The 119,989-nt window shown below is 44.5% G+C and overlaps 3 protein-coding genes across 5 annotated transcripts; 1 reads left to right on the top strand and 2 right to left on the bottom strand.

The window, feature by feature from the left end:
• Positions 1-5,144: 5,144 nt before the first annotated feature.
• Positions 5,145-15,257, bottom strand: rpl9 (ribosomal protein L9). Of its 2 annotated transcripts, XM_067988645.1 has the most exons (7): positions 15,165-15,257; positions 14,957-15,072; positions 10,089-10,184; positions 9,066-9,198; positions 8,899-8,979; positions 6,785-6,907; positions 5,145-5,312 (listed from the first exon to the last, which is right to left on the bottom strand). In XM_067988645.1, exons 1-6 carry the CDS (start codon positions 15,208-15,210, stop codon positions 6,801-6,803), a joined length of 579 nt encoding a protein of 192 aa, XP_067844746.1. In that variant the 5' UTR covers positions 15,211-15,257; the 3' UTR covers positions 5,145-5,312; positions 6,785-6,800. The 2 variants fall into 2 exon arrangements, with proteins under 2 accessions (XP_067844746.1, XP_067844736.1); XM_067988635.1 differs by lacking the exon at positions 6,785-6,907.
• Positions 15,258-31,260: 16,003 nt separating this feature from the next.
• On the top strand, positions 31,261-82,163 carry lias (lipoic acid synthetase). Of its 2 annotated transcripts, XM_067988618.1 has the most exons (11): positions 31,261-31,366; positions 49,820-49,992; positions 55,264-55,357; positions 59,498-59,578; positions 60,975-61,131; positions 62,568-62,625; positions 63,027-63,155; positions 64,539-64,684; positions 68,675-68,745; positions 72,880-72,991; positions 80,051-82,163. In XM_067988618.1, exons 1-11 carry the CDS (start codon positions 31,313-31,315, stop codon positions 80,101-80,103), a joined length of 1,128 nt encoding a protein of 375 aa, XP_067844719.1. In that variant the 5' UTR covers positions 31,261-31,312; the 3' UTR covers positions 80,104-82,163. The 2 variants fall into 2 exon arrangements, with proteins under 2 accessions (XP_067844719.1, XP_067844726.1); XM_067988625.1 differs by lacking the exons at positions 64,539-64,684; positions 80,051-82,163 and having other exon boundaries at positions 72,880-72,972.
• A 13,127-nt stretch (positions 82,164-95,290) lies between these two features.
• Positions 95,291-119,621, bottom strand: ugdh (UDP-glucose 6-dehydrogenase). The gene is made up of 12 exons (XM_067988606.1): positions 119,501-119,621; positions 118,213-118,379; positions 117,997-118,098; positions 114,960-115,160; positions 112,798-112,995; positions 111,901-112,048; positions 111,698-111,792; positions 111,083-111,213; positions 108,204-108,343; positions 106,046-106,137; positions 96,876-96,986; positions 95,291-96,699 (listed from the first exon to the last, which is right to left on the bottom strand). The coding sequence occupies exons 2-12, from the start codon at positions 118,372-118,374 to the stop codon at positions 96,589-96,591; spliced, it is 1,491 nt and encodes a 496-aa protein (XP_067844707.1). The 5' UTR covers positions 118,375-118,379; positions 119,501-119,621; the 3' UTR covers positions 95,291-96,588.
• Between the last annotated feature and the right edge of the window lie 368 nt (positions 119,622-119,989).

Below are 119,989 nucleotides of genomic sequence, written 5' to 3'. Positions count from 1 at the left end.
TTTATTAGTGTGAATACTTCAGTTGATGGGAATATTTTTACATACCTGCGAATTTGGTTTCTTACACCTTTATATCAGACTTTACTGTATCTAGAAAATGTAATTTTTAAAAACTTGTATATTGTGGCTGATATATTTCTTTATATGAAGTAACATAAGTTATATCATTAAAAGTTCTGTGTAATGTGTACATTACCATTGGTTTACACATTAATATGTTTATTGATACCTTAACTATTTTTTAAAAATCCACTTTTCCCTCCTTCTCTCCTGAAGGACTTGATACACTTCCATGGCTACCACTTGCCCCCTGACCTTACCTAAGTGTCTATTTGAACTGTGCCGATGTTAACCACAGCCAAGGTGGGAGCACAGGTGCTACAATTGGTTTCAGCGCCTCTGAGCCAGGGAGAGGGGAATGGTTTCTGCTCTTGATCGTGTGAGGACAGGAATAGACTTGGCTGTGATGCTCTCCATGGGAAATAGCCTGCTACCACTGACTGGACAGGTTCACTCATTCAGAATGACCACCTTATGGAACTAAACCTCAGCATGAATCAGGAGAGGAGGGGAGAAAATTGGAGGGGAAACATCAGGAAATAAAAATACGTACTTAAAAAATACCTTTACAAAGAGGGAGGGCACATTGCATTTACATTTTTACTGCTCGTGGAGGGCATATAAAGCTGCACAACTCAGCAATTTCTTATACTTTCCCCCCAAACTAAGATTGTCTGGAAGCATTTCAAAAGAGTAGCATTTTATAAAATTCATTCCCAGGATGTGGGCATCGCTGGCAAGGCTAGCATTTATTGTCCATCCATAGCTACCCTTGAGAAGTAGAAGTAACTGAAGATAGTTGGCCCTAGGATGCTTCCCTGAGGCACACCTGCAGTGATGTCCTGGGGCTGAAAGGATTGGCCTCCAACAACCACCTTCCTTTGTGCCAGGTATGACTCTAGCCACTGGTGAGTTTTCCCCCTGATCCCCATTGACTTCAGTTTTACTTTGGCAACTTAGTGCTACACTCGGTCAAATTCTGCCTGGATGTCAAGGGCAGTCACTCTCACCTCACCCCTGGAATTCAGCTCTTTTGTCCATATTTGGATCAAGGCGGTAATGAGGTCTGGAGCCAAATGGTTTGGCAGAGCACAAACTGAGCATTGGTGAGCAGGATATTGGTGAGCAAGTACCACTTGATAGCACTTTTGATGAATCTTCCCATCATTTTGCTGATGATTTGCAAGTTTCCAATCCTGAATCGAAAGAACTTTGGAAGATTATAGCTAAAGCATCTGCAATTTTCTCATCTACTTCCTTTAAAGCCTTGGGGTGGAAACCATCTGGTCCTGGGGATTTGTCAGTCTTTAGTGCCATTATTTTTTCCAACACTGTTTTCTTGCTTATGTTAACTTTAGTGAGTTACAGTCCTTGATTCATTATTAGTTTCCTTGGAATGTCAGATATATTATCCTCTTCCTCTACTGTGAAGACTGACACAAAGTAATTATTCAACAAGTCTGCCATTTCCTTATTTTCATTTACAATATTACCCGCATCTGTTTTTAAAGGGCCCACATTACCCTTGACTCCTTTTTCTCCTAATACAATTGTAAAAACTTTTTGTGTTAATCTTGATAGCCCTTGCAAGTTTCTTGCAGCTCTTACTATCTTTTTTGTCTTCCTTTGCTGTTCTTTATATCTCTCCGAGTCCCCTGGGTCTACACTACTCGTTGCACTTTTGTATGCTCTTTCCTTTAGTTTTATGTTATCTCTCACCTCTTTTGTCGACCATTAGCTGTTTTATTTGGTAAGTAGAGCGCTTGCCCCTTAGGGGTATATACTGGTCCTGTATTAAGCTAAGTTCTTTTTTGAACACCTCCCACTGTTCATCTGTAGTTTTACCCGATAAAAGTTCTGACCAAATTGCTGTCGTCAATCTCCGTCTCATCCTGTTAAAGTTAGCTTTACTAAAATCTAGAAACTTAGTAACTGTTTCGTTTCTCCTTTGCAAACCTAACATTGAATTCAATCATATTATGATCACTGTTAGATAAATTTCCCTTACTATTAGATTATTAACTAAGGCTGGCTCATTATTCATTACTAAATCTAGCATGGCGTACCCTCTGGTTGGTTCTAGAACATATTGCTCCAGAAAACTATCTTGAGTGCACTCAAGAAATTCACTACCTTCCTGACTTGTTATTCTGCTCTTCCCAATCTATTTGAAAATTGAAGACTCCCATTGAAACACCTCTACTTTTGCTACAAGCCTCTCTAATCTCTGAATATATTCTGCCACTTCATTGCTGGTATTAGGAGGCTTGTAGACAACTCCCAATAGACAACTCCCATTACAGTTTTAAGTCCTCTTATTCCTCAATTCTAACCCGTCTCTGCTGATTGCTTTCCCTCTTATATCCTCTCTTACTAATGTTGCAATAGTATCTATAATCAATAAGGCTACGCCTCCTCCTCTTCCAAATTCTCTATCCTTTCCAATGACCTTATAACCTGGAATATTTAACTCCCAATCATGATCAGCTTGCAGCTATGTCTCAGTAATGGCCACCATGTCATAGCCTCAAAGCTGCATTTAAGCCCCTAATTCACTCAATTTATTTCTTATACACCATGCATTAGTATATAAAACCCTTATTAGGCAAGAGACCCTAATGTGTCCTTCTACCCTGATGCTGTCTTTCTCACACCATTTAACAACACACATCTTATTTGTCACTCCTGCTGTAACTACTTTAGCATTCTCTTCATCTGGAGTATCTATATCAGTGTGTGTGACCTGAACTCTGCTCTTAGCATAGTGATTATGCCACACATGATGGGAGGGTTTACTTGAGAATTGTAGTGGACACTCCTACCAATGCTGTCATGGACAGATGCATCTGCAACAAGTAGATTTGTGAGGACGAAGTCAAGTAGGTTATTCCCTCGTGTCGGTTCTCTCAACATCTGCTGCAAGACATCGTTGGCAGAAGGGTCAAGAACCAGAGGACATAGATTTAAGGTGACTGGCAAAAGAACCAAAGGTGACATAAGGAAAAACTTTTTTACACAGCGAGTGGTTAGAATCTGGAATGCACTGCCGAGGGGGTGGTGGAGCCAGATTCAGTCATGGCCTTCAAAAGGGAACTGGATAAGTACATGAAAGGAAAAAAATTGCAGGGCTACGGGGATAGGTCCAGGGAGTGGGGCTAGCTAAATTGCTCTTGCATAGAGCTGGCATGGACTCGATGGGCCAAATGGTCTCCTTCCATGCTGTAACCTTTCTATGATTCTAAGACGACCAGTCTGGCAGCAATGTCCTTCAGGACTCGGCCAACTCTGTCAGTAGTGGTACTACCAAGTCCCTCACATAGAATTCATTGTGCCCTTACTACCCTCAGCGCTTCCTCCAAGTGTGTTCAACTAGAAATACTAATTCATCGGCTGAGGGACAGTAGTATGTGGTAATCTACTTTGGTTTCTTTGCCCATATTTGACCTGAAGCCAGGAGACTTAACGGGATCCATGCAACTTTAAAGTCTCCGAGATCCCACTCCCACCCAACTGTACACTATTGTCATCCCTCACGCCCCCACCACCACCACCAAACCTCTGGTGGGTCTGTCCTACAGATTGGGCAGGATATACCCGGAGATAGTGATAGGAGTCTGGAACATTGGCTGATTGGTATGATTCTAAGCATAATCATGGAAGGCTGTTGCTTGACTAGTCTGAGACAGCTCTCCCACTTTTGGCACCAGTCTGCAGATATTGGGAAGGACTTTGTAAAATCGACTGAGCTAGGTGTACCTTTAGCATGCCCTCATTTGAGGCTTAGGTTGTGGCTGAGTGGTTTACCCAGTTTTATTCCTTTCTAGCAGTTTGATACAAATGAGTGGCTTGCTAGGTCTTTTCAGAGGGCAGTTAAGAGTCAACCATGTTGGTGTAGGGCTCTAGTCACATATAGGCCAGACCAGCATGTGACCTTCCCTAAAGGACATTAGTGATTCAGTTGGGTTTTTGTAACAAAAATTTTTTTTTCAAAATTCAATTCAAATTCACAAACATATTTTATTTCTCACTATCAGTGAAAGCACATAAAATCCCACCTTTTTTGAAAAAAATTGTAAACAGAGCAGTGAGAGGCTGAAAGAATTTTTGATGCCAAGCAATGACATCAGGAGGGGGAAGGGAGAAGAAAGAACTGGAACAGAGAAAGGGGGGAGGGGTGGAGAGAGGAAAGAAATAGAAGGATGGAAAAACGAGGGGTGCTGTTCAGGGAACTCAGTGCAGTGAGGAAGGTGCAGCACCGTGGAACAGGGCTGGCAAGTGGCACAGGAAAGCCAGCCAACATATGAGTGCACGTACCACAGAAATCCAGCTGGGATTTGTTGCAAACAGGAATTCCAGCCTGCATGAGGGTAGAAAAAAAGGGGGTCAATAATTAAAACCCCAAGACGGATGGAACCAAATGTGATTGCAAGGTCCAGAGCACAGCCAACAGTGCAGATAAATGTAATTATGAGCAAAGTGAGGGTGAGTGAAGACATGAGCAAACTAGGAGTTTAGTTTGGAAGTCACTACTGAATGCAAAGGCTAAAGGAGATTTCAGTAAGGAAACAAGTGGGCTTGTGCAGATAGAAGGATTTTTTTTTTGAGCACAGCACTCTTTTTAAAAGGAGGTGCCAGAAGAGCAGGGGGAAAAGAATCCAAAATGGAAGCTGCAGATTGGGCACCTGCCATGTATACACACTTGCAGACCAACAAATATGGCAGTACCAAGTGGCTCCATGCAAATCAGGTGACAAGGGCATTAAAGGTGGAAGGGAAACAATGACATTTCAAGCAAGATGCCAAAGGAGGGGATAGAATGAGTTTGAGTGTATATTTATGAGGAAGTTGGGTAGAGCATAGTTTCTGCACCCCCTCCCCCACCTTAGTCACAAAGCAGAGGTATTTGGAAGGCAGAGAGATGAGGATTGGTTGGAGGTAGCCTTGGTCAGGGCCAAAATACCTTCAGTCGCATCACAATCATTCAATCGATGTTGGTTGTGGTAAAAACCTAATCAAGTAAATGGGATGCTTTTCAAAGATTTAAATCAGATAAGCAGCTGAATACCAAGAAAATACAGCGACAATTCTATTTTCAGTCCATAAAATTTATTCAGCTGTTACTATCCAGAAGAGTTGAGTGTGTTAATCAGCGAGCTGTTGAACAACAGTGCCCTTTTCGCTCACATAGATACCATCCAGGAATTTACGAATATCCTTCTTCTTCACTGTTGTTGCTTGCTGAATGAGAGCAGCTGAAGACAAAACAAACTATATTAGTACAGAAGTGTCTAAACTCACCACAGTAAACAGCATGGTGATGCTTTAACTTCAACATTTTTACAACATCCATCTACCTTCTTTAAAAGGATTGTGTATTTAATCATACCAGAGGAAAAAGCAGTTAATATACTGCTTACATTTCTAATAAGAAAGTAGCATAAAAGCAAGATCAGGTGCTACTACTGAAATAAATAGGATTTTCAGCTGGAACTGTTGCATTCTACAACTAAAACACTGAAAACTTACCAGCTTAATATTACATTTACAAAGTTAGATTTGTGGATTAAACTAACATTCAGTCAACTTCCACCAGTGATCATTTACAGCACCTCTTTTCAACTGCCTCAAATGGTTTCACTATTCAGACTAGGTCCCAGGTTTAATTTATGCTCAATGGCAAATTAGGAAGTATCAAAATAGGTCAAACAAGGATTTTGTTCCTGGCCACAATCTGTAAGTGTACCTATGTGGGTGTCAAGAGGAGGACAGGATCGGGCTTGGCTACTATATCCTCCAGTCAAAAAGCCTCCTGACAATGTCATAGCTTGCCATAAACAGGCACAAAGTGGCTTCTAGTGCTCACGGGGAAGGACATCATAACCATTCAACTGTAAATCAGGACTCACATCAATTATCTTAATGAACTGACCACTTTTATAATGAAGATTTCCCCCCCCCCCCCCCTTAAAAAGATAAATTCTCCTTCCCTCTCTTGGCTTGAAAATGGAAGGAGGGGCATTTGGGCAATGTACTGAAGGACTTCTAGCATCCATGAAACAGCACCCATCTAGAGTCCAGACCATTAGAAAGGGAGGCAGAAGAAAATCTTTAAAAACAATTAATTTAACTGAAATTAATAATCAGATCAATTATCTTACTGATAAATTCTCACTGAACGAGGATTTTCAAGTTTTTGTAACAGGTCTGTTCTGATTGAGACTATTCTCCACCGTGCACCCACCTCTGCAGGATTCAATGGTCTGGATAGCAGAACCTTCTAGGTGACAGAATGATCAAGCAGGGCAAGAAAAATGTCAGTTTCTCCTCCTTCTCACAAAAGCTTGTTTTGATTTGGCTGTCTGACCAAAAACCCCATTGTGAGAAAACAATTTAAGTAGCAGCAAACCTTAAGACTCCATGTTGGTACCTGTACTGCCCGAACACTCCACCGTTAACAGGTTAAAGAAAAAAAATAGACCTCAGGTGCAGCAGTGTCGAGATGACAGGAATTCATCAAGGAAACTGCCTGCTTTACTCCATCCTCTTACACCATCTTGCTTTTTACTGAATTTTAAAGATCTGTCTTTTCACATAAGCACATTTAGAACTTAATTTTTTTTTAAAATCAGCTACACCAGAACATCTGTGCAGAGATGAGGATGTTTCCTCTTCATATAACCCCATGCATGCCTGCTCCAGTGGAGAAGAGAAGGCACTTTCTAACCTTCAATCCATTATGTTTATGCTGTGGCCTCAACAACTGCACCCTTCTCAGAGACGTAAATACCATCCAAGAACTTTCTGATATCCTTGTTTTTGACTGTTGTTGCCTGTTGGATCAGGGCAGCTAGAAGATAAATAATCCATGCAGGAAAATTAACCAAAAAGAGGCATCATGCATATAGAAGCTGAAAGGAAAACTAAAGACAGCACATCAAATCATATTGCAGCAGCACGTAACCCTTAAGCTGCCAATTAGAAACATTTGATACATATTCAGACAACAGCAGCTCAAGGGTTAAGCCAATAAAGCAGTTCTAAAGAGCAAAATTAAAATCAGTTTAGGATTTTCACAATTTTGCTGAAAGAAACATGGCATCCAGAAAAAAGCGAGAGATAGCAGTCATGTGGTGGTTAAGTTTTGGCTCACCACTACATCGAGAATTCAAATTCCGGCATCATCCATAGAATTGGGAAGGGAGGGAGGGAGAGACTACAGCAGACAAGGAAACAGAAGCCAGTAAGTAACCCTGGATCACTGCCATATCTATCAGCACAAGAGTGGCATTGACAGGCAGCACTACGCCAATTGGGAATTACTGTTTAATGCAAAGGATAGAGAAAAATCATTATGGCACAGTAAGAGAAACTATACCAGACACTAGTGTGTTCAAATGGGCTGATGGAATGACATGGGGAAACTGGGAGAGCAAGAAACAGCAAAGAAAGGTCACAGATGTTTCTCTGGGTAATGCAAATATACATTAATATTCTTGAGGACATGTTCAATTCTCAAACATGCATTAAACACTCATATGGGGTGGGGGGTGGAGTAGTTAAGAGACCTAGAATTTCCCCAGAGAATCACCTAATCTGAATGATCAACTTCAAGATTGATATATTAATAAGGAAAGAAATTGAAAAATCTGTGAAAGAAAATTGATTCACATTCAAAGCTATTTGAAAACATGAGTGGAAACTCCTGAAGCAGCTGAAGACCACAACCAGAGACCAGAACACTACAGCAACTGTTCAGACCACTAAGCTTCACCAAATCATGATACCACAAGTCATGATTAAAGCAGGACACTAATTTTACAGGCTGTCAAAATCCAGGACATTTCACTGATGAAACAACTTGTTCTATAAGTAGTCTCCACAAACTTCACCTGCATAGACCTGCAGCTTCCATCTCTACAAGTTTTCTAGGAGGTAGGAATAGAAGTTACTAGTGCATCAAATAACAATTTTAATCGTTCACTAGATTCCGGAGAGCCGAGGACTGGAATATGTCAAACACACTACTTTATCACTTGAGAGGGCAAGTGATAGCAATTGAAATTATAGACTCGTCAGTTTAAACACTGAGGAAAATCAAATAATTGAGAGATCTACTGGACAAATGTCTGAAAAAGCACAGCAGCCAGCATAATTCAAGAGGAAACTATGCTCAACTAAAAGATGCAACAGAAAATGTGGAGCTAAGTAATAGATCCATCAGTAACAAAGATATTTAACATTTTGTCAGTATACCCTTCCCAAAGCCATAATGTTACACTGCTTTTCTTTTTTGATGCTGATGGGCCTGTTTCTATTCCATCTCCCACAGTTGGAGCTTTCTTTTTTGAAGGATATTATGGCAGAGAAAGATAATACATGGTTTTAACAAAAAGATAAGGGCAGCTAGAGATGGAATCTTGTGGTTCTCCAAATGGAGTCTAATCAATACAAGTACTGCTGACCACCTTAGCCACGGAAGGCAAGATAATTGGTCATGAAGATTTTAGAAACTAAGCTGGTTAGGAAAGCTTTATGGTCAAATAGTAAGTTTTAAAAATTAAGGCAAGGTGTCTCGTTGACCAAGATGAGTTTTGAGAAATGTTTGAACTGATAAGGAAAGTGGAGCAGGGTTCAATGAAGGGCAGGCTTGTTGAACCAAATGGGTTTTTCCTGCTACTTGTATCCATGAAAAATTAAGCACAGATTTTAGACTCTTGTAAGTTAGACCTTATAAAATGCAGGTGGATGGGTCAGTCACCAATTTACTTCTAATTCTGTTCCATGCATTGTACAGCTTTTCAACAATCAGGCAGCCCGAGCTGACTGCAGCATACTAACCGGAGTTGGACACTAGTTCAATGTCATTACCCTCAAGAACAAGCTCGTCTTTCTGGGCCTGGGAAACTGTACACGAAACACCTGATGCAAGAAAGAACGAGAGTTACAATGAAACTCTTTCCTCTTCAAACATTTTCAGAAGTTAAAGCCATGCATTCTTCACTCACCTGTCTTCATACGGACTCTGCGAATATACTTTTCTCCCAAGAAGTTACGGATTTCGACCAGAGATCCTGTCTCCTGAACAACCACATTGATGGGGAAGTGAGCATACACAGACCTCATCTTGTAACGGAAACCCTAATTTTGCAGAATGGCATGGGGCAAAAAAAGAAAAAAAAGTCAGGCGCATAAAACATTAGACTTTTAGCCCAATGTTGAAATGAAATGGCTTATAATTAGACAATGCCCTTCACCATTAGTTAAGAGAATAACCTAGATTATAATAGAACCTAAACTGACAATTTTAAAATTTTAACGGATTATCTCAACCATTCACTGAAGGTTTCACATGGGGTAGATGAGGGGGAGAAAAGACACACACATTTGCCCAGAGAGTGAGCACAAATTGGGATAATAAATCTCCATGCTAATCAGAATTTGGAACATTAGGTTTTATTGAAAAACTTTTATAGCCAGGGTATCAAGGATGCTCCACACTTAGGCAAATTATAATAAGAAAATTTGATACATCAGTATTATACACAGAAGTTAAAGCAAGTCTCATTTTTTGCCTGGAATTAATGGATGCATTCACGATCATGAAAGCCAACACTGACTCCCATCCCCAGTGACTCAGCTGGTTAAAGGAGTATCTATGCCACAAACAGGAGGATACCAGGTTGCTGTTAAGCTAGCTATCAGTTGGTAAACTAGTAGGGTCTGGGTTATGGGGAAGGAGGAAAATAAAAAAAGTAGGTACCACTTCTGATCACTTGGCAGCAACTATTGCTGAAAGTACACTGGTGAATGATTGGGTTAAGCTATCGTGCCCACATGCACAAATAGCTTGACACTCAGGGCCAAGGTTAACACATGAATTTGCATTTGGGCAAGGTACTGGTAAACACCCAGCGCCCATGGAATTGTATACGAGCAAGGACTCAATTTCAGAAGAGAGGAACACTTTAAAGACATGTTTGAGCAAGCACAAAACTACTGAGTTAGCCCACTTATAATAAGCCACTTACTACTGTGACGCCCTTGATCATGTTCTGTACATGACTGCAGATTGTCCGCACCGTGGCCAGCTCTTTTCTGTTACCCCACCATTTGTCAACTCGAAGCTTGGAAACAGAAAGCAACAATGTTACTATTGACTTAGTAAGCACAGGTATGGATCTTATTGACTTTCAACATACCGTTTCATAGAATCATAGAAAATTTACGGCACAGGAGGCCGCCATTCGGCCCATCGTGTCCGTGCCAACCGAAAGTGAGCCACCCAGCCTAATCCCACTTTTCAGCACTTGGTCCGTAGCTTTGTAGGTCGCGGCAGTTCAGGTGCACATCCAGGTATTTTTTAAATGAGTTGAGGGTTTCTGCCTCTACCACCCCTCCTCAGGCAGTGAGTTCCAGACCCCCACCACCCTCTGGGTGAAAAAAAATTTCCTCAGCTCCCCTCCAATCCTTCTACCAATCACTTTAAATCTATGCCCCCTAATTATTGACCTCTCTGCTAAGGGAAATAGGTCCTTCCTATCCACTCTATCTAGGCCCCTCATAATTTTGTACACCTCAATGAAATCACCCCTCAGCCTCCTCTGTTCCAAAGAGAACCCCAGCCTATCCGATCTTTCCTCATAGCTAAAATTCTCCAGTCCTGGCAACAGACTCGTAAATCTCCTCTGTACCATCTCTAGTGAACTTTCTGTTCTTCTTCCTTCTAAGCTCTAAATACACCAACCTACACACTCTTTATTCTTCTTGAATGCTCACTGCATCGAAATCAAAAAGTCTCCAACTCTAACCCATTCTTTCCCAGGGCCTCAAACCTGGAACTCCACACCTTTCTCCTGCAATCTGCAGGTTTTTGGAACTTGAGCTTCATGTCATCTAATCATTAATTCCTATTTACCTCATCTTTTCTCCTACTCCTTTCAATCTCAGTGTTTTCCTGCATATGGGCTGAAGCCCTTTACCTATGATTCTCAAGAAACAATGTAACACTTTCTCAGTGGTGCAGCAAGATTATGCAGTATGCACATACCGGGAAGATCCTGCCTTGAATCCCTGTTCTGTGTTGAGTGAGCTGATCTCAGCTAGAGAAGCTGTTAATCTCAGGACTCCTGGGTTTGGAAGAGGAATAGTAGCCAGGATTCACTTCCAGCAATTCCTCCTGGTACTGTGCATGTGTGGATGATGTGGGGCTCGGCTCTGAATTCCACCCTCCCCCCCACTTCAATGCTATTGAGTTACCTGCCAATCATGAATATGGATAATTGGGCAAGATATTGGATATCAGAGGCTGCCAGCACCTGGTAGAACCCAGCAAGAGTCAGCACCTTCAGAAGAGAGGAGGAAAGAAACTGTAGGGAGGAAAACCAGCATGAATCATAGTCTTTTCACATGCCCAGGAATTTGGATGGAGTCCCCTATTGAGGAGAATTATGAGTGGACTAAAAGCTCCTAAGACAAGTTGTAGGGTCAGAAGAGCTGGGGTGAGCCACATCTCCCTGTGTGTTTATTAAGCTGTGGCATAGTCTAAACAGGTTGGTGTCATAGAAAGGTGAGCAGCATGTTGGAGTCTGAATGGACCGTAAGGTAGGGGTCTATTCATCAAAAATATTTGACCAACTATTTTTATACTGTACTACTAGATTGATGTGGAGATGCCGGTGATGGACTGGGGTTGACAATTGTAAACAATTTTACAACACCAAGTTATAGTCCAGCAATTTTATTTTAAATTCACAAGCTTTCGGAGGCTACCTCCTTCCTCAGGTGAACGATGTGGAAGGAGGTAGCCTCCGAAAGCTTGTGAATTTAAAATAAAATTGCTGGACTATAACTTGGTGTTGTAAAATTGTCTACTAGATTGAGGCAGTATCGTGCAAATTATTAACTAATTTAAATATACAAAGACTAAAATTAATGGAATTTAGTGTATAATATAGTTTAAAGTTTCAGCAATGTAAAGAGAGAACATGCTTGGGAGCAATTACAAGGTAAAAATTGCATTATGGGCTTCAGATGCACCAATCAACTTGCATTTATATCTTGCTTTTAAGATCAAATATTAAGAAAGTAGGGCCTTAATGGCTGAATGCTCTGCCACTGATTGTTGCAATGCAGATACTGCACTATAATGTTGGTGCTTCCATCATGTACAAATCACAATCTTAACCATATTTCTACAGAAGTAGAGTGTAGATAAGGATTTTGCCCCACAGGAATAGTCACTCAATTCTAGTTGCAGGTTTCAGAGGAATACTGAAGATCTACCCTTCAGCTAATGGCAGTATTTGTAGACCAGGAAGCGATAAGATAGTCTCAATACAGAGATAGCCTAGCTACTTGGGAATACCAATTCCAAAATGGCAGCATTGGCAATAAGTGGTAAAAGGTTGGAGTTGCACAAAATAACTTCAAATCACCCAAAGAAAAACACATTAACTGCACATTTTCAGCATCATGAAGACTTGTCATTTCAGCCTCCACCTCTCCCTCTATCCATTCAAGTGACAGGAAGGTTACACAAACTATCCATTGGTACCACAATGGTACCATTGTTTTTTTTAGCACATTGGACTAGCCTGACATGGATCTGAGACCACCAGAAAAACCACAACCAATGAGTTCAGAAGAAGCAGCAAACTAAAGTGGTGTGTTTCCAGGAGTGCAAATATACATATATGCTCATAAGTATATACTCAAATTTTATGTTATTAAATCCTCACCCTAACTTTCCCATCACCTTTAAGGTCAGGCCAATAAAAATGATCCTATGTACTGCCAAGTTTTGAAAAACAGTAGATTCAGGAAGGGCCAAGGCATCAAGTCATTCAGTTCAGGTATACAACTCTGGTTACTGAAAGGTAAATCTTATATCTAAATACTGAAGGGAACATTGAAACATGCACGTGATGTGGATATTGGAAACAAAAAGTGGAGCACTGAAACAAAATTAACTTGTGTAAAAGTCTTCTAATTCATTACAAACATGTCTTACTGCCAAAAGCCATGAACTATATTAATATAATGACAAAATACAAAGTAAACACCAGTCACCTATGAGTTAAACATCCAATTTAGACATCAGATTTAAGTACGGTAATGCCTGACCAAGTCCAGCTTGAACTCCTACTATGAAATTGAGCCACAATAAATCAAGTATTGCAAAGTAGCACTCCCCGGTTTGGGTTCGTGTCAGACCAGCAATACTTCATTGACTACCTAAATACCCACCGAACAGAAAGCTGTCAGTGTACATAAGGTAGTGCAAGTTGTAGGTCTGCCCAAGGCAAGATCTGTCTCAATTCCCTTCTCCAAACCACTGATTTATGCTGTTCTCCAACTCACCATAAGATTTCCCATTCTTCAGGTAGCCCAGAAGCATCCTCTTTTTCCTTCCATCTGCCCTAACATCTCTTTCAGCATCCCATCCCCACTAAGCACACACCCAATCAAATTCATTTGCCTTTTTTCTGATATCAAACTACATTCTTATTGCCATCACCTAATTACTTTTCTTATCTATCCACTTCACTGCCTCCATGCATCTCCAAATCCACATCTCAAAGCTCTTGAAAAGCCTCACCTATTTCCATTTTAATACCATTTGCTATACGTTGCATTGGTTTAAACAAAAAGCAAACTAAAGTAATCTGCCTCGTAAAGAGGGCCCAAATGATCTGACTGTTAAGACATTTACTTAAGGTGGTTTTACAAAAAAAAAGAGTGCAACCAACAGCAGACTTCTCAACTGCACTCACTAAGTAGCCAAACATGCAGGGTAAATGTGGGTTCATGACAGTCAGGTTGCCTATGCCAGTAAAGGTAAAACAGGTCTTGTACCTACAAAGCGTAGCAAACAACTTTGCCCAGTGGTAGCACACTCACCTCAGACGGTCATGGGTTCAAACCCCAGGCCAGGATTTGAGCACATGATCTAGGGTGGCAATACTGAGGAACTGCCGCATTGCCAGATGTGCTGTCTTTGGGATGAGAATCTATCTGCCTGTTGAGGGAGACAAGAGATCCATGGCACAATTCAAAGAGCTGGGGAGTTCTCCTAGTTTCCTGGCCAACATTTGTCCTCAATCAACACTTCCAAAAACGGATTAACAGGTCAGATATCTAAATGTTGTGCACAAATTGGTTACTGCATTTGCCTGCAAAACAGTGACTACACTTCAGGCAATTCATTAGATGCATGGTGTTTTGTGACATCAAGAACATGAAAGACACTACATAAATGAAAGTTCTCTCTTTGTAAAATAAAAGTACCTTTAGACAACTGCAAGTGGAATCATACTGTCCAACAGACTAATAGTGAACAAAAAAAACATGCACTTATTTAGCACCTTATAGCCTCAGGATGTCGTAAAGAGTCGCAGACAAATTAATTATTTTTGAAGTGTAGGCACATGTTTGGAAAGTAAACACTAGCCAAATTGCACACAGCAAAGTCCTACAAACAGCAATGAGATGAATGATCAGTTACTCTGTTTTCGTGGTGTGGAGTGAGGGATGAATGCTTGCCAGGACACTAGGAGAACAACCTGCTCTTTGAAAGAAAAAAGTTGTGGGACATTCCACCCCCAACCTGAACAGACTAACAGGCCGTCGGTTTAAATGTCTCATCTGAAAATCAGTACCTCCAGACATGCAGCACTCCCTCAGTGACTGAACTGTCACCCTAGATTATATGCTGAAATCTTGGAAATGGGGCTTGAACTTACAAGCTTCTTCCTCAGAGCACAGCATACAACCAATGAAGCAAGCTGACACTTAAGTATGTACCAAAGTTTCACTCAAGTCTTGCAAAACAATCTGATCAATATACACTCGACAATGTTTCCACCAAATGTTTAACAGATACACACAAACTTCCTACCTTCTTTTTCTTAGTGCCAAGAAGACTGAGCTCCAGGTTGATGTGGTTAAATTCCCTGCGCAATGTTCCTCGGGGCCCCTTTACAATGACAGTACGGCCTTTCAAAGCAACAGCAACTGCAAACAAGGAGACAATGCTAGTTACAACACGTAAGGTACAGTAAATGATTATAAAGCTTTGACAAAAAGTTAAATGAAGATTACTGTACCATTGTCAGGAATGTCAACAATCTGGTTGCTGAGAATGGTCTTCATTCTAAAACAAAAGTAAACTTGGTTTAAGGCACTACAAAAAGCAATGTAACACACCATAACTTGCACTAATAAACTTTCAAAACCAGTGAGTAGCACAACAAAACAGGAGTTAACTGTGGTGAGCACCACATAGAAAAGTTGTCATTAGGAAAAAGTTTTAATTAGTGCTTTCGACACAAGTGTAGTAGAGAGCTGCACTGCTCAGAGATGCCGTCTTTTGGATTGGACGTTATACCAAGACAGACTTGCTTTTATATAGTTCCTTTCACAACCTCAGGACCAAAGCGCTTTACAGCCAATGAAGTACTTTTGAAGTGTAGTCACTGTCGTTACATAGGAAATGCAGCAGACAATTCACACACAGCAAGGTCCCCCAAAGAGCAATGTGGGAATGACTAGATAATCTGTTTTAGTGATGTTTGTTGAGCAATAAATGTTGGTCAGGACACCAGGGAAAACTCCCCTGCTCCTCTTCAAATAGTGCTATGCAATCTTTTACATCCACCTGAGAGCGCAGGCAGGGCCTTGGTTTAATGTCACCTCCAACAGTACTGCACTGGAGTGTTAGCCTGGATTTTGTGCTCAAGTCTCTGGACTAATGCCTCTCAGGTAGATGTCAACGATCCCATGGCACTACTCAAAGAGCAAGTGGGCTCACCCAGTGTCTTGGCCAATATTTATCCCTCATCCAACACCAAGATTATCTGTAAACAATTTTACAACACCAAGTTATAGTCCAACAAATTTATTTTAAATTTCACAAGCTTTCGGAGGCTTCCTCCTTCCTCCTTGAGCCACAACATTCACCTGAGGAAGGAGGAAGCCTCCGAAAGCTTGTGAAATTTAAAATAAATTTGTTGGACTATAACTTGGTGTTGTAAAATTGTTTACAATTGTAAACCCCAGTCCATCACCAGCATCTCCACATCAAGATTATCTGGTCATTTATCTCCTTGCTGTCTGTGGGACTTTGCGGTGCACAAATTGGCTGCCACTTTTCCCCACATTACAACAGTGAGGCACTTTGGGACAGCCTATGATTATGAAAGACTCTCTACAAGCTCTTTCTGTATGGTAAGATTTTAGGAGTTCAACATATTAGGCCAAAAGTTATGATCTTGCATTGAATCTGGTTGAAAGCAGATCTGAGCAGTATCACTGGGAGCTTTGGAAGGGTTAATTTTAAAAAGCACTTAGACCAGTTTGAGGTACAAGTGGAAGCCACAAAGACATAAATATGATAAGGAGACAACACACTGGCTGTGAAGGACCCTGGGCCACTTGCACTCTCGCCTTGTTAGCCGGGTCCACAGGTGACAACTGGCTCCGAGAGCTGTCGGCTCGCTTCACTATCGGGGCCTGTCTCTCATTCACCGCCAGCCCTAACACCTCGCACAGCGCTGGACCTTAAACCGGCCTCGGCCACAAGGCGGTCGACTCTCCGGGCCTGAAGCGAAGCGCAGCGCCGCCCGGCATAAACACTCAAAATTAACCCGCATCCGCCAGCAATAGCGCCCTGACCGGCGACCGTAGGGTGCGCGTTTGCCGTTACCGCCAACCTCGGCCCCGCACACTGCAGCAGGCGGCCGATGAAGGCGGATTTCGCCGCCCTAACTCGGCCCCGCTCCCCTCACCTCGCTGAAGATGGAGGAAAGGAAGTTCCGCTCCGGTCCGCCCACAATTGTAGGGCAGCGTCATACGTCACCGCAATGCGTCATCACGCACAACGCCGTCCGTGGCTATCACGTGCTCCAGATTCACCCTCTCCCATCTCATAGGTCAATCTACTGGAGCATTTACTTTATGTGTTTACTAACAGACACTTTCATTTCACTCATTGCAGCACTCCCAAATCTAGAGCCCCCACCCTGGGAGTCAAGGAGCTTACAGTGTAGGATAAGACAGAAAAAGGGAAGCTTATGTCAGAAAGCCCAGAGGAGTATGGACAGTGCAGGGGTGAAATTAGGAAAGCAAACAGAGGGCATGCAAGAATATTGGCAAGTAACATCAAGGAAAACCCAAAGATGTTTTATAAATACATAAAGAGCAAGAGGATGGTTGGTGGTGTGGGCGGAAAAGTGGCAAATGGAGTTCAACCTGGAGAAGTGTGAGGTAATGCACTTAGGGAGGGCAAACAGTAAAAGGGAATATTGAGAGGGGTAGAGGAAGTGAGAGACCTTGGAGTGCATGTGCAGAGGTCCCTGAAGCTGGCAGTACAGGTAGGTAAGGTTGTGAAGAAGGCATACGGAATGCTCTCCGTTATTAGCAGAGGTATAGAATACAAAAGCAGGGATGTAATGATGGAACTGTATAAAACGCTGGTAAGGCCACAGCTGGAGTATTGTGCGCAGTTCTGGTCACCACATTACAGGAAGGACGTAATTGCTCTGGAGAGAGTGCAGAGAAGATTTACAAGAATATTGCCAGGGCTTGAAAATTGCAGCTACGAGGAGAGATTGGATAGGCTGGGGTTGTTTTCCTTGGAGCAGAGGAGGCTGAGGAGAGACTTGATTGAGGTGTACAAAATTATGAGGGGCCCAGATAGAGTAGACAGGAAGTACCTGTTTCCCCTAGCGGAGAGTTCAAGAACTAGAGGACATAGATTTAAGCTGATTGGCGGAGGGATTAGAGGGGACATGAGGAAAAACTTTTTTACCCTGAGGGTGGTGGGTGTATGGAATTCACTGCCCGAATTGGTGGTAGAGGCAGGAACCCTCAACTCTTTTAACAAGTACCTGGACCTGCACCTAATGTGCTGTAAGCTGAAGGGCTACGGACCGGGTGCTGGAAGGTGGGATTAGAATGGGCACCTGGTTGTTCTTCGAGCCAGCACGGACACGATGGACCGAATGGCCCCCTTCTGTGCTGCATCTTTTCTATGGTTCTATGGTTCTAGGATAACTAAGGAAAGAATAGGGCCTATTAGAGACCAAAAAGATAACCTATGTGTGGTGACGGAAGATGTGGGTATGGTTCTTAATGAATACTTTTGCGTCTGTCTTTACAAAAGAGTGGGACGATGCAGACATTGTAGTTGAGGAGGAGGAGTGTGAAATATTGGATGGGATAAACATAGTGAAGGAGGGAATATTAAGGGGATTAGCATCTTTGAAAGTAGATAAATTGCCAGGCCCAGATGAAATGTATCCCATGCTGTTAAGAGAAGCAATGGAGGAAATAGCAGAGGCTCTGACCATCATTTTCCAATCCCCTCTACAGGCGTGGTACTGGAGGACTGTAACGTTGTACCGTTGTTTAAAAAGGAAGAAAGGGATAGACCGAATAATTACAGGCCAGTCAGCCTTTCCTTGGTGGTGGGCAAATTATTGGAAACAATTCTGAGGGACGGTATTAATCGTCATTTAGAAAGGCAAGGGTTAATCAAGGACAGTCAGCATGGATTTGTTAAGGGAAGGTCGTAACTGACTAACTTGATTGAATTTTTTGAGGAGGTAACAAGGAGGGTCGATGATCGTAGCATGTTTGATGTAGTCTACATGGATTTTAGCAAGGCTTTTGACAAGGCCCCACATGGCAGACTGGTCAGAAAAGTAAAAGCCCATGGGATCCAAGGGGAAGTGGCAACTTGGATCCAAAATTGGCTCAGTGGCAGGAAGCAAAGGGTAATGGTCAACAGCTATTTTTGTGATTGGAAGGCTGTTTCCAGTGGGGTTCTGCAGGGCTCAATACTAGGTCCCTTGCTTTTTGTGGTATATATAACTGATTTAGAATTAAATGTAGGGGGCATGATTAAGAAGTTTGCAGATGATACAAAAATTGGCCATGTAGTTGATAGTGAGGAGGAAAGCTGTAGACTGCAAGAAGATATAAATGGACTGGTCAGGTGGGCAGAAAAGTGGCAAATGGAAATCAATCTGGAGAAGTGTAAGGTAATGCATTTAGAGAGGGCAAACAAGGCAAGGGAATACACAATAAATGGTAGGACACTGAGAAGTGTACAGAGGGACCTTGGAATGCATGTCCACAAATCCCTGAAGGTAGCAGGACAGGTAGATAAGGTGGTTAAGCAGGCACAAATGATACTTTCCTTTATTAGATGAGGCATAGAATATAAGAGCAGGGAGGTTATACTGGAACTGTATAAAACACTATTTAGGCCACAGCTTGAGTACTGCGTACAGTTCTGGTCACCACATTACAGAAAATATGTGATTGCACTGGAGAGGGTACAGAGGAGATTTCCGAGGATGTTGCCAGGACTGGAGAATTTTGGCTATGATGAAAGATAGGATAGACTGGGGTTGTTTTCTTTGGAACAGAGGAGGCTGAGGGGAGATTTAATTGGGGTGTATAAAATCATGAGGCACCTCGATAGAGCGGATAGGAAGGACCTATTTCCCTTAGCAGAGGGGTCAATAACCAGGGGGCATAGATTTAAAGTAATTGGTAGAAGGATTAGAGGGGAGCTGAGGAAATTTTTTTTCACCCAGAGGGTGGTAGGGGTCTGGAACTCACTGTCTGGAAGGGTGGTAGAGGCAGAAACTCTCATCACATTTGAAAGGTGCTAGGATGTGCACTTGAAGTGCCGTAACCTACAAAGCTACGGACCAAAAGCTGGAATTTGGGATTAGGTTGGATGGCTCTTTTTCTGCCGGCACAGACACAATGGGCCGAATGACCTCCTTCTGTGCCGTTAATCATTACATTACAGAATGTTTAATAACTATTTCTTCCTGTGGGTTGTGATTAATTCTTTTATAAAAGTTTCTAACAGGAATATTGTGGTTTCAAGGTTACTGTTGGAGACGCATATCTATTTATTCAATTAAAGTTTTTTACCTGGACATGTCAAGCGGCATGGGAAAGCATTCATAGGGTTGGAAAAGTATCTGAAGCATCCGTAGGGAGTAAAGCATGCTGAATGGCTCATTCAGTAAGATCCAAACAATCAAATATTCTCAAAAGCCAATCAAAACCATTACTTGTACAAAAAAACAATAAATTCACAATTTCTAAAAAAAAATCTATTTACTACTTTATAAAATATTCCATTCACTAAAAAGCAATCAATGAACAACCAGCAACCACCATGAAAGCAACAAATCAAAGCCTTGAACTTAATTTCCAAGTCTGATGAATCGACATATTGGTCTCCCACCCATCTTTTTATATATAATAGTTAAAATAAAGTTTCTAACATAATAAACACATTAAATAATTCAGAACAAAAAATTAAACATAAGCATACCCCATATTACAAATCCCTCTAACAATAAGAACATAAGAAATAGGAGCAGGAGTAGGCCGTACGGCCCCTCGAGCCTACTCCGCCATTCAATAAGATCATGGTTGATCTTCAACCTCAACTCCACTTTCCCACCCGAGCAAGTTTTAACTGCACAGGCCTCAACTCTCACAGGAGCCTTGGGCTTGCCTTCTATTCTATTTCTGAAGATGGTTTCTTGACCTTGTTCACATTTTTCAGGTCCCAATACATGCACAGCATAATTGCAACTAACATCAGTCATGCATATGCACCTTCACCTCAACCTTCAATAAAAATTTATTCCAGTTCAGTGGCAGTTGGTGACCTTTTTCACACGTGAGGCACAGCTATACATGCCTCATGAAACCATGAGGAATCCCATCGCCAACCTTATTTTTTTTAATCGTTATATTACAACAGAGTATGTTTGAAAGAGCCAATTAAGTGCATTACTCAAAGGATGAATGAAAGAACTGTTCTACATTTAGCCACATATCCCTTGGATTCTCTTAATGTTAATTAAAGGCAGTGTTATGTGTAGAAAGATATAATGTGGAGATGCCGGTGATGGACTGGGGTGGACAAATGTAAGGAATCTTACAACACCAGGTTATAGTCCAACAAATTTATTTTAAAATCACAAGCTTTCGGAGATTATCCCCTTCATCACCTGACGAAGGGGATAATCTCCGAAAGCTTGTGATTTTAAAATAAATTTGTTGGACTATAACCTGGTGTTGTAAGATTCCTTAGAAAGATATAAGTTGACAGAGTGGTCAGAAAGCAGTACTAGATTCTGGCAGCAAAATCCCATCCAATTTCACTGGTCATAATCCAATACTATGGCTCAGATTTTGTCAATTTCAAATTAATGTGCAGTGTAAAAGGCGGTTCTGCAAATCTGTATGCCGACGGCAACCTCAACTCCCCACTCGTGTGTGCACACAAAATTCTAGGTGTGGCACCTGTCGAGCAACCTCTGTGCCAGCTTTTGGGTCCAGATGCATATATGAGGCTATGGCCTGACCTCAGCAAAAACATTTCCACTTGATTCCTTATTTTAGCTTTCTCAGTCATGCATTTGTGACTTCAGTGCTACATTAGAACATAAGAAATAGGAGCAGGGGTAGGCCATCTGGCCCCTCGAGCCTGCTCCACCATTAACTTCCCAGAAATGTTCGGGAACCAAAGGTCTAGTGAGAAGGAGGAATTAAAGGAATTTAGTATTAGTAAAAAATACTGCTGGAGAAATTAATGGGACTGAAAGCAAATAAATCCCCAGAGCCTGATAATCTGCATCCCAGATCTCTAAAAGAGGTAGCCATGGAAATAGTGGATGCATTGGTTGTCATTTTCCAAAATTCTGTTAGATTATGGAATAGTTGCTGCAGATTGGAGGGTGGCAAATGTAACCCCACTATTTAAAAAAGGAGGGAGAGGGAAACCAGAGAACTTCAGAACGGTTAGCCTAACATCAGTAGTAGGGAAAATGCTAGTGTCTATTATAAAGGATGTGATAACAGGAAACTTAGAAAATATCAACGGGATTAGACAAAGTCAACATGGATTTATGAAAGGGAAATCGTGTTTGACAAACCTATTGGAGTTTTTTGAGGATGTAACTGGTAGAATAGATAAGGGAGAACCAGTGGATGTGGTGTATTTGGATTTTCAGAAGGCCTTTGATAAAATCCCACATAAGAGGTTAGTGTGCAAAATTAAAGCACATGGGATTGGGGATAATATACTGGCATGGATTCAAAATTGGTTAACAGACAGGAAACAGAGAGAAGGAATAAACTGGTCTTTTTCGGGGTGGCAGGCAGTTACTATTGGGATACCGCAGGGATCAGTTCTTGGGCCCCAGCTATTCACTATATATATCAATGATTTGGATGAGGGAACCAAATGTAATATTTCCAAATTTGCTGATGACACAAAAACTAGGTGGTATAGTGAGATGTGAGGAGGATGCAAAGAGGCTTCAAGGCGATTTAGTGAGTGGGCACATACAAGGCAGATGCAGTATAACGCAGATTAAATGTGAAGTTATCCACTTCGGAAGGAAAAACAGAAAGGCAGAGTATTATTTAAATGGCGATAGATTGGGAAATGTTGATATACAAAGGGACCTGGGTGTCCTTGTACACCAGTCACTGAAAGCAAACATGCAGGTGCAGCAAGCAGTTAGGAAGGTAAATAGTATGTTGGCCTTCTTTGCAAGAGGATTTGAGTACAGGAGCAAGGATGTCATACTGCAGTTATACAGAGCCTTGGTGAGACCACACCTGGAGTATTATGTGCAGTTTCAGTCTCTTTACCTAAGAAAGGATGTACTTGCCATAGAGGGAGTGCAGCGAAGGTTCACCAGACTGATTCCTGGGATGGCAGGACTGTCGTATGAGGAGAGATCAGGTCGACAAGGCCTGTATTCACTAGAATTTAAAAGAATGAGAGGGGATCTCATTGAAACGTATAAAATTCTGACAGGGCTAGACAGACTGGATGCAGGGAGGATGTTTCCCCTGGCTGGGTGGTCTCGAACGAGGGGTCACTGTCTCAGGATACAGGGTAGGACATTTAGGACTGAGATGAAGAGAAATTTCTTCACTCAGAGGGTGGTGAACCTGTGGAATTCTCTACCACAGAAGGCTGTGGAGGCCAATTCACTGAATACATTTGAGAGGGAGATAGATAGATTTCTAGACACAAAAGGCATCAAGGGGCAGGGGAGAGAGCCAGAATATGGTATTGAGATAGAGGATCAGCCATGATAATTTCGAATGCCGGAGCAGGCTCGAAGGGCCGAATGGCCGACTCCTGCTCCTATTTTCTAAGTTTCTATGTTTCAACAAAATCATGGCTGATCTTCTACCTCAACGCCATTTTCCTGCACCATCCCCATATCCCTTGATGCCTTTAATATCTAGAAATCTATCAAACTCTGTTTAGAATGTACTCAATGACTGAGCCTCACAGCCCTCTGGCGTAGAGAATTCCAAAGATTCACCACCCTCTGAGTGAAGAAATTTCTCCGCATCTCAGTCCTAAATGGCCTGCCCCATATTCTGAGACTGTGACCCTTGGTTCTACACTCTCCAGCCAGAGGAAACATCCTCCTTGCATCGATCCTTCGAGCCCTGTAAGAATTTTGTTTGTTTCAATGAGATCACCTCTCATTATTCTAAACTCAAGAGAATACATAAGAACATAAGAACATAAGAAATTGGAGCAGGAGTAGGCCAATCGGCCCCTCGAGCCTGCTCCGCCATTCAATAAGATCATGGCTGATCTGATCCCAACCACAAATCTAAAGAACACAAGAAGTCGGAGCAGGACCCGGCCACATAGCCCCTGGGCCCTCTCCGCCACCCACAGGGCATTGACCGATCCGAACTCAGCTTCATGTCCAATTTCCTGCCCGCTCCCCATAACCCCTAATTCCCTTTACTTCTAGGAAACTGTCTATTTCTGTTTTAAATTTATCTAATGATGTAGCTTCCACAGCTTCCTGGGGCAGCAAATTCCACAGACCTACCACCCTCTGAGTGAAGAAGTTTCTCCTCATCTCAGTTTTGAAAGAGCAGCCCCTTATTCTAAGATTATGCCCCCTAGTTCTAGTTTCACCCATCTTTGGGAACATCCTTACTGCATCCACCCGATCAAGACCCTTCACAATCTTATATGTTTCAATAAGATCGCCTCTCATTCTTCTGAACTCCAATGAGTAGAGTCCCAATCTACTCAACCTCTCCTCATATGTCCGCCCCCTCATCCCCGGGATTAACCGAGTGAACCTTCTTTGTACTGCCTCGAGAGCAAGTATGTCTTTTCTTAAGTATGGAGACCAAAACTGTATGCAGTATTCCAGGTGCGGTCTCACCAATACCTTATATAACTGCAGCAATACCTCCTTGTTTTTATATTCTATCCCCCTAGCAATAAAAGCCAACATTCCGTTGGCTTTCTTGATCACCTGCTGCACCTGCATACCAACTTTTTGATTTTCTTGCACTAGGACCCCCAGATCCCTTTGTACTGCAGTACTTTCCAGTCTCTCGCCATTAAGAAAATAACTTGCTCTCTGATTTTTCCTGCCAAAGTGCATAACCTCACATTTTCCAATATTATATTGCATCTGCCAAATCTCCGCCCACTCACCCAGCCTGTCTATATCCCCTTGCAGGTTTTTTATGTCCTCCTCACTCTCTACTTTCCCTCCCATCTTTGTATCATCTGCAAATTTTGATATGTTGCACTCGGTCCCCTCCTCCAAATCGTTAATGTAGATTGTAAAGAGTTGGGGACCCAGCACCGACCCCTGTGGAACACCACTGGTTACTGGTTGCCAGTCCGAAAATGAACCATTTATCCCAACTCTCTGCTTCCTGTTTGATAACCAATCCTCCACCCATGCCAGAATATTACCCCCAATCCCGTGATTTTTTATCTTAAGTAATAATCTTTTATGTGGCACTTTGTCGAATGCCTTCTGGAAGTCTAAATACACTACGTCCACTGGTTCCCCTTTATCCACCCTATACGTTATATCCTCGAAGAACTCAAGCAAATTTGTCAGACATGACTTCCCCTTCATAAAGCCATGCTGACTTTGTCCTATTAAATTATTCTTATCTAAATGTTCCGTTACTGTCTCCTTAATAATAGACTCCAAAATTTTACCCACCACAGATGTTAAGCTAACTGGCCTATAATTTCCAGCCTTCTGCCTACTACCCTTTTTAAATAACGGTGTTACATTAGCAGTTTTCCAATCTGCCGGGACCTCTCCTGAGTCCAGGGAATTTTGGAAAACTATCACCAAAGCATCCACAATCCCTACTGCCACTTCCCTCAAGACCCTAGGATGGAAGCCATCAGGTCCAGGGGATTTATCCGCCTTGAGTCCCATTATTTTACTGAGTACCATCTCTTGAGTGATTTTAATCGTATTTAGCTCCTCCCCCCCGAGAGTCCCCTGTTTGTCCAGTGTTGGGATATTCTTAGTGTCCTCTACTGTAAAGACTGAAACAAAATATTTGTTCAGCATTTTTGCCATCTCCATGTTTCCCACCATTAATTTCCCGGTCTCATCCTCTAAGGGACCTATGTTTGCCTTAGCCACCCTTTTTCTTTTTATATAACTATAGAAACTCTTGCTATCTGTTTTTATATTTTTTGCTAATTTCTTTTCATAATCTAACTTCCCTTTCTTAATCAATCCTTTAGTTACTTTTTGCTGTCTTTTGAAGAATTCCCAATCTTCTATCCTCCCACTAAGTTTGGCTACCTTATATGTCCTTGTTTTTAGTCGGATACTATCCTTGATTTCTTTACTTAGCCACGGGTGGCTGTCATTTCTTTTACACCCTTTTTTCCTCAGTGGAATATATTTATTTTGAAAGTTGTAAAATAACTCCCGAAATGAACACCACTGCTCATGTACCGTCTTACCCTTTAATCTATTTTCCCAGTCCACTTTAATCAATTCCGCTCTCATACCATCATAGTCTCCTTTATTCAAGCTCAGTACGCTTGTTTGAGAATCAACCTTCTCACCCTCTAATTGGATATGGAATTCAACCATGTTGTGGTCGCTCGTTCCAAGGGGATCCTTAACTAGGACATTATTAATTAATCCTGACTCATTACACAGGACCAGGTCCAAGGTTGCCTGCCCCCTTGTAGGATCAGTTACATACTGCTCAAGAAATCCATCCCTGATGCACTCAATGAACTCGTCCTCAAGGCTGCTCTGCCCAATTTGATTTGTCCAGTTAATATGATAATTAAAATCCCCCATAATTATGGCTGTTCCCTTATTACATGCCCCGACTATCTCCTGATTAATACTTCTTCCAGCAGAGTTGCAACTATTAGGAGGCCTATATACTACGCCCACTAATGTTTTTTTTCCCTTATTATTCCTTATCTCCACCCAAACTGTTTCATTATCTTGATGCTTTGTCCCAATATCATTTCTCTGTATTACAGTGATTCCTTCCTTTATTAACATAGCCACCCCACCTCCCCTTCCTTCCTGCCTGTCCTTCCTGATTGTTAAATACCCTGGCATATTTAATTCCCAGTCGTCGTCACCCTGCAGCCATGTTTCTGTAATGGCCACAAGATCATACCCATACGTAGTTATTTGTGCCGTTAACTCGTCCATTTTATTACGAATGCTACGTGCATTCAGATAAAGAACTTTCAAATCTGTTTTGTGACGCTTAGTTCCTGCTTTTTCCTTTTTTAACACTTTACCTATTACTCCATACCTTCTGTCCCTTCCTGTTACGCTTTCCTCTCTCTCCCTGCTCAGGTTCCCAACCCCCTGCCACTTTAGTTTAAACCCTCCCCAACAGCACTAGCAAACACTCCTCCTAGGACAGCGGTCCCGGCCCTGCCCAGGTGCAGACCGTCTGGTTTGTACTGGTCCCACCTCCCCCAGAACCGTTTCCAGTGTCCCAGGAATTTGAATCCCTCCCCCTTGCACCATTCCTCTAGCCACGTATTCATTTGAAATATCCTCCTATTTCTACTCTGACTAGCACGTGGCACTGGCAGCAATCCTGAGATTACTACCTTTGAGGTCCTATTTTTTAATTTACCTCCTAACTCCCTATATTCTGCTTTTAGGACCTCATCCCCTTTTTTACCTATATCGTTGGTGCCTATGTGCACCACGACAGCTGGCTGTTCGCCCTCCCCCTCCAAAATGTTCTGTAGCCGCTCCGAGACATCCTTGATCCTTGCACCAGGGAGGCAACACACCATCCTGGAGTCTCGGTTGCGGCCGCAGAAACGCCTGTCTATTCCCCTTACAATTGAGTCCCCTATCACTATAGCTCTGCCACTCTTTTTCCTCCCAGCCTGTGCAGCAGAGCTACCCGTGGTGCCAGGAAGTTGGCTGCTGCTGCCTTCCCCTGATAAGTCATCCCCCCCAACAGCATCCAAAGTGGCATATCTGTTTGAGAGGGGGATGGACACAGGGGACCCCTGCACTACCTGCCTGCATCTCTTACTCTTCCTGGTGGTCACCCATTCACTTCCTGCCTGTATACCCTTTACCTGCGGTGTGACCAACTCGCTAAACGTGCTATCCACGAGTTTCTCTGCATCGCGGATGCTCCACAGTGAGTCCACCCGCAGCTCCAGCTCCGAGATACGATCGGTCAGTAGCTGCAGGTGGACACACTTCCCGCACACATGGTCGGCAGGGACACTGGTAGTGTCCATGACTTCCCACATCTTGCAGGAGGAGCATATCACGGGTGCGAGGTCTGCTGCCATGACTTGCCTTAGCTGAGTTACCCCTTTTAAATTACGTTGAAATTAGAAAATGTTAACTATACTAGGGACCTAGGTTCACTAAAAAAAAAACACTATCTGCTATAAAACCTGCAGATCTTCCCTTTCTTATTACTTTACTTACAGTAAAATGGTAGAAATACTCACCTGAACCTACTCACCAATCAGCTGCCTCCCCTGTGCCGCGTCACTTTCTGACTGGTGACGTCACCCCGAACTGCCGCTGGTCTCAGAGTCTCGCTCTCAGAGTAAGCTCTGGTCTCGCTCTCTCCGCGCTGTTTATATCTCCGCTCTGGTCTCGCTCTCTCCGCGCTGTTTTTATCCCCGCTCTGGTCTCGCTCTCTCCCGCCGCTCACCGCTCTCAGGTCCACTACCACTCTGCAGGAAAAGCAAGGCAAAGCAGCACCTCCTTCCCCCACTTCACCTAACTCCCACACGTACCGAACTCTCAGCACACTGTGTAATACAGGCCTAGTCTACTCAGTCTCTCCTCATACAACAATCCCGCCATCCCAGGAATCAGCCTGGTGAACCTTCGTTGCACTCCCCCTATGGCAAGTATATCTTTTCTTAGGTAAAGAGACCAAAATTGTACACAATACTCCAGGTGTGGCCTCACCAAGGCCCTATATAATTCATAGAGTCATAGAGTTATACAGCACGGATAGAGGCCCTTCGGCCCATCGTGTCCGCGCCGGCCATCAAGCCCTGTCTACTCTAATCCCATATTCCAGCATTTGGTCCGATAATTGCAGTAAGACATCTTTACTCCTGTACTCAAATCCACATGTAATAAAGGCCAACATACAATTTGCCTTCCTAATTGTTTGCTGCACCCGCATGTTAGCTTTCAGTGACTGGTATACAAGGACACCCAGGACCCTTTGAACATCAACATTTCCCAATCTCTCACCATTTAAAAAATACTCTCCATTTCTGTTTTTCCTACCGAAGTGGATAACTTCACATTTTTCCACATTATATTCCATCTGCCGTGTTCTTGCCCATTCACTTAGCCTGTCTATATCCCCTTGAAGCCTCTTTGCATCCTCCTCACAACTCACATTCCTATCTAGTTTTGTGTCATCAGCAAACTTGGAAATATTACATTTGGTCCCCTCATCCAAATCATTGATACAGATTGTGAATATCTGGGGCCCAAGCACCGATCCCTGCGGTACCCCACTAGTTACAGTTTGCCACCCCGAAAAAGACCCGTTTATTCCTACTCTCTTTTTTCTGTCTGTTAACCAATTCTCAATCCATGCCAGTATATTACCCCCAATTCCATTTGCTCTAACTTTGTTCACCAACCACCTGTGTGGGACCTTATCGAAAACCTTCTGAAAATCCAAATACACCACGTCCACTGGTTCCCCCTCATCTATTCTACTGGTTACATCCGCAAAGAACTCCAATAGGTTTGTCAAACATGATTTCCCTTTCATAAATCCATGATGACTCTGCCAAATCCTATTATTATTTTCTAAATGTCCTGTATTCACATCCTTTAGAATAGATTCTAGCATTTTCCCTACTACTGATGTCAGGCTAACAGTTTTGTAGTTCCCTGTTTTCTCTCTCCCTCCTTTCTTAAATGGTGGGGTTACATTTGCCAGCCTCCAATCTGCAGGAACCGATGCAACCATTATCTCCATAGCCATCTCTTTCAAAAGCCTGGGAAGTAGATCATCAGGTCCTTGGGATTTATCGACTTTCACTCCCGTTAATTTCTCTAGTACTATTTTTTTTACTAATACTAATTTCTTTCAGTTCCTCATTCTCGCCAGACCCTTGGTTCTTTGGTATTTCTGGGAGGTTTTTTGTGTCTTCTTCTGTGAAGACAGACACAAAGTATTTGTTTAATTTCTCTGCCATTTCCTTATTCCCCATTATAAATTATCCCGTCTCTGTCTGTAAGGGACCCACATTTGCCTTCGCCAGTCTTTTGCTTTTTACATACCGAGAGAAGCTTTTACAGTCCGTTTTTATGTTTCTCGCTAATTTACTCTCATGTTCTATTTTCCCTTCCTTTATCAATTTCTTAGTCCTCCTTTGATGAATTCTAAAATGCTCCCAATCCTCAGGCTTACTGCTTTTTCTGGCAACTTTATATGCCTCTTTCTTTGATTTAATACTATCTTTAATTTCTCTTGTTAGCTACGGTTAGACCACTTTTCTTGTTGGGTTTTTGTGCCTTAAAGGAATATATATTTGTTGCAAATTATGTATTAATTCTTTAAATGCTAGTCATTGCCTGTCTACCATCATACCTTTTAATAAAGTTTCCCAATCAACCACAGCCATCTTGCGTCTCATACCTTCAGAGTTTCCTTTGTTTAGATTTAAGACCCTAGTTTCGGATTGAACTACATCACTTTCAATCTTGATGAAGAATTCTATCCTATTATGGTCACTCTTCCCTAAGGGCTCCTTTACAAGATTATTATTAACCCTTTCTCATTGCCCAATACTAGATCTAAAATAGCCTGTTCCCTAGTTGGTTTCTCAACATAGGTGGTCAATATTAATTGTGCCTCTGGGCTAACCTTACAGAAAGTAGATAACATGCAGTGAGAAAGGAGACATAAGGTATCAGAGATGGAGAAAGTGAGAATGAATGGGCAGAGAAGCAGAGAAAAACAACTTACATTTTTACAGCATCCCACACATAGAGGGAAGTCTAAGGGCAGTCGGCAAAGAGTAAACACCAAGCAGGAGGGAGAAAGCAAAAAGGATTGTAGGGCCAAAAAGGCAATGTTGCTGGAGAAGGGAGTTCCAGAGGGCGATACCATAATGGCTGAAAAAGCAGCTACAAATGGTGCCACAGGAGTAGGGAAATGTAGGCTGGTAATGGAAGGATGCAGGTATGTGGCTGGAGGTGATGGGGCAGTCAGCAATTTAGTGGGAATGGGCTCAAATCAGCAGGAGGTGAATCTCATGGACAAGCTCTGACAGGGCATGAGGGAAGAGGAGATTTCTCTCAGTTACTTTTATTGCTCAGTTTAGTATATTTAGCCTATTACATATTAAAGCTGATAGTTACGTATTTGCCCTTGCCTCTAATGTATTAATTCTTAATGTCCTTCCACTCTTGTCACCAATCGAATTCACCCACTGCTCTATCCTGGATGAAATTCCTTGCTCATTCAACACCGCTGAAAGAAAAGTGTCTATCTGTCAATTGTATTCTGTTCATGGGATCTTGTGCTCAAAATGGCTGTTGTATTTCCCTAGAGATCAACAGTGGCTGCAATTCAAAAATAATGCTATGGTTGCAAAGCCACATGGGGTCTCCTGAAAATGTGAAAGTCAGAGTCAAATTCCTTCTTTATGTACTCTATGCATAAATGCAAAATATTACAAAACATCAATTATAATCATCCCGAAATCAGGCGACTGAACACGTTGTAACTGAAATTACAAAACACCTCACAGTCATACTTGTAATGACACAGGAAACCCAGAGGGCGGCAGCTGCTGCGCGTCGCCAGAACCAGAGGGCGGCGCTGTCGCTGGAGGCGCGGCCAGAGGCTCGACCTCGGCAAACCGCAGGAGGCCGACATGGAACTGCTGCGACTCGGCCGGTACTCGGCTCACCGCCGGCGGCTGTTACAGGTCAGCGCGGCCTTCGGGAACCGGGGGAACCGAGAGTGTTCAATGGGGGGGAGGACGAGGACGAGGACGAGAGTGTTCAATTTGGGGGGGGGGGGGGACGAGAGTGTTCAATGGGGGGGGGAGGACGAGAGTGTTCAATGGGGGGGGGATGAGAGTGTTCAATGGGGGGGGGGGAGGACGAGAGTGTTCAATGGGGGGGGGATGAGAGTGTTCAATGGGGGGGGGGGGAGGACGAGAGTGTTCAATGGGGGGGGACGAGAGTGTTCAATGGGGGGGGGGAGACGAGAGTGTTCAATGGGGGGGGGGGGGACGAGAGTGTTCAATGGGGGGGGGACGAGAGTGTTCAATGGGGGGAGGACGAGAGTGTTCAATGGGGGGAGGACGAGAGTGTTCAATGCGGGGGGGGAGGACGAGAGTGTTCAATAGGGGGGGGGGGGGGGGGGGGACGAGAGTGTTCAATGGGGGGAGGACGAGAGTGTTCAATGGGGGGAGGACGAGAGTGTTCAATGCGGGGGGGAGGACGAGAGTGTTCAATGGGGGGGGGACGAGAGTGTTCAATGGGGGGAGGACGAGAGTGTTCAATGCGGGGGGGGAGGACGAGAGTGTTCAATGGGGGGGGGGGGGGGGGGACGAGAGTGTTCAATGGGGGGAGGACGAGAGTGTTCAATGGGGGGGGGGGGAGGACGAGAGTGTTCAATGGGGGGGGGGGGAGGACGAGAGTGTTCAATGGGGGGGGGGGGGGGGGGGGGACGAGAGTGTTCAATGCGGGGGGGAGGACGAGAGTGTTCAATGGGGGGGGGGACGAGAGTGTTCAATGCGGGGGGGGGAGGACGAGAGTGTTCAATGGGGGGGGGGACGAGAGTGTTCAATGGGGGGGGGACGAGAGTGTTCAATGCGGGGGGGGAGGACAAGAGTGTTCAATGGGGGGGGACGAGAGTGTTCAATGGGGGGGGGGGAGGACAAGAGTGTTCAATGGGGGGGGACGAGAGTGTTCAATGCGGGGGGGGAGGACGAGAGTGTTCAATGGGGGGGGGACGAGAGTGTTCAATGGGGGGGGGACGAGAGTGTTCAATGGGGGGGGGACGAGAGTGTTCAATGCGGGGGGGGAGGACAAGAGTGTTCAATGGGGGGGGACGAGAGTGTTCAATGGGGGGGGGGGAGGACAAGAGTGTTCAATGGGGGGGGACGAGAGTGTTCAATGCGGGGGGGGAGGACGAGAGTGTTCAATGGGGGGGGGACGAGAGTGTTCAATGCGGGGGGGGAGGACGAGAGTGTTCAATGCGGGGGGGGAGGACGAGAGTGTTCAATGGGGGGGGGACGAGAGTGTTCAATGGGGGGAGGACGAGAGTGTTCAATGCGGGGGGGAGGACGAGAGTGTTCAATGGGGGGGGGACGAGAGTGTTCAATGCGGGGGGGGAGGACGAGAGTGTTCAATGCGGGGGGGGAGGACGAGAGTGTTCAATGGGGGGGGGACGAGAGTGTTCAATGCGGGGGGGGGAGGACGAGAGTGTTCAATGGGGGGGGGACGAGAGTGTTCAATGCGGGGGGGGGGACGAGAGTGTTCAATGGGGGGGGGACGAGAGTGTTCAATGGGGGGGGGACGAGAGTGTTCAATGGGGGGGGGGAGGACAAGAGTGTTCAATGGGGGGGGACGAGAGTGTTCAATGCGGGGGGGGAGGACGAGAGTGTTCAATGGGGGGGGGACGAGAGTGTTCAATGCGGGGGGGGGAGGACGAGAGTGTTCAATGGGGGGGGGACGAGAGTGTTCAATGGGGGGGGGGAGGACGAGAGTGTTCAATGGGGGGGGGGGGGGGGGAGGACGAGAGTGTTCAATGGGGGGGGGGGGGAGGACGAGAGTGTTCAATGGGGGGGGGACGAGAGTGTTCAATGGGGGGGGGACGAGAGTGTTCAATGGGGGGGTGGGGGGAGGACGAGAGTGTTCAATGGGGGGGGGGGGGGGGACGAGAGTGTTCAATGGGGGGGGGGGGAGGACGAGGACGAGAGTGTTCAATTTGGGGGGGGGGGGGGGGGGGACGAGAGTGTTCAATGGGGGGGGGAGGACGAGAGTGTTCAATGGGGGGCAATGGGGGGGGGGGGAGGACGAGAGTGTTCAATGGGGGGGGGACGAGAGTGTTCAATGGGGGGGGGGGGGACGAGAGTGTTCAATGCGGGGGGGGAGGACGAGAGTGTTCAATGCGGGGGGGGGAGGACGAGAGTGTTCAATGGGGGGGGGGGAGGACGAGAGTGTTCAATGGGGGGGGGGGGGGGGGAGGACGAGAGTGTTCAATGGGGGGGAGGACGAGAGTGTTCAATGGGGGGGGGACGAGAGTGTTCAATGGGGGGGGGACGAGAGTGTTCAATGGGGGGGGGACGAGAGTGTTCAATGGGGGGGTGGGGGGAGGACGAGAGTGTTCAATGGGGGGGGGGGGGGAGGACGAGAGTGTTCAATGGGGGGGGGGGAGGACGAGAGTGTTCAATGGGGGGGGGGGGAGGACGAGAGTGTTCAATGGGGGGGGGGAGGACGAGAGTGTTCAATGGGGGGAGGACGAGAGTGTTCAATGGGGGGGGGGGGGGACGAGAGTGTTCAATGGGGGGGGGGGAGGACGAGAGTGTTCAATGGGGGGGAGGACGAGAGTGTTCAATGCGGGGGGGAGGACGAGAGTGTTCAATGGGGGGGGGACGAGAGTGTTCAATGCGGGGGGGGGAGGACGAGAGTGTTCAATGCGGGGGGGGGGGACGAGAGTGTTCAATGGGGGGGGGGACGAGAGTGTTCAATGCGGGGGGGGGGGGGACGAGAGTGTTCAATGGGGGGGGGACGAGAGTGTTCAATGGGGGGGGGGGAGGACAAGAGTGTTCAATGGGGGGGGACGAGAGTGTTCAATGCGGGGGGGGGAGGACGAGAGTGTTCAATGGGGGGGGGACGAGAGTGTTCAATGGGGGGGGGGACGAGAGTGTTCAATGGGGGGGGGGAGGACGAGAGTGTTCAATGGGGGGGGGGGGGGGGGAGGACGAGAGTGTTCAATGGGGGGGGGGGGGGAGGACGAGAGTGTTCAATGGGGGGGGGGACGAGAGTGTTCAATGGGGGGGGGACGAGAGTGTTCAATGGGGGGGTGGGGGAGGACGAGAGTGTTCAATGGGGGGGGGGGGGGGACGAGAGTGTTCAATGGGGGGGGGGGGGAGGACGAGGACGAGAGTGTTCAATTTGGGGGGGGGGGGGGGGGACGAGAGTGTTCAATGGGGGGGGGGGAGGACGAGAGTGTTCAATGGGGGGGGGACGAGAGTGTTCAATGGGGGGGGGGGACGAGAGTGTTCAATGCGGGGGGGGAGGACGAGAGTGTTCAATGCGGGGGGGGAGGACGAGAGTGTTCAATGGGGGGGGGGGAGGACGAGAGTGTTCAATGGGGGGGGGGGGGGGGGGGGAGGACGAGAGTGTTCAATGGGGGGGGGGGGGGGGGAGGACGAGAGTGTTCAATGGGGGGGAGGACGAGAGTGTTCAATGGGGGGGGGACGAGAGTGTTCAATGGGGGGGGGACGAGAGTGTTCAATGGGGGGGGGACGAGAGTGTTCAATGGGGGGGTGGGGGGAGGACGAGAGTGTTCAATGGGGGGGGGGGGGGAGGACGAGAGTGTTCAATGGGGGGGGGGGGAGGACGAGAGTGTTCAATGGGGGGGGGGATGAGAGTGTTCAATGCGGGGGGGGGGACGAGAGTGTTCAATTGGGGGGGGGGACGAGAGTGTTCAATTGGGGGGGGGGGACGAGAGTGTTCAATGGGGGGGGGGGAGGACGAGAGTGTTCAATGGGGGGGGGGGACGAGAGTGTTCAATGGGGGGGGGGGGACGAGAGTGTTCAATGGGGGGGGGGGGGGGGGAGGACGAGAGTGTTCAATGGGGGGGGGGGAGGACGAGAGTGTTCAATGGGGGGGGGGGAGGACGAGAGTGTTCAATGGGGGGGGGGGAGGACGAGAGTGTTCAATGGGGGAGGACGAGAGTGTTCAATGGGGGGGGGGGGGGACGAGAGTGTTCAATGGGGGGGGGGGGAGGACGAGAGTGTTCAATGGGGGGAGGACGAGAGTGTTCAATGCGGGGGGGGAGGACGAGAGTGTTCAATGGGGGGGGGACGAGAGTGTTCAATGCGGGGGGGGAGGACGAGAGTGTTCAATGGGGGGGGGACGAGAGTGTTCAATGGGGGGGGGACGAGAGTGTTCAATGGGGGGGGGACGAGAGTGTTCAATGGGGGGGGGAGGACAAGAGTGTTCAATGGGGGGGGACGAGAGTGTTCAATGCGGGGGGGGAGGACGAGAGTGTTCAATGGGGGGGGGACGAGAGTGTTCAATGCGGGGGGGGAGGACGAGAGTGTTCAATGGGGGGGGGACGAGAGTGTTCAATGGGGGGGGGGAGGACGAGAGTGTTCAATGGGGGGGGGGGGGGGAGGACGAGAGTGTTCAATGGGGGGGGGGGGGAGGACGAGAGTGTTCAATGGGGGGGGGACGAGAGTGTTCAATGGGGGGGGGACGAGAGTGTTCAATGGGGGGGTGGGGGGAGGACGAGAGTGTTCAATGGGGGGGGGGGGGGGACGAGAGTGTTCAATGGGGGGGGGGGGAGGACGAGGACGAGAGTGTTCAATTTGGGGGGGGGGGGGGGGGGGGACGAGAGTGTTCAATGGGGGGGGGAGGACGAGAGTGTTCAATGGGGGGCAATGGGGGGGGGGGAGGACGAGAGTGTTCAATGGGGGGGGGGACGAGAGTGTTCAATGGGGGGGGGGGGGACGAGAGTGTTCAATGCGGGGGGGGAGGACGAGAGTGTTCAATGCGGGGGGGGAGGACGAGAGTGTTCAATGGGGGGGGGGGAGGACGAGAGTGTTCAATGGGGGGGGGGGGGGGGGGAGGACGAGAGTGTTCAATGGGGGGGGGGGGGGGGGGGGAGGACGAGAGTGTTCAATGGGGGGGAGGACGAGAGTGTTCAATGGGGGGGGGACGAGAGTGTTCAATGGGGGGGGGACGAGAGTGTTCAATGGGGGGGGGACGAGAGTGTTCAATGGGGGGGTGGGGGGAGGACGAGAGTGTTCAATGGGGGGGGGGGGGAGGACGAGAGTGTTCAATGGGGGGGGGGGGAGGACGAGAGTGTTCAATGGGGGGGGGATGAGAGTGTTCAATGCGGGGGGGGGGGACGAGAGTGTTCAATTGGGGGGGACGAGAGTGTTCAATTGGGGGGGGGGACGAGAGTGTTCAATGGGGGGGGGGGACGAGAGTGTTCAATGGGGGGGGGGGGGACGAGAGTGTTCAATGGGGGGACGGGGGACGAGAGTGTTCAATGGGGGGGGGGGGGGGAGGACGAGAGTGTTCAATGGGGGGGGGGGGGGAGGACGAGAGTGTTCAATGGGGGGGGGGGGACGGACGAGAGTGTTCAATGGGGGGGGGGGGACGGACGAGAGTGTTCAATGGGGGTGGGGGACGAGAGTGTTCAATGGGGGGGGGGGGGAGGACGAGAGTGTTCAATGGGGGGGGGGGGAGGACGAGAGTGTTCAATGGGGGGGGGGGGGAGGACGAGAGTGTTCAATGGGGGGGGGACGAGAGTGTTCAATGGGGGGGGGGGGGGGGGAGGACGAGAGTGTTCAATGGGGGGGGAGGACGAGAGTGTTCAATGGGGGGGAGGACGAGAGTGTTCAATGGGGGGGGGACGAGAGTGTTCAATGTGGGGGGGGGGGACGAGAGTGTTCAATGGGGGGGGGGGGAGGACGAGAGTGTTCAATGGGGGGGGGGGGGAGGACGAGAGTGTTCAATGGGGGGGGGACGAGAGTGTTCAATGGGGGGGGGACGAGAGTGTTCAATGGGGGGGGGACGAGAGTGTTCAATGGGGGGGGGACGAGAGTGTTCAATGGGGGGGGGGGGGAGGACGAGAGTGTTCAATGGGGGGGGGGGGACGGACGAGAGTGTTCAATGGGGGGGGGGGGACGGACGAGAGTGTTCAATGGGGGTGGGGGACGAGAGTGTTCAATGGGGGGGGGGGGGAGGACGAGAGTGTTCAATGGGGGGGGGGGGAGGACGAGAGTGTTCAATGGGGGGGGGGGGGAGGACGAGAGTGTTCAATGGGGGGGGGACGAGAGTGTTCAATGGGGGGGGGGGGGGGGAGGACGAGAGTGTTCAATGGGGGGGAGGACGAGAGTGTTCAATGGGGGGGGGACGAGAGTGTTCAATGGGGGGGGGGGGGGAGGACGAGAGTGTTCAATGGGGGGGGGGGGGAGGACGAGAGTGTTCAATGGGGGGGGGGGGGGGAGGACGAGAGTGTTCAATGTGGGGGTGGGGAGGACGAGAGTGTTCAATGGGGGGGGGATGAGAGTGTTCAATGGGGGGGGGGGACGAGAGTGTTCAATGGGGGGGGGGACGAGAGTGTTCAATTGGGGGGGGGGGACGAGAGTGTTCAATTGGGGGGGGGGGACGAGAGTGTTCAATTGGGGGGGGGGGACGAGAGTGTTCAATTGGGGGGGGGGGAGGACGAGAGTGTTCAATGGGGGGGGGGGGGGAGGACGAGAGTGTTCAATGGGGGGGGGACGAGAGTGTTCAATGGGGGGGGGGGAGGACGAGAGTGTTCAATGGGGGGGGGACGAGAGTGTTCAATGGGGGGGGGGGGGAGGACGAGAGTGTTCAATGGGGGGGGGGGGGGGAGGACGAGAGTGTTCAATGGGGGGGGGGGGGAGGACGAGAGTGTTCAATGGGGGGGGGGGGGAGGACGAGAGTGTTCAATGGGGGGGGACGAGAGTGTTCAATGGTGGGGGGGGATGAGAGTGTTCAATGGGGGGTGGGGGGGACGAGAGTGTTCAATGGGGGGTGGGGGGGACGAGAGTGTTCAATGGGGGGTGGGGGGGACGAGAGTGTTCAATGGGGGGTGGGGGGGACGAGAGTGTTCAATGGGGGGGGGGGGACGAGAGTGTTCAATGGGGGGTGGGGGGGACGAGAGTGTTCAATGGGGGGTGGGGGGGACGAGAGTGTTCAATGGGGGGGGCCGAGAGTGTTCAATGGGGGGGGGGGGCCGAGAGTGTTCAATGGGGGGGGGGGCCGAGAGTGTTCAATGGGGGGGGGGGGGGACGAGAGTGTTCAATGGGGGGGGGGGGACGAGAGTGTTCAATGGGGGGGGGGGGACGAGAGTGTTCAATGGGGGGTGGGGGGGACGAGAGTGTTCAATGGGGGGTGGGGGGGACGAGAGTGTTCAATGGGGGGGGGGGGACGAGAGTGTTCAATGGGGGGTGGGGGGGACGAGAGTGTTCAATGGGGGGTGGGGGGGACGAGAGTGTTCAATGGGGGGGGGCCGAGAGTGTTCAATGGGGGGGGGGGGCCGAGAGTGTTCAATGGGGGGGGGGGCCGAGAGTGTTCAATGGGGGGGGGGGGGACGAGAGTGTTCAATGGGGGGGGGGGGACGAGAGTGTTCAATGGGGGGGGGGGGGACGAGAGTGTTCAATGGGGGGGGGGGGAGGACGAGAGTGTTCAATGGGGGGGGGGGGACGAGAGTGTTCAATGGGGGGGGGGGACGAGAGTGTTCAATGGGGGGGGGGGGGGAGGACGAGAGTGTTCAATGGGGGGGGGGGGACGAGAGTGTTCAATGGGGGGCGGGACGAGAGTGTTCAATGGGGGGAGGACGAGAGTGTTCAATGGGGGGGGGACGAGAGTGTTCAATGGGGGGGGGGGACGAGAGTGTTCAATGGGGGGGGGGGACGAGAGTGTTCAATGGGGGGGGGGGGACGAGAGTGTTCAATGGGGGGGGGGACGAGAGTGTTCAATGGGGGGGGGGGGACGAGAGTGTTCAATGGGGGGGGGGGGTGGGACGAGAGTGTTCAATGGGGGGGGGGGTGGGACGAGAGTGTTCAATGGGGGTGGGACGAGAGTGTTCAATGGGGGTGGGACGAGAGTGTTCAATGGGGGGGGGACGAGAGTGTTCAATGGGGGGGGGACGAGAGTGTTCAATGGGGGGGGGGGACGAGAGTGTTCAATGGGGGGTGGGACGAGAGTGTTCAATGGGGGGGGGGTGGTGGGACGAGAGTGTTCAATGGGGGGGGGGGGGTGGGACGAGAGTGTTCAATGGGGGGGGGGGTGGGACGAGAGTGTTCAATGGGGTTGGGGGGTGGACGAGAGTGTTCAATGGGGGGGGGGGGACGAGAGTGTTCAATGGGGGGGGGGGGGACGAGAGTGTTCAATGGGGGGGGGGACGAGAGTGTTCAATGGGGGGGGGGACGAGAGTGTTCAATGGGGGGGGGGGACGAGAGTGTTCAATGGGGGGGGACGAGAGTGTTCAATGGGGGGGGACGAGAGTGTTCAATGGGACAGGAGGGAGGGGGAGGGGGGGAGGGGGGGGAGGGGGAGGGGACGAGAGTGTTCAATGGGACGGGGGGGGGGACGAGAGTGTTCAATGGGACAGGAGGGGGGGGACGAGAGTGTTCAATGGGACAGGAGGGAGGGGGAGGGGAGGGAGGGGAGGGGGGGAGGGGGGGGGAGGGGACGAGAGTGTTCAATGGGACGGGGGGGGGGGACGAGAGTGTTCAATGGGACAGGAGAGGGGGGGTGACAGGAGGGGGGGTGACAGGAGGGGGGGGGGGACAGGAGGGGGGGGGGACAGGAGGGGGGGGGGGGACAGGAGGGGGGGGGGGACGAGAGTGTTCAATGGGACGGGGGGGACGACGAGAGTGTTCAATGGGACAGGGGGGGGAGGAGAGTGTTCAATGGGACAGGGGGAGGAGGAGAGTGTTCAATGGGACAGGGGGGGGAGGAGAGTGTTCAATGGGACAGGGGGGGGAGGAGAGTGTTCAATGGGACAGGGGGGGGAGGAGAGTGTTCAATGGGACAGGGGGGGGAGGAGAGTGTTCAATGGGACGGGGGGGGGGAGGAGAGTGTTCAATGGGACGGGGGGGGGGAGGAGAGTGTTCAATGGGACGGGGGGGGGAGGAGAGTGTTCAATGGGACGGGGGGGGGAGGAGAGTGTTCAATGGGACGGGGGGGGGGGAGGAGAGTGTTCAATGGGACGGTGGGGGGAGGAGAGTGTTCAATGGGACAGGGGGGATCATAACATAAGATAGAGAGAAAGATTGTAGTAATCTCAGGTCTATAGAGAGAGAGACTGGGGATTGGAGTAATCTCAGGTCCATAGAGAGAGACTGGGGATTGGAGTAATCTCAGGTCCATAGAGACTGGGGATTGGAGTAATCTCAGGTCCATAGAGAGAGAGACTGGGGATTGGAGTAATCTCTGGTCCATAGAGAGAGACTGGGGATTGGAGTAATCTCAGGTCCATAGAGAGAGACTGGGGATTGGAGTAATCTCAGGTCCATAGAGAGAGAGACTGGGGATTGGAGTAATCTCAGGTCCATAGAGAGAGACTGGGGATTGGAGTAATCTCAGGTCCATAGAGAGAGAGACTGGGGATTGGAGTAATCTCAGGTCCATAGAGAGAGAGACTGGGGATTGGAGTAATCTCAGGTCCATAGAGAGAGAGAGTGGGGATTGGTGTAATCTCAGGTCCATAGAGAGAGAGACTGGGGATTGGAGTAATCTCAGGTCCATAGAGAGAGAGACTGGGGATTGGAGTAATCTCAGGTCCATAGAGAGAGAGACTGGGGATTGGAGTAATCTCAGGTCCATGGAGGGAGAGACTGGGGATTGGAGTAATCTCAGGTCCATAGAGAGAGACTGGGGATTGGAGTAATCTCAGGTCCATAGAGAGAGACTGGGGATTGGAGTAATCTCAGGTCCATAGAGAGAGAGACTGGGGATTGGAGTAATCTCAGGTCTATAGAGAGAGACTGGGGATTGGAGTAATCTCAGGTCCATAGAGAGAGAGACTGGGGATTGGAGTAATCTCAGGTCCATGGAGGGAGAGACTGGGGATTGGAGTAATCTCAGGTCCATAGAGAGAGACTGGGGATTGGAGTAATCTCAGGTCCATAGAGAGAGACTGGGGATTGGAGTAATCTCAGGTCCATAGAGAGAGAGACTGGGGATTGGAGTAATCTCAGGTCTATAGAGAGAGACTGGGGATTGGAGTAATCTCAGGTCCATAGAGAGAGAGACTGGGGATTGGAGTAATCTCAGGTCCATAGAGAGAGAGACTGGGGATTGGAGTAATCTCAGGTCCATAGAGAGAGACTGGGGATTGGAGTAATCTCAGGTCCATGGAGAGAGAGACTGGGGATTGGAGTAATCTCAGGTCCATAGAGGGAGAGACTGGGGATTGGAGTAATCTCAGGTCCATAGAGAGAGAGACTGGGGATTGGAGTAATCTCAGGTCCATAGAGGGAGAGACTTTTTTTTTTATTCGTTCACGGGATGTGGGCGTCGCTGGCAAGGCCGGCATTTATTGCCCATCCCTAATTGCCCTCGAGAAGGTGGTGGTGAGCCGCCTTCTTGAACCGCTGCAGTCCGTGTGGTGACGGTTCTCCCACAGTGCTGTTCAGAAGGGAGTTCCAGGATTTTGACCCAGCGACAATGAAGGAACGGCGATATATTTCCAAGTCGGGATGGTGTGTGACTTGGAGGGGAACGTGCAGGTGGTGTTGTTCCCATGCGCCTGCTGACCTTGTCCTTCTAGGTGGTAGAGGTCGCGGGTTTGGGAGGTGCTGTCGAAGAAGCCTTGGCGAGTTGCTGCAGTGCATCCTGTGGATGGTGCACACTGCAGCCACAGTGCGCCGGTGGTGAAGGGAGTGAATGTTTAGGGTGGTGGATGGGGAGCCAATCAAGCGGGCTGCTTTATCTTGGATGGTGTCGAGCTTCTTGAGTGTTGTTGGAGCTGCACTCATCCAGGCAAGTGGAGAGTATTCCATCACACTCCTGACTTGTGCCTTGTAGATGGTGGAAAGGCTTTGGGGAGTCAGGAGGTGAGTCACTCGCCGCAGAATACCCAGCCTCTGACCTGCTCTCGTAGCCACAGTATTTATATGGCTGGTCCAGTTAAGTTTCTGGTCAATGGTGACCCCCAGGATGTTGATGGTGGGGGATTCGGCGATGGTAATGCCGTTGAATGTCAAGGGGAGGTGGTTGGACTCTCTCTTGTTGGAGATGGTCATTGCCTGGCACTTATCTGGCGCGAATGTTACTTGCCACTTATGAGCCCAAGCCTGGATGTTGTCCAGGTCTTGCTGCATGCAGGCTCGGACTGCTTCATTATCTGAGGGGTTGCGAATGGAACTGAACACTGTGCAGTCATCAGCGAACATCCCCATTTCTGACCTTATGATGGAGGGAAGGTCATTGATGAAGCAGCTGAAGATGGTTGGGCCAAGGACACTGCCCTGAGGAACTCCTGCAGCAATGCCCTGGGGCTGAGATGATTGGCCTCCAACAACCACTACCATCTTCCTTTGTGCTAGGTATGACTCCAGCCACTGGAGAGTTTTCCCCCTGATTCCCATTGACTTCAATTTTACTTGGGCTCCTTGGTGCCACACTCGGTCAAATGCTGCCTTGATGTCAAGGGCAGTCACTCTCACCTCACCTCTGGAATTCAGCTCTTTTGTCCATGTTTGGACCAAGGCTGCAATGAGGTCTGGAGCCGAGTGGTCCTGGCGGAACCCAAACTGAACATCGGTGAGTAAGTGCCGCTTGATAGCACTGTCGACGACACCTTCCATCACTTTGCTGATGATTGAGAGTAGACTGATGGGGCGGTAATTGGCCGGATTGGATTTGTCCTGCTTTTTGTGGACTGGACATACCTGGGCAATTTTCCAAATTGTCGGGTGGATGCCAGTGTTGTAGCTGTACTGGAACAGCTTGGCTGGAGGCGCAGCTAGTTCTGGAGCACAAGTCTTCAGCACTACAGCTGGGATGTTGTCAGTGCACTCAGCCGTTTCTTGATATCACGTGGAGTGAATCGAATTGGCCGAAGACTGGCTTCCGTGATGGTGGGGATATCGGGAGGAGGCTGAGATGGATTATCCACTCGGCACTTCTGGCTGAAGATGGTTGCAAACGCTTCAGCCTTGTCTTTTGCACTCACGTGCTGGACTCTGCCATCATTGAGAATGGGGATGTTTGCAGAGCCTCCTCCTCCCGTTAGTTGTTTAATTGTCCACCACCATTCACGACTGGATGTGGCAGGACTGCAGAGCTTTGATCTGATCCGTTGGTTGTGGAATCGCTTAGCTCTGTCTGTAGCATGTTGCTTCCGCTGTTTAGCATGCATGTAGTCCTGAGTTGTAGCTTCACCAGGTTAGCACCTCATTTTTAGGTACGCCTGGTGCTGCTCCTGGCATGCTCTTCTACACTCCTCATTGAACCAGGGTTGATCCCCTAGCTTGTTGGTAATGGTAGAGTGAGGAATATGCCGGGCCATGAGGTTACAGATTGTGCTGGAATACAATTCTGCTGCTGCTGATGGCCCACAGCGCCTCATGGATGCCCAGTTTTGAGCTGCTAGATCTGTTCTGAATCTATCCCATTTAGCACGGTGGTGGTGCCACACAACACGTTGGATGGTGTCCTCAGTGCGAAGACGGGATTTCATCTCCACGAGGACTGTGCGGTGGTCACTCCTACCAATACTGTCATGGACAGATGCATTTGTGACAGGTAGATTGGTGAGGACGAGGTCAAGTAAGTTTTTCCCTCGTGTTGGTTCGCTCACCACCTGCCGCAGGCCCAGTCTGGCAGCTATGTCCTTCAGGACTCGGCCAGCTCGGTCAGTAGTGGTGCTACCGAGCCACTCTTGGTGATGGACATTGAAGTCCCCCACCCAGAGTACATTTTGTGCCCTTGCTACCCTCAGTGCTTCCTCCAAGTGGTGGTCAACATGGAGGAGGACTGATTCATCAGCTGAGGGAGGACGGTAGGTGGTAATCAGCAGGAGGTTTCCTTGCCCATGTTTGACCTGATGCCATGAGATTTCATGGGGTCCAGAGTCAATGTTGAGGACTCCCAGGGCCACTCCCTCCTGACTGTATATCACTGTACCGCCACCTCTGGTGGGTCTGTCCTGCCGGTGGGACAGGACATACCCAGGGATGGTGATGGAAGAGTCTGGGACGTTGGCTGAAAGATATGATTCTGTGAGTATGGCTATGTCAGGCTGTTGCTTGACTAGTCTGTGGGACAGCTCTCCCAATTTTGGCACAAGTCCCCAGATGTTAGTAAGGAGGACCTTGCAGGGTCGACTGGGCTTGGTGTTTTGCCGTTGTCGTGTCCGGTGCCTAGTGGTCCGATGCCGGGTGGTCCGTCCGGTTTTATTCTTATTATGACTTTTCGTAGCGAGATTTTACAACTAAGTGGCTTGCTAGGCCATTTCAGAGGGCAATTAAGAATCAACCACATTGCTGTGGGTCTGGAGTCACATATAGGCCAGACCGGGTAAGGGCGGCAGGCTTCCTTCCCTAAAGGACATTAGTGAACCAGATGGGTTTTTACGACAATCCGGTAGTTTCATGGCCATCATTACTGCTACTAGTATTTTAATTCCAGATTTTTTTATTTAATTAATTGAATTTAATTAATTAATTGAATTTAAATTCGCCAGCTGGGGATTGGAATAATCTCAGGTCCATAGAGGGAGAGACTGGGGATTGGAGTAATCTCAGGTCCATAGAGAGAGAGACTGGGGATTGGAGTAATCTCAGATCTATGGAGAGAGACTGGGGATTGGAGTAATCTCCGGTCCATAGAGGGAGACTAGGGATTGGAGTCATCTCAGGTCTATAGAGGGAGACTGGGGATTGGAGTAATCTCAGGTCCATAGAGACAGACTGGGGATTGGAGTAATCTCAGGTCTATAGAGAGAGAGACTGGGGATTGGAGTAATCTCCGGTCCATAGGGAGAGACTGGGGATTGGAGTAATCTCAGGTCTATAGAGAGAGACTGGGGATTGGAGTAATCTCAGGTCCATAGAGAGAGAGACTGGGGATTGGAGTAATCTCAGGTCCATAGAGAGAGAGAGTGGGGATTGGAGTAATCTCAGGTCCATAGAGAGAGACTGGGGATTGGAGTAATCTCAGGTCTATAGGGAGAGACTGGGGATTGGAATAATCTCAGGTCTATAGAGAGAGACTGGGGATTGGAGTAATCTCAGGTCCATAGAGAGAGAGAGCCTGGGGATTGGAGTAATCTCAGGTCAAAAGACAGAGACTGGGGATTGGAGTAATCTCAGGTCTATAGAGAGAGAGACTGGGGATTGGAGTAATCTCAGGTCTATAGAGAGAGAGACTGGGGATTGTAGTAATCTCAGGTCCATAGAGAGGGAGACTGTGGATTGGAGTAATCTCAGGTCCATAGAGAGAGAGACTGGGGATTGGAGTAATCTCAGGTCCATAGAGAGAGAGACTGGGGATTGGAGTAATCTCAGGTCCATAGAGAGGGAGACTGGGGATTGGAGTAATCTCAGGTCTATAGAGAGAGAGACTGGGGATTGGAGTAATCTCAGGTCTACAGAGAGAGACTGGGGATTGTAGTAATCTCAGGTCCATAGAGAGGGAGACTGTGGATTGGAGTAATCTCAGGTCCATAGAGAGAGAGACTGGGGATTGGAGTAATCTCAGGTCCATAGAGGGAGACTGGGGATTGGAGTAATCTCAGGTCCATAGAGAGGGAGACTGGGGATTGGAGTAATCTCAGGTCCATGGAGAGAGAGAGTGGGGATTGGAGTAATCTCAGGTCCATAGAGAGAGACTGGGGATTGGAGTAATCTCAGGTCTATAGACGGAGACCGGGGATTGGAGTAATCTCGGGACTATAGAGAGAGAGACTGGGGATTGTAGTAATGTCAGGTCCATAGAGAGGGAGACTGTGGATTGGAGTAATCTCAGGTCCATAGAGAGAGACTGGGGATTGGAGTAATCTCAGGTCCATGGAGAGAGAGACTAAGGATTGGAGTAATCTCAGGTCCATAGAGAGAGACTGTGGATTGGAGTAATCTCAGGTGTATAGAGAGAGACTGTGGATTGGAGTAATCTCCGGTCTATAGAGAGAGACTGGGGATTGGAGTAATCTCAGGTCTATAGAGAGAGACTGGGGATTGGAGTAATCTCAGGTCCATCGAGGGAGACTGGGGATTGGAGTAATCTCAGGTCCATAGAGAGAGACTGGGGATTGGAGTAATCTCAGGTCCATAGAGGGAGACTGGGGATTGGAGTAATCTCAGGTCTTTTGAGAGAGACTGGGGATTGGAGTAATCTCAGGTCCATAGAGAGAGAGAGTGGGGATTGGAGTAATCTCAGGTCTATAGACGGAGATTGGGGATTGGAGTAATCTCAGGTCTATAGAGAGAGACTGGGGATTGGAGTAATCTCAGGTCCATAGAGAGAGAGACTGGGGATTGGAGTAATCTCAGGTCCATAGAGAGAGAGACTGGGGATTGGAGTAATCTCAGGTCTACAGAGAGAGACTGGGGATTGGAGTAATCTCAGGTCTTTTGAGAGAGACTTGGGATTGGAGTAATCTCAGGTCCATAGAGAGAGAGACTGGGGATTGGAGTAATCTCAGGTCTACAGAGAGAGACTGGGGATTGGAGTAATCTCAGGTCCATAGAGAGAGAGAGTGGGGATTGGAGTAATCTCAGGTCAAAAGACAGAGACTGGGGATTGGAGTAATCTCAGGTCTATAGAGAGAGAGACTGGGGATTGTAGTAATGTCAGGTCCATAGAGAGGGAGACTGTGGATTGGAGTAATCTCAGGTCCATAGAGAGAGAGACTGGGGATTGGAGTAATCTCAGGTCCATAGAGAGAGAGACTGGGGATTGGAGTAATCTCAGGTCCATAGAGAGGGAGACTGGGGATTGGAGTAATCTCATGTCTATAGAGAGAGAGACTGGGGATTGGAGTAACCTCAGGTCTATAGACGGAGACTGGGGATTGGAGTAATCTCCGGTCCATAGGGAGAGACTGGGGATTGGAATAATCTCAGGTCTATAGAGAGAGACTGGGGATTGGAGTAATCTCAGGTCTATAGAGAGACAGAGACTGGGGATTGGAGTAATCTCAGGTCTATAGAGAGAGAGAGACTGGGGATTGGAGTAATCTCAGGTCAAAAGACAGAGACTGGGGATTGGAGTAATCTCAGGTCTATAGAGAGAGAGACTGGGGATTGTAGTAATGTCAGGTCCATAGAGAGGGAGACTGTGGATTGGAGTAATCTCAGGTCCATAGAGAGAGAGACTGGGGATTGGAGTAATCTCAGGTCCATAGAGAGAGAGACTAAGGATTGGAGTAATCTCAGGTCCATAGAGAGAGACTGTGGATTGGAGTAATCTCAGGTGTATAGAGAGAGACTGTGGATTGGAGTAATCTCCGGTCTATAGAGAGAGACTGGGGATTGGAGTAATCTCAGGTCTATAGAGAGAGACTGGGGATTGGAGTAATCTCAGGTCCATCGAGGGAGACTGGGGATTGGAGTAATCTCAGGTCCATAGAGAGAGACTGGGGATTGGAGTAATCTCAGGTCCATAGAGGGAGACTGGGGATTGGAGTAATCTCAGGTCTTTTGAGAGAGACTGGGGATTGGAGTAATCTCAGGTCCATAGAGAGAGGGAGTGGGGATTGGAGTAATCTCAGGTCTATAGACGGAGATTGGGGATTGGAGTAATCTCAGGTCTATAGAGAGAGACTGGGGATTGGAGTAATCTCAGGTCCATAGAGAGAGAGACTGGGGATTGGAGTAATCTCAGGTCCATAGAGAGAGAGACTGGGGATTGGAGTAATCTCAGGTCTACAGAGAGAGACTGGGGATTGGAGTAATCTCAGGTCTTTTGAGAGAGACTTGGGATTGGAGTAATCTCAGGTCCATAGAGAGAGAGACTGGGGATTGGAGTAATCTCAGGTCTACAGAGAGAGACTGGGGATTGGAGTAATCTCAGGTCCATAGAGAGAGAGAGTGGGGATTGGAGTAATCTCAGGTCTACAGAGAGAGACTGGGGATTGGAGTAATCTCAGGTCTTTTGAGAGAGACTTGGGATTGGAGTAATCTCAGGTCCATAGAGAGAGAGACTGGGGATTGGAGTAATCTCAGGTCTACAGAGAGAGACTGGGGATTGGAGTAATCTCAGGTCCATAGAGAGAGAGAGTGGGGATTGGAGTAATCTCAGGTCAAAAGACAGAGACTGGGGATTGGAGTAATCTCAGGTCTATAGAGAGAGAGACTGGGGATTGTAGTAATGTCAGGTCCATAGAGAGGGAGACTGTGGATTGGAGTAATCTCAGGTCCATAGAGAGAGAGACTGGGGATTGGAGTAATCTCAGGTCCATAGAGAGAGAGACTGGGGATTGGAGTAATCTCAGGTCCATAGAGAGGGAGACTGGGGATTGGAGTAATCTCATGTCTATAGAGAGAGAGACTGGGGATTGGAGTAACCTCAGGTCTATAGACGGAGACTGGGGATTGGAGTAATCTCCGGTCCATAGGGAGAGACTGGGGATTGGAATAATCTCAGGTCTATAGAGAGAGACTGGGGTTTGGAGTAATCTCAGGTCTATAGAGAGACAGAGACTGGGGATTGGAGTAATCTCAGGTCTATAGAGAGAGAGAGACTGGGGATTGGAGTAATCTCAGGTCAAAAGACAGAGACTGGGGATTGGAGTAATCTCAGGTCTATAGAGAGAGAGACTGGGGATTGTAGTAATCTCAGGTCCATAGAGAGGGAGACTGTGGATTGGAGTAATCTCAGGTCCATAGAGAGGGAGACTGGGGATTGGAGTAATCTCTGGTCCATCGAGGGAGACTGGGGATTGGAGTAATCTCAGGTCCATAGAGGGAGAGACTGGGGATTGGAGTAATCTCCGGTCCATTGAGGGAGACTGGGGATTGGAGTAATCTCAGGTCCATAGAGGGAGACTGGGGATTGGAGTAATCTCAGGTCCATGGAGAGAGTGACTGGGGATTGGAGTAATAGGTTCATTGAGAGAGACTGGGGATTGGAGTAACAGGTTCATTGAGAGAGACTGGGGATTGGAGTAATAGGTTCATTGAGAGAGACTGGGGATTAGTGTAATATGAGGTCCATAGAGGGAGACTGGGGATTGGACTAATATCGGGACCATAGAGCGAGCCCGGGGATTGCGGTAATCTCAGGTCCATGGAGGGAGACTGGGGATTGTAGTAATATCGGGTCCATAGGGGGAGACTGGGGTTTGGAGTAATATCTGAAGAAGCAGCAGTCAAGGATGACTAATGTGGATAGTTATTCTACAGTTTTGCTCAATTTGGCTTCTGGGCCGGGGAATAGGGAGGATCGTTCCAGAACCTTTCGTCGGTAAATGTAATGGTTTGGGTGGAGTCCATGATTGAGTAGATTTTATGCAGGGTCTATGGAAGAAGTGGGCTTAGTGTGCATCATTCAGATTTTATGGCTGATGAGTAGTTTGTATTCTGTTTTAATGTTTGAGCCATTCTGTGTAATCTAAATGTCTAACTCACCACTGTTTTTTGGTGCATGAAGACAATCTTTAAAAAAAATTATAACTGGAATCTGTATTGATAGCATATGAAATATTTCAGGTCTGTGCTCGCCTTGTCTGCAGCGAGTTGAGGGCTTTCAGTACGCTGCCAGACAAAAAGAAACATCTTCTTGAAGTGGGTCCTGACTTGCGGGAGTTTATATCCGGTGAATTGTCAGACAAGAAAACATGGGAAGAGTATAAGGGCAACCTGAAGCGTCAAAAAGGAGAAAGGTACAAGTTTGAACACCTTTTTGAAAAATACTAGATAAAGAAACGTAAACACAATACAGAAAACAACCTCAGAGGCACCAAATGTCGAGGAAAACACCAATCAGTTGACATTTCAGTTATAAACCCTTCCTCCGAACTGAAAGACATAGATGAACTGCATTTAAAAAGGAACAGAACAAAAGGGGATGGGGTAAAACACACAATGACCACACATGCAGGAGAAGACATAACCTGTAAAGTATTAAAGTGGGGAACAGGAGATGGCAGAAGAGATATGCACAGAATTAAAAGGAGGAGTAATGGGACAAATCAAAGAAATAAAGGTCATTTACGTGACACTGAGAATGAGAAGAGCTGAAGGGGTTAGCTTAATAGAATGGGGAGCGTGTAAAACTGGTAAAGCAGAGCAGGCTCCAGCAGCCCAGGAGTCGGGTGGAAGAAAAAATTAGTTCGACCACCAAGGGTGCAGACCATCCCTGGCACAGTGTTCCGATTTTGGGGGGTCCTCCACATAAGCATCAACCCACTCTCCTTCCCCATCTCCGGAAACGGTGGCTCACCCATCCTACATTGCAGAGAAAACGGGAGCTAAGGGGTAGAAATGTATTTATGGTGTATTCGGAGGCCCAATCTATCTATTCCCAATTGGTGGAATTACTGTCACATTTAGGTGCGGTGCCTCCATGAGTTTACCCAATGAGTAGCTGAGCTGTATAGACTATGAAGATCTCAGATTTCATCCCAGCCAGTCCTGAGTTGGCTGATATCAAGCAGAGCCGTGCTGGAGGCTCTACAATTGGTCCCTGGGTTAGGGAAAGAAAATCAGCAGAGTTGCCATTTCTATTATTATCCAGTGACTCTGACTGAAAACGTTTGTATGGGAGTTGGGTGAGGAATGGGCTTGGCTTTGATGTCACCCCAGTGGTTGAACAGCTTGCCAGCGTTCAATGTCAAGGTTCACTTAACGGACAATGGTCTTTTGGACAGGTGCTGTCGAACTGTACTCAGCAAGGACTCGATGCCCTCAGGAAAGGAGGAGGGGAGGGGAAAAAATTGACAAGAAGGAAAGAGGGGAAAATGGATATAGATGAAACATGAAGATGCTACCTATTAAGCTAATACTGCAAAAGCATTCAGGAGTATATTGCGTTTAAGTAATTGTGAATTTAGTTAAACTGCTTTTCACAGCTGAGTTTGAGAACTTTGTTGTAAGCAACAGTGAAATCTTCCCCTATTTCATATCACATTGGGTGAAAATGTACAACTGATGTTTACAATTATTATTGCTGTCCATGCACATCGAATTATCAGTAGACTGCATTCCTAATCTGCTTTGCATGGGTTTACCAGCATTTATCCACGGGTGTATTAAGTTGCAGGGAGGGGAAAAGGATTTCCTATTCATTAGTTGGGCCAATCTATGTATTTAAAAAGTGAGGAGTTGTCAATTTTCAGCTATATTTATTTATTCAGCACTTTGTAGCCAGTGATTTAAAAAAATTTATGACTTGGGACAAGGCGGGTTCATCTGGAAGTAATAGAAATATGTAAGATTTAATAGGGTTCATGAATAATTAGGAGTGTCAGGGGAATAAGACGAAGTTAAATTAGCAAACTCTCCAAATAAGGGGAAAGAAGAATGTTATATAAAGAAGAAGATCTGACCTTGGACATTTATACTGATGAAGGAGGTACAAGAATTGAACAGAAATACGAACATACGAATTAAGAGCAGGAGTAGGCCATTCGGCCCCTCGAGCCTGCTCTGCCATTTGATAAGATCACGGCTGATCTGATTGTGACCTCAACCCTACTTTCCCGTCTACCTACTATAACCTTTGACTCCCTTGTTAATCAGGAATCTATCTAACTCAGCCTTAAAAATATTCAATGACCGTGCCTCCACTGCTCTCTGGGGAAGGGAGTTCCACAGACTCACGACACTCTGAGAGAAAAAATTTCTCCTCATTTCCATCTTAATGGGAGACCCCTTATTTTTAAACTGTGGCCCCTAGTTCTGGTCTCTTCCACAAGGGGTAACATCCCCTCAGTATCCCTTCTAGTCCCCCCAGGATCTTATATGTTTCAATAAGATCATCTCATTCTTCTAACTCCAGTGTACAGGCCCAACTTGTCCAACCTTTCCTCATAAGATAACCCCCTCATCCCAGGAATCAGTCGAGTGAACCTTCTCTGAACCGCCTCCAAAGCAATTATGTCCTTTCTTAAATAAGGAGACCAAAACTGCACACAGTATTCTAGATGTGGTCTCACCAACTGTGGCAAAACATCTGTACTTTTATATTCCATTCCCCTTGCAATAAATGACAACATTCCATTTGCCTTCCTGATCACTTGCTGTACCTGCACACTAACTTTTTGTGATTCATCTATCAGGACAACCAGATCCCTCAGTACGTCAGTACAGGCAGCTACTCCTCTACTAGCTCAGCAACTTTATTGGCTGAGTAGCTGAGCCATAGAAACCACAAAGATCCCAGGTCAAACCTTGTTCTGCACTGAATTAGCTGATTGGAGTTCTACAATCGGCTTCAGTACTCCTAAACTAAGGAGGGAGAAATTGCCTCAGGTTCCAGCTCCTGATTGAATTCTCAGCCAGTAATATGGTTTCCTGGTTTGGGTGGTTCTGGATTGACTAAGACCATTTGAACTTGTGGTTCCTCCCTGTTTCTTGTACAGCTAGTCTGAAATGCACAGGGACATTCTTCATCGATGACATTGCTGAAGCAGCCTAGCAGGGAGGGAGTTCTGACTGCAGGATCTCCGTACCAGTAGGGAAACTTGACAATTTTTTTTTTAAAAAGTTGTCAATCAAAATTCTCCTTTAGCTAATATTTTCTCATATAAAATGAGAGAATAGTCTGACTTCCCCTAGATTTTTCTGACGCCTTGTTATTTTTTTCTCCCATTCTCCAAGTCTACAGGACCAAAAGAGGATGGGGAAACAAGCAAGCTGCTCTCGAGCAACTGTCTGTATTGCCTTATGATTGGTTGCTGGGAGTGCGTGCGCGCGATGCAGTATGACTTTCCATTGATGTTTTCATCTTCTCAGTGGAAAAGCTCCTGACACAGCTGATGATAGTAGTTCAGTGAGAGGGGAAATACAGATGAGCCCACATCTTCCGCTGTGTCAGTATACTGCACTGCCATATAGTCATCTAGGTACATTCCCACGTGGGACAAAGGTAGGGCAACTGAAGCCGGAGCTCCCTGGATGACAAAAGAGATAGAGAATAAGATGAAGCAGAGAAAAGGGGCGTGTGACAGATGTCAGGTTGATAACACAAGCGAGAACCTAGGCTGAATATAGAAAGTTCAGAGGGGAAGTGAAAAGGGAAATAATAGGGGCAAAGAAAGAGTATGAGAATAGACTGGCAGCAAACATAAAAGGGAATCTAAAAGTCTTCTATAGGCATGTAAAGAGTAAATGGGTAGTAATAAGAGGAGGGGTAGGGTCGATCAGGGACCAAAATGGAGATCTACTCATGGCAGAGGTACTAAATGAGTACTTTGCATCTGTCTTTACCAAGGAAGAAGATGCTGCTAGAGTCTCAGTAAAAGATGATGTAGTTGAGATAGTGGATGGGCTAAAAATTGATAAAGAGGAGGTACTAGAAAGGCTAGCTGTACTTAAAGTAGCTAAGTCACCCGGTCCGGATGGTATGCATCCCAGGTTGCTGAGGGAAGTAAGGGTGGAAATTGCAGAGGACTGGCCATAATCTTCCAAAGATACGGGGGTGATGCCAGAGGACTGGAGAATTGCAAATGTTACACCCTAGTTTAAAAAAAGGTGTAAGGATAAACCCAACAACTACAGGCCAGTCAGTTTAACCTCGGTGGTGGGGAAACTTTTAGAAATGATAATCCAGGACAGAATTAACAATCATTTGGACAAGTGTGGATTAATTAGGGAAAGCCAGCACGGATTTGTTAAAGGCAAATCGTGTTTAACTAACTTGATAGAGTTTTTTGATGCGGGAACAGGGAGGGTAGATGAGGGCAATGCGGTTGATGTGGTGTATATGGACTTTGAAAAGGCATTTGATAAAGTGCCGCATAATAGGATTGTCATCAAGATTGAAGCCTATGGAATAAAGGGGGCAGTAGCAGCATGGTTACAAAATTGGCTAAGTAACAGGAAGCAGAGAGTAGTGATGAATGGTTGTTTCTCGGACTGGAGGGAGGTGTTCCCCAGGGGTCGGTGCTGGGACCACTGCTTTTCTTGATATATATCAATGCCTTGGATTTGGGTGTACAGGGCACAATTTCCAAATTTGCAGATGACACAAAACTTGGAAGTGAGGAGGATAGTGATAGACTTCAAGAGGATATAGACAGGCTGGTGAAATGGGCGGACATGTGGCAGATGAAATTTAGCAGAAAAATACGAAGTGATACATTTCGGTAGGTAGAACGAGGAGAGGCAATATAAACTAGAGGGCCCAACTCTAAAAGGGGTACAGGAACAGAGAGATCTGGGGGTTTATGTGCACAAATCGTTGAAGGGGGCAGGGCAGGTTGAGAAAGCGGTTAAAAAAGCATAGGGGATCCTGGGCTTTATAAATAGAGGCGTAGAGTACAATAGCAAGGAAGTCATGATGAACCTTTATAAAACACTGGTTCGACCACATTTGGAGTATTGTGTCCAGTTCTGGGCACCGCACTTTAGGAAAGAAGTGAAGGCCTTAGAGAGGGTGCAGAAAAGATTTACTAGAATGATTCCATGGATGAGGGACTTTAGCTATATGGATAGACTGGAGAAGCTGGGGTTGTTCTCCTTCAAACAGAGAAGATTGAGAGGAAATTTGAGAGAGGTATTCAAAATCATGAAGGGTCTAGACAGAATAGACAGAGAGAAACCGTTCCCATTGGCGGAAGGGTCAAGAACCAGAGGGCATAGATTTAACGTGCTTGGCAAAATAACCAAAGACGACATGAGGAGAAACTTTTTTACACAGCGAATGGTTAGGATCTGGAATGAACTGCCCGAGGGGGTGCTGGAGGCAGATTCAATCATAGCTTTCAAAAGGGAACTGGATAAGTACTTGAAAGGAAGAAAATTGCAGGGCTACAGGGATAGGGCGGGGGAGTGGGACCAGCTGGATTGCTCTTGCATAGAGCCGGCATGGACCCGATGGGCCAAATGGCCTCCTTCCGTGCTATAACCTTTCTATGATTCTTGAAGGGCTCAGTTTTAAAGAGAAAGAAACTATTGCAATGATATTTTTATAATATACTTTGAATTTCTAGATTAAGATTGCCTCCATGGTTGAAGACAGAGATTCCTCTTGGGAAAAATTATAATAAATTGAAGAATACTCTTCGGAATTTGAATTTGCATACTGTAAGTACTTGCTGACAGCCTTCATTGAAGCAGCCAGTGTATAACCTTCCTATATTTTGAATTTTTTTTCTCCTCCCTTTAATTTTTCACGCCTATCTTCTCTCCCTTGTGATCTCTCTGGGCCTTGCATCTAGTATGGCCCGTAAAGTGGGCAACCTACTCAGAGACATCTGTTAATGCCATTCAGCAGAAACTGGGGAGGGGAGATAAGAGCTATCACTCGATTATCCCTCTAATCTCTCCCTTTCAGTGGGGAAGCACATGGTCTTTGATCCAGCCTTCCTACAAAAATGCAGCAGGTTGGGAGATTGGACTAGTGTCCTGTCACTTGGTGGCAGAGTTTGTTGGTACTCCAGCCTGTTGTGCCTTTTTTGTGCTGAAGTCACTTTGTGAATAACTTTACTCATTATACACTTGTCTTTACATTTAAACCTAGAGGGAGCGAAGGCTAAGTGATGGTAACTAACATTTGATATTGAGCAAGGTTTTGCTGCAGGAGTTCCTCACGGCAGTGTCCTAGGCCCAACCATCTTCAGCTGCTTTATCAGTGACCTTCCCTCCTTCATAAGGTCAGAAATGAGGATGTTCACTGATGATTGCACAGTGTTCAGTTCCATTCGCAACCCCTCAAATAATGAAGCAGTCCGAGCCCACATGCAGCAAGACCTGGACAACATCCAGACTTGGGCTGATAAGTGGCAAGTAACATTCGCACCAGATAAGTGCCAGGCAATGACCATCTCCAACAAGAGAGAGCCTAACCACCTCCCCTTGACATTCAACGGCATTACCATCGCTGAATCCCCCACCATCAACATCTTGGGGGTCACCATTGACCAGAAACTTAACTGGACCAGCCATATAAATACTGTGGCTACAAGAGCAGGTCAGAGGCTGGGTATTCTGTGGCGAGTGTCTCACCTCCTGACTCCCCAAAGCCTTTCCACCATCTACAAGGCACAAGTCAGGAGTGTGATGGAATACTCTCCACTTGCCTGGATGAGTGCAGCTCCAACAACACTCAAGAAGCTCGACACCATCCAGGACAAAGCAGCCCACTTGATTGGCACCCCATCCACCACCCCAAACATTCACTCCCTTCACCATCGGCGCACAGTGGCTGCAGTGTGTACCATCCACAGGATGCACTGCAGAACTCGCCAAGGCTTCTTCGACAGCACCTTCCAAACCCGTGACCTCTACCACCTAGAAGGACAAGAGCAGCAGGTACGTGGGAACAACACCACCTGCACGTCTCCCTCCAAGTCACACACCATCCTTACTTGGAAATATATCGCCGTTCCTTCATCGTCGCTGGGTCAAAATCCTGGAACTCCCTACCTAACAGCATTGTGGGAGAACCTTAACCACACGGACTGCAGCGGTTCAAGGAGGCGGCTCACCACCACCTTCTCGAGGGCAATTAGGGATGGGCAATAAATGCCAGCCTCGCCAGCAACGCCCACATCCCATGAACGAATTTTTAAAAAAAGGTAATTATGTACTGGAGTTCAGAGTGAGTTACCCTGTGGAGCAACCCAATTCATTGCAACCAAAAGAGGCAAGGAGACCAAGAAAGGACTAAACCAAGATATTTTGATCAATAGGCAACCTCAGAGACATGTGAAAGTAAACATTATTTCCCAAATCTTTCAATCCTTGTATATCCCACTAAAAAGCATGAACATACTAGCCATAGACACACCACGGATGAATAAAGAAATAAGGGCAAAATTGAAACTAAAGAAAAAGGCATACATTAAGCGCATAGAAAACAAAGGAGAGAATGACAAAAGGGAATACGAAAAGGTTAGGAAAGAATGTTAAGAAGCCAAAGAGAAAATATGAAATTAAATTATCAAGGAATATAAAAAGAAATAGTGAAGTACTCTACAGACACATCAATAACAAAAGAAAAATCAGGATAGGGGTAGGGCCAGTAAAAGATATACACGATAAACTCACAGGTAATGACAGCGAAGTAGCAGAAATATTAAATAATTACTTTGCCTCAGTATTTACCGGGGAGACTAACATGGCGGGCATGACATTAGAAGAAGAGATCAAAAAAGATATAAAGACATTTAAGATAGAAAAGGGAGAGATAATTGATAAACTAATCAAATTTAGAGAAGATAAAACCCCTGCTCCGGATGGACTGCATCCACACATCTTAAAAGAAGTTAGGGAAGAGACAGCAGAGGCACTATTACATATTTATAAAAAATCATTAGAAAAGGGAATAGTGCGAGAGGACTGGCGGACAGCTAGTGTGATTCCTATATTTAAAAAAGGAGCTAGAACAAGTCCAAGGAACTATAGACCAATTAGCTTAATGTCGGTGGTAGGAAATATAATGGAATCTTTACTCAAAGATGTAATCGAAAAACATCTAGAAACAGAAAATGTAATAAAGGATAGGGATTTCAAAAGGATAGGTCATGCTTGACCAGCCTTATTGAATTCTATGAAGAAGTAACGGCAAGGGTAGACAAGGGTAATGTAGTAGATGTAATATATTTGGATTTTCAAAAGGCCTTCGATAAGGTATCGCATAGTAGACTCATGACTAAGGTCAGAGCATGTGGAGTCAAGAAACAAGTAGCAGAATGGATAGCAAACTAGCTACAAAACAGAAAACAGAGTAGGGTTTAAAGGTAGTTACTCAGACTGGAATAAAGTGGGAAGTGGTGTTCCACAAGGATTGGTGCTGGGAACACTGTTGTTCACGATTTACATAAACGATTTGGACTCGGGAATTGGAAGTACAATTTCAAAATTTGCGAACACCACCAAATTGCATATAGTTAATACTGAGGAGGTCTGCAACTAAATACAGGGAGACATTAATAAACTTGCAGAATGGGCTTGTAATTGGCAAATGAATTTCAATATAAATAAGTGTGAGGTGGTACAATTTGGCAGGAAGAATAAGGAGGCCACGTACTGCTTGGATAATAAGAGCGTAAATGAGGTAGAGGAGCAGAGGGATCTGGGGGTACAGATGCACAAATCACTAAAAGCAACGCAGGTTGATAAGGCCATTTTTAAAAAAAAGCATACCAAGCTCTGGGGTTCATTTCTAGAGGGATAGAATTGAAAAGCAGAGAAATTATCTTAAACTTGTATAGAACCTTGGTTAGACCACACTTGGAGTGCTGTGAACAGTTCTGGTCTCCATATTATAAAAAGGATAATATGCAAAGAAATATGGAGAAGGTGCAAAAAAGATTTACTAGGATGATACCAGAACTGAGGATTTACCTAGTAGGAAACATTGAACAGGCTGGGGCTGTTTTCTCTAGAAAAGAGAAGGCTGAGAGATGACCTGATAGAAGTCTTTAAGATTATGAAAGGATTTGATAGGGTAGATATAGAGAAGATGTTTCCACTTGCAGGGAGACCAGAACTCGGGGCCATTAATATAAGATAGTCACTAATAATAAAATCCAATAGGGAATTCAGGAGAAACTTCTTTACGAAGAGAGTGGTTAGAATGTGGAACTCGCTACCACAAGGAGTAGTTGAGGCGACTAGCATTGGTGCATTTAAAGGGAAGCGAGATAAACACATGAGGGAGAAAGGAATAGAAGGATATGTTGATGGGGTTAGATGAAGAAGGGTGGGAGGAGGCTCATGTGGAGCATAAACACCGGCGTGGACCTGTTGGGCCAAATGGCCTGTTTCTGTGATGTACATTTTATGCAATATCTCCAGTTTCCACCAAAATGCAGTCTGAATAATTATAAAAACATGGCTGCCCTATTGTATGAAACTTTGTGGGTGTTTTTTTTTAAAGAAGTGAACCCTTTTCCCTGAACTTCTACCTTCATTCTGTCACCTTTCAATCAGGAGCACAGCATGGCCTGGGCCTTTGATGCTACTATATATTTGCCAACAGGAAGTGCACTTTTCAAGGTGAAAGATGTTTCAGCTTGTTTTGGGTGAATTGTCACTGAGGCAATCCAGCTAGTGACTACCAGAGTTTGTCTGTAACTAGTATTCAAATTGGAAAGACATTGCAGGCCCGAATTCAAATCTATGCAATCTGAATGAGAATTTATAGTTCCTCATTGAGTGTTTATTCACAAACACATACTAAATACCTGATTATTAGATGAGGTTTTTGCTTTTTTTTAGGTATGTGAAGAGGCAAGATGCCCAAATATTGGAGAATGCTGGGGAGGGGGAGAGAAAGGCACTGCTACAGCCACCATAATGGTAAGATGTATGAACGATTTTTTAAAATTGTGACAGCTCTAAAGTCAAATCACTGTTTCTCCATCACTTTCCCCAAACTTTCACAGCAGCACCCCAGTTCCACACTGTCCTCCATCAGGACACCTTGTTGGTGCACAGTGCTACTGCTTGGTTAATTTCCAAAGGGGGCATAGTTGAGTAGCAAAAGAAGAGTCCTTGCTCTCTCCCAGGCAACATGGAAGAAGCTGTAAAAACTTGAGTGAAAATGCCAGTTAAGATTACAATTCGCGTGTCTTAGTTGGGAGTCTAATGCTCCATTACTGTACCTATCTGACTCCTTTAACTACTGGAAATCCATACTGCAATCTCAGCATTAGATGGATACATTCCTCCAAATATAAATACAAATGTAACTTACATGATTAATAAAAAAAAGATGCAGTTACTTGATGAAGGAATGCAGCATAAGCATCCTAGTAGAACACCGCAATATTAGTGCCCTAATGTGCTGCATCATCCTCATTTTCTCCCACTCTTTCGCTAATCCCTAAATAATGAAGTTCCTAAGTCTTGTGTGTTATTTTCAGCAATGTTATTTTTAAAGTGTCTAAACACTAGGCTGTTCATTTAAATCTTCTGTTAAAGTTCTTCAAAAGATTACCATTGGGAAGGTGGTGGCAAGCTTCAATCTGCCTTTGTCTTTTCCTGTTGAGTTATCCCCATAAGATACAATCTCTCCTCACTTGGTGAAGCTAACTCATACTGAATAATAATTTCATGGGTGTAGCATACACTCCAGTACCTCGCCCATGTGAGAGGCTAGACAGTGAGAGCAGGCTGCTCAACCTCAGCGGCAACACAGCCAAGTCAGATCCTGCCATCACCCGAGATCCTTGTACTTTCCAGCAGGATTAGTTGGCTTTTTTTTCCCCTGTGGCCAATTATGCCCCCCTCACCGTTGCCCTAGCTGAGATCAATTAGTTGACTAGACCAGAGATTGGTCCTGGCACCTTTCTGCATGTGTGAGTCAGTAGAACATGTGGTGTTGCATTTACCCAATGAGCCATTGGCAGAGCTTAAAATGCAGTCTCGATTCGGTTTTGTGTCCCTGTCGAGAGCCATATTAAATAGCAGGTGAAAATGACTTGGATTTATTCTAGTATTTCATTTGGGGCTCAATACAGAGTGTGGTTCTGGAAGTTTTTTGGTAAAATGTATTTGAATTATGTTGTGCAATCCTGAAATGTTTTTATGTGCTCAACAAATAAATGTGGATATATCATTTTTAAGTGTCATTTTGATACTTTAGCAGTGATGCACTTCAAAGAATTGAAGGATTCCACTTTACCTTGATGAATAAAATGAAAGTTACTGGTTTTTCTTCAATGTTTATTTGTACCTTGTTTTCTCTTGTCAGTTAATGGGTGACACCTGCACAAGAGGCTGCCGTTTCTGTTCAGTAAAAACCAGTCGAAAGCCTCCACCATTAGATCCAGACGAACCATTCAACACGGCAAACGCAATAGCAGAGTGGGGCCTTGACTATGTTGTGCTGACCTCTGTGGACAGAGATGGTGAGCTGTATGGAAAATGTTTGTTAATCACTCATTTTTTCCCCCATTATTAAGACCTTTGTATGGTATGCTGTTATTATTATACATATTAATACAATTTTATTACGAATATCAAATTGAGGAGAAAAAGAAATTCAACTAAGACCCGAACAAAGATTCAGGAATTTGTGACCTTGGCAAGAGGTAACAACTTCAGTGCTGTTTTAATTTTAGATCCCAGGCACGATATGGGCTTTCTCATCTGGCCTCCTCCCTGGTCTTTGCAGTGGCCTGCCTTTGGTTTTCTCTCCACACCAACGTCCGTGCTCTCTCCCCCTCTGACCCCACTCTTTGGTTTTTGCGCCATACATCCACCACTGTGTGGATCGTGGCTGCAGTGCGTACTATCTACAGGATTCACTGCAGCAACTTGCCAAGGCACCTCCCAAATCTACAATCTCCACCACGTAGAAGGACAAGGGCAGCACCTCCAAGTTCCCCTCGAAGTCAGTCCTGGCTTCAACATATATCGGCGTTCCTTCATCACCACTGGATCAAAATCCTGGAACTCCCTACCTAAAAGCATTGTGGGAGTACTCTCACTACACAGACTGCAGCAGTTTAAGAAGATGGTCCACCATCACCTTCTAGATGGCAACTATGGATGGACAATAAATGCCAGCCACTCTGGCGACACCTACAACCCAAGAATCAAAAGAAAAAAACATCCATTCCTACTTGAACTTTCCTCACAGCTAGCCCTCCCTTTTCACCCCATGCCTCTTATTTATTTGAATTGTCAAGCCAACTAGCTCTTCAAAATTTTGGGGAAGGAAAAATCTAAACTTTCTAGCAACAGAAGTAGAGGATATTATAACCGTATATTAAACGCTTTGTTACAAAGAATGTCTCCCGTTGTGTGAATGCCCTGCGGTTGAACCTTAATAATGGCTACTTTGATTTCACACCAAAAACCACGTACACTACAACTGCCAATTGCACTGAGTAAGTCTCTGGATATAACCTGTGAAAAAAATGGCATTAGCAGCACAACTGTTGAGTCATTCAGGTGCAGGCTCTTGTGGGTTTTGAATACATAGTCCCTAGACTTCTAACACATTGATCAATAAATCCAGTTCTCTTAAGTCTGCCATGGGCTGTGTAAAGTGAGTTAACAATATTGAAATAGATTAATTGAAATCTTGCTCTATAACACTCTTGGAAAGCCTGAAGACTTTTACATCAAAATGGGATTCTGCCCAATGGTAGTTGGACATCTGTGTACATGTTGTCTCCTGGATGCTCTGTTGATGGGAAGGACAATGACAGAAATTGTTGTAATCATAGATGGCCCTTTTGTTGTTGTTTGACTAAACTTAGAATATTTTAATACAATAAAAGTAGGATTATGGTGTAGAATAACTACTGCTGTCATGTGACTTGCTGCTTTTCCACAGATCTTCCAGATGGTGGAGCAAAACACTTTGCAGCGACGGTATCACGATTAAAAGAAAGGTGAAGCTATTTAATTTATTTGTAATTTTTACTCAAGATAACTTCCCTGGCCTAGTACAAGAAAAAATGCTTTAAGATTCAAGCAATTAGAAATAAAAATAGCTGGCCAAATTGAAAAGGTTGTAGCGAAATCTTTGTCAGGAAGTTGAAGAACACCTGAAATTGCCTTTAACCCTTTGCTTTCATGGTCACCTTTCATTTTCAAAATGGGTGAATTTGGCCATATCCTAAAAAGTTTATCTGTACAAAATTTCTTTTAATAATAGATGTACACTACATGGCCCATGGAAATCTATTTGATCTTTCAGATTTTATGGCAATTTGGTGTTATCCTTCGTAGATTTTCATTGTTGTAATTTGTGGGTCTTCCAGACCATATAACCTTGCAATTGTTTCTGTAGACATTCCAAAATTATAGTGGAATGCCTGACCCCCGACTTCGGAGGTGACCTAAAAGCTGTTGAAACAGTCGCTGTCTCAGGACTTGACGTATACGCACACAATGTGGAGACTGTCCGGGAACTGCAGAGGTATGAATGTGAGCGTGTTTCTTATAAGTTATTTAATCAAACGATTTCTCTTTCCCCACCCCCCTCCCCCTCCATTTTGACATTTTATCTTGTCCTTTTGTGGCTGCCCATGCTCATGCATCTAACCCTGCCTTTAGCTGGGAAACCATTGAACAGGTCAGACTTCACCACTGGTTCTAATACCACTAATCATCTGATAGATCGCAACATGACCCATGGTTTCTAACATCTACAGTTTATTGATTCCTCATACAAAGGTTAAGGACACTAGGCAAACATTCATTGCTTCCTTGTTTTTTGGGGAATGAAGTTTTGAGAGTAATATTTTTGTTCAATTTCTTTCTTAATCGACCTAAAGGTAAGCATCCCCCTCCTCCCCCCCCCCCCCCCCATAAAGAATTTTTAAAAAAACAAAAACTATATCCTGGAAAAATGAGATTTCAATTGAAACAATTCTCAGTTTCATATGGCAAAATCATTTCTGAGCTTTTGTGATCATATAGTTAATTCTGTATGGTTTCTTGGTACCATAACGAATTATTTTACATTTAGACATAAAAGGAAGGAATCGGAGGCACCTATATGTCGGTAGTGATGGTAGATGCTTCAAATAACTACATTGGCTTCAAATTTTAATTATCTAAATCATGGCAGCATTAACTAAAGTTAGAAAGCCCACCAGCGCCATTCTTTGACAGTCTAAGTAGCAGCAGCAATCAATAGCGTTTGTTCAGCAAATTTGCAATCACCATTCATCTTAATGGGGGCGGAACTGTCATAATAAAGTGATCACTCTTTCGGCAAAGGGAGAGGCAGAGCAGCGCAAAAATCCCAGGAAGTTAGAATACTGTGTTCAGTTTTGGGTGCCCCATTATAGAAAGAACATTGAAGAATAATCTACACTGAATGCTCTCTATTGGCGGGATATGACAAGTGGTATACCCCAGGGATCTGCAACTAGGGCCTCATATACATTCATAACTTGGGTGAAGGAATGGAGTGAAACAATAGCTATGAAGAGAGACTTGAAATACTGGGACCATCTCCGTGAGAGCAGAGAATGCTAAGAGGAGAGCTTATTTGAATTATGAAGAGTTTTGATATAGTGAATAAGGAAAGACTATTTGCTGTGGTTGGGGAGTCAGTAAGGAGGGGCTATCAATTACAAATTGTCATGAGAGAGATTAGGAGAAATTTCTTTACACACACAGTTGTTGGAGCATGAAGTGCTTGTCCACAGGGAGTGCTTAAGGCAGAGACAATTGCTTCTTCTAAGGGAAAATTGGATAAATATTTGAAGTGGAGAAGATGTAAGGCTATCTTATTTTTTCCCTTAATTTGTGACCGGGTAAGATGGTCACACTATTTCATTGATCTCTTTAGGACTGTTCGAGACCCTCGGGCAAAGTTTGACCAATCGCTGAGTGTATTAAAACATGCAAAGAAGGTAAAACCTAGTCTTCTTTCAAAAACATCCATAATGTTGGGACTAGGCGAGACAGATGAACAGGTGTATACAACACTGAAAGGTGAGAGAGAACAAAATAGACAGCTTTTCAAAATGTGATGCTTTTCTGTTTTCATTTTAATACTTATCAGCTGCTTTATTAAGTTATTAACCTGACTAATATTATCAATAACATGAAAACTAATTGGTGCCTAGTAACCACAGATTGATTTTAAGACCACAGACTCTAACTTCAGAGCACAGTTCCAGTAATTTGGATTCTTACCTTAAGTAGCTCACAGTAGTAATGGGATGAGCGTTCAACTCTCCCACATGTGTTCTGTATCTGCAGGTGTGTCAGTGTGGCGCTTTTAAGCATTCTTTCATTTCTTTAATATTTTCTTCCATGTAGACTTTTCATGTCAGGATCTGACATTCCTAATTATTGAATGTATATTTTTAAACAATCTACCTATCAGTGTTTTAAAGTCAGAATAACAAACCAGTCTTAGAGTATTCAATTTAATAACATTTCACTGCTGGTTAAGCAGGAGCTCTGCATGATTGACAAAATAAATACTGTGACTAGTATTTTCAAAATAAGTAGGTAAACAAAGATGAGGATGATAGTGGCTTGCAGCTATGAAGCAGTGATGCAACTAGTCAGAGTCACTAGAACTACAAAACTTTGGTCTCTGGTAATGAGTTCAAAGGTAATAATCTCTGGATTATTACCTGAGACACAAGCAAATTGGCATAGGGTAAATAAGATTAGAGTTAAATTCGTGACTCAAAGATTGGTGTCGGAGAAATGGGTTTCAATTAATGGGGCACTGGCACCAGTACTGGGGAAGGTGGGAGGTGTACCATTGGGACGGCCTTCATCTGAACCGCGCTGGAGCCAGTGTTCTGGCGAATCGTATAACTAGGGCAGTAGAGAGGGCTTTAAATTAAATAGTGGGGGCGAAAGATCAAGTAAGGGAAGATGTGATAAATTAAAGAAAGAAGACGAGGCAAGAGAGCAAGGTAGCAATAAGGGATTGATAATCAGAGAGTGGCAGGAAGGGACAGAGCATGCAAACTTAAGAGTGCGCCAGCAGATAAGGCTAGAGGTTGCAAAAATAGTAAGAAGACAGCACTAAAGGCTTTGTATCTGAATGCGCGTAGCATTCGTAACAAAATGGATGAATTGACAGCTCAAATTGAAATAAATATGTACGATCTGATAGCCATTACAGAGACGTGGCTGCAAGATGACAAAGGCTGGAACCTGAATATTCAAGGGTACTTGACATTTCGGAAGGACAGGAAGCTAGGAAAAGGTGGAGGGGTAGCTCTGTTAATTAAGGATGACATGAGTATAATAGAGAGAAATAACCTTATTTCTAAAGACCAAGATGTAGAATTAGTTTGGGTAGAGATAAGAAATAGTAGTGGCAAGAAGTCACTTGTGGGAGTAGTTTATAGGCCCCCTAACAATAATCACACTGTGGGACAGGGTATACAGGAAGAAATAATGGGGGCTTGTGAGAAAGGAACAGTGATAATCATGGGTGATTTTAATCTACATATAGATTGGAAGAATCTGATTGGCAAAGGTAGCCTGGAAGATGAGTTCATAGAGTGCTTTCTGGACAGTTTCTTAGAGCAGCACGTTCTAGAGCCAACCAGAGAGCAGGCTATTCTAGATCTGATAATGTGTAATGAGAGACAGGATTAATTAATGACCTTATTGTAAAGGAGCCTCTAGGTAGCAGTGATCACAATATGATTGAATTTCACATTCAGTTTGGGGGAGAGAAGAGTAAGTCTAAGACTAGTGTTTTAAACTTAAATAAGGGCAATTATGAGGGCATGAAAACAGAGCTGGCTAAAGTAAACTGGGAAATTAGGTTAAGGGATAGGTCAGTAGAGATGCAGTGGCAGACATTTAATGAGATATTTCATAACACTCAGCAAAGATACTTTCCAGTGAGAAAGAAAGACTCTAGGGGGAGGACATACCATCCTTGGCTAACTAAGGAAGTTAAAGATAGTATCAAATTAAAAGAAAAAGCATATAATTCTGCGAAGATTAGTGGCAGGATAAAAGATTGGACAGAATATAAAAAACAGCAAAGAATGACTAAAAGAATAATAAGGAGGGAGAAATTAGAGTACGAGAGAAAGCTAGCTAGGAATATAAAAACAGATAGTAAGAGTTTCTACAGGTATTTAAAAAGGAAAAGAATAAGTAAAGTGAGCATTGGTTCTCTAGAGAGTGAGTCTGGAGAATTAATAATGGAGAATAAGGAAATGGCGGATGAATTGAACAGCTATTTTGCGTCCGTCTTCACTGTAGAGGATACAAATAACATGCCAGAAATAATTGTGAATTGAGAGGTGAAAGGGAGGGAGGAACTTTAAACATTTACAATCACCAGGAAAAGGGTTTTGAAAAAATTATTAGAACTAAAAGCTGACCAGTCCCCAGGTCCTGACAGACTTATCCTAGGGTCTTAAAAAAAAAAGTGGCTGCAGAGATAGTAGATCCATTGGTATTAATTTTCCAAAATTCCCTAGATTCTGGAAGGGTCCCATCTGATTGGAAAATAGCGAATGTAACTCCTCTATTCAAGAAAGGAGGGAGTCAGAAAGCAGGACACTACAGGCCAGTTAGCTTAACATCTGTCATAGGGAAAATGCTAGAATCTGTTATTAAGGAGGTTATAGCAGGGCACTTAGAAAATCTCAGTGCAATCAGGCAGAGTCAACATTGCTTTGTGAAAGGGAAATCGTGTTTGATTAACTTATTAGAGTTCTTTGAGGAAGTAACAAGCAATGTGGATAAAGGGGATCCTGTGGATGTGGTGTACTTGGATTTCCAGAAGGCTTTTGACAAGGTGCCACATCAAAGGCTACTACACAAAATAAGAGCTCATGGTGTAGGGGGTAACATATTAGCATGGATAAAGGATTAGTTAGCTAACAGGAAACAGAGAGTAGACATAAATGGGTAATTTTCAGGTTGGCAAGATGTAACGAGTGGAGTGCCACAGGGATCAGTGCTTGGGCCTCAACTATTTACAATCTTATATCAATGACTTGGGTGAAGGGACCGAATGTATGGTTGCTAAATTTGCTGATGACACAAAAGTAGGTAGGAAAGTAAGTTGTGAAGAGGACATAAGCAGTCTGCAAAGGGATATAGATAGGTTAAGTGAGTGGGCAAAAATTTGGCAGATGGAGTATAATGTGGGAAAATGTGAACTTGTCCACTTTGGCAGGAGGAATAGAAAAGCAGTATATTATTTAAATGGAGAGAGATTGCAAAACTCTGAGGTACAGAGGGATCTGGGTGTCCTAGTACATGAATCACTAAAAGTTAGTATGCAGGTACAGCAAGTGATTAGGAAGGCAAATGGAATGTTTTCATTTATGGCAAGGGGAATGGAATATAAAAGTAGAGATATTTTGCTAACGTTGTACAGGGCATTGGTGAGGCCACATCTAGAATACTGTGTGCAGTTTTGGCCTCCTTATTTAAGAAAGGACATAATTGCTTTGGAGGCGGTTCAGAGAAGGTTCACTCAACTGATTCCTGGGATGAGGGGGTTATCTTATGAGGGAAGGTTGGACAAGTTGGGCCTGTATACATTGGAGTTTAGAAGAATGAGAGGTGATCTTATTGAAACATATAAGATCCTGAGGGGACTAGAAGGGGTAGATGCGGAGAGGATGTTTCCCCTTGTGGGAGAAACTAGAACTAGGGGCCACAGTTAAAAATAAGGGGTCTCCCATTTAAAACGGAGATGAGGAGAAATTTTTTCTCTGAGGGTCGTGAGTCTGTGGAACTCCCTTCCCCAGAGAGCGGTGGAGGCAGGGTCATTGAATATTTTTAAGGCTGAGTTAGATAGATTCCTGATTAACAAGGGAGTCAGAGGTTATAGTAGGTAGACGGGAAAGTAGGGTTGAGGTCACAATCAGATCAGCCATGATCTTATCAAATGGCACAGCAGGCTCGAGGGGCCGAATGGCCTACTCCTGCTCTTAATTTGTATGTTCGTAAAGATCTTTATTCTCTCTCGCACAGAACTACGAGAGGCTGGTGTGGATTGTGTAACGTTAGGACAATACATGCAACCGACAAAACGACACCTAAAGGTAAGAACGTAGGTCAGGGACTGTATCTGTCCTGCGTACATATTGCACAGACTGGGATGAGATTTATAAATTGTTGTGGCACTCATGAAAAATTTGGAGCATCGTTTTATGTTACTGTAAGACCATCTCAATGGACTGGGACAAGCACTCTGTATTGTTGGTCCATGTCAACTTGGAACACAATTCTTTCCTTGTTTTTTCGAGTTTTAGTGGTGAGTTCTTGCGTTGATCGACATGATGCATGTCAGTGCTGTGGAATAACTAACTTTTCTCACTATCAGCATTAGGAACTCCTAGGTTAGTTGGCTAGATGCAGAGTAAAACTCCCTTGACTCAGATACAGCAATATGCTTAAAACTCCAGCCTTAGAAGAACACGTGTTTTCCCCCATCATTTCACACATCACCCATCCCTGTGGCCTCTGTGAGTGAGATTACAGTTCAGTTGCAAATTATGGAAAATTTTATGGTGTGTATCTGTATCCACCAAACAGTGGTTAAGGCTGCCCATGTTAATTTCAAATAAGAACTCGTTTCAGCCAGCAGACAGGACATTTCATCCCACCAGTCTAGACTGGAATCGAATGAACTGTTTGGCTATTGTCAATGGAGCTTCGTGCTGAAGTACGCACAGAGGAAGGGGGTGAAAAGACACAATTTAGGGCCCCTTCCCACAACCCTCCTATTCCTCATCCAGTGAAGGAGAATGGATTTTTTTTTTGTTTGTTTTTCTGATAAAAGTTTTGGGATTCTGTTTGTAAATTTTGAGTTCTGATGAAGGATTGATTTGAAACATGAACCCATCTTTCTAATTCAGATGCTGCCCTAGGCTTTCCACCTCACCCATCTTAATTAAGGTACATCTCCAAGACTCCCATCCACCCCTGAAATGCCTCCTGATCCTGGTTGTATTTTCAGCCTGGGGGCATTAACATATCTCTACTGGAAAATTGCACGAGTCAAAGGGGAGAAACAGGTCCTAAAACAGCCAGTGCACAGTCTGTGGACCCATCTTTTCTTACTGGGGCCTGTGCACAGCTGAGCTTTGAAAGTACGTTGTCCGAGGTCCATTCCAATGACATTTGAATGCCAGGCCTAACAGGTGGCCCCAACATCCAGCGTTGGAGCAATGCAAATGTTGGGAAACACTGCAGATTTGCACGCACCCACCCACACACATATGGACAGGTGCATTTGGAGTCAAGATTGCCCTCTGGAAACTCTGGGGACATTTGCAGAATGTGTGCCTGAGCACATTTCCAGTCCCATCTGTCCCAGATCTGCCAGGAAACCAATGGAATGGGACTGGAAAGCCTAGGCTTCAATTTCTCCGGCATTTTCTGTGTTTTTTTGTGGGTCCTTTTGCTTGTGTTTGTGAGATTTGCTGGTGTCTTATGTGGAGGGGAGGAGGAGAGTGTTGGCAGTGTAAGTAGATGAGAGGGCAAGGGGGTCAATGGCAAAGGGTTAACTGTTACTTCTCTGGGACAAATTCTGGAAATTGAGTTGTTGAGTGTAACACTTAGTGGTCTGCTAAATGTGTCAAGTATGATCAAAGGTGGATAGGATGCAATGTAGCTTTATATTATGATGACACTGCTTCAGATTGCTATCTAACCTGTAATTGATTTCACTGTCCACTGGGGGTAATATTCTGGCATGGGTGGAGGATTGGTTATCAAACAGGAAGCAGAGAGTTGGGATAAATGGTTCATTCTCGGACTGGCAACCAGTAGCCAGTGGTGTTCCGCAGGGGTCGGTGCTGGGTCCCCAACTCTTTACAATCTACATTAACGATTTGGAGGAGGTGACCGAGTGTAACATATCAAAGTTTGCAGATGATACGAAGATGGGAGGGAAAGTAGAGAGTGAGGAGGACATAAAAAACCTACAAGGGGATATAGACAGGCTGGGTGAGTGGGTGGAGATTTGGCAGATGCAATACAATATTGGAAAATGTGAGGTTATGCACTTTGGCAGGAAAAATCAGAGAGCAAGTTATTATCTTAATGGCGAGAAACTGGAAAGTACTGCAGTACAAAGGGATCTGGGGGTCCTAGTGCAAGAAGATCAAAAAGTTAGTATGCAGGTGCAGCAGGTGATCAAGAAGGCCAACGGAATGTTGGCTTTTATTGCTAGGGGGATAGAATATAAAAACAAGGAGGTATTGCTGCAGTTATATAAGGTATTGGTGAGACCGCACCTGGAATACTGCATACAGTTTTGGTGTCCATACTTAAGAAAAGACATACTTGCTCTCGAGGCAGTACAAAGAAGGTTCACTCGGTTAATCCCGGGGATGAGGGGGCGGACATATGAGGAGAGGTTGAGTAGATTGGGACTCTACTCATTGGAGTTCAGAAGAATGAGAGGCGATCTTATTGAAACATATAAGATTGTGAAGGGGCTTGATTGGGTGGATGCGGTGAGGATATTCCCAAGGATGGGTGAAACTAGAACTAGGGGGCATAATCTTAGAATAAGGGGCTGCTCTTTCAAAACTGAGATGAGGAGAAACTTCTTCACTCAGAGGGTAGCAGGTCTGTGGAATTTGCTGCCCCAGGAAGCTGTGGAAGCTACATCATTAAATAAATTTAAAACAGAAATAGACAGTTTCCTAGAAGTAAAGGGAATTAGGGGTTATGGGGAGCGGACAGGAAATTGGACATGAATTTAAATTTGAGGTTGGGATCAGATCAGCCGTGATCTTATTGAATGGCGGAGCACGCTCAAGGGGCCGATTGGCCTACTCCTGCTCCTATTTCTTATGTTCTTAAACCCTCAAGTCACAAAAATTAAGAGACTCGTAATTTTAAATTTGTATTTACTATGGTTTGTTTTCAAATATAAACTCATGTAAACTATGTTCTTATGTTCTAACACAAACAATTTATGCAAACATTTGATGTCACTTGCCTGTGTTTTCAGACCTTGACTGACTCCCTTCTGCCGAATCAAATTACTTGACTAATGTTTACAGATCTATTATGTAGGCCAAAAGTTTTGAGAAAACAGCTTAAAGACAAAGGGAAAGTCTTCTGTATAATGTCAAAGTTATGTGACCAAGTAATAGCTTTTAATGTTTGTTTCTTTAACCTTTGCTCTTGTATGTATATTGTTCTGTAACTATAAAACTAGTGTAAGTTTGTTCAGGAAGAAGAAACTACTGAGATGTTATCTGTGGACTATAAACAAGAAATTCCAACATGAATGTTCCACGTTTTGATTTTTCCTGTTACATAAAATTGCACAACATCATCTCTAAACGTTGCTAATGTAGTAGAAAGCCACTGTTTGACTTCCACTTCTATTTCTGTTTTTCAATAGTTCCCAAATTAAACCCAGTGTTGCCAGTGTAATGTTACACCCAAACTAAGAAAGTAAAGACTTACTTTTATTTAGTGCCTCCGATGTCCCAATTGCATTTCTTCTGAAGTTGAATCACTGTTGTTATTTAGGCAAACATAGCCCCTGGTGTTCTCTTCATATTAAGTAGGTAAAAGGCCAATGCTCTAGTCTAATTGTGAAGTTATACTCTTCCCCAAACGACTGTCTTTTAGGTATTATCACACTTTGAGTCTAGTAATTTTCCTGTAAAATTAACACATAATTTTTTCTATGTCTCCAGTACGGACTAAGAACTGCAGAAGTCATGATGTGGAGATGCCGGTGATGGACTGGGGTTGACAATTGTAAACAATTTTACAACACCAAGTTATAGTCCAACAATTTTATTTTAAAATCCACAAGCTTTCGGAGGCTTCCTCCTTCCTCAGGAAGGAGGAAGCCTCCGAAAGCTTGTGGATTTTAAAATAAAATTGTTGGACTATAACTTGGTGTTGTAAAATTGTTTACAATTGCAGAAGTCATGGCATCTGTGAATGCAGGACCATGAAGAAAAGTTTTTAAATGCTCAAGTATTAAAATAACAGTATTTTTGAGCTATTTAAGGTTTCAACAAAAATCCTCTACCTGCCACACCTACTGCACCTCCAGGAGACAAGTAGTGATTATTAATGAGCCAGTTGATTAATATTGATTGAACGTGCTGTTTTAAAAAAAACACTTGCCCATCTCTTCAGCATGGTCCTTTTAGATTGTTGATTCATTGTAATCTATATCCATTCCCCTCCCATAGGTGGATGAGTATGTAACCCCAGAGAAGTTTAAATACTGGGAAAATGTGGGTAATGAGCTTGGATTCCTATACACAGCAAGTGGACCCCTGGTGCGCTCTTCATACAAAGCAGGTGAGGGGCTAGCATTTAAGTAGAACTGTGTACTTGTTCTATCCCCAATAACTCAATTTAAGGTAAACTTATTTAAAATACAGCTAGAGTCAATATTAAGTGTTTTGACTCTCGTTGCTTATTTTTAATGATGTGGAGATGCCGGTGATGGACTGGAGTGGACAAATGTAAGGAGTCTTACAACACCTGGTTATAGTCCAACAGCTTTATTTGAAATCACAAGCTTTCGGAGCTTTCCTCCTTCGTCAGGTGAGTGTAGGATTCCATAAAGGTACAGCATATATAGTCAGAGAACAATGCCTGGTGATTACAGATAATCTTTCCATCTGCCCGTTCTCACACCTTGGCAGAGATATAATCAAAGCAATCAAAAGAGTTGAATGATGTTCAGACAGAGAAACATTACATACAAGACTACTGAATACACAATCGGTCAGAACACAAAGACAGAGAGAGAGAGAGAGAGAGACACCCGAAAGGCAGAAAAAGAGAGAATGACCAGTTGTATTAAAAACAGATAACTTTTTTTCGCTGGTGGGGTTACATGTAGCGTGACATGAACCCAAGATCCCGTTTGAGGCCGTCCTCATGGGTGCGGAACTTGGCTATCAATTTCTGCTCGACGATTTTGCGTTGTCGTGTGTCTCGAAGGCCGCCTTGGAGAACGCTTACCTGAAGATCGGAGGCTGAATGTCCTTGACTGCTGAAGTGTTCCCCGACTGGGAGGGAACCCTCCTGTCTGGCGATTGTTGCGCGGTGTCCGTTCATCCGTTGTCGCAGCGTCTGCATGGTCTCGCCAATGTACCATGCTCCAGGGCATCCTTTCCTGCAACGTATGAGGTAGACAACGTTGGCCGAGTCGCTGGAGTATGAACCATGTACCTGGTGGGTGGTGTCCTCTCGTGTGATGGTGGTATCTGTGTCGATGATCTGGCATGTCTTGCAGAGGTTGCCGTGGCAGGGTTGTGTGGTGTCGTGGACGCTGTTCTCCTGAAAGCTGGGTAATTTGCTGCGAGCGATGGTCTGTTTGAGGTTGGGTGGCTGTTTGAAGGCGAGTAGTGGAGGTGTGGGGATGGCCATAGCGAGGTGTTCGTCGTCATCGATGACATGTTGAAGGCTGCGAAGAACATGACGTAGTTTCTCCGCTCTGGGGAAGTACTGGACGACGAAGGGTACTCTGTTGGTTGTGTCCCGTGTTTGTCTTCTGAGGAGGTCTATGCGATTTTTCGCTGTGGCCCGTCGGAACTGTCAATCGACGAGTCGAGCGTCATATCCCATTCTTACGAGGGCGGCTTTCAGCGTCTGTAGGTGTCCATTGCGTTCCTCCTCGTCTGAGCAAATCCTGTGTATTCGCAGGGCCTGTCCATAGGGGATGGCCTCTTTGACATGGTTAGGGTGGAAGCTGGAAAAGTGGAGCATCGTGAGGCTGTCTGTGGGCTTGCGGTAGAGTGAGGTGCTGAGGTGCCCGTTTTTGATGGAGATTCGTGTGTCCAAGAATGAAACCGATTCTGAGGAGTTGTCCATGGTGAGTTTGATGGTGGGATGGAACTTGTTGATGTTATCGTGTAGTCTCTTCAGTGATTCTTCGCTGTGGGTCCATAGGAAGAAAATGTCGTCGATGTATCTGGTGTATAGCGCTGGTTGGAGGTCCTGTGCAGTGAAGAAGTCGTGCTCGAACTTGTGCATGAAAATGTTGGCGTATTGGGGTGCGAGTTTGGTCCCCATGGCTGTTCCGTGTGTTTGGGTAAAGAACTGGTTATTGAAGGTGAAGACATTGTGATCCAGGATGAAGCGGATGAGTTGTAGGATGGCGTCTGGAGATTGACTGTTGTTGGTGTTGAGTACTGATGCTGTTGCAGCGATGCCGTCAAACACTTCAGCAGTCAAGGACATTCAGCCTCCGATCTTCGGGTAAGCGTTCTCCAAGGCAGCCTTCGAGACACACGACAACGCAAAATCATCGAGCAGAAATTGGTAGCCAAGTTCCGCACCCATGAGGACGGCCTCCACCGGGATCTTGGGTTCATGTCACGCTACATGTAACCCCACCAGCGAACAAATGTTATCTGTTTTTAATACAACTGGTCATTCTCTCTTTCTGCCTTTCGGGTGTCTCTCTCTCTCTCTCTTTCTGTCTTTGTGTTCTGACCGTTTGTGTATTCAGTAGTCTTGTATGTAATGTTTCTCTGTCTGAACACCATTCAACTCCTTTGATTGCTTTGATTATATCTCTGCCGAGGTGTGAGAACGGGCAGTTGGAAAGATTATCTGTAATCACCAGGCATTGTTCTCTGACTATATATGCTGCACCTTTATGGAATCCTACACTCACCTGATGAAGGAGGAAAGCTCCGAAAGCTTGTGATTTCAAATAAAGCTGTTGGACTATAAGCTGGTGCTGTAAGACTCCTTATATTTTTAATGAGTCTAATTCAGTCTCATGCATTTCATGCTTAAGAAAATTAGCAGAAAATTCAGATATTGCTGTATTGTGTCACAAAAAGAATGTTTTGTTTGTATAATTGGTGTTCAGGCCAGTGAGAAATAAACTTTATTCCACTTCACTCAAAATAATTTTACATGAGATAAAATTGCAGCTAAAACGTTTGCTTCATTTACTGCAGTAACTCTGAAGTGACTCAGGAAACTTCAATACTTGATCGTAACAATTGGATTTTGAAGGTGGCAGCCAGTTGTGTCACAAATCAGAGGAAAAAATAATGGGATATTTAAGTGCTCTGTCTGGATTAATGTCCATTAAATATAAATTTTTCAAGTCAGAATTTTTTTTAAAAATTGTTCCTCACACCCGCTGTATGAATACAGAAAGCACAACAGGACTGTTCAGATGACTCTGAAATTAGGAGGGGTCATGTGTGAAATCTTTAGTCATGAAATAAACTTGGTACTTTGCTGCTTTCTTGAGTTCCCTAACTTCATGTGTACCCCGCCTCGCCCTGTGGAGGACAGAACAATATTTCCGCTTGTGTAGGATTATTCATTGTCTAAAATTAATACCATTAATACCTTGCTTATAGAATTTTCCTTTATGGTGGGAGAGATGATACACCTTCAGAATATAGGAAACTACCATCTTTCTTATTGTGGTTTTGATGCCACTCACCCAGGCAAGCGCTTCTCCCTCAAAATTAAATTCAGCTTAAAAAAAAAGGAAGCCATTTCAAAAAATCTTTTACTTATTAAAGATCAAACTTTTGAACATTATTTGCAGAATTTTTATTTAGTTTTCTACCACCTGACAGGAAAATGTAATGCAGTGAAAATCACAGGGAAGACAAAACACCCTTCTGAGGAACAGTGGACATCTTCTATCCCACACCTTTCTCTTTTTTTTAATTCATTCATGGGATGTGGGTGTCGCTGGTGAGGCCAGCATTTGTTGCCCATCCCTAATTGCCCTTGAGAAGGTGGTGGTGAGCCGCCTTCTTGAACCGCTGCAGTCCGTGTGGTGACGGTTCTCCCACAGTGCTGTTAGGAAGGGAGTTCCAGGATTTTGACCCAGCGACGATGAAGGAACAGCGATATATTTCCAAGTCGGAATGGTGTGTGACTTGGAGGGGAACGTGCAGGTGGTGTTGTTCCCATGTGCCTGCTGCTCTTGTCCTTCCAGGTGGTAGAGGTCGCGGGTTTGGGAGGTGCTGTCGAAGAAGCCTTGGCGAATTGCTGCAGTGCATCCTGTGGATGGTACACACTGCAGCCACTGTGCGCTGGTGGTGAAGGGAGTGAATGTTTAGGGTGGTGGATGGGGTGCCAATCAAGTGGGCTGCTTTGTCCTGGATGGTGTCGAGCTTCTTGAATGTTGTTGGAGCTGCACTCATCCAAGCAAGTGGAGAGTATTCCATCACACTCCTGACTTGTGCCTTGTAGATGGTGGAAAGGCTTTGGGGAGTCAGGAGGTGAGTCACTCTCCGCAGAATACCCAGCCTCTGATCTGCTCTCGTAGCCACAGTATTTATATGGCTGGTCCATTCAAGTTTCTGGTCAATGGTGACCCCCAGGATGTTGATGGGGGATTCGGCGATGGTAATGCCGTTGAATGTCAAGGGGAGGTGGTTAGACTCTCTCTTGTTGGAGATGGTCATTGCCTGGCACTTATCTGGTGTGAATGTTACTTGCCACTTATGAGCCTAAGCCTGGATGTTGTCCAGGTCTTGCTGCATGCGGGCTCGGACTGCTTCATTATTTGAGGGGTTGCGAATGGGACTGAACACTGTGCAATTATCAGCGAACATCCCCATTTCTGACCTTATGAAGGAGGGAAGGTCATTGATGAAGCAGCTGAAGATGGTTGGGCCTAGGACACTGCCCTGAGGAACTCCTGCAGCAATGCCCTGGGGTTGAGATGATTGGCCTCCAACAACCACTACCATCTTCCTTTGTGCTAGGTATGACCCCAGCCACTGGAGAGTTTTCCCCCTGATTCCCATTGACTTCAAATTTACTAGGGCTCCTTGGTGCCACACTCGGTCAAATGCTGCCTTAATGTCAAGGGCAGTCACTCTCACCTCTGGAATTCAGCTCTTTTGTCCATGTTTGGACCAAGGCTGTAATGAGGTCTGGAGCCGAGTGGTCCTGGCGGAACCCAAATTGAGCATCGGTGAGCAGGTTATGGTGAGTAAGTGCCGCTTGATAGCACTGTCGACGACACCTTCCATCACTTTGCTGATGATTGAGAGTAGACTGATGGGGCGGTAATTGGCTGGATTTGCTTTGTCCTGCTTTTTGTGGACAGGACATACCTGGGCAATTTTCCACATTGTCGGGTAGATGCCAGTGTTGTAGCTGTACTGGAACAGCTTGGCTAGCGGCGCAGCTAGTTCTGGAGCACAAGTCTTCAGCACTACAGCCGAGATGTTGTCGGGACTCATAGCCATTGCTGTATCCAGTGCATTCAGCCGTTTCTTGATATCACGTGGAGTGAATCGAATTGGCTGAAGACTGGCTTCTGTGATGGTGGGGATATCGGGAGGAGACCGAGATGGATCATCCACTCGGCACTTCTGGCTGAAGATGGTTGCAAACGCTTCAGCCTTGTCTTTTGCACTCACGTGCTGGACTCCGCCATTATTGCGGATGGGGATGTTTGCAGAGCCTCCTCCTCCTGTTAGTTGTTTAATTGTCCACCACCATTTACGACTGGATGTGGCAGGACTGCAGAACTTTGATCTGATCCGTTGGTTGTGGAATTGTTTAGCTCTGTCTATAGCATGTTGCTTCTGCTGTTTAGCATGCATGTAGTCCTGAGTTGTAGCTTCACCAGGTTAGCACCTCATTTTTAGGTACGCCTGGTGCTGCTCCTGGTATGCTCTTCTACACTCCTCATTGAACCAGGGTTGTTCCCCTGGTTTGTTGGTAATGGTAGAGTGAGGAATATGCCGGGCCATGAGGTTACAGATTGTGCTGGAATACAATTCTGCTGCTGCTGATGGCCCACAGTGCCTCATGGATGCCCAGTTTTGTGCTGCTAGATCTGTTCTGAATCTATCCCATTTAGCACAGTGGTAGTGCCACACAACACGTTGGATGGTGTCCTCAGTGCGAAGACGGGACTTCATCTCCACGAGGACTATGTGGTGGTCACTCCTACCAATACTGTCATGGACACATGCATTTGCGACAGGTAGATTGGTGAGGACGAGGTCAAGTAAGTTTTTCCCTCGTGTTGGTTCGCTCACCACCTGCCGCAGGCCCAGTCTGGCAGCTATGTCCTTCAGGACTCGGCCAGCTCGGTCAGTAGTGGTGCTACCGAGCCACTCTTGGTGCATGGACAATTCTTTGTTTTCACTTTGTGCGTGTGCGCCTGCGTACGCACACCTCAGTATTCTGAAGAATCCACATTCATAATTCCCCACACAACAGATCCTCAATCTCACATGTGGGGAAAGTAGACAATGCTCAGCAGAGGCTGGATGCATTCCCACCATGAGGGGAAAACATTAGAGGGAAAGTCACTGCAACCATTGTGACGTATAGGAATTCTGACAAAAAGAAATGATCATTTTTTTAAAAATCTATGAAATGCATCCGGTCATGTTAAATATTTGCTACTGTACGTGTAGTGTCTCTCACTGAGAGACACAACACGTACATTCTACAAGTGTGGCTAGAAATGGAGTTGTGAGAAAACCTGGCCCACTGACAATGGAACTGTTATATGGCAGCCATGACACTGGCGGACCTTGATATGTTAATACTTTTTAGTTGCAATCCATTAGTGTTGATTTCACCAGAAGCAATTCCTGACAACTATCTGAATAGTCATCAGCTTGCTGAATCTGACTGATTGCCAGCTTGTCATCTTGATCGGCTAGAGACTGATTTCTAAAGGGAGGGGGGACCCTGATGCCTTCAAGTGCACTTGGCAGAGAGCTTGGTCGCCAGAAGCTACTTATTCTGAAGGATTGAGGGGACAGCCTTCCCCTGTTCATCAATTCTTCTGGGTTTCTCTAGATAGAGATAAATACGCAAAGACTCCGTGGGGTTATATGAAACTCGTATATACGTTTGTTACAGTTGGTCTAGGTTTTGTATTACTAAAAAAGTTAGTGAAATCTCACATTTTTTATATTTGAGAAGGCAGAAGTTAGAAATTTTGTAACTAAGTAAAATCTGATAAATTGACTTTATGCTATTGCCTCACCCTTTACCTTTTAATAAGTGTGATTGTGCTTTGTAGCCTAAGTCACATGGTCTGATGGGGTTTATTCTTCTGCTATCCGAAGACCAGGAAAACATGACCTAATTTCAGCAACATGGGTTTCTGTTCAACCCCTAAATGAGGCTGTATTATCAGATATTGTGCATATGAAGTCACAATCCGTAGGGAATGAGGGCTTGCTTACAGCAGTGATATTTGCTACTGAGTAAGTGTTTTGAACAGCTCTTAGTAGCATTGGCAGAGGCCTGGGGACAAATCGTCTCTGGCCCTTCAGCCAGCGAGATGGGATGCAGGAGAAAAATAAAAATATACAAATAATGTTAAGTAAACACACTCAAAGAACTTTCTTTTATAAATTTCTCCTCACTTTTTTTATTCAGGTGAATATTTCTTGAAGAAGCTACTTAATAAAAGAACGGCCGAGACGAGTTAGATGACTCGGAAAACAGTCGAATTGTTGACCTCCTTGAACCTCGACAACTTTTTTTGTAATTTCTCCAAGTATTGCAATTAACATAATTTTTTAAAACAATTTGTCCATGGGGTGTGGGCAAGTTTGCATTTATTATTCATCAGTGGTTGCTCTGAGAAGGTGGTGATAGGTGGTCTTGAAACACTATAATCTTTGTGGTGATGGTGCTTCCACAATGGTGTTAGGTAGGGAATAAGGACATCAGTTATCAACCATTGTTTAAATGCCATGCTGCCCTAATTCATCTACAGTCTCTCCTAGGGATGACTTTTTATTTTCTTTTAATGAAAATCTATTTAAATTTTGTCTTGGAAAATCTACTCCACAAAATATTTAATAACTTTCTAATATATAACATTTTTTTGAACAAATTATACCTTGGAAACAAACCAGTTGATTTGGTGATTGGTTTTGTACAGGTGGGTCATTGCACAGGATGTTCATCTTGTGAACATCAAGCACAATACGACTACGTTTGAGACCTGGGCAATAAAAACTGTTAATTCATTGAATAATTTAGCAATCCAGTAAATAACTTTATGATAGCAAACATTTGATAGAATTTGAGAGTTCAAAAGTTACTTTATCCTACCAACTATAGTTTAAACCGTTGATCGAGATTTTTCTGGAAATTGAAAAAACCTTAAAGAAGCATTTCCATCTAAAGTGTGACCAACAAGCAGTTCTGAACTTGTCTCACTCCTACGTCAGTTTAATCACTTACTGAGTGAACCCTTTCACCAGCACATGACTGTATTTAAGTTTGAAATAAATCCCTTGTAAAATAGATTAACAGACGTGCTGATTTATGTATACTTTATTGAGTGATCAGATGTGCTTTAATTTGATCAATTAAATGTTGCACTGTGCAACACTCAAGGTATTGGGCCGGAAATTGCTTTAAAAAGAATGGTGAGCTCAACAGCGCTCAATGTTGTTTAGTGGCCAAATGAAAGAGCAAGTTCCGGCATTCACATATGCGCAGACAAACACTGAAATGTAGAACATGCTCTTCCTGGTTCGCCGGCGAACTAGTGGCTTTGCCTTAAAGGGATATCACTGGCTACAATATCAGAATCAATGGACCAACACCAACTTGCTCTTCTGCCCAACTGGAAACTAACTAATATCACCACAAAACAGGTATGGTTAAATATGCCAGGTCAAAACTAAATTTTAACAGCGTGGTAAGTCTTAATGACTGCCAAAGCACTAAAAATTAAGATAAGTGCCAGGCAATGACCATCTCCAACAAGAGAGCGTCTAACCACCTCCCCTTGACATTCAACGCCATTGCCGAATCCCCCACCACCAACATCCTGGGGGTCACCATTGACCAGAAACTTAACTAGACCAGCCATATACTGTGGCTACGAGAGCAGGTCAGAGGCTGGGTATTCTGCGGCGAGTGACTCACCTGACTCCCTAAAGCCTTTCCACCATCTACAAGGCACAAGTCAGGAGTGTGATGGAATACTCTCCACTTGCTTGGATGAGTGCAGCTCCAACAACACTCAAGAAGCTCGACACCATCCAAGATAAAGCAGCCCGCTTGATTGGCACTCCATCCACCACCCTGAACATTCACTCCCTTCACCACCGGTGCACTGTGGCTGCAGTGTGTACCATCCACAGGATGCACTGCAGCAACTCGCCAAGGCTTCTTCGACAGCACCTCCCAAACCCGCGACCTCTACCACCTGGAAGGACAAGAGCAGCAGGCACATAGGAACAACACCACCTGCACGTTCCCCTCCAAGTCACACACCATCCCAACTTGGAAATATATCGCCGTTCCTTCATCGTCGCTGGGTCAAAATCCTGGAACTCCCTTCCTAACAGCACTGTGGGAGAACCGTCACCACACGGACTGCAGCGGTTCAAGGCGGCAGCTCACCACCACCTTCTCAAGGGCAATTAGGGATGGGCATTAAATGCCAGCCTCACCAGCGACGCCCACATCCCATGAATGAATTAAAAAAACATTTGGTCATTAAAAAAAGTTTTTTAAATTAAAAAAAGTTTTTTTTTTTCTTGTCTCTTTTACTTAATTCGATTATAAGAACATAAGAAATATGAGCAGAAGTAGGCCATCCGGCCCCTCGATCCTGCTCCACCATTCACCAAGATCATGGCTGATCTTCTACCTCAAAGCCATTTTCCTGCACTCCCCATATCCCTTGATGCCTTTAATATCTAGAAATCTATCTATCTCTGCTTTGAATGTACTCAATGACTGAGCCTCCACAGCCCCCTGGGGTAGAGAATTCCAAAGATTCACCACCCTCAGTGAAGAAATTTCTCCGCATCTCAGTCCTAAATGGCCTACCCCTTATTCTGAGACTGTGACCCCTGGTTCTAGGCTCCCCAGACAGGGGAAACATCCTCCTTGCATCTACCCTGTCAAGTCCTTCAAGAATTTTGTATGTTTCAATGAGATCACCTCTCATTCTTCTAAACTCTAGAGAATATTGGCCTAGTCTACTCAATCTCTCCTCATACGACAATCCCGCCATCCCAGGAATCAGTCTGGTAAACCTTCATTGCACTCCCTCGATAGCAAGTATATCCTTTCTTAGGTAAGGAGACCAAAATTGTACACAATACTCCGGGTGTGGTCTCATCAAGGCCCCATATAATTGCAGTAAGACATCTTTTTACTCCTGTACTCAAATCCTCTTGTAATAAAGGCCAACATACCATTTGCCTTTCTAATTGCTTGCTGCACCTGCAGGTTAGCTTTCAGTGAATCATGTACAAGAACACCCAGGTCCCTTTGAACATCAACATTTCCCAATCTCTCACCATTTAAAAATACTCTCCATTTCTGTTTTTCCTACCAAAGTGGAAACTTCACATTTTTCCACATTATATTCCATCTTCCATGTTCTTGACCACTCACTTAACCTGTCTATATCCCCTTGAAGCCTCTTTGCATCCTCCTCACAACTCACATTCCCATCTAGTATTGTGTCATCAGCAAACTTGGAAATATTACATTTGGTCCCCTCATCCAAATCATTGATATAAATTGTGAATAGCTGGGGCCTGAGCACCAATCCCTGTGGTACCTCACTAGTTACAGTCTGCCAACCTGAAAAAGACCCATTTATTTCTACTCTTTTTTTCTGTCTGGTAACCAATTCTCAATCCATGCCAGTATATTACCCCCAATTCCATGTGCTCTAACTTTGTTCACCAACCTGTGTGGGACCTTATCGAAAGCCTTCTGAAAATCCTAATACACCACGTCCTCTGGTTCCCCCTTATCTATTCTACTAGTTACATCCTCAAAGAACTCCAATAGGTTTGTCAAATATGATTTCCCTTTCATAAATCCATGTTGACTTTGTCTAATCCCATTGATATTTTCTTAGTGTCCTGTTATCACATCCTTTATAATAGATTCTAGCATTTTGCCTACTACTGATGTCAGGCTAACAGGTCTATAGTTCCCTGTTTTCTCTCTCCCTCCTTAAATAGTGGGGTTACATTTGCTATCCTCCAATCTGCAGGAACCATTCCAGAATCTATAGAATTTTGGAAGATGACAACCAATGCATCCACTGTATAGACACCTCTCAAAACGCTGGGATGTAGATCATCAGGTCCTTGGGATTTATCGACTTTCAGTCCCATTAATTTCTCTCTTTTTTTTACTAATACTAATTTCTTTCAATTCCTCATTCTCGCCAGACCCTTGGTTCTCTAGTATTTCTGGGAGATTTTTTGTGTCTTCTTCCGTGAAGACAGATACAAAGGGGGAAAAGTTTGATAAGGGTCCGTTTAGGCTACCGCCCCGCGCCCAACAGACCCTGCGCAGGCAGGACGCAAGTTTGGACCCACCCAAGGACTTAACTGCAATCAGCGTTCCTTTCCAGGCCTTGCACGTGGAATCAATGCAAGTAGCACTTTCCACCCCCAGAGGGAGCGCAATCTCTAAGAGATTTCTAAGAAACATCCTCCCTTTAAGGTAGCTGGTACCTGTTAATTGCTGAAAATAACAGTCGACTGTCTGCACGGAGTCTGAACAGGGATCAGACATTGCACACGTAAAACACAGATACAGATCCCATCCGTATGTTTACACACTGATAAGTTATGTTAAAACATTGAATAAAGGTTGCACACTACTAAATCCCACATCCTCCAATCTGCACACCAGACCTCACCAATTTGCGAGAGTGCATGCACCAAGGTTCTCTGCTGATGCACTAGAGACCTTGGGTGCAAGAGGTGGACAGAAGTAGGGACATCCTATATCCACGGGGAGGGGCAAGAGGCCCTCCAGACATATACTCAAAAGACAGTGGGAAGCAGCGGGGGACAAACGGATGCAGTGCAGGAAGAAGTTCAATGCTTCAACATGAGTAGTCAAGGTGAGTGAGGTCAACTGTCAAGTGGCGTCTCCTACCAACTGCACCGCGCACTACATGCCCCATCCCCCACATACCAATAAACTCTTTCCATCAGTACTCATCTCTTCCAATCAGATGCTTCCTCTCACCCTGACACATTACCACTGTTTCAAGCAAGCCACCCACCCACAACTTACAGGCCGCACACACTGGCAGCTATTCAACCATGACAGGCACATCACCTAGACATACGTCACGCTTTCTTGCAGGAGAGGGTGGCGCATATCAAGAAGCAGCAAGTGGCAGTGGCATTTAGCCCCTCAAGCCTGTTCCACCATTCAATGATATCATGGTGGACCTGTGACCTAATTCCATATACCCATCTTAGCCCCATATCCCTTCATACCCTTGGTTCACAGAAATCTATCAATCTCAGATTTAACATTCACAAGTGAGCTAGCATCAACTGCCTATTGTAGAAAAGCATTCCAAACACCCTTTGCGTGTAGAGGCATTTCCGAACTTCACTCCTGCACATCCTAGCTCTAAATGTTAGGCTATGTACCGACATCCTAGTACTGAAGTCTAGGAGACCTTCAAAAACAATTACAAATGTTTCAGCAGCCAGAAGCAATAATCCAGCCACTAACTTGTAAGTCCTGCATGATCCCTTTAAATTGCACTGGTAGGGGTCCACCAGGCACTCTTAAGACACGTTCAGGTGGTCGGGGTTAAGACTGAGCGTTGAGTTGAGCGTTAAGTCCCAAAATGGTGTCTATCACTTTAAATCAGCTTTGCACACTGATTGAAGCCATTTTCTCCCTACTTTACATAATTCCAGCATTCGTTATCTGCGCCTGCGCTAACTCCTATACCAAGATGGCATCTGGCGCACGTCACGCAGGAAACGTGCGTGCGCATCCAAGACGCCATCTTGGATGTCGGAGAGGCCATGTAGCGCCGAAACAACGGGCGCTACACGGCCCAATTTAGTGCCCACAGTGTTTGTTTAATTTCTCTGCTATCTCCTTATTCCCCATTATAAATTCTCCCGTCTCTGTCTGTAAAGGACCCACATTTGCCGTCACTAGTCTTTTCCTTTTTAGATACCTATAGAAGCTTTTACAGTCCGTTTTTATGTTTCTCACTTGTTTACTCTCATGTTCTATTTTCCCTTTCTTTATCAATTTCTTGGTCCTCCTTTGATGAATTCTAAAATGCTCCCATTCCTCAGGCTTACTGCTTTTTCTGGCAACTTTATATGCCTCTTCCTTTGATTTAATACTATCTTTAATTTCTCTTGTTAGCCACGGTTGGACCATTTTTCCTGTTTTTGTGCCTTAAAGGAATATATATTAGTTGCAAATTATGTATATTAATTCCTTAAATGCTAGCCATTGCCTGTCTACTGTTATACCTTTTAATGTAGTTCCCCAATCAACCACAGCCAACTTGCACCTCATATCTTCGTATTTTCTTTGTTTAGATATAAGACCCTAGTTTCAGATTGAACTACATCACTTTCAAACTTAATAAAGAATTCTATCATATTATGGTCACTCTTCCCTAAGGGCTCCTTTACAACAAGATTATTAATTAACCCTTTCTCATTGCACAATACTAGATCTAAAATAGCCTGTTCCCTCGTTGGTTCCTCAACATACTAATCTAGAAAACCATCTCGTATACATTCCAGAAATTTGTCCTCCACAGTATTAGTGCTAATTTGGTTTCCCCAACCTATATGTAGATTAAAGTCCCCCATGATTACTGTATTACCCTTGTTACATGCACTTCTAATTTCTTGCTTTATACCGTGCCCTACATTACCACTACTGTTTGGTGGCCTATAAACAACTCCCACCAATGTTTTCTGCTACTTGTTGTTTCTTAGCTTCACCCAAACTGATTCTACATCTTCATCTTCTGAGCCAAGATCCTTTCTCACTATTGTACTGACCTCATCCTTTATTAACAGCGCTACCTTATCTCCATTTCCTTTTTGCCTGACCTTCCTAAATGTTGAATATCCTTGAATATTCAGTTCCCAGCCTTGGTCACCCTGCAGGCAAGTCTCCGTAATGGCAATTACAGGTCATACCCATTTACTTTTATTTGTGCCATTAATTCATCTACCTTGTTGCGAATGCTGCGTGCATTCAAATTAACTGCCTTTAATTTTTCCCTTTTAACATTTTTTCCTATTTTGACCTTATTTGCTGCTGGCCTTTGTTTCCGCTGCCTTCCAATTTCACTTACTACTTTTCTGCCTTCTGCTTCCAGCTTTGTTACTCTTCCTTCGGAATCTCCTCTCAGATTCCCATCCCCCTGCCAAGTTAGTTTAAACCCGCCCCAACATCACAGCAAACCTTCCCAGCCCTGTTGAGGTGCAACCCATCCAGCCTGTACAGGTCCCACCTCCCCCAGAACCGGCCCCAATGCCCCAGGAATCTAAAGCCCTCCCTCCTGTACCATCTCTCCAGCCACGTATTCATCTGCTCTATCCTCCTATTTCTATACTCACCAGCACGTGGTATTGGGAGTATTCTGGAGATTACTACCCTTGAGGTCCTGCTTGTTAATCTCTTTCCTAACTCCTTAAAATCTGCCTGCAGGACCTCATCCCTCTTTCTACCTATTTTGTCGGTACCAATATGGACCATGACCTCTGGCTGTTCATCTTCTCCCCCCCCCACCCCCAGAATGTTCTGCAGCCGCTCAGTGACATCCTTGACCCTGGCACCAGGGAAGCAACACACCATCCTGGAATCACATCTGCAGCTGCAGACATGCCTGTCTGCTCCCCTAACTATGGAATCCCCTATCGCTATTGCTCTCCTGACCTTTCTCCCCTCATGTGCAGTTGAGCCATCCATGGTGCTATGGTCTTGGCTCTGGCTGCACTCCGCAGAGGAACCCTCTCCTGCACCAGTATTCAGAACTGGTTGGAGAGTGAGATGCCCTCGGAGGATTCCTGCACTACCTGCCTGATCCTCCTTGTCAGTCTGGCGGTAAACCAGTCCCTCTCTGCCTGCACTCTCTTAAGCTCCTAAAACGTGTTATCCATGTAGCTCTCAACCTCACGGATGCACTGCAATGACGCCAGCTGCTGCTCAAGCTCCGAAATCCAGAGCTCAAGCTCCTCCAGCTGATGACACTTCCTGCATCTGTGGTTGTCCAGGACACAGGAAGCGTCCTGGAGTTCCCACATCGCGCACGATGTGCATTCCACGGGTGTGAGCTGCCCTGCCATGCCTCGATTTATTAGATCGATTATTTCTTACACTTTCTTTTTGTCGCTGTCTGTAACTGTTTTTACAAATGATTTTATTGTTGTACTTTTCACTTCCTGGTTATTACGTTGCAGCTTGTACTTCAAGGTTTTGACACTTCGCGGCTTTTCAAGGATGCTGCAATCTGATTGGTCGAGGGGAGAGATCGATCCTCTCGCTTTTCCCATGGGCCCCAGCTTTGCTGGGGTTAACACTGGGCTCTTCTCATCTTCCTATTAGAGGAAGTGCACCCAGTAAAGACCGCGGTAAATTAGTGGGTGAGTATTAATTTATGGAGTGGCATTCGTTCGCTGCTTGGAACAATTTACGGGCCATTGAATTTGATGTAAAACTGATACATGCAAATGAAAACTGAATATATCTTTCAGCACTAGGTTTTGGTTGGAGTGGCCAGAATATTTACCTGCCTACAGTGAAGCTACATTGGGGTATTGTATTGTACTCTTATTCCAAACATAAATGACACATAATGGACTAAATGTGATTAATAAATATAACTACAACACAAGAGTTGTTTAATATTCAATCAAGATTACTTTTCTTCTGGCAGTTATTACGAAGAATAAATGGTCTAAAATTAGTTTGCAAACCATTAATTTATTTATTCACTTTATTTTTTATGTGAATAACTATAAAATTTGAAGACGACTACTTGTGGAACTATATTATGCCAGTGGTTCTCCATTTTTTTGGAGATCAGGCCCCATTACTATCTACGAGTACTATTAAGTCTCACAAAAGGTGACCATCTGAGAGAAAACAGAATTCTGAAGTTTTATTAATGACTGAAGTATGAAAACTGTGGCATCTTATCTATATTTGAGCTAACACTTGTTAAGAAAGTCAAAGGAGGACTGTGCAAAGTGTACTTGCTGGTTCCAGAAGATCTCACATCTGTAATAGTTCCATCACTCACACAACACAATCTGAACGATTGCTTGGGTTTTCAGTTTCAGGAAAAGTAAAAATAAGGGAAATCTCATCAGGAAGAAAATACTACCCCAATAACTCGTAATAAATCCGTACTTCATTATTTTGAATGCAAGCACTTTGCACATGAAAAAATGCAAAAAGAGGAAGTAACTAAGTTTATTTTTGGAAAAATGGCCACATTTAAAAACACCAGGATGACCAGTTTTACTGGCTTTGTTCACTTGTATTTCTGCAGAAGCTAATGAAATGTGTTTGTTTCCTCTTTCGACCCACACCTCCTCTTTCCACCCCCACCCCCTCTTTCCAACCCCTCTCCCCTCCCCCCCAATTATGAAATGATTATTGTAGTCTCAAATCCACACTGCACTGATAACAGCAGAGCCTGCTCTACACACAACCACTGGTACTACATTTTAAGATCTCACTGGCGGGCTGATTTTACGAAATCAAGCTGCTGACATGGAGGCTTGCCTGCTGGGAGCGCGTATCAAGAATTTAGCCATGATTTTCTGTCCAAGTTTTCAATATACACTCCCAGCTGGCAAGGTTCTATCCCGGCAGCATGATTTCATAAAATCTCTCCTATCGTGAGATCTTAAATCCATAATGGATTGAAAATTGTGGGAAATGTGTGTCTGAACTCCCAATATGTGGTCCTGGTGAAGGAGGCCTCACATTGAGATCATGAGTTTGTAAAATTGGACCGTACATCATTAGACATCTTCCACACATTGAGCTACATTACTCACTACTTATCACCAAGGTGACTAGATAAATATTTCTTCTCCCCTATACACTGGAACCGTCATCACCAAATTTAATCAAAGCTTTAAAAATGATTTTTAATCCATATCATGATTAACATTTGATTAAAACAAATCAGCCCTAGCATGTATTCTTTGAAATGCAATACACATTTTGTATTTGAAATTAAAAGTAAATTTAAAAGTTACACCTCCGTAATATAAAATGTCTTATGTAAAACTGTCAACACATAAACATTAGAAGGATAGATATTTCCATTTAAAATAGGCATTTCCCAGGAACAGTAAACAGATGTTCAGGCTTCCAGCCCAAGGCTCACCTCAGTTGTGGGGGTAGGGGGGGGGGTTCCTCACGGGGTCAGCAGCCTTGGATTCAGAGGCTAACAGTGTCCTTCTAGAAACCAGCCCTCCAATGTCTCTTCAAAAAACATGGGCACCGTGGACAGCTGCATAAAGAAGAGATTATGGCTGCTTCCTGCATAATGAACACAGATGTGCATGATGTTTGTGTTCAGATCCCACCTGACCATTACTTTAGTGCAAGCCCTTTATGATCATGTAGGTCATGGGGTTCCTATGAGGAGCACAGATGCCCACATGGTGGCCATCTTTCACTCAAAGAAGCCTTGCCACCTGTTAAATCTCTGCATCCTTTCTAACAGATGCCCGCTGTCCACAGGAAAAGTGATGAAGGTGTTGCCCATTGTAATCATAGAATTTGTCACTTACTTGATCCATGTGTGCTCTGCAGAATGCCAGAGGTCCGTGATGGATTGGAAGGTTCTGGTAGCAGGAAAGCTTCAACCTCTGCAGTCTTCACTTCTATGGGAACAGCTGTTTCTGTCCCATATGCTGTCTGCTGGTCTTCATACAGCAATACAACAGTGTAACGACCTGTCACGTGAAGCAGAGGCAACAAAGACAGGTCTTCTGATGTCGATAAATGCAGGTCTCAGTGTAGTGATGGTTGTGAACAAACACCTCCAGTGTCACTGCACCTGCAGGTGTTGTCTCCTCTTGAGCTCATCTACCTTATTTAAGTCAGGCAGCACTTTTGGAACAAACAAAAGACGAACCATCCTCAGTACTTTATATGTTGCTATTTAAGTGGCAGTAGCAACCAAGACTGGTAATGGGTGGAATTATGAAGTGTTGGCAGGAAAGAAAAGCATAAAAATGGCAGACTGCACAGCAAAACTAACTAATGCTTGGAGTAAATGCAGCAAAATGTAATTGTAAACAAAGAAAAACAGTTTAAATAGCAATTTGAACAACAGTCTCCCCTTAAGAAGCCTACTTGAGCAGGGCCAATCCCAGGACTCTTGTCTCCATATTCGGAGGGAAAGGTATCTGCTGTGGGTGTGCATTGCCTGAATTTCAGCATGGGACCAAATTTAAATAAATAATCTATGCTAATGAGACTTGCATATGCTTTCAGCATAGCCTCATACAGCCTCCTGAAATTGTATGTTGCAATATCCTATGCACACCAAATCAGATGCATGAGGGTGAGGGCCTGAATTACCCAGCACCTGCAAGACTGATTGCTGGCAGGTCCTGGGAAGATTAGGGCTCAAGAATGTGAAATACCCATCATAGGTACTGCAGTATTTCATTTGTTAAAAATCCATTTTACTGTTTAAATATGTAAAAGTGTAATAGTAGGCAACTTTTAAAGTTGCAAAACATAATGTATTATTAAATTATTCTGTATTTGTGTGACAATATACTGGTGGTTCCCCCAATGACAAGGCCTCGGGATGTATTGTGCTATTGGTATTCCTTTATTCTCAAGACACCAATGTACATTGGGATATTCAGCTTTGTGGGCTGAGTTAAGTGCAGTTAAGAAGAAGCGGAAAACTGTCTACTATCTCAGCTGGAGTGTTACTTTTAATGGAGTACTTATTTCAGTAGGTCCAATGATCATTCAATTTATGCATAAAATTGATCCCACCAGTTAATTTTTAAAAAGATATCAAGTTCAATACTATTACACTAAATATAGATTTTGCAGGGTTTTTGTTTAGAAAGTAACCATGTTGTGAGAAAGGCTTCATAGAGTTGAAAAAGAGATGTTGAATAACCTGATAGTAGTATCATAATATGGTAAAGCATAGAAAGCGGCCATTCGGCCCATCGTGCCTGTGCTGGCTCTTTGAAAGAGCTATCCAATTAGTCCCACTCCCCTACTCTTTTCCAATAGCCCTATAAATTTTTTCCCTTCAAGTATTGATCCAATTCCCTTTTGAAAGCTATTATTGAATCTGCTTCCACCATTATTTCAGGCGGTGCATTCCAGATCAAAACAACTCTCTGCGTAAAAAAATGTTTCCTTCTGTTGCCTCTGGTTCTTTTGCCGATAAATCTTAAATCTGTGTCCTCTGGTTTACCGACTCATCTATCACTGGAAACAGTTTCTCCTTATTCACTCTGTCAAAACTATTCATGTTCTGAACACTTCTATCAAATTGCCTCTTAACCTTCTCTGTTCTAAGGAGAACAACCCCAGCTTCTTCAGTCTCTCCACATAATTGAAGTCCCTCATCCCTGGAACCATTCCAGTAAACCTCTTCTGCACCATCTCTAAGACTTGACATCCTTTCCTAAAGTTTTGTGCCCAGAATTGAACACAATACTCCAGCTGAGGCCTAACCATTGTTTTATAAAGGTTTTGCATAATTCCCTTGCTTTTGTACTCTATGCCTCTATTAATAACGCCAAGGATCCCATATACTTCAACTTGTCCTGCCACCTTCAAAGATTTGTGCACATACACCCCCAGGTCTCTTTGTTCCTATATTCACTTTAAAATGGTACCATTTAGTTTATACTGCCTCTCCTCATTCTACCAAAATGTATCACTTCAGACTTCTCTGCATTAACTTTCAACTGCCATGTGTCTGCCCATTTCACCAGTCTGTCTATGTCCTCCTGAAATCTATTACCATCCTCCACATTGTTTACTACATTTCTGAGTTTCATGTCAACTGCAAACTTTGAAATTATACCCTGTAGAACCAAGTCCAGGTCATTAATATATATCAAAAAGAGCAGTGGTCCTAATACTGACCCCTGGGGAACACCACTGTGTACTTCCCTCCAGTCTGAACAACAACTATTCACCACTACTCTCTGCTTTCTGTCTTTTAGCCAATTTTGTATCCATGCCTCACATTTGCCCCCCGTCTGATTCTTCCTATTTCTGATCTATTCTTTACTCTAGTGCTATTTGTCTCCCCCGGTCCTCCATGCACCTTTTTTCTCCTCTCTAATGTTTCATCCTGGTGTCCACCCCCTGCCAAATTAGTTTAAACCCTCCCCCACAGCACCAGTTAACGTCCCATGAGGACATTGGTCCCAGCTCTATTGAGGTGCAACCCGTCCATCTTGAACAGATCCCTCCTGTGCCACAACTGGTCCCAATACCCCAGGAATCTGAAGCCCTGCCTCCTGCACCATTGCTCCAGTGACACATTAAGCGGTCATATCCTGCTATTCCTATTCCTACCATGTGGCACTAGGAGTAATCCAGAGATTACTGCCTTTGAGGTCCTGCTTTTTAGCTTCGTTCCTGGCTCCTGAAACTCTTTTCCTTCTTATGTCATTGGTTCCCACATGGACCACGACTTCTGGTTGTTTCTCTTTCCCCCTCAAAATGTTCTGCCCCTCTCAGTGATGCTCTTTACCCTGGCACCAGAGAGGCAACACACCATGCCGGACTCACGTCGACGGTTTCAGAAACGCCTGTCTATCCCCCTGACTATCGAATCCCCTGTAACTACTGCATTCCTATATTTCGCCATGCCCGCCTTATGCGGTCCTTTGCCTCATGGAGCCACGCTCTGGACTGCACTCCTTCAAGGTGTTGTCACCCTCAATGCTGAAAACTGGTTAGTGAGTGACACACTCCCAGAGGATTCCTGCCTCTTCCTACCCTGTCAGCTGGCCACCCACTTACTGTCCTGAGCTGTCTGTGGCTGTGGGGTGACCACTCTTGGAACGTATGAGCAGGAAATTCGCAGCCTCCCGTCTGCTCTGCAGTGATTCCAGCCGCTCTAAGCTCAAGCAGCCAGAGGCACTTCCTACACACATGGTCACCCAGGACACCTGAAGTGCCCTGGAATTCCCACATGGCACAGGAATTGCAGGCAACAGGTTTCAGCTGTCCCTTCATTCTATTTAGAGTCTACTTATATGCCTCTTATGTTATTTATCTTAGTACCCCTTTAACTCCCATTTATTATTTCTTTATTTATTTACCCTTTTTTAAAAAGTTATTTCTCAATCAATAATAACCAACTGTAATTATTATAGAATGTATACTAAATTGACTTACCTTCGCTTTCATGGGCTCCTCCGCTACGTCGATTGTGATATCACTTTTGCAAATTTTCTCAGTTTGTTTTCCTGCTCTCCCAACGCTCTGGTTAAATACCTGGGGCCGTCCAGTGGTGCTCCGTGCTCTCCCGACGCTCTGCCGCGCTTCTGATTAAATACTTGGGGCCGTCCAGTGGTGCTCCGTGCTCTCCCGACGCTCTGCCGCGCTTCTGATTAAATACTTGGGGCCGCTCCCAGGGAGCTCTGTGCTCTTCCGACGCCTTACTGAAGCCCTTATGTTTTTACATCCCCGAAATGCTCTGCTTGCAGAATGTAACAAGTCGGATGGACATTATCACACATGTAAAGCTCTTTATTTTCCTTTAATAAAATATCACCAGATGGGATTGCGATGGCAGTAGCACTACATTTGTCAACAATGCCCGTGGGCTAGGGAAAAGGAAAATGAGTCAGGGCTACCACTGCTGAACTATACTCTGACTCCCTGCAAAAATTATTGGTGCCTGTCTCAATTCAGACTGCCCCATGTTTAAAAGCAAAACTCACATATAACTCAGGGAACCAGCAGTAACTGGTGTTGAGCATGATCCTAAGCTGATGATTACGCACATGCATTTTTAACCCGGTGGTACTGAAATGATGTCTCTCCAATGTCCTATCTGTGATCAGCTAGCTCAGTGCTTCAGCTTTTTGATTGAAATGCAGTGTCTTGTAAATATGTTTTCTTGATGGCTCAGTGAATTAATCCATGGAGCAGCTGAGTCATACAAACCAGGAAGGTCCTAGGTTTGATCCCTGATCTGCACTGAGCTAGCTGATCACAGATAGGACATTGGAGGGACATCATTTCAGTACCACCGGGTTAAAAATGCATGTGCGTAATCATCAGCTTAGGATCATGCTCATCAATGAGGCCCTTTGTGACTGAATGGCACTATTAAATGCCCTGAGTGATGTGTGAATTTTTCTTTTAAACATACAGCACTCTGAATGAAGACAGGGCGATTTGACCAATGGCAACCCTTTCTCTTTGCCACTATGGTATATTTTATGTAATTTGCAGATCCCTACAATTTTTCACTTCTGCTATCATACTTGCTATATCCTTGTAACCATTCCTCCACATGAGTGTTGCTCACTGTCGAGGCTCAGACATTCGGACAAGACACTGGAATCTGGAGAACCATACCCCAGCGAGAAGTCAAAATCAACAGGCAGAGGGGAGCAAATTGCCCAAAAAAAAGATATTGTTAGATGATGCAGATTAATTAAAATGTTGTAATGTACTTAACAGAGGTTTCATATCTACCCCAAGATCTTACTGTAAGTTAATAGTTATAAAAATAGACGACTTTTCCAACAGTAAGACTACTTTTAAAATTATGTAGTGGTGTCAACCCTTAATGGAACAATGCCAACCATTTATCATTTGGAAGAAGTGAACAAAACATGAGTCAAATTCTTTAAGCAGTCCACCATTGAAACTTTTTATTTATTGCAATGATATTTACACAGAAGTTCCCAGCTAAGCTTTTTTTAAAGAGTGGTTTTTGCCCAAATTACAGTTGATGAATGAAATATTCAAGCAAATGCCAGTCTTCAATGTTAGCAAGGATTATCCAGCGCTGCAAACAGTTCAAAAATTGGATATGGAAACATTTGTTGAAATGTTTTAACAAAATTCAAGGTTACTACTTCCAATGCATTTAAACCCTACTGTTAGAGAGGAGATGAAGGCAGTGTCTCTCTGATTACTTTATGGTTAAAGTGATATGGTTTTAAATAGTCTCAGTATCCTTAGGTCTTCTCTAAGTGAATTTCTAAATGTATTGAGTTTTTGATATGTTTGAGCAAAAACTCAGCTGAGGCAAGAGAAAGGAATAACAATTGCTCTGAAGGCTAAGAAGATTTATCACAAGTGAAATAAACCTTTTGGCTCAAAAACAGTAACAGCCACTTCAGCAACCTTTTTGGTAATAGCTACCACTTAACATCTTCAACCGTAGTCAATACCTGTATAAAACTAGTTTAGCCTTTGGAAATTTCACCATTTGCTTTTCTCCAATTTGCAACTTGAATTCTGAAATCACTTAAAATATTCAAAATTGTCTTTATATTTTATTAGCAAGGTGAACACTTCGAAATAAATATTAAATCTTGAATTTAATATGGTTAAAATACTTGCAAACAACATTAAATGCACACTAAATGTCATGCACTAGCAATGATAGCTCCACACCTACCAACTGAGTCTAAGTCATATGGGCCAGGAAGGTCTCAAGTGTGATCCCTGGGCCGTGCTGAATCATTTGATTTCAGCTATGGTAGCAATAGGGGTACTACAATTGACCTCAGAGCCCCTTGGCTAAGGAGGGGGAGAAAATCCAGGGACCCCTGCTGAAAAGTGCACATACAAGGTGGTTGGTTAAGGATGGGATCGGTCTCTAGGATCAATTAACTTGCTGACATTTTCTATCTAGATGTACACATGAAGAAAGGTCACAGGGCTGTCAGCGTCTGCATTGTACCCCAGTGCAAATTAGCATCTTCAGGGAGGAAGGGGAAAATGTTAGAGGAAAGCAAATACTACCAATTATAATCAGTGGCAAACTACTGGGATACATAATTGTTTTATTAACAAAGGCAATACGTTGATCATTTTGTTAATTTAAAAGCCGCTTTTAAATATAAAAAACATTTATTCTATGGCTGTAATTTTACATTAAAAAGATATTTGGCTAATATTTATCCAAAAATTTACACCTTGACTTTCTTCAGTGGAGGTTCCTGTAGACTGAATTTAGGAACTTCAGCTGTTGGTGTGAAAGGAAGCCTCTGTCCAGTTACTTTCTTGCCGATAGTCTCAACCTGGAAGCAAAAAGATCCAAAAATGTTCAATATTAAATGAGAATGAAGATTCAGGATAGTCTGAATTCTGTTTCCTTGAGATTCGACTCCTTCTCAAGCCCTTCAACAAAACAGACATCTGTAAATATCAGAAGAACTGCTTTCCTCTTGCTGAGGGAAAGTCAACCCCTTTGTACCTGGAATCCCAGCTTCTGGAGTTTTGGATGCAGGTCATCTAGAACACGCCTGCCATCGAAGACGAAAGCTGGTTTTAGCATGTTCTTATAAATGAGTTCATAATCCAGCACCTGGAAAAATGAAGATACATAAACGTTAGATGAAGACTCATTGGGGGTAATTTCAGAGTTTATGCTACCAGCAGGCAGCCTCTCCCACCAGCCATGCATATCTGGACTTTGTGGGCACGCTGCCCACAATTTTCCATCTATTTAAATGAATATTTTCCAGCTTCCAATTTTAGTCATTTTATTCCAATTGGTCAGGGTGCCTCGCCCCCCTTTGTACTGGGAATTCCCAGGTTGAGGTGGTGCATATGTGGCCTATTCCCCGGCCTTTACCACTTGAGTTGTACACATACCAAAATGCAGTGGATTGCCAATGCTCTCCGATTTATCCTCTGAAATAGAACCCGGTTTCTTCTGTCACCTCTCCCATATGACCCAGCTCATAAAAACATGAGAGAGGAGCTGGAGTAGGCCATTCGGCCCTTCGAGTTTGCTCCGCCATTCAATGAGATCATGGCTGATCTGATTTTTACTTCAACTCCATTTTCCCGCCTTTTCCCCATATCCTTTGACTCCCTTGTAGCTTGACTTCTCTGCTTTTATACTCCATCCCTCTTGAAATAAAGGCCAATGTTCCATTTGCCTTCCGGGTTACCTGCTGCACCTGTCTGCTAACTTTTTGTGTTTCTTGTAGGAGGACACCCAAACCCCTCTGTACTGCAGCATTCTGTAGTCTTTCTCCATTTATATATTTTGCATTTTTATTCTTCCTACCAAAGTGGATGACTTCACATTTTCCCACATTATACTCCATCTGCCAAATTTTTGCCCACTCACTTAACCTATCGATATCCCTTTGCAGACACTTTGTGTCCTCCTTACAACTTACTTTTCCACCTATCGTCGTATCAGCAGCAAATTTGGCCACAGTACGCTCGCTTCCTTCATCCAAGTCATTCATATATATTGTAAATAGTTGAGGCCCCAGCACTGATCCCTGCGGCACCCCACTAGTTACAGATTGCCATCCTGAAAATGACCCCTTTATCCCGACTCTCTGTTTTCTGTTAGTTAGCCAATCCTTTATCCATGCTAGTATATTACCCCCAACACCAGGAGCTCTTACCTTGTGCAGTAACCTTTTATGTGGCACTTTATCAAATGCCTTTTGGAAATCCAAATACACTATATCTACTGGTTCTCCCTTTTCCACCCTGCTCATTACTTCCTCAAAGAACTCTAATAAATTTGTCAAACACGATTTCCCCTTCATAAAACCATGTTGACTCTCCTTGATTTTATTTTAAGTCTCTAAATGTCCTGCTGCTACTTCCTTAATAATCGATTCTAGCATTTTCCCAATAACAGATGTTAGGCTAATTGGCCTATAGTCACCTGCTTTCTGTCTCCCTCCTTTCTTGAATAAGGGCATAACATTTGCGGTTTTCAAATCCCCTTGGACCTTTCCAGAATCTAGTAAGTTTTGGAAGATTACAACCAATGCATCCACTTTCTCTGTAGCCACTTCTTTTAAGACTCTCAGATGCAAGTCATCGGGTCCAGGGGACTTGTCAGCCTGCAGCCCCATTAGTTTACCTAGTACTTTTTCTCTAGTGATAGGTGATCGTTTTTAGATCCTCCCTCCCCTTTGCCCTGTGATTTTCTATTATTATTGGTATGCTTTTAGTGTCTTCTACTGTGTAGTCAGATACAAAATATCTGTTCAATTACTCTGCCATTTCCTTGTTTTCCATTATTATTTCCCCAGTCTCATCCTCTAAGGGACCTATACTTACTTTAGCTACTCTCTTCCTTTTTATATACACTTGTAAAAGCTCTTACTGTCAGTTTTTATACTTCTTGCTAGTTTACTCTCAATCTATTTTCTCCCTCTATTATTTTTTTTAGTCCTCCTTTGCTGGTTTCTAAAGTTTTCCCAATCTGCAGGCTTACCACTAATCTTTACCACATTGTATACCTTTTCTTTTAACTTGATGACATCCTTAACTTCCTTAGTTAGCCATGATTAGTACACCCTTCTCATGGAATCTTTCCTCCTTACTGGGATATATTTTTGTTGAGAGTCATAAAATATCATTTTAAAATGTCTGCCACTGCTTATCCACAGTCAAACCTTCTAATCTGTTTTCCCAGTCCACTTTAGCCAACTCTGTCCTCATACCATTGTAATTGCCCTTATTTAGGTTTAATACAGTGGTTTCAGATCCAAAATCCTCACTCTCAAACTCAGAGGAATGTATCAAGCTCTACTTGAATTTTTCGAGGAGCTGACAAGGAGGTCGATGAGGGTAGCGCAATTGATGTAGTCTACATGGATTTTAGCAAGGCTTTTGACAAGGTCCCACATGGCAGACTGGTCAAAAAAGTAAAGGCCCATGGGATCCAAGGGAATGTGGCAAATTGGATCCAAAATTGGCTCAGTGGCAGGAAGCAAAGGGTAATGGTCGACGGGTGTTTTTGTGACTGGAAGGCTAATTCCAGTGGGGTGCTGCAGGGCTCGGTACTAGGTCCTTGGCTTTGTAATGCAGTGTAAATCTAAGGCAAGTCATAGCAGCACAGCTCACACCCGTGATATGCTCCTCCTGCACTATGTGGGAAGTCATGGTAACTACCAGTGTCCCTGGCAACCACGTGTGCAGGAAGTGTGTCCAGCTGAAGCTACTGGCTAACCGCATTTCGGAGCTGGAGCTGTGGGTGGATTCGCTGTGGAGCATCCGTGATGCTGAGACCATCATGGATAGCACGTTCAGTGAGGTGGTCACACCGCAGGTAAAGATTACACAGACAGAAAGGAAATGGGTGACTGCCAGGCAGAGTAAAAGGACTAGGCAGGTAGAGCAGGAGTCTCCTGGGGTCATCTCCCTCTCAAACAGATATACCGCTTTGGATACTGATGGGGGAGATGGCTTATCAGGGAAAAGCAGAAAGAGCCAAGTTCGTGGCACCACGGGTGGCTCTGCTGCACAGGAGGGGAGGAATAAGAGTGGCAGGGCTATAGTGATAGGGGATTCAATTGCAAGGGGTACAGATAGGCGTTTCTGTGGCCGCAAACGTGACTCCAGGATGATACGTTGCCTCCCTGGTGCTAGGGTCAAGGATGTCATGGAGCGGCTGCAGGGCATTCTGGAGGGGGAGGGTGAACAGCCAGTAGTCGTGGTCCATATCGGTACCAATGACATAGGTAAAAAAAGGGATGAGGTCCTGCAAGGTGAATTTAAGGAGTTAGGAGATAAATTAAAAAGCAGGACTTCATAAAGGTAGTGATCTCAGGATTACTACCAGTGCCACGTGCTAGTGAGTATAGGAACAGGAAAATAGACCGGATGAATGTGTGGCTGCAGGGATGGTGTAGGAGGGAGGGATTTAGATTCCTGGGACATTGGCACCGGTTCTGGGGAAGGTGGGACCTGTACAAGCGGGATGGGTTACACCAGAGCAGGACCGGGACCAATGTCCTCACGGGGGTGTTTGCTAGTGATGTTGGGGAAGGTTTAAACTAGTGTGGCAGGGGGATGGGAACCTGAGAGGGGAGTCAGAAGGGAGTAAAGTTGAGAGCAGCAAGAGACGGGAAGACCCAGGGGAAATTTACATACAAATAGTTGTTCAAGAACAAGTGAAAGGGAAAAGCGTAGAGCAGCAGAAAGTGTACTTTAGACACTACAGATAAAGTGAAAACTAGAAGGCGTAAGGCGATTAACCCAGCATCAAAGCTGAAGGTCAGGCTAGGGTGTGTGGCCCAACTAAGAGTTCTATATACAAATGCATGGAGTATAAGGAATAAATTAAATGAACTACAGGTTCAAATTCAAATCGGAGGGTATGACATGATAGCTATTACCGAGACATGGCTGCAGGATGGTCAGGATTGGGAACTAAATATATCGGGTTATAAGGTTACCCTTCGTCGTCCAGTACTTCCCTGGAGCGGAGAAACTACACCATGTTCTCCGCAGCCTTCAACATGTCATCGATGACGACGAACACCTCGCTAAGGCCATCCCCACGCCTCCACTACTCGCCTTTAAACAGCCACCCAACCTCAAACAGACCATCGTTCGCAGCAAGTTACCCAGTTTTCAGGAGAACAGCGTCCACGACACCACACAACCCTGCCACGGCAACCTCTGCAAGACATGCCAGATCATCGACACGGATACCACCATCACATGAGAGGACACCACCCACCAGGTACATGGTTCATACTCCTGTGACTCGGCCAACGTTGTCTACCTCATACGTTGCAGGAAAGGATGCCCCGGAGCATGGTACATTGGCGAGACTATGCAGACACTGCGACAACGGATGAACGGACACCACGCAACAATCGCCAGACAGGAGGGTTCACTCCCAGTCGGGGAACACTTTAGCAGTCAAGGACATTCAGCCACCGATCTTCGGGTAAGCGTTCTCCAAGGCGGCCTTTGAGACACACGACAACGCAAAATCGTCGAGCAGAAGTTGATAGCCAAGTTCCGCACCCATGAGGACGGCCTCAACCGGGATCTTGGGTTCATGTCACTCTACACGTAACCCCACCAGCAAAAAAGGGGAAAAAAATTATGTTTTTTAATATTCTCTCTCTCTCTCTCTCTCTGCCATTTTGGGTTTCTTTCTGTCTGTGTAATTGACACAATGTATATCCAGTGCACTGGGACGTGCTGTTCTCCGTGACTGGCCTGTTTGAATAACAACGACACCTTTTGATTGGTGTGATGCTGTCCCAGCCTAGTATAAGATATGCGATTTGAGAACCTTTTCACTCATTCATCTGACGAAGGGGATAATCTCCGAAAGCTTGTGATTTTAAAATAAATTTGTTGGACTATAACCTGGTGTTGTAAGATTCCTTACATTTGTCCACCCCAGTCCATCACCGGCATCTCCACATCAAGGTCTACAGGAGAGATAGGGAAAATGGAAGAGGGGGAGAAGTAGCCTTTTTGATTAGAGATGAAATCACTTCAATGATAAAGGGGAATATAACGAGAGGTAAGCAGCCAACAGAGACCTTATGGGTTGAATTGAGAAATAGGAAAGGATCTAAGACTATAGTGGGAATTGTGTATAGGACCCCTGGCAGCAGCTCTAAAGTGCTAGATTGTATAAATGCAGAGATTAGACAAGCGTGTAAGAAAGGCATAGTGGTCTTAATGGGGGACTTTAACCTTCACATAGATTGGGGAAAGCAGACTAGCAACTGTCAGAAAGGTAGTGAATTTCTTGAGTGTGTCCGGGATACAGCAGTATGTCCTAGAGGCAACAAGGGGGCAAGCCATACTAGATTTAGTAACGAGTAATGAACCAGATTTAGCTAACGGCTTAACTGTACGCGAACATCTATCCAATAGCGATCATAACATGATCGAGTTCAATGTAGAGTTTGAAAGGGAAAAAAAAAGTGAGTCATCTGCTAAGATTCTAGAGTTGGGTAAGGCCGACTTCAATGGGATAAGACAGAGACGATCCACAGTAAACCGGGCAAATCTGTTAATGGGTAAAACGAATGATAATCAGTGGGAAATGTTTAAAGAAACATTTAACGTGATACAGAATTGGTTTATACCCCCGAGGGGCAAGAACTCTACTTGCCAAAAAAAACAGCCATGGACAACTAAAGAGGTACGGGACAGTATAAGACATAAGGAAAGGGCATACAAAAAGGCAAAAAATGGCACAGATACAAAGATCAACAAAGGGTCACAAAACAGATAGTAAGGGCTACAAAGAGAGAGTATGAAAAGAAACTTGCAAGGGATATCAAAACCAATACGAAGAACTTTTATAGTTATATTAGGAAAAAGAGGGTGGTCAGGAGCAGTGTTGGCCCCTTAAAAACTGGAGAACTGGCGGACATGTTGAACGATTACTTTGCGTCAGTATTTACAGTAGAAAAAGAGGATAGCATGCCGGAAATCCCAAGAAAACTAATATTGAATTGGGGACAGGGACTCGATAAAATTAACATATGTAAAGCAACAATAATGAAGAAAATAATAGCATTAAAGAGTGACAAATCCCCAGGACCAGATGGTTTCCATCCCAGGGTTTTAAAGGAAGTAGGTAAGCACATTGCAGATGCCCTAACTATAATCTTTCAAAGTTCTCCAGATTCAGGAACTGTCCCTCTCGATTGGAAAATTGCACATGTCACTCTGCTTTTTAAGAAGAGAGAGAAAGAAAACCAGGGAATTATAGACCAGTTAGCCTAACATCTGTTGTGGGGAAAATGCTGGAGTCTATAATTAAGGATAGGGTGACTGAACACCTCAAGAATTTTCAGTTAATCAGAGAGAGCCAGCATGGATTTGTGAAAGGTAGGTCGTGCCTGACAAACCTGATTGAATTTTTTGAAGAGGTGACTAAAGTAGTGGACAGGGGAATGTCAATGGATGTTATTTATATGGACTTCCAGAAGGCATTTGATAAGGTCCCACATAACAGACTGTTAGCTAAGATAGAAGCCCATGGAGTCGAGGGAAAAGTACAGACTTGGTTAGGAAGTTGGCTGAGCGAAAGGCGACAGAGAGTAGGGATAATGGGTAGGTACTCACATTGGCAGGATGTGACTAGTGGAGTCATGCAGGGATTTGTCTTGGGGCCTCAATCATTCACAATATTTATGAACTTAGATGAAGGCATAGAAAGTCTCATATCTAAGTTTGCCAATGACACAAAGATTGGTGGCATTGTAAGCAGTGTAGATGAAAACATAAAATTACAAAGCGATATTGATAGATTAGGTGAATGGGCAAAACTGTGGCAAATGGAATTCAATGTAGACAAATGTGAGGTCATCCACTTTGGATCAAAAAAGGATAGAACAGGGTACTTTCTAAATGATAAAAAGTTAAGAACAGTGGATGTCCAAAGGGACTTAGGGGTTCAGGTACATAGATCATTGAAGTGTCATGAACAGGTGCAGAGAATAATCAATAAGGCTAATGGAATGCTGGCCTTTATATCTAGAGGACTAGAGTACAAGGGGGCAGAAGTTATGCTGCAGCTATACAAAACCCTGGTTAGACCGCACCTGGAGTACTGAGAGCAGTTCTGGGCACCGCACCTTCGGAAGGACATATTGGCCTTGGAGGGAGTGCAGTGTAGAATGATACCCGGACTTCAAGGGTTAAGTTATGTGGAGAGATTACACAAATTGGGGTTGTGTTCTCTAGAGTTTAGAAGGTTAAGTGGCGATCTGATCGAAGTTTATAAGATATTAAGGGGAACAGATAGGGTGGATAGAGAGAAACTATTTCCACTGGTTGGGGATTTTAGGAGTAGGGGGCACAGTCTAAAAATTAGAGCCAGACTTTTCAGGAGTGAGATTAGAAAATATTTCTACACACAAAGGGTGATAGAAGTTTGGAACTCTCTTCCACAAATGGCAATTGATGCTAGCTCAATTGCTAAATTTAAATCTGAGATAGATAGCTTTTTGGCAACCAAAGGTATTAAGGGATATGAGCCAAAGGCAAGTGTATGGAGTTAGATCACAGATCAGCCATGATCTTATCAAATGGCGGAGCAGGCACGAGGGGCTGAATGGCCTACTCCTGTTCAAGGTCCCTCACTTAGGAACATAGGAAGTGCATGTCCACAGATCCCTGAAGGTAGCTGGATGGGTCGATAAGGTGGTTAAGAAGGGAATGCTTTCCTTTATTAGCCGAGGCATAGAATATAAAAGCAGGGATGTTCTGCTGGAACTGTATAAAACACTATTAGACCACTGCTCGAGTACTGCACACAGTTCTGGTTACCACATTACAGAAAGGATGTAATTGCACTAGAGAGAGTGCAGAGGAGATTTACGAGAATGTTGCCAGGACTGGAGAACTTTTGCTACGATGACAGATTGGATAGGCTGGGGTTGCTTTCCTTGGAACAGAGGAGGCTGAGGGGTGATTTGATTGAGGTGTACAATATTATGAGGGGCCTAGATAGAGTGGATAGGAAGGACCTATTTCCCTTAGCAGAGGGGTCAACAGGCTTTTTTTTGTTACGTGTTTCTTGAGCAGCCTGCACTCTGCCCAGTGGAACACTAAAATTGCACAGGTGTCCTACAAAAACGCTGTAGGACTCTGATTTAAATATTTTACTAAGGCTCTTGCCTGATTTGGGCGGGTGAGCTGGTCATTCATTTTAAGGAGAATCAAGTGAAGTGAGCCTGGACAGCAGTTTTTAAAAAACATTTTTCATCTGCCTACTGCCCCGTCGTCCAGTGTGCACAGATAAAATCACTCCCATGGAATTCTAGCAAGTGTCACTGGGTAGTGATCAGGGCTGATAACCTGGCCAATTTTCTCCTCTACAAACCAAAAGGGGTGCTGATGCCAGTTGTACCATCCTAAGATCGAGGGATCAATTCTGGGATCTTCCTAGTCTGCATTGCTCATCTACTCACTGTATAAACTCAATGGGGTACAAATTGGTCTGGGGGCAGTAACGCAAAGCGAGCATCATCGAATCAGCCACCTGTTATACGCTCCACTCGATATTCAGTTCTATCAACTTCAATAGAACTGAATTTCGAGTGGGGTGTATAATGGGCGGCCGATTCGATAACGCTTGCATTGCGTTACCGCCCCAGGTGAATTTTTACCCCAATCTCAGGGAAGTGCTATCCAAGTAATTGCTGTTCCGTACTTGTCCCCTGATTTTATTTCCTTCTCAAAAAATTCCAGTAGCTTTGAGAGACACACAATCAATTCCTTCTATATCCATGTTAGTTACTTATAGCTTCCATGCTCCTGAGACACATTCATTGATAACATCCTGTAAATCACTCAGAAGAATTTTCTCCACTACTGATGTTAGGCTGCTTTGCAACCCACTCCCTTTTTTTGAACATCTGGATAACAATTCCTAGCCCCTATCCACAGAAATAGACTTTATATTTATGTAGCTCATAAAATCATTAACTAGAGCCTTGCCTATTTTCTCAGTCATTTCCTTGAGGATGTTGGAGTGTATCTAATCTGGTCCAGGTGCCTTGTAGCATTTTATTTCTAGAGTTTCTTAATACGAGTTTCCTATGCAAGATAATCTGGAGTGCCGCCAGCAGGATCTGATTAGGAGCTCACTTTCACCAGGTTTCCTCTTACCTTGAACTCATCCCATTCAGTACAGATGACAATGGCGTGAGCTCTGTCGCAGGCTTCATATGCATCAGTGCAGATAGTGACCAAACGAGACACTGCAAGTTAGGAAAATGTTCCCTTCGGTTACTGGAAATAGTATCTGTACTGCTGACATAAATTTACACAGCCATCTTTCTGCATTGTAACAATTTCTTTCATTGCTTGAATTGTTAGTTTTCGATAATTTATTAAAAGTGTGAAAATGTTCAATACGGGATAATTGAATGGAGTTTAGTTATGTGCTAATTTCAATGAACAGGGTAATGTCACACAGTGTAAAACTGAAATGTCTAAAAAGTTCAGGTTGCTTGGAAAATAATCAACGACAGGTAAAAGAAAGAATAAAATGTTTTAAATGACAGGCAGGGCTAGAAATTATTCTGACTGCTATTTTAAACAGGTTAACAACATCATTAAAGTAGTGAATTTGCGAATTTTGAACAAATTCATTAAAAATAACTGAATAATTTCTATCCCATACGGACTTGAATTCCTGTGCCACAAAGGAAGCAATTTTTAAATAATTTTTTTTTAGTGCAATAAGAATGCAGTTTGCATTAAATGATGTCCCTCCCTCCCCCCATCACCCGTACCATTACACGAAGGGAGGTGTCTAAAAATTAGGCAATCACCCACCACTCAATTGTCCTTTTTGGTTGTCATTGGTGGAACTAGACATGTTGGTTTTGTCTCTTGCTGCAATTTCAGCGGGAGGTCAATGGAATCCCTGAAGAAACAGCCATTTACACCATTTCTCCAGGGACTGTGCTAATCTCCTGCCAAAGCTATGGTAGGAAATTAGGAAAACCCCTGCAGAAATTCAGGGCAGTAGTGTACATGGATTTTTAGAAAATGTTTGATATGGCATCGAACAAGAGGCTTGTTAGAAAAATTCAGGCATATGGCACAAGAGGAAATGTAGCGGCTAGATAGAAAGCTGGGTGACGGACAGGAAGCAGAGTTAGGGTAAATGGGTGTTGCACGGAGTGGAAAAGGATTGCAAGTGGTATACTCCAGGGGTCAGTACTGGGTCCACTTTAGTACTCAATGTATATAGAAGGCTGGATTTAGAATATAGGGAACATAATCTCAAATTTTTTTATATTAATGATTTGGATGAGAATTTAGGAGGCATGGTTAGTAAGTTTGCAGATGACACCAAGATTGGTGGCATTGTGGACAGTGAAGAAGGTTATCTAGGATTGCAACGGGATCTTGATAAATTGGGCCAATGAATGGCAGATGGAGTTTAATTTAGATAAATGTGAGGTGATGCATTTTGGTAGATCGAATCGGGCCAGGACCTACTCCGTTAATGGTAGGGCGTTGGGGAGAGTTATAGAACAAAGAGATCTAGGAGTACAGGTTCATAGCTCCTTGAAAGTGGAGTCACAGGTGGATAGGGTGGTGAAGAAGGCATTCGGCATGCTTGGTTTCATTGGTCAGAACATTGAATGCAGGAGTTGGGATGTCTTGTTGAAGTTGTACAGGGCATTGGTGAGGCCACACTTGGAATACTGTGTACAGTTCTGGTCACCCTATTATAGAAAGGATATTATTAAACTAGAAAGAGTGCAGAAAAGATTTACTAGGATGCTACCGGGACTTGATGGTTTGACTTACAGGGAGAGGTTGGATAGGCTGAGACTTTTTTCCCTGGAGAGTAGGAGGTTAAGGGGTGATCTTATAGAAGTCTATAAAATAATGAGGGGCATAGATAAGGTCGATAGTCAAAATCTTTTCCCAAAGGTAGGGGAGTCTATAACGAGGGGGCATAGATTTAAGGTGAGAGGGGAAAGATACAAAAGGGTCCAGAGGGGCAATTTTTTCACTTAAAGGGTGGTGAGTGTCTGGAACAAGCTGCCAGAGGCAGTAGTAGAGGCGGGTACAATTTTGTCTTTTAAAAAGCATTTGGACAGTTACATGGGTAAGATGGGTATAGGCCAAGTGCAGGCAATTGGGACTAGCTTAGTGGTATAAACTGGGCGACATGGACATGTTGGGCCGAAGGGCCTGTTTCCATGTTGTAAACTTCTATGATTCTATGATTCTATAAAAAAGCTAGTCTGCACTCGATAGTATATATGAAGAGGAAAAAGAAAAAAGTTCTGTCATATTACACCTTGATCAGAGGCATCCGGAGAGATGTTGGGATGTGACAGGTCCTGAATGATCTGTTCTTTGAGAACTTTGGGGTCATAGATGTGAAGCTTTGCACCTTCATCCAGTAGGTATTTGCTGATGTAGATACTGGACGACTCCCTAAAATAAACGAAAACAAAATGTTATTAACTGTAAGTCAATTTAAAATTCTGCAGAATTAAAATGAATGAATTTAAATGAAGTTAAAACAATTTAAGGGAATGCCACTCCACTGGGGTAGGGCTGGAGAAAAAACTTTCAATTCCTCACTCAAAAGGACCTTTTTTGAAGTGAGAGATTCTCAGTTACGTTGGGCCCAAAGCAGCCTCACTGACACCCCATATTGGTTCTCTTGGTTAGGAAAAAAGCTTTTGGGTGACAGTGTTACAATTCAGGCTCACACCAAATAATTTTTGTCTTGTGCCCAATACGCAAGTTCCTTCCATTGGCAAGCTCTCATCACCTGTGAGCCAAAACACGATCTTATGCACAGTGGTTGCTATGTGACAATGAACCCAATTGGGTACACACTGGTAACTACTATACACTCCTGATAATTCCAAAGCAGTAGAAAAATAACATGCTGAAAATTTGAGACACAGAAATAACACAGAAGCAAAATAATTTAATCAGCAGAATTCTTGATTTCCCTACAGGACTAATGTTAGTGGATTTTCCCGTTACTGTTGCTACAAAGGGGCTGTTAATCTTTCAATAATAACTTCCGCGTGTGATTCAGGCACGAGTGGTTATTAAACAACAAACTTTAATAGATTGACTCACAACAACATTATAGTTATGATACAACTGTCTTCAGATTACATTAAATGACAAGCAATCAATACAACCTGGTTTTCCTATGAATTCAGACTGATCAGATCTGACCTCCATGGACTACCTGTGGCAATGGACTTCCGACGATCCTCTTGAGAGCTCTAACCTTTGGGAGGGAGCATGCCCTATCTTTATACTATTCGGCTGCGTTGTTCTGCACGTAAGCATCTCTGGTCTTATCTCCTAGTTGTAGGTCATCCCACCGTGCTGACGCCACATTAGCAACTCAAGATAAGGTGTTTTGCATAATGTAGCTAATCACCTAAAGCTGCATCTCTGTTGTTACAAGATGTTATTGTCCTCTCGGAACACGTGGCCCCCTTCCTTATGTGTCTTGTTTCACTCTATAACTCTCACTTTCTCAACAGTTTCAGAATGCTATCAGTTCGGTGAAAATGTTGGTTCCTTGATTACCACACTTCCTGATTAAAGTGTACCTCCATAATTCTCACTTGTGAAATCAGTTCTGAATGTTATCTATTCTTATGGACTGTCGGCCTCTTAGCAACCGCATCTCTTATCTAGATATAGTCCATCGCTTGACCTTTTGGTGTTTTATAGTTCTGAAGTTCCAGCATTCTCTTTCTTTTACAAACTATCTTTGTTCACAAACACCGAGACACGACTCTGCACCCGCCCCGCCCCCCCCCCCCACCACCAACATCCGCCCTCTTGCTAAGATGCTGGGGAGATCTATGCGAGATGGGATATTTGACCATGCTTGGTTTTAAACCATATTCTTACAACCCCAAGATGGGAGAATTGCAAAGACGACTGGCTATAAATGTTGGCAGATAACAGCCTAGTGATCAATATTAATTATTTCTATCACCTGGTTAACATGGTATCCATACCCTGTGTTAGGCAATACAACTAGCTTGGTCCTGAAAGACATATGCACCTGCTCAGTCAAACTACCTTGCCAAGGAACTGCCCACAGGCAATTAACAAACAGGGATGAAAGGGTGGTGGAAGCAGATTCAATTGTAACTTTCAAAAGGGAATTGGATAAATACTTGAAGGGGAAAATTTGCAGAGCTATGGGACTAATTGGTAACTCTTTCAAAGATCTGGCACAGGCACAATGGGTCGAATGGCCTCTTTCTGTGCTGTATCATTCTATGATTCTAGGGATGAATCACATCCTTTTGGAGCTGCAGATTACTGAATATTCTCCATCGTCCGCCATGCAGAGGAACACAGCCAACCCTTCCAGAAACCAGACACAGCAGAGCATTTAAAAAAGTGTTGCTATATTATATACATATATCTGGCTTCCATGCTGAACTGGCCAGCAGTCAAGTCTTTGGAGGGGGGGGGGGGGGGGGGGGAAATCCCGGAAGGGGCCATGCACAGGTCAGCAGCGGACCAGAATTTTTTTCTAGGGGGAAGCACTCTTGCTCTTCCTACACCCACAAAAATAAAAATTTCCTCAGCAATTTTTGCCTGTGGGACTGTACCCCAACATCAGTCAGCTTTCAGGAGAGAATTGGAGGCAAGTGAAAAAAAAAGACTTTACTATTCATTTATGTCGAATACATCGAATATATTTTGGTAGTGATGGTTTATGGAAAATAAGCCACTCAAGTTGCGGCTGCTGTCATTCATGAGCACCTGTTATTCATGAATTATGTGGCTGGCACTATATCCCTCTGATGACTAGTTCCAATCACATATGATAATTTTGTTAAGCCCCTAAAACAAAGGAACCAGTGAAGATCAACTCCTGGATTAATGAATGATGATCAGTTGGAAAAGCAACCACCAGCTGCAAGGGCATTTACTTTTCACAGTTAATTCCACCAGGCGCACAGAAATGAAAGCCCATTTTATCCATGTCTGTCATATTGATTTCAGTTAAAGATATTAAGTACTTTGTCGAGATATAGTCGTAACACATGCTGCTGTTATAAATGTTTTCCAATGAAAAGTATCAAGATAAAATTGTTCTCAACATTACAGCATTTCACACGCAGTTTTAAATTATCACAGAAATGTTGAAACATATCAGAGTAATAAAATTACCGTGTGTCCCCAGTGTCCTTTTTGAAAGCAAACCCTAAAAGGGCTATCTTTTTGTCTGTTGCAGTATTGAAGAGAGAGTCAATAATGCGGGAAGCAAACCTCCTCCGCTGATAATCATTCATGTCAATCACCTAAAAAAAATCAAATTTTAAATGACAAAGTGATAGGAGCAACTGATTTTTTAAAATCAATACATCAGACATTCTTTGAATTTTTTGTTTTCATATTTCAGGTTGAATATCGCTTTATGCAAAGCAACAGGGAAAGATTTAGGAAAATAAAACCATTGACACACAATTCAGCTCCCTCACATTACACCACATACAGCCATTGACTGAATGTTTCTCTGAGTACAGTGGAATCTGGATACCCATTCCAAGAAATGGATGCCAATATTATCCGCTATGTGTTAATTTTAATTAATTTGGAAACAAATTTTAATTCCATTCACTCCAATTGATACGAATAAGGAAATCGAGATCCACAATAACATACCTTGGCAAATGAATAATTTGTCATGTCCTGATCTGTAATTGTTGTTAATTGTGTACACCAAAAAAGCTGCTGAGCACCAAGTTCATTATAGAAGCTCTCCAACAGGTCTCAAGAATTTACCTGCTGCCAGTATCGAGCCACTTCCGGTAAGTTTAATGCCTCACATAAATATACGAGGTTTAGGACATCTTTCTGGAAACAGCTCCCACCAAATCCTGAAATAGAAAAGTGGCCCTCCATATTAAAAGGCATCTACAAATCCCAACCAGATTTTGTAAAAAAAAAAAATCTGGATCTCTGTGTCATAAAAACAAATTACTAACCAATGCTGGCTTTGAGAAATTTGCTTCCAATTCTCTGATCCATTCCTACCGCACGAGCTACCTCCTCAACATCGGCTCCAGTCGCCTCACACAGAGCACTGATTGAGTTAATACTGCTGATTCGCTGAGCGAGGAAAGCATTAGCGGCCTAATGATAAAGAAAAATGAATATATTTGACTGATAAATGTAATTTGTGCCCGTATGCATTCTGCCAAATTACCAGAGGTCATACTGAGGCTGTACAGTGTTCTGGACAGGCAGTGTACAGTTCTGGTTGCTGAGAGATAAGGGGGCCATCCAGGCTCTGGAATTGGTGCAGAGGAGAGCAACAAGGCTGATATTCATTGTCAGATGAAGGAACTATGAAGAATAACTTGATAAGTTCAGGCTCTTCATAGTCAAAAAGAGACCTTACAGAAAGAAAAAGAGAAAATAACCTTGCATCTATATTGTGCCCTTCCTGTCCTCGGGATGTCCCCAAGTGCTTCACAACCAAATTAATTTCTTTTGATGTGTGGCTACTGTTTTACAGGCAAATGTGACTCAATCAAGGGCCCACAAACAGCAATGCAAGTGTACTTTAAAGTTAAATTTAAAATATTGTGCAGGCTGCCTCATGAAATCCATTACTGTGTTCAGTAATGAGGCTGTTATATAAATCAGCAGGTAATAAAACAAAAATACTTCATTTTAAGATTTTTACACAAATTAAGCTAATTTAAATGGAGTTACTGCAAGCTTTAATGTATAAGTTACCACTTCATGTAGGCAGCAGTGTGACTTACACGTCAGTAGAACTTAAAGTTTTTACCAAAAATGAATTGTAAACAAAGGCAATGACCTTTAACAGGGATTATATCTACAGCAGATTGTGGTAAAGTTGAAAGTGAGTGTACCAGTTTGGAAAGCTCCGAGGACCACGTGTTAGTTGTGATGATTTTGTCTTTTGGTACCCAGCGCTCATACACAGCACAGAGTGCCTGAATCGCCACCCGACCTTCTGGTGTTTCATCTCCACCAATCAGCACTCGGTCTGGGTTCTTCAGATCATTAACAGCTGTCCCTTCAGCCAGGAATTCTGGGTTTGATAGCACCTGGTTGTAAATATGTCAATGGTCAGGTTCAGTGTGAAATACATAGACACATAGAATGTACAGCACAGAAACAGGCCATTCAGCCCAACAGGTCCATGCCAGTGTTTATGCTCCACACGAGCCACCTGCCTCCCTATTGCATATTCTCTCTATTTCTTTCTCCCTCACTTGTTTATCCAGCTTCCCCTCAAATGTATCTATGCTAGTTGCCTCAACTACTACTTGTGGCAGTGAGTTCCATATTCTAACCACTCTCTGGTAAAGAAATTTCTCTTGAATTCCCATTTGGATTTATTAGTGACTATCTTATATTTATGACCCATAGTTCTGGTCTCCCCACAAGTGGAAACATCTCCTCTACGTCTACCCTATCATAATCTTAAAGACCTCTATTAGATCACCCCTCAGTCTTCTCTTTGAAAGAAAAGAGCCCCAGCCTGCTCAATCTTTCCTGATAGGTATAACCTCTCAGTTCTGGTATCATCCTAGTAAATCTTTTTTGTACCTTCTCTAGTGCCTCTTTATCCTTTTTATAATATGGAGACCAGAACTGTTCACAGTACTCCAAATGTGGTCTAACCAAGGATCTATACAAGTTTAACATAACCTCTCTGCTTTTCAATTCTATCCCTCTAGAAATGATCTCCAGTGCTTGATTTGCTTTTTTTTTTAAATGGCCTTATTAACCTGTGTCACTACTTTTAATGATTGGTGTATCTGTACCCCCAGATCCCTCTGCTCTTTTACCCCATTTAGACTCCTATTATCCAAGCAATATGTGGCCCTCTTATTCTTCCTACCAAAATGTAATACCTCACACTTACCTATATTGAAATTAATTTGCCAATTACACACCCATTCTGCAAGTTTATTAATGTCTTCCTGTATTTTGTCAAAGTCCCCCTCAGTATTAACTATACTCCCCAATTTGGTGTCATCCGTGAATTTTGAAATTGTACTTTTGATTCCTGAGTCCAAATCGTTTATGTAAATGGTGAACAGCAGTGGTCTCAGAACCGATCCTTGTGGAACACCACTTCCCACCTTTTGCCAGTCTGAGTAACTACCCTTAAACCCTAAATTTCTGGCTACAAAACTGAAAACAGCTTGCTATCCATTCTGCTACTTGTCCCCTGACTCCACATGCTCTGACCTTAGTGATGAGTCTACTCTAGTGATGAGACCTTATCGAAGGCCTTTTGAAAATCCAAATATATTACATCTACTACATTACCCTTGTCTATCCTTTCTGTTACTTCTTCAAAGAATTCAATAAGGTTGGTCAAACATGACCTTCCCTTTTGAAATCCATGCTGATTATTCTTTATTATATTTTCGGTTTCTAGATGTTTTTCTATTATATCTTTGAGTAAGGATTCCATTATCTTTCCGATCACCAACGTTAAACTAATTGGTCTATAGTTCCCTGGACTTGTTCTATCTCCCTTTTTAAATATAGGAATCACATTAGCTGTCCACTAGTCCTCTAGCACTATTCCCTTTTCTAATGAATTTTTATACGTATGTAATAGTGTCCCTGCTATCTCTTCCCTAAATTCTTTTAATATGCGTTGATACAATCCATCCAGACCAGGGGTTTTATCCTCTTCTTAAGTTTGATTAGTTTATCAATTATCTCCCCCTTCCAACTTATGTGTGGTCAACCAGCTAAAAAGCAGATGTAAGAGAAAGGACTGACTGTCCTGTGTTTTTTAAACCTGGGGTAAAGATTTTCTTCCTGCTATGTGTAGTAAAATTGTAAATCTGTACTGTAAAAATGTTTGCATGTTGCTATACTTAGTGCAGAGAGGAAATTTCCCCCAACCATCGATGTATACATTCATTAATTTTGTGCTATTATCTAGTGTTAAATTCACTGCAAAGCTCCTTCAATAATCCAATACAAATAAGCACAATCATTATTGAGTTGCTGCATTACCCAGTAGAACAATGCTTGGGTTCACCTGTAAAGTCAGGTCTGGCTTTATGTTTGAATGGAATATCCTGCGAATGCTCTCAGCAGCCCGCACGGGCACGGTGCTCTTCTCTGTGACTATTTTGTATCCGTTTGAGACTGCCACTATTCTCCGAGCGCAGGATTCAATGTATCTCAGGTCTGCAGCTCGACCTTTACCCATTCCATACATTTTAGTGGGGGTGTTCACCTAATACAAAATAAACAGAGCAGTTGTGGTTAGGATTTGTCCTGTAATCTATGCAAGTCAGCGCGTGCATGGTTTTCAATCAATTTTGGTTTGACTAACATGTTTCTTTCTTGCCACTAATTTTTTTACTTCAGTATTTTATATGATAATATCTTGTAGGATTATAACATGCCAGGCCTCTGTTTGGATTTTCATTTTGGTGTTTCCATTTTGTTTCTGTCCATACTGCTGCACAATTATGCTCTTCCCCAGCCACAAAGCTAGCCGGGCGATCTGCTCCCAACATCAGGCACACTGTCAGTGCTACTCTGTAACCAACGATCAGGAGTTGCACAGGACCAATCTCACACAGTCCTTCCTCTCTGTGGAGAAATGCTCATTCCATCAAATGCACCCAGTCTCCTGTTGTCCAAGTAAACCGTGGAGCCATAGTCAATAGTAACAATAACAGTACAGGACCGACTGTACACTCCCAGCAGCAAGCCTCACCCACCATTCAGCTCCTCAAGTCTGCTCTGCCATTCAATTAGATCATGGCTGAACTGTACCTCAACTTCATTTACCCGCCGTAGCTCCATATCCCTTGATACCCTTACCTGACAAAAATATATTGATCTCAGTATTGATATTGAAAGCTCCAATTGTCCCGGCATCTACAGCTTTTAGGGGCAGAGAATTCCAGATTTCTATTAACGTTTGCGCGAAAAAGTGCTTCCTGATTTCCCTCCTAGTCACTAACAAATCCAATAGAGAATTCAGGAGAAACTTCTTCATACGAGAACGGGTAGAACGTGGAACTTGCTACCACAAGGAGTAGTTGAGGCGACTAGCATAGATGCATTTAAGGGGAAGCTAGATGAACACATGAGGGAGAAAGGAATAGAAGGATATGCTGATAGGGTTAGATGAAGAAGGATGGGAGGAGGCTCATGTGGAGCATAAACACCGGCATGGACCTGTTGGGCTGAATGGCCTGTTTCTATGCTGTACATTCTTTGTAAATGGCCTAGCTTTAATTTTAAGATCATGTCCTAAAAGCACATGTAGGGAAATTGGCTTTTATATATTTTCACCAACAAGAAAAAGAACTTGCTGGTAAGATGTACTACTCCCTGACCAAGAAGGTGACCAAACAATCTACTCAAAAACCTTTTTAAAAAAAAATTGCAAATCTTAAACAAAAACAGAACAAGCTGGAAACCCACAGCAGGTCAGTCAGCATCTTTGCAGAAAGTAGACAAGTTGACATTTTTGTTGTCAAGAAGTTCGACACCATCCAGGGCAAAGCAGCCCGCTTGATTGGCACCCTAAACATTCACTCCCTTCACCACCGGCACACTGTGGCTGCAGTGTGTACCATCAACATTAAAACATTAAAAGACCTAAGAGGGACAAAGAACATGTGATTAGTTGAGTGGGTGGGGTAAGGCAGGTCTGAAATGGAAACAGGAGAAGTTGGCAAAACAGGGCAAGAACTAGCAGTCCGAAAGGAAGAGAAGAAGCTGAAACCCAGTGTTGGTCGGATGTCAGGTGTCAGCCTACTTCTCTTCTCCGCAGACTGCTAAATACTGCGCTGTTTTCATTTTTACTTCTCCTCCCCTTATCTTTGTTCTGATCCAATTTAAAAATTGCTCCTTTTCCCAGTTTTGATGAAGAGGTACACCCAAAATATTGACATGACTGTTCTCTCCTCAGATGCCGACTGATATGCTGTGTGTTTCCAGCATTTTCTATTTTTGTTACTCTCAAACCAGCACAAGAGTGACACAGGTTTGCCCACCAGCCATTTCGGATTTTCCATCCCTCCCTCTCCCTGTAGAGAAATGCAAGACTTCTAAAAATAAAATCCTTTTGTAGAACAAGAAATATGTCCCTATCCATTCAAACCAGTTTCATTCAGGTAGTTCTGCATTTTTTCTGATTTATCTACATATCTCTTTCTCTGTCTCCTTTCCACTCCCAAAAGAACAACCGCTGTCCCCTCATATTCTTTAACTCTAACAAAATAGATTTGACTTTTGTACCATCCTCTATATCTTTCCCATGTTCTAGCCTTGTAGCTGTAATGGAATCTTTGATTAACACTGCCACACCTCCCTTTTCTCCTACACTATCTTTCCTGAATATTTTGTAACCAGAATGTTCTGCTCCCAGTCCATCCCTAGTCTAAGCCACATTTCTGTTAATGTCATTATATCATACCCAACTCCCACAGCAATTTGTGCCTCTTGCTCACCAATTTTATTCATAATACTCTGTTCATTTACACAAATACAACTCAAACCTGCCTGTCTGTTTGGCCATCTTACTCTTTTTAATCCCTTCTCCTCCTGATATTTTCTTTGTGACTTTTCTGTCTTCCTCTTATCTTTCCTACACCCCTTTCCTTTCTTTTCTGCTTCCTTCCTCCTGCCACAGTGGTTTACACCCTCTTCACAGCACTGGTTACTCTCCCAACAAAGACATTGGTCCCAGCCCTGTTCAGGAGAAGCCCAACCATCCTGTACAGGCCACTCCTGTTCCAGATCAAGTCTTAATGTTCCAGGAATTTGAACACTTCCCTCCTACACCAACTCTCCGGTTATGCAATTACCTGCTTTATCTTACTATTCCCATACTGACTACTGCATAGCATTGGGAGTAATCCTGAGATTACTACCTAGTGACCCCTGCTGGAAAGTACTGTCAGGTGAGACGAGGATAAGGTTGAGCTGTGGTACCCTTCATGGGTGCATAGTTATGCTGACACTGGATGGGCTTACACATGGGCAATTGTACACCTGCAAGAATCACTGCCTTCAGAAAAGGAGGGGGAAAATTTGGGGGGAGAAATTACCGAAATGAATATCAGGTCAGCTTCTTGAATGGCAGCATCGATATCGGTCAAGAAGAAAAGGTTCTTCCCTCTGCATGACTCCACCACGTCCTTCAATCCAGGCTGAAAAAAATATAAAAAGAACAACTAGAATTTTATACCAACAGAATGGCAAGCACTCAAAAGCTTTGCAAAGCAAGGTTAGCAGTAAATTGGATAAATGTTTCAGTGTTGTACCTCATAGATTGGAAGTGTATTTGAGTTCCAGGCCTCTATTCTAGCCTGGTTAACATCTACAACTGTAACACGAATCTCAGGGCACATGTGAGCAATGACACTGCATGTTGGACCACCAACGTATCCAGCACCAATACAACAGATCTTCTTAATTTCAAACATGATGTCTGTGAAAAAAAAAGAGAAAATAAAAGTCATTGCAGAAATTAGATTTTTAAAATTCTGTAATCAGAAATTTCTCAGCTTTGCCTATCTCCCTGATTTTTTCTCATTTTCTCCCACAAGGCCTCTCCTAGTAGGAACAAGGAACAATAAACAAGCCAAGCTACAGATTTCATTGGGTCACTGCTGTCCTGTGAACAGCTGGCAAGAATCACACTCATAAATGGCGAAACATAGAAAAGGCTAATTTTTTTCCTAAGGTCATTTTTTTTGATGTGCTGGTACAGGATACCTGGATGCATTTTTCAAATCAAGAAAAGTTTGATATAACTTTTTTAACATACAAACTACTCCTTTAAAATAAAGTTTACTCATGAAGCAAAACAGATAAATTAGTTTAGTAGGGTACAGTTCAAACATCCTACATCTATAAAGGAGTCGCACAACACCAGGTTATAGTCCAACAGCTTTATTTGAAATCACAAGCTTTCGGAGCTGTTGGACTATAACCTGGTGTTGTACGACTCCTTACATTTGTCCACCCCAGTCCATCACTGGCATCTCCACATTATCCTACATCGAGGCATGCACCACCCAAAACTAGCAGAACAATTCATGGTAACAGCTGATTTTTGTTAAACCCATACTGCCTTTAAAACAAATATGAACTTCGGGCTGCCTTAAAAGGGGTCGACCACATTTCTACTTGGAGGAACTGGCTTCCCGTAGAATTTCGTTCTCAGGAAGCTACTTATTTCGAGGGAAAGCAATACGTATCTTTATAAACTTCCTATTTGGAAGAGAGGAGGGAGGGTTTGATCGTCAAAACGGTTCATGCATTTAAAAACATAAAAGTAGCGCTCCGATTAGAAATGTGAACGTCAAACTCCAGCGAAATAGAAAAACAAAGTGAACATTTCCGTATTTAATTCCTGCAATGGGGAGGGAGGGAGGGAGGAGCGAGCGCCCCTCCACTCACAGCCCAGACTACTAGTTGGGTGTTCGGTAAAAGTACCTCAAACACAGAGTCTGACATGTGGAAATACCTGTATGGAGAAGGAAGTCAGTAATATCAGGGCAACAGGCGAGTGTCCAAACTCAAAGCTCTGCACAGGCAAACACTTACCTTCTGTCAGTTTCAAACAAACGTGAAATAATTCTGAAGTCTGCACTCTGTTTGGAGCTTCATCCTCCCCCACTATTGCCTCTTCCGTGTTTTACGGCGCGTGGTGGACTTTTGACCTGAAGCTTGTGCATGAAATGAATAATGATGAACTGACGAGCTGTGAAGCACAACCCACCTCTCTGACGTGCAAGGAACCAGGCAGACAGTCTGCCCAAACCTGAACTACAGTGAACAACTCTTGGAACTGCTGTAGTATCGAGAAACTGATCGACTTAAAGATACGAATGATGTTCCCAGCGGTTTGTGACCTTGGACTGACCCAGGTTGTGATACTGAACATTAGTTCAGTAACTATTCTCCCTGGCCACTGTCTGAGGCTGAACCAGACCGTTCGGAACCTTGGCGTCCTATTTGACCCTGAGATGAGCTTTCAACCTCATATTTGCTCCATCACAATCTCTGTAACATTGTCTGTCTCCGCCCCCGCCT

Source organism: Heptranchias perlo, chromosome 1 (genome assembly GCF_035084215.1).
Source record: "Heptranchias perlo isolate sHepPer1 chromosome 1, sHepPer1.hap1, whole genome shotgun sequence".
Lineage (NCBI taxonomy): Eukaryota > Metazoa > Chordata > Chondrichthyes > Hexanchiformes > Hexanchidae > Heptranchias > Heptranchias perlo.
The sequence above is the reverse complement of the archived record's forward strand: the minus strand, read 5'-3'. Positions and strand labels throughout refer to the sequence as shown.

What these genes read in the sequence shown, in the direction of transcription:
- rpl9 (XM_067988635.1), bottom strand. Translation starts at nt 15,210, where the DNA reads ATGAAGACCATTCTCAGCAACCAGATTGTTGACATTCCTGACAATG. An exon ending in TTGGCACTAAGAAAAAGAAG is followed by an intron (nt 10,185 to 14,956) that starts GTAGGAAGTTTG and finishes TCTGTTTCCAAG; the next exon opens with CTTCGAGTTGACAAATGGTG. An exon ending in CAGAGTCCGTATGAAGACAG is followed by an intron (nt 8,980 to 9,065) that starts GTGAGTGAAGAA and finishes TTCTTGCATCAG; the next exon opens with GTGTTTCGTGTACAGTTTCC.
- lias (XM_067988618.1), top strand. Translation starts at nt 31,313, where the DNA reads ATGGAACTGCTGCGACTCGGCCGGTACTCGGCTCACCGCCGGCGGCTG. An exon ending in ACCGCCGGCGGCTGTTACAG is followed by an intron (nt 31,367 to 49,819) that starts GTCAGCGCGGCC and finishes GAAATATTTCAG; the next exon opens with GTCTGTGCTCGCCTTGTCTG. An exon ending in GTATCACGATTAAAAGAAAG is followed by an intron (nt 62,626 to 63,026) that starts GTGAAGCTATTT and finishes TTGTTTCTGTAG; the next exon opens with ACATTCCAAAATTATAGTGG.
- ugdh (XM_067988606.1), bottom strand. Translation starts at nt 118,374, where the DNA reads ATGTTTGAAATTAAGAAGATCTGTTGTATTGGTGCTGGATACGTTGGT. An exon ending in ATTTCTCAAAGCCAGCATTG is followed by an intron (nt 111,793 to 111,900) that starts GTTAGTAATTTG and finishes TTTCTATTTCAG; the next exon opens with GATTTGGTGGGAGCTGTTTC. An exon ending in TGGCTCGATACTGGCAGCAG is followed by an intron (nt 111,214 to 111,697) that starts GTAAATTCTTGA and finishes GATTTTTTTTAG; the next exon opens with GTGATTGACATGAATGATTA.